This window comes from Pteronotus mesoamericanus, unplaced genomic scaffold, assembly GCF_021234165.1.
Source record: "Pteronotus mesoamericanus isolate MK-2021 breed Mesoamerican mustached bat unplaced genomic scaffold, CSHL_Meso_final contig_1193, whole genome shotgun sequence".
NCBI classification, from domain to species: Eukaryota; Metazoa; Chordata; class Mammalia; order Chiroptera; family Mormoopidae; genus Pteronotus; species Pteronotus mesoamericanus.
The window spans coordinates 1,610,883-1,720,347 of record NW_026555039.1 but is presented as its reverse complement, the minus strand read 5'-3'; the positions used below and the strand labels follow the sequence as shown (position 1 = coordinate 1,720,347).

General features: G+C 65.6%; 4 protein-coding genes across 7 annotated transcripts; 3 read left to right on the top strand and 1 right to left on the bottom strand.

Moving 5' to 3' along the window:
- Positions 1 to 5,617: 5,617 nt before the first annotated feature.
- TPRG1L (tumor protein p63 regulated 1 like) lies at positions 5,618 to 9,485 on the top strand. The gene is made up of 5 exons (XM_054583981.1): positions 5,618 to 5,925; positions 6,015 to 6,106; positions 6,211 to 6,387; positions 7,524 to 7,677; positions 8,340 to 9,485. Exons 1-5 carry the CDS (start codon positions 5,731 to 5,733, stop codon positions 8,532 to 8,534), a joined length of 813 nt encoding a protein of 270 aa, XP_054439956.1. The 5' UTR covers positions 5,618 to 5,730; the 3' UTR covers positions 8,535 to 9,485.
- A 622-nt stretch (positions 9,486 to 10,107) lies between these two features.
- WRAP73 (WD repeat containing, antisense to TP73) lies at positions 10,108 to 23,440 on the bottom strand. Of its 2 annotated transcripts, XM_054583960.1 has the most exons (12): positions 23,292 to 23,440; positions 19,803 to 19,955; positions 19,184 to 19,300; positions 15,896 to 15,968; positions 14,659 to 14,762; positions 13,945 to 14,031; positions 13,582 to 13,716; positions 13,406 to 13,483; positions 12,292 to 12,376; positions 11,227 to 11,352; positions 10,616 to 10,807; positions 10,108 to 10,449 (listed from the first exon to the last, which is right to left on the bottom strand). In XM_054583960.1, exons 1-12 carry the CDS (start codon positions 23,358 to 23,360, stop codon positions 10,307 to 10,309), a joined length of 1,362 nt encoding a protein of 453 aa, XP_054439935.1. In that variant the 5' UTR covers positions 23,361 to 23,440; the 3' UTR covers positions 10,108 to 10,306. The 2 variants fall into 2 exon arrangements, with proteins under 2 accessions (XP_054439935.1, XP_054439944.1); XM_054583969.1 differs by lacking the exon at positions 19,184 to 19,300.
- A 21,429-nt stretch (positions 23,441 to 44,869) lies between these two features.
- TP73 (tumor protein p73) lies at positions 44,870 to 79,537 on the top strand. Of its 3 annotated transcripts, XM_054583948.1 has the most exons (13): positions 44,870 to 44,934; positions 45,237 to 45,360; positions 62,824 to 63,066; positions 73,061 to 73,247; positions 73,504 to 73,619; positions 75,016 to 75,125; positions 75,452 to 75,594; positions 75,891 to 75,979; positions 76,678 to 76,802; positions 77,214 to 77,362; positions 77,537 to 77,675; positions 77,950 to 78,043; positions 79,193 to 79,537. In XM_054583948.1, exons 1-13 carry the CDS (start codon positions 44,876 to 44,878, stop codon positions 79,535 to 79,537), a joined length of 1,923 nt encoding a protein of 640 aa, XP_054439923.1. In that variant the 5' UTR covers positions 44,870 to 44,875. The 3 variants fall into 3 exon arrangements, with proteins under 3 accessions (XP_054439923.1, XP_054439914.1, XP_054439906.1); XM_054583939.1 differs by lacking the exons at positions 77,214 to 77,362; positions 77,537 to 77,675 and having other exon boundaries at positions 44,876 to 44,934; XM_054583931.1 differs by lacking the exons at positions 77,214 to 77,362; positions 77,950 to 78,043 and having other exon boundaries at positions 44,876 to 44,934.
- Positions 79,538 to 97,696: 18,159 nt separating this feature from the next.
- On the top strand, positions 97,697 to 108,778 carry CCDC27 (coiled-coil domain containing 27). Its single transcript, XM_054583667.1, has 11 exons — positions 97,697 to 97,879; positions 98,267 to 98,408; positions 99,249 to 99,359; positions 99,915 to 100,072; positions 102,654 to 102,833; positions 104,041 to 104,254; positions 104,518 to 104,648; positions 106,681 to 106,758; positions 106,965 to 107,177; positions 107,671 to 107,775; positions 108,659 to 108,778. Exons 1-11 carry the CDS (start codon positions 97,697 to 97,699, stop codon positions 108,776 to 108,778), a joined length of 1,635 nt encoding a protein of 544 aa, XP_054439642.1.
- The last annotated feature ends 687 nt before the right edge of the window (positions 108,779 to 109,465 follow it).

Genomic DNA, 109,465 nt, shown 5'->3' with positions numbered 1-109,465 from the left:
GCCCTCGCCGTCGCCTGCTCGTGGAGGGCGGGGCACCAAGTAGAAGCCAGAGCCTGAATAGTGCATCCCTCACTCAAAAGAAAGGCAAGCAGCCTGCAGGGGCGCCTCCCCCCTGCCCCCCCCCCTGCCTCCCCCAATCGCAGGCCGCAATGCGCAATGCGAGGGGGAAGGAGACAGGCTTTGCATTCCCAACAGGGAGGGCCCCTGCGACCTCCCTGGGAGGCAGGTTTTCTTCTCACCCAGCAACACGCTGGCCAATGGGAAACGTTGGCTCCCTGGCCTCCCCTGTCGCCCCTGGGTGCCCGGTCCCCTTCCTCTGTGCACACGGCCCCTCCCCTCAGTCTCCTGCCCTTGCCCGCAGCTGCTGCTGTCCCGCGCTTGTCCCGAGTGGCAACTCTCGGCTGTTCCCGCGCACACCCATGCTTGCTGATAAGAATAGCTGGCTGTTTTGTTTTTACAATCAACGGTACGCACCCCACGCGGGCCAGGAAGAGAGCCCTGAGCAGCAGCAGGCGCCACACATGGGAGCCAGAAGTCGACAGCGGCCTGGCCGGCGGCTCTGCCGCCCTCTTTCTCGCTCCCATCACACGCCTGCCCCGGACCCGGAGGTAGCGCACAAGCCCGCTGGCGGTGCCTGGTGGCCTCTTGGGTCGCACGTGGAGGCTGGCTTGGTTCGGAGCCTCGCGCAGGTGGCTATGAGAACACGTGTCCCTTCCACATCTGGCAAACCGCCACGCTAGCTTGCGTGAAAGGCATTTTTTAAAAGATACTGCTTTTCAATGTTTTTGCCTTATTCTCTGCTGGAAGTAATAAATAGCCTTGGCCGAGGGACTGCTTACGTGGGGAGGAGGAAGCACCGCCGCCAGCTTGGGCCGTCGTTGCCAAAGCCCCCCCGCCCCCCCCCCCGCCCTCCCACAGCCAGGCCACTGCGGCTGCGAGGTCCGGGTCGCACCCCAGAGTGGAGCGCGGGAGAGAGAGGGCCGCACAGGCAGGTCGGCACAGCCTCCTGCAGCCCCCTGACCCGACACTGGGCCGCACTCCTGGCCCGAGCAGGGCTGATGACCAAGGCGTGTTCAGGGCCTCAGACCAGAGGGCCTCCTGCCTGTGGGGCCGCGGCCCAGGGGTCTGCCCCGTCCAGAGAGGGAGGGAGCCCCTCCAGCTTCCCCACATGGCCCCCAGCATCACTCTGGCTGAGCCGCAGCCAGCACAGCCGCCCGATCCACAAGGCACCGTCCAGCCTGGACGCGGGCCTGGGGCCTGCTGAGCCCGCGGCCAGCTCCGCCAAGGCAGCGGGAGCCGGGCCGAGAGGCAGCTTCTTCGGAAGGCGGGCTCGCTCGCAGGCCCTGCGGACGGGAGGAAGCCGCAGGCCGCACCTTACCCTGCAGCCCCGGGGGCTGCCCCAGCACCGCCCCAGCCCCCCGCTGCTCTGGGGGTCCTGCTTGGCAGGGGCGGGGCCCTCCGGGCCCCCACTCCACTTCCATCAGAGACATATGTCCAAGGGGGGACCCACTGATTCTGTAAGACGCTGGCACCTGGGCGGGAGAGGAGGCGGCCCGCCTCCCCTGAGACTTCGGTCGTCCTGGGGAGGGGAGGGCAAGGGCTGCCTCTCGGGCTCGAGCTCGCCCGGCTCGGCCGCCCCGCCGCGGCTCGGTGTGGGCAACCCTGCCACCTGCTGGCGGCAGTGGGAACAGCCTTTCAAAAGCGTCAGGAAAGAAGCGCCCAAAAGGCAGGGGCCCAGCTCCAGAGGACCCCACAAGTCACAGCCCTCGCCCCTCCCGCAGGACCAACGTGCGCATGTGCAGAGGGTCCTGGTTTGCACGGGCGGTACCATCTGTTCCAGGAGAACGGTGTCCCCAAAAGACACACCCAAGACCTGCCCCCTGGCGCCCAAACATGTGAATGTGAGTGAAAGACTATGTGGAAATGGGGTCTTTGCAGGTGTAAGGAGGTGAGGTGAGGGCACTGGGGTGGGTCACATCCACCACGACTGGTGTCCCCGTGAGAGGAGACAGCGGCACGGGGAGGGGACAGCCACGGGGCCCTGGAGGCGGAGGCTAGGGGTGCGGCCGCGAGCGCAGGGACACCAGGTCTGCTGGCCACCCCAGAGGCGGGAGGGGCCAGAGCAGAGTTCCCCTGACAGGTTGCAGAGGGAGCGCGGCCCTGGGGACACCGCTGGGGGGCCTCGGACTCCTGGCCCCCAGACTGAGACAGAAAGTCCCTGCTGCTTTAAGCCCCCAGGGCTGGTGCTTGGGCGGTGGCAGCCCTGGGGAACCTGAGCGCCACCCAACCACCAAGCACCTAATACCGGCCCGTCAGGCCCCGCGCCGTTTCTCGAGGTCCCGGACCCCCCTGGTCAGCATCCTCACCGCCAGGCCCCCTCCTGTCAGCTCCCTGGGACCGCGGGGCCCCGTCTCACTGATCCTGGGTGGCGCCCGCTCGGAGGGTCCCCGGGGAGCCAGGAGGGCCTCTCCTCGCTCCTGTCCCCATGCCCCAGCAGCACCCGGTGCCCCCGCCTCCGTCCACCCCACCAGGCCCGTGCGCTGTGCGTGTTAGCACGCCCCAGTCTCATGTCTGGGAAGCGTGAAGGCTTCCCTTCATGCTTTCTAGATAAAGAGAAGAGTGGGCAGGTTAATGGCACTCCGTGTGGGCCGGGTCTCAGGGGCTGGCTGGGCCTTGAAAACACCCCACACTGCTGCCACTTGCAGGAAGCCCCTCCTGCTGCCTTCCCTGACAGGCGGAAGCTGCCCTCTCTTCAGCCTGCCGGCTTCAGCCTGCCTCCCTGAACTCCCCTCCCGCCAGCCCTCACGGAGGAGGCCCGATGCCAGGAAGCCCTGCTGTCAAAGGAGACAGCTGTTGCTCCCTTGTCCTCACATCTGAGCACGTATGAGAACACCGTGCCGGTGAAAGTGTGACAAGCGGCAAGGGTGTCAGGTGAGGACGAGACTCCCCTCTGCCAGCCCCTCCCAGAGCCACCGCACGGGGAAGCGGGGGTGGGGGCTGAAGCACAGGCTCTGGACTTCCCGAGGCCCTAGCTGGGGAGAGCAGGACCCGCGAAACAGCGTTGGTCTGACCAAGATAGCATGAAGTCATAAAACAAAGCGGAGTCGCTGTGTCGACTTAAGACTGCTGCTGGTCAGCCGTGACACTTCGGTTCAAGAGGGGAACTACCTAAGTCATAGCAGACACATCTGGCAAGGAGACACACCTAAAATACCTGCACACGGGATCAGAACAGCTGCGTCTGCGGAGCAGGGCCACCCATAGATGGGCTCCTGGGCAAGTTCCCCACTTGGCATCAGGAAACCAAGACATTTATCAAAAAGACCCAGAAGGGTGGAGCCCACCACTCCCAAGGTATAACCGAGGCGGGCTCCAGACCACTGCGGACATAGCGAGCTCCAAGCCCCAGGGCGCTGCTCCACGCCACGCTGCTCTCCCTTGGCGTCGGCCGCCGGAGGCTCTGCCCTGCTGGACGGGGGACCTCGCCTGCCCCGCTGCCCGCCTGGCTCCAGGGACACTTCTTGCAAGGCGCTGACGACTCCCTTGCCCACTGCGCTGTCTCCCGGACCTGCAGACCGAGACTCTGGGACTGGGGTTCGCTATCCCCCACCGACTGCATTGTTTGTGTTACGCTCCTCTTCGGTTGTCAGGCTGTGAGTAGGACATAAACGCATGCTGGCGCTCTACTTGGAGTGACCCTGCAGTCAGTAAGAGCTGAGTGCGTAGCGTGGTTGCTGCACGCGGCTCGTTCACTCCTCGGAGCTGGGCTTCCCTGTGGGCAGCGCGCTGAGCCGTGGCCCGGCTGACTTATATGAAAAACTGTATCACGAACCTATGCTTGTGGCACTAGCTCTCTGTTGGTCTGTGACCTTTGCGGGGACAGCCACCGTGAGACTATTTCCTGCTCGGCAGAAGCGGGTCGTACTGCCGCCTGTGCACGCATGTTGGGAGCAAAGGCAATATTTGCAACACACCCCGCACTTAGAGGCTCGATGAACAGCATGAGTGTCAGCGGACGCTGAGAGGCTTCTCACGTGGGCCGGGGCGGTGCGGGGGGGGGGGTGCTGAGTGTCACAGCTGTGAACTCAGTTGACCCTCCCGGCACCCACTGGGAGTAGAAACTATTATTATCTCCATGCACCAGGAAAGGAAACCGAGGCACAGAAAGCCTGTGTCCAAGTCCACGTGGACAGAGCGGAGCAGCCAGGATTCAGGCTCAGGCGGCCACACTCTCGAGCCCATGTGCTCAGCTGCCCGCCCTGATGGGCCCCTGGTTCTGCTCCGAGCCGCTCTGGACTGAAGGGAGACTCAGGAGAGGGTCAGCAGGCACCAGGGACTGGGCAGAGCAGACTTGGCCGAGGGCTCTCGTGGCCGAGGAGGTGCCCCCAGTCCACAGAAGGGGCAGCAGCTGTCCCCACCCTGCCTCCGCAGGTCACAGGGGCTAGATGCACTTTGCTCCCTATGCTTGCACACTAGCTGAGCACCCTTTAATGGTTGTTTTGTTTTGTTTTAAGGAAGGAGCCAACATATTTCCACATCTGTGGCGTTGCCATGCCCCCTTTGCCAATGCGGACATCCACGTAAAGCAGGGAGTGGCCGGCCGGGGCCTGCTGTCTGGGAGGGAGGTCCTGGCAGCGGGAGGCTGCGAGGGCCCTTGAATTGTGCACTAGCCAGGAGGGACTTCCACGATCAGCGATCAGCGGAGCTGCGCCTGCCCTGCGGGCGGGGTGTGTCACCGCGACCATCAACACCTGCTTCTTCAGCTAAAGCCTGTCCACAATAGTGCACTCACAGACCTGGGCTGCTGTGACATTTAAGGAACGATGGAAGCGTCATCGATCCCCAAGTGTCGATCCCACGCGAGGAAGGAGTTCCATGGAGTCCTCCTAACAAACAGGGCACACACGCGCACTTACAGCGGAGCGAGCGGGACACGCGCAGCAAACTGTTACGCGAAAAAGCAAAGAACGTGGCCGCGAATCGCGCTGAACGGCGGCAACGCGGCCCGGGGCGGTAGCCGGGCGTCGCAGGGTGGACACGGTGGCAGGAGCAGAGGCGGGCAGCCGTCCGAAGTGACCAGTTGGGTGGCGGCCACAGCGCGCTCACGGACAGCTGTCAACCGCCCGCTCACATGGCCAGGAGCTGAGGGACCCAAGTCGGGGCGGCGGACGCCGGGGCAGCACTCGCTCCGGGTGGGGAGGTCATGCCCGGAAGGACAGGTGTGATTTTAGTGCCCCCTCGCCCCACCCAGCGTGGACGAATCCTCGTTCGGCCCTTGATGCGGTGACATCGGCCGCGTCCGTGGCGGCTTCCCCGGGCAGGAGGTTGTGACCTGGGCCTGGAAGTCAGTGGCATCCGGGAGGTCCGTTTGCTGGGAAGGGGCGTCGGGATCCTGGCGCCCCCTCCCTGTCTCCCTAGCCACTGGCCTCGGCCCCGCCCCTCTCCCCCTCGTAAACAGGAAGCTAGAGTGTGCGTCCGGCGTGAGAGGGGCGGGAGCGATTGTGAACGGCGGCGGGCCGGACCAGTCACGGAAGGCGGTTGGCAAAGAGCCAATCGTGAGGGCTGGCGGGGGCGGAGTCCGAGGCGGGTCTGGTGAGCCGGAGCCAATCGCGGCGGCCGGCGGAGCGCCGGGTGTAGGGCAGGCCCGAGCAGGGCTAGGCCTAGGGCCTGAGGGGCGTCGGCGGCGGCGGCCGGCTCGGGTCCTGGTCCGAGTGCGCGGAGGGCGCGACGATGCTGCAGCTGCGAGACTCGGTGGACTCGGCGGGCACGAGCCCCACGGCGCTGCTGGCGGCTGGCGAGGAGGTCGGGACCGGCGGCAGCGCGGGCGGCGTGCGGCCCGGCACGCCGCTGCGACAGACGCTGTGGCCGCTCAACATCCACGACCCCACGCGCCGCGCCCGCGTCAAGGAATACTTCGTGTTCCGGGTGAGGCCGGGGCCGGCCCGGGGACGGGGCTGGGGGCGGGGAGGGGGAGCGGGGACGGAGAGTGAGCCCAGCCCTGTGCCCGCGCGCAGCCCGGCACCATCGAGCAGGCGGTGGACGAGATCCGCGTCGTGGTCCGGCCCGTGGAGGACGGCGACATCCAGGGGGTGTGGCTGCTGACCGAGTAAGCGGGGCGCGTCCTGGGTGGGGGGGCCCGGCCCCGCTCGCGCCCGCGCGCTCCCGCCCTCGGGGACGGAAGGGCGAAGGTGACGCACCTGGGTGCCGCAGGGTTGATCACTGGAACAACGAGAAGGAGCGCCTGGTGCTCATCACCGACCAGTCGCTGCTCATCTGCAAGTACGACTTCATCAGCCTGCAGTGCCAGCAGGTGGTCCGTGTCGCCCTCAGCGCCGTGGACACTATCTCCTGTGGCGAGTTCCAGTTCCCCCCAAAATCGCTCAACAAGTAAGTCTGGTGAGGAGAGGGCCCAGCGCCAGGGTCTTGCAATCAGCGCTTTTAACCAGCCCCTTCCCCCTCTTCCCCCTCTTCCCCCGCCTGCCCCCACCCCCCACCGTTGTCTTGCGTCTGCCCTTATGTGGAAACCTAAAAGCCTCGCCTCCAAAATCAATAGCTGCTCAGAATAGAAGCTAGTGACTTTGGGCAGCCGATGCATTAAAAGGAATTCTGGCACAAAAACAGCTTTTAGGCTTGTAGGCAAGGGAAGCCAACGTGCACTGAAGTGGATCCCACATGGAGAGTCTCCTGTGAGGACCCAACAGCTCTCTGGCCAGGACTCTGTGGGTCATGTCAGTTCGGCTCTGCTGATTTATGTATTTTATGTGTTTCATTGATGAAAAGGCTTTATGTGGTTCCCAGATTTTTTTGTTAGGCTAGAAAAGCAGTCTTCCACTGCACATCAGCTACGGGTCCCCTTGGTGCGACCCCAGCCCCAGGAAGCACACTTTGAGGGGCTTGTGCCGGTGTGCGCGATGCTCGGGACCCAGAGAGAAGTGGGTCAGGCGTGTCCTCGGGGTTCTGCGGAGGCCGCTGCGAAGCAAAGCGTGCTTGGCTTTTAAAAGAACACAGCAGCGTACCGTTTTAATCTACAGACGTCACTGAAGGTTAAGGAAATCGGACACCTTCCCGGGGCTGACCCTCCTGCTTTAGGGGGTTTTCCGGACTTTGGGAACCGGGGCACTGGCACAGCGCGCCCACTTGCACAGCGTGAGGGCGGGCCCAGGCGCCGAGGTCTGGAGCGGGAGCCCGGGAGGCGAGGGGGAGCTGCACCGTGAGCCAGGTCCAGCTACACACACGTGCTGTCTGTGCAGCAGACCCCTCGACGTGTGTTCCCGTTGCCTGTTAAATTTCGGTAATTGTGTAAAGTTTAGCGTAACCGAACCAACATATTTAGTGTCTCATGTTTAAAAGCACTCGAAACAGCTCGTCCTATGGGGGCTGGCTCTCAGCCACGGGTCTTTTCTGTTGTGAATGTCACAGGTCACCACGGCCTGGCTTTTCCACGCCCCAGCCCATCGCTGAGCAGGCTGCGCGGGCGCCGAGCGTGGCCTGCCGGGTGAAGTCCAGTTCGTTTTCTCTAACAGGCGAGAAGGCGTGGGGATTCGAATCCAGTGGGACAAGCAGAGCCGTGCCTCCTTCATAGACAGGTGGAACCCCTGGTCCACCAGCGTGCCCTACACCACGTTCGTCGAACATCCGATGGCCGGTGCAGACGAGAAGACAGCCTCTCTGTGCCAAGTAAGACAGCCCGCGACAGCAGCACCGCCCTGCTGCCAGGGAGATGTCCTGGGCCTGTGCTGCCCTGTATGGTGGCCGCGTGAGGCCGCCGGGCACTTGCAGTGGCTAGTGAAACAGGAAATAAGCTTTTAGTGTTTAATAATTTCAGTTTGCTTGCGTTTAAATAGCCCCATGTGGCTAGTCGCTCCTTGTCAGCATAGTTTCATAGTGTCGCCCTATGGCCATCATGTCTTGGAGAAGAGCCCGGGGTCCTGGGGTGGGGCAGCTGGGCCTGGCCTGTGTGAGGGCCCGGCAGCCCGTGTGCTCGCCATGGGAGGAGGCCTTGGGGCCAGCGGGGAGAGCAGAGTCTGGGCCCGGTGGCAGGGGCCCCGTTAGCCGGCTGGACACCTGGCCGCTCCCTGGCCCAGTGGTGCCGGTGGTGCCAAAAGTCAGGGAGTGGGCTGTGGCGAGGCCACTCAGGCCAGGGCTCCAAGTGCTGGCTGTCGTCCAGCGCAGGCGCGCACAGGGGGAGACCCGACGCTCCCGGAGAGCCCCGCTGACGGGGCAGCCGAGGGCCACTGGGATGGGGCTTCAAACCCCTCACCCAGGGCAGGGCTGGCAGGCTGGGCGGGGGTTTTCCTTTCATGGGTCACTCTGATCAGCTGTGTTTTCTCTTTTTAAAGTTGGAGAGCTTCAAATCTCTGCTGATCCAGGCTGTCAAAAAAGCCCAAAAAGAGAGTCCTTTGCTGGGACAAGCCAACACTGTGCTGGTCCTGGAGCAGCCCCTCCTCATTGAGACCTACGTGGGGCTGATGTCCTTCATCAACAACGAGGCCAAGCTGGGTTATTCCATGACCAGAGGCAAGATAGGCTTCTAGAGGCTGCACTCGGGAGCCTCCGGAGAGGGCCGGGCGGCAGTGGGCTCGGGCTGCCGCCTGCGGACCAGCTCCTGCCCACGCCAGGGTCAGGGCCGTTGCCCTCTCGAGGTCTGCGCGCGACTGGAACACAGCCTGGTGACGTGTGTACTTCGGCGGGTGTGCACACTTGGTCCTGAGCCACAGGCAGACATGAAATGACCTGGCTGCCCCTGTGGCGGCTGCCCTTCTGCCTCTGGAACGTCAGCTGTCATCTTTCTCCTGCAGCGTCTCCTTTGGGTGTCTCTCCTCTCCCCCCTCCCCTCGCATGTTAATAAACCTCGTGTGATTGCGGTAGAGTGTCCCTACTGGCCCTGAGCCTGCGGTCGTCACCCGGGAGGGGCCCCGCCCCAGTCCCCACAGTCACAAATGGGTTCACCCCTGGGGTCGAGCATTGTACTTGGAAATGTAATCCCGTTTCGAAACACAAAAGCAGCCAGCAGCCTCGCCAGCTCCTGAATGAACAGTCGCTCTTGTGTGAGTGAGTGCTGATCTGAAGTCCCACTTTTCCCCAAGTTAAGCCTATGTTAACGCTTTCGGCACCTTTCCCGGGCCCGAAAGGTTCGGAGAAGATCGTTTTAAGACCATTCACTGATTTGGGAAAGTCACCTTCATAGCTCTTGGCCCACATGAGCTCGGACGGCTGACATTCTAAGTCCGAATGGTGGTTGGCATTGAAGGAACTGCCTCAGTACGTCAAGGATGCGCGCCTTGAACAAAGGACTGTTAGTTCTCACAAAGCAGCTCCTGCCCTCACCACGCCTGGCCCCATGCCCAGGGAGCACGTCCCCGTGGGGACCGCAGGCTGCCGCCCCTGCATTGGCCACTGTCTGCTGCCTGGGTGGGACTCTGTCGGTCGGCCTCCAGGGCTGGCTCGCGACCCTCCCCCACCCCCCGCCTGGCGCAGCTGTGACTGGCTGGCGTGGGGCTGGAGGGCCACCCAGCGCCAGGCCAGTGCCGATCCTTTGCTTCGGTCCCCTTGTGACGTTTAGAACTGGCTGGGGCCCCTTTCTGAAGTTATTAAAATAGATGCAAAAACCAAGAAAGCTGCCTCTTCCCACAGTGCGTTCTGAAGCTTGAGCTGTTTGTGTCCTCACTTTGGGAGCCTGTCACCTGTTGTCCAGCACAGGGACAAGGGCTCCAAGGAGTCCTCACCGGGCTGGCTTCTCCCAGAGCCCCCGTGGCTCTATCAGGACATGGGGCCCTGACCCACCGCCCCTGCTCCTCACCCTGGAGGCCCGTCGGACACCTTTGAGCCGGCAGCCAGGACGGAGACACCCCCCCCCCCCGGGAAGCCCACCCAGCAGGTCAGGGCCGACCCGGCGGGTCCCCTGGTGCAGACACCCTCGGGGGCCCGCCACCCTCCTCCTGACACCGGCAGTGACGGAGTGGGAGCTCACAGTGGGGGTGGCCTCCTGTATGGGGAACCGGCTGCAGGGGGCTCAGCTCTTTGCCCCCAGGCAGTGAACCAAACCCTTAGCGCCAGTCGAGAACACCTGGCCGAGACCCAGACCTTTCAAGAAAACCAGCATCAGCCTTTGTATGAATTAACAAGTGTTTAAATAACCAAAATTACAACTTTAGACCATACCTATTTACAAGAATGCTTTGCTATAGGAAAAAAAGCAAACCACCTCCTGTGGCCCACGGCAGCTGCAGAACTGCCCCGGGGAGGCCGGCGCCCCCTCAGGCCGGCACAGTGCGCCCGCCCCCGCCCCCGCGGCTCCTGCCCTGCCCTATGCGCGGCTGCCCTGTGTCCCGGGAGCTGTGCCGCCCTCGCCCTCCATCTCCAGGAAACACAGGCAGAAATGGTCCTTGCCGAGGAGGGCCAGCGAGTCCCCGTTCGAGTGCCAGCACAAAGAGAGCACCTGGAAGTCACCTGCAGGGGAACGGGGCCCACAGGCTGAGCGCGGGGGCCCGGGTCCTGGGGGAGCACAGCCCAGACCTGTGGGTGCCGGGACAGGGTGCAGGGGCCCAGCCAGAGCCCCAGACCGCCTGCAGCTGGGCAGTCTCTGCCCTCCGTGGACCCGCGGAGCCGTGCTTACCTTCCCCGGGCACCTGCACGGACACGCAGCCGGCCGGCGACCACAGGTACACTTTGCTGCCCCCCGTGCATACGGCCAGGCGGGGCTGCTGCGGGTCCCACTGGAAGGCTCGCACGGGGCCCAGCTGCTCCAGCACCGCAAACAGCCTCAGCTTCCGCACGTCCCAGATCCACACAGCATTTGGGATGTTGTCTGAGGAAGGCGCGGATGGGCGCGTGGTCCATCACTCCCCCCATGGCCTGGGTCAGCCCCGCCCCAGTGTGGACGCTGACACCCACGGGCTGCCACCGAGAACACAGGGCGCTGTGTCCACACTGGCCCCGGGGCCGCCTGAGTCTGTACTGGGGCCGGTGGGTTTTTTAATACAGTCTTTAAAAACGTGCCAGCCCTTGTTACGTGAAGAGGCCACGGCTGGGACCCCGGCTCCTCCTCCAGGCGGCAGACAGAGCAAGTGGGGGGTGGAGGGTGCCGGGCAGAGCGGCTGCCAAGCCCTGCTCCCCGGGGAGCACCTGTGGGAGGAGGTGGGGAGGCCGAGGCCCGGGAGCCTGCTAGCGGGCGCCCGAGCACAGGGGGCCGAGGGGACACTGCCGCACGTGGGCCGCAGCGCTCACCGTTCCTCGTGGCCAGGAAGCAACTGTCGGGACTGAAGGCCAGCGCGCCGACGCCGATCTTCGGGTTCGCCCTGTCAGCAGCAGGCTTCAGAGTCTGCAGGGACACGGGCACCGCGGCGATCTCGTCTAGAAGCGAACAGGGAAACCCGCCACAGCCCTGACTCAGCACAGCGCAAGCCCCCCTGAGACGCCCCGCCCCGCGCCCATGCCCGCCGGCGAGTCTCTGGCCCTGCTCCCTCGGTTCAGGCGGAGGAAAAGGCCGGTGGACCTTGAAAGCATCGGGGCAAACTATCATCAAAACGAAGGCCTGACCGGAAGCAGGCTGCGGTGCTGGCAGGCGCCCGGGAAGCCCTCGCCTCGGCCGGCCGCGGCGGCCCCCGCACCACGGCACTTCCCGTCCTCCTGCCCCTTCCAGCATCGTAGCTTAGACTTCACAGCCATAGAAAAAGCGTGCGGAACACGAACGTTTAGAGAAGTGAAAACACCACGTGCTATCACAGGGTCATCCACTGTGACAAACGTCCCTTCTAGGGGCGCCGGCAGCAGGAAGTCCGTGCACGTGGGCTGCGGGGGAATCTGCACGGCGCCGCCTAGAACGGCCCCGGGAGTCCGCGCTGAGCGAGGAGAGCGTCGTGGGCCAGAGGCAGCCGGGCGGCGACCATGAAACCTGGAGCTCGCTCCCCGGGCCAGGGCCACCCTGGGCGGGCTTGCCGGGCCCATGGCTGTGCCTTCGCTTCCCCTTAAACAAACGCCCATGTCACCAGTGAGCGCGCACAGCAGGGGCAGGACACAGTGTGGCTCTGCAGCCAGGCCGGGCCCTCCCCCAGTCACCTCCTAACCCTGCGGCTCATCCAAGGGACTATATCCTCAAAGGAGGCCCTCAGCCTGCTGGCCGCCAGATTTGGGTTTTTAGAGCTGCTATTTCGTCAACAAAAGCCATGCCCAGGCGGTGAAGGCGTCGCGGTCGGGGACGCTGGCTGTGCAGCATCCCCGGAAAGGGGACGAGGGCCTATGATGTGCACGTGGGCAGAGACCCCTTTCTCACAGAACAGGAAACAGGCTCACATTTGCTCTCGGCGGCCCTGGGAGGAGGGCAGGCAGGGCGGCCCAGCGACCCCCGGGGGCTCTTCTCAGCTTCCTTATACACCACCTGGAAGACAGAGACACGTGGACAAGGCGGTGACCGCCGGCCTGAACACAGGGCGCTGCCACTGCAGTCCAAGCGGGGCACGGGGACACCACCCCAGGCAGGCTTCTCGGTGCAGGTTCCACCCGCGAGCCTCGTCCGAAGAGCGGAGGCGACAGCAGGCCGGGGGCCGCACGTTCACAGGCCGGTGAGCCAAAAAAGCCCGCCTTTCCGCGGGGACAGAGACAGGCTCAGGGAACGCGGGGGCCTGGGGCCCGACAGGCCGAGGCCGAATGCCCAGGAGCAATGCCCTCTGAGCCTGTGGGAAGCGCCACCCGCCAGACACACCGAGTCCGCAGAGGCCGCACGCACTGCTCCGACCTCACTTCCCCCACTCGGCTGCGGCCCCCGACCTCACAGTGTCCCCGCGCCCGCCAGCTCCTGCCTCCTTGCCCACCTGCCCTTGCTCTTACTCAGCTCTCCCATCCCTGGGCACGCTCCCCGAGGCCGGAGCTCCTGCCCACGTCCCCTGCTGTCCCCAGGCACCTGCCACAGATGCACACTCACCTCAGGACCTCTGTACTCGCTGTTCCCACTGCCTGACACCCTGCTCCCAGATCCCACACCACTTCCCGCTCACGCGTGCCCTCGCTTGCCCCGGGGAGACCCCCCAGCTCTCCTAGCCCTCGCCCCCCCAACTACAGGGCGGGGTCTGGTCCGCTCTCTCCGACTGTGACCCAGGGCACAGCACCTGGCCTGGCTGTGGCCACGCAGCACCGGCCGGCAGGAGGCCCGGACAGCGTGCGGGAGCACATCTGAGAGGCGCCACCGGGTGGGGGGGCGGGGGGGCGGGGGTAGGGTGCCACTTCGCATCTTGTGGGAACGCGGACAGGAAAAACAAGGGACACTGGCTGCATGTGTCATGTGCAACGTTCCAGTCGCTTCAGTCTACAGAGGCAGAAGCTCCTGCATCAGCACAGATAATGTCACGTGGGGAAGCACTTCCTCCCTCCCCCCCAAACACGGCTCACACAGAAACGGGACTCGACTTACCACTCTGGAGTCGCTGACGGCTGCGGGGTGCCCGAGCTCGGCAAGCACTGTCCAGGTCACGTGGTTGAGAACGCGCACCTGAGGGGAGCGTGGTGAGGCAGGCCGGGGGCAGGGGATGGCCCACGCCACCCCCCGAGCCCGCCCGCGGGGCTCGCCGCGGCGGGCGCCCCTCCCACCTTCCCGTCGTAGCTGCCGACCGCCAGGAACTGGCTGCTGGGGCTCCAGGCCACCGCCTTGACGCCCAGGGACCACTCGTAAGCACAGTACGCCGCCAGCCGCCGGCCGTCCAGGGAGTAGAGCAGGACCTTGTACTGCAGGCAGGACGCGGCGGCTGTGAGCCGGGGTCCGGCTGAGCTGGGATGCAGCGAGCGCGACGCGAGGCAGGCGCCCCCCGCGGCTCGGGCACGCGGGGCGCCACCCCGACGGAGGTTGGACGGACGAGCCAAGCGGTGAGAGACTTGGGGACAGGGGTGATGGGGCTGTCATGGCACCGCGGCTCCAGGAGGCGCCGGACAGACGCAGGCAAGGGCCCCTCCTACCTCCAAGCAGGTGTCCCATGCCGCCAGCACGCAGCCGTTGGGGGCCCACTCGATGCCGGCGAGGTCCTGGGTGTCCGTGTCAAAGTGCTGCCACAGGGAAGAGGGAGACTCGGCTCAAACCAGGAAGTGCCGGCCTGACAGACTCACGTCTGTTGTGCGACTGATGCTTTGAACCCAAACAGGATGCAATGTCCTTATAGAGAAATGGACAAAGAAGGCACACGTGTCTGTCCCTCCCAGCTGTTGTGCGCCTGAGCGTCAGGCGGCCCCGGGGGCGGCACTCGGCCCGGCGGGCGCCGTGCACCGTGCACGACTCCTTCGCGCGCGCCGCTCTCCCTGGCCGCTCCTCTGCCGGCATTCCAGAGGCTTCTGTGTCTCAGCCCCGCCTGTGCCCGCACTGCCCGCAGCTGCAGGCCCCTCCAAGCCCAGCCCGCGGCACCCGGGGAGCCTTGACCAGCGTGGGCACCCGGGCCGAAGTCAGGCCCACCCTCTCTCCGATGAAGCAACCCACGCCAGGAGGCAGAGAAAGCAAGGGGGGCACGGAGCTCTGGGCGCCCGCCTCGCCCGTGGGTGTTGCTTGAAGCCCCAGGCGGCGTGTGAGGTCAGTCGCATGTTCCCACAGGACCCCGGAGGGCCCCAAGGGCTTGAGGCACAGACACCACCGCTCCCTGCCCACCAGGCAGGACCACTGTCCCCGGCGGGAGAGGCACTCACCCGCAGTAGCTGCCAGTCGCTGCAGACGAAGATGCTGACGAAGTCCTTGCAGTCCCGCCTCTCGGCCAAGGCCAGGTAGCGGCCGTCCCGGGAAAAGGCGATGCCTGCCAGGGAGAGGGAGGGCCTGGAATCAAGGAGCCAAACAGGAGACAAGCCAGGGCTCGTGTCTGAGGAGAAGAGGGAGCGGCACGGGCGGGCACCGCGGCACGGGGGCCAGGGCAGTGACACCTGCCGGGGAGCCGAGAGGCGGGGTCGCCCCCTCCAACGACCGCGGACCGCTACTGCAAAACACAGCGCCGCGCGGGCCGCCCCGTTTTCAGAAATTACAGGACGCTCGGCTGGTTGGGCGTCTCCTGCTCCCACACCCCGGTTTTCACCCCCGACCCCGACCATTTGGAAGGAGACTGGCGGCGCTGCTCTGGGGGTGTCGAGCTGTGCTTTCCCGGTCTGTGCTCCCCACAGTCTCCCACACGTGGGGACCGCACGCCCGAGTCACGGGAGGGTCGTTTCCACACAGGAGGCACACACGCCTCCCGCCGAGACGCTCCCGTTCGAACTATGGAAGTGAATGACACATGTACAACCACACGCCGCTCACACACAGCCTCCAGAAGGCTGACGGCAACAGGAAAAGCAGGGAAACCACGCCAATGACGTTGCGCTTCCCGTTTATGAAATGGAGACACTTCACTGTGGCCTCGTGATTTGCGTGGTGGGCCCTGCCTGAGCTGCCCCTTCTCCCTGGTGGCTCAGAGGACACCTGTCACTCATCTCTCCTCTAGGACGTCCAGAGAGCACGGGTCACTGTTTCCCTCAACAGAGATCCCAGCTTTGGTCAACAGAAGATGGAGGGATTTCCGGCTCAGCACTCAGGGCCAGAGACGGGCCCCCAGTGGATGTGAGCTGGGAGGGGCTGGGACACCGGCCCATAGCGGGCAGGGGAATTATGCGCCAATCCCTTGTCTTGGGTGCACGTTAAACACCACCCTCTTTAGTCACTGAGATTTGTTTTAAAAGGGGGATCCTCGTCTCCTAGAGAAACGTGGAAACACTTGCAGACGGAACATCAGGATCTGGAATGTGCTACAGAAGAACCCGGGGGCCCGGGGACTTGGGCCCAACCGGCTGTGGGCGACACAGCACCGAGGCTGCGTGTGAAATTCCCCACGGGGGAAAAGCCCACGAACCGGAGACGCCGCCCCCGGACTGGATTCCGACTGTTCTCTGCCGGACTCACCCTGCTGACAGGCCTTGGGATACTTGATGTAGGAGACGGACTTTGTGCACAAGGACCAGACAGTGATCCGCAGCTGTCGGGGCAAAGGGGCGAGAGGAAGGAAACGGCACACGGTCAGGTTCTCAGAGAAACCGGGCGGCGGGCGGCCTGCAGGGCAGCGAGCCACTCCACGGGGGCTCTCCTCGGGGGGGCCGCGGGGCCCAACCCCACGTCGCTGCAGCCAAGCCAGCGTCGACTCCACGCGCTCCGGAGCGTTTTCACTGTGCAACAAGACTACTGGAGCCCCGGCTGACATGGCTCAGTGGATTGAGCACTGGCCTGAGAACCAAAGAGTTGCCGTTTGGATTCCCGGTCGGGGCACAGGCCTGGGTTGCAGGCCAGGTCTCCAGTAGGGGGTGCGAGAGAGGCAGCCACACATGGATGTTTTCCTCTTTCTCCCTCCCTTTCCCTAAAAGTAAATAAATAAAATCTTAAAAAAAATTACTTGAGCAACACGAAGTAAAAATAACATGTAAATGTATAACGTACGTGCATTTCAGTTCACACTTTCTAAGTAATCATTTTCACACCACGGTAACCGTAAACAGCTGTCAGCCTGAGAAGCCTGTTATCCAGGGCAGACGGGACTCTGGCTGGGCCGCCCTGGTCCTCCCAGGGCAGCGGCGCGGCGGCCCAGCCCGAGGCAGGAGGGTGCGTCTGGCAGCCACAGGGACACCGCCCCCGCCGCCACAGACCCACCGCGTGGTCACCACCCACCCTCCCGCACCCCCCTGCGGCCCCGCAGGCCATCACAGAAGGGACGGACAGACAGCCCGTTGGGGCCGGAATGGACACCTGTGTGTCGGGGACAGGCGTGGGCCCTGGCGTTTCACCCACCGCCCTCCGGCGGCCGCGCGCCTGCGGCACCTGCGGCACCTGCGGCACGCCCAGCGGAGCCCCGTTCTCAACACGGTCTGTGCAAACGCTGGGTCGTGCCCACACGCGCACCCTGTGTTGCCTGAGAGATGCACGACTGATCGCACGGACACCCGTGTGAAAGGGCTGTTGGGTCGAGAACCGAAAGGTGGGCAGCCGAGACACCGTTCTGTGAACACGTGGTCTAGAACCACACCGGCCACGCCAGGAGCCATGTGAGGACCGAGGACGGACTGGCCTGTGGGTCTGCTGGCCGCCCACCCCGGGTCCCGATGCAGCTGAAAGCACATAGCTGGCCTTGCCGGGGACCGCGCAGCCGCTGTTTCTGATAGGTCTCCCCGTGCCCTCCCGTCGGGCGTGACCGCGAAGTGACTGCGCACAGCTGCTGTGCCAGGTGTCCAGGGGAGGCCCCCCAGCTGCGCCACAGGAGGCACCGTGCGGGGGGTGGCCACGATGGCCCATGATGCGGGACAGTGACAAGGCCGTACTACAGGCCCAGCTGCGGGCAGTGGGGCGCAGGGCGAAGGGCCGCTTTCGGTTGGGTGTGCGCAGTGGTGGAATGAGGGCAGGGCCTCCGAGGAAACCCGATGCCAGGGCACTGCCTGCGCATGGTGCCTCCGCTCTCATGTGGGCGGGGAGGGGACTGACTCCGTCCTCCCCGCATCAGGCCTTCTTACAAAAGAATCAGAAGTCTGATGTCACCGCTGCTCCTTCCCAGCTCGTGCGGCATCGGGGAGGAGGCCTGGAAACACCGCTGCTGCCGCATGGCCCCGAGGGCCCGCACTCACTCGGCCGACCTGCCTGGGGCGGGGGGGGGGCTCCCCAAGGCCACCAGGTGTGATGAGGAGAGGTGACAATTCTCGCCCGACAGACCCGGCACACAGGGTCCACCGGTGACGCTGCCCGTCCTCAGCGCCACCGGGTCTGCTGGCCTCTGTCTAGGCTTCCCGGTCCGCACGCCCTGCAGGTGTGACACCTGGAAAACTCCACCCCTGAGACAGTGGGGTTCCAGCTGCGGGGCCCCAGGTGGACGCAGAGCATACCCGCCAGCGACACACCTGTCAGACACTTTACGGCAGGGAAAATGCACAGCTCTAAGAGCCTGATGCTTACCCTTCCTCCCCCGTCAAAAAGTTAAAAAAAATTATGACTGTTTGTAAACTTGAACAAATTAACAGGAAGAAAAGAGGCGCCAGCTCTGTTGGCATCCACAGCATGACCGGAGAAGCGGGCTCCCACGAGGACAGGCCCACGCCACATCGGGGGGATGGGGACGCGGTGGCCTGGGGTGGGCAGCAGGCACCGGGGCCTCAGCGCTGTCCAGAGCCCCTGCCGACAGGCAGACTCCCCATGCAAATGAGGTGGTTCTGCTCGCAGAGCGTGAAGCTCACCCTGGGGCCATGACCCCCGTCCTCGGGTCCGCACCACCCAGTCTCGCCTGCCGCTCCGCTCGCCCAAGGGTGAGTTTTTTGGGGGGCCATGGCCATGTTCCACCTTGGTTATGCTGCAGTTTCTTTTCTTTTTAAAAAAAGATCTTTTAATTAATTAATTTTATTTTTAGACAGAAGGCGGGGGAGAGAGGAACATCCATGTGTGGTTGCTTCTCGCATGTCCCCCCTCGCATCCAGCCTCGCCCTCCAACCACCCATCAGCAACCACTAGGTCTCACGCACCGAGGGCTGAGTGGAGACCACGTGAGGCCACAGAGCCACCTGCAGCCGCTCACACGCCCACCCCCCGCGGCTGGACACAGGACCCGTGCTGGGGGTGCACCGCTCGGGGCCCCCTGGGAATCGCTGTGCCCACCCCCTGCATGTTCTCCCCAGCGGAGCCTGCAGCCCAGGCCCCAACCGCACGCTGGGCTCAGGCCCAGAGGCTGGGGGCCTAACGGCCGCCTCAGGAAAACATGTGGACGGGACCCGTGCACGTGTCTGTACTTAAAGACCCATGCGGACACCGAGGGCCCCACCCAACGCCTCACACGGGAGCTGCATGCGTCGCCAGGACCCGCCGTCGGGCCCCGCGCTCAGAGCCCCACGCGAGCCCACGGTCCCGTGAGCGCCAGCGCCTGAGGAACAGCCAGCGATGCACTGCTGACGCCCCCAGACTAGCAAGTTGCAAGTTCGTTCACAGCGGAGCACACTCGCTGCTGGTAAATTACAGGAACTGTTTAAATCCTTAGAATGTAATTTAGTATTTTTTAGAAATCTCTCCTTCTCCTTTAAAACGGGACAGAAAGACCGTAACCGACCTGACGGGCCCAGTGCGCTCTGCCAGCTTCCCCAGGACCGCCCCCTTCCAGGCTCCCGGACCTCAGGGCTGGGGGACACGCAGCCACCCCCGGGACGCGGGAGGGGCCGCGGGGTCACTCACATGGAACTCGGTGGTGTTGAGGACGTGGCGCCCGTCCGGGCTCCAGCAGGAGGCCACCAGCCCCGCAGCCCCCTCGTCGATCCTGCAGTGCCACTCGGGCTGCTCCAGGGACCACACCTGCGCTCGCGGAACAGAGAGGGGGTGCGACTTGCGGCTCCGCCGGGGCAGCGGCCCGGCCGGGACGCAACCGGAGTCCAGCGCTGAGGGGCGCCGGCCATTCCACGGTCTCTCACGCCGATGGCCGGTGCCAACGGCACCGCGCAAGTCACCAAATGGCTCGGAGGTCCTTTGGTTGTCGTTTTAAAAGGGGTCTTCCCTTCGCCACCCCTAAAGCCTCAGCTAGTTAAGTCCCCAAACACAATGTCACGTCTCAGTGCTGCCCAAACGTGCGCCGTGCCCAAGCTGTCGACTGGATTTGCAAACACTTCCTGTTGCTGACTCATATTTGGTTACAGATGAAGAATATTGAAGTGTTCTCTCATTCTGAAAGCACTTAAGCTAGGAGAGAACTACTACCACTCTCAGAGGAAGCTGTCTCTGAGGGGCCCTGCCCAGCCCCCAGCGGCGTCCCTGCGCCGGCCCCTCTCTCTGTCCATCCGCCCGCCCGCCCGCAGCGTACCTGCACCAGCCCCCGCCTGTACATGGCGCACAAGAGGAAGAGGGAGTCGGCCGACCACTCAACATGTTGGATCTGGTCCAGGCACGTGTAGAGCTGAAGGATCTGAAGGCTGTTCGCATCCCGGACCACTAGGCGGTACTGGACGCAGGAGGCCTGGGCAGGGGGAAGAAGCCGTAAGAAGGGAGCTGGCGGAGTCTGCACGCCCCCGGCCCCGTTCGCAACTCTGCCTCCCGCCTCTCTGATGCGCCTTCTATCTAGGTGTTTACTGTCAATTTTACGGCCCACTCTGAAAATTAGTTAATAAAAAGATAAAGTTGAAATTACAAACTAGATGTTAAAGCTGTTATACTTCAGCATGAAGTATTATTTTAAAACTCTACTTAAGTAATTTCCTGCTCCTTTCTTAATTTTGTGTTAAAACTAACACAAGCAGGCAACGCGCAGGAGGAAAGCTCTCCCGGGGCCCGGCCGGCCTGGTCTTGCCGCTCAGACGGTTCACAGGGAGCAGGGCTCGAGGCCTCGCCACTGCTGGTGGGAACGACTACAGGAATGGCGGTTCTCTTTTTTTTTAAATTTTATTTATTTATTTTTAGAGAAAGGGAAAGTGAGGAAGAGAGGGAAACATCAAGGTGTGGCTGCCTCTCACACGCCCCCTACTGGGGACCTGGGCCTGCAACCCAGGCCTGTGCCCTGATTGGGAGGGAATCGAACCGGAGACCCTTTGCTTCACAGGCCGGCACTCAGTCCACTTGAGTCACACCAGCCGCGGCCAGCGGTTCCCTTTTGTACAAAGCCTACTCGGAGCCAAACCAAGAGAAAGTTAAAATGTGTGTATTACATTCTACAAATGGAAAGACGCGTCATAAATGCTCATTTACCTCCTGAGGCATGATAGAAAATCTAGTTGGTCCCTGCGCCCAGGCCCTGCCCCAGCAAGCCTGGACTCCCGTAACTCCCTGGTGACAGGAGCACCTTTTGCTCTATGAGGGGCCTCCGGGCTCCCAGGTGGCTCCTGGTTGAGGGCTGGTCCTGAGAAGGACCAAGCCCTTAGAAGCTGGGGCCCTGCAGCCCTGTCCCTCACCCCCTCGGGAAGGGAGCGGGGCTGAGAATGGAGTCAATGACCGATCACGCCGACTCGAGAAAATCTCCCTAAAAACCCCAGGATGTGGGGTTCAGAGAGCGTCGGGGGGCGAACACATCCTCATGGGGCTGGCGGGGTGGGCCATGGCGAGGCGCCCGACTCCACAGGGACAGAAGCTCCGCACTCGGGACCCTCCGACCTCCCCCGAAGTTTTCCTTCCTCAGGCCAGGCACCTGTGTCCTTCACCACTTTCTGCAACAGAGCGGCAACGTGAGTCGGTGTTTCCCTGAGTTCTGGGCGCTGCTGCAGCGAAGCAATTGAACCTGAGGGCGGGGGGCTGTGAGAACCCCTGTCTGTAGCCAGGTCGGACGGTCCCTGTAGGTGACCTGGGCACCTGCTACTTGTGACAGCACAGCATCGGAAGGGGGTGGGCTGGTGGGCTGGGCCCTAGCCTGCGGGGTCTGCCACTCTCCTGGAAGACGGTGTCCGAATGCAGCGGAGCGGAACGGAGCAGTGGGCCGGCCAGCGGGCGCCGCAGAAACTGCTGGGTGGGGAAGGCCCCGCCCCCCCACGTTTGGTGACCAGAGGCGGTGTGAGCATGGCCAGCATGGGTGGCCGTGTGGCAGTGAGGAGGCGCCTGGGGGCTTCCTCGCACGCGTGAGCTGCCTCCTAGCGCTGACTATAGACATGCTCGCATCCCTCCGGCTTCCGAAAGACAGTTTCTCTCTGTCTGTGTCCACGTCCATCTCTACGCAAATAGGTTCTGTCTGAACACACTCGTCTGCTGACTGTAGGTTGCAGGTCAGTGTGAAGTCAAGAACTGCTTTCTAAATGTTAAGTTACTTCATTCCTGTACTTATCAAGGTTACACTGGATGACTGGTTTGTGTTCTATGAACCCCCATTAAGAGGAGAGCCACCGGAGTTTTCCAGGGAAAGAGGGAGGGAGCCCATTACAGATTGGAACGAGTGTGTGCCACGTGCTGCTTTTCTCACACTGGAGCTTCCGACACTGTGTCAGTTACAAGGAATTCCCTATCGATGGAATATTCGTACCAAAACTTGGAAAAACGGTATCAGATCTGTGCAAGATACTAAAATTGGCAGCATGGACCTACCTTCTCCGGCAGGTAAGACAGAACCTGAAGGGCAGGATTCCACTAACATGACCATCAAGTGTCTCACGATACTTTGATCAGAGAGTAAAAATCAAAAAAATACCAAAATTAAGCACAGAAATATAATTTTTCTGTTTATAATTCACTGGAATTTCCACAAATGATTTTTTAAAAAACTATCTTATGGAGGGGCACTTTGAAAAATGTACCAAGGTGTTCGGAGTGACACTTTTTTATATTTTTACACAAGGATATTTTTATTCATTTGAGAGAGGAAGGGGGAAGTTAGAGAAAAACATCGATCGGTTGCCTCCTGTTCACACCCCAACGGGGGCTCGAACCCGTAACCCAGGCATGTGCCCTGAGCAGGAATCGAACCCTCAGCCTTTTGGTGCACAGAACAGCACTCCAACCAACAGAGCCAATGGCCACTGCGTGCCATTTGAGCTAAAAACACACTTTGTGTTGTAGCTGAGTGCTATCGTACATGGTTTTAAATGCTACCTCCACAAAGAACGTAAACCTGTAACTTGGGAGTTCTATTTTCAAGGACCTACACAAGAACACACGGAAGTGTCAGTCGAGAGGGGAGGAATGAAGCCAAGAACACCATTGATAAGGCAGGGTTATTTTTCTTGAAGGCTTTGCAACGGCAGTTACCTCCCGCCCACCACGCGGCCACACCCCTGGGCTCGGCGGACAGGCTCCGGTCTAATCCGAATATTTCAAAACGTGAGTGCGGCGCCCAGGGCAGCCCCGCGAGGTCGGCCCACTCTGCCCGTGGAATGAACAGCCCAAGCCCCGCAACGCAGACAACTCGCTCCACCTGGGCGCGCAACGCCGGTCTGTCTGTTAAGCCAGTTATTGGGCACGTAGCAGAGACCGCGGCGAGGCCTGGGAACGGTGTCAAAAGTCGGCTGCCCCGCGGTCCCGGTTCACAGCCGACAGAAGTGCGTCTTGGCCGACTCGCGACAAAGTAACGACGATGACAAGCAGACGTCTCCTGAGTCCTCCAACGTGTCATGGCAGCACTGCTTTCCTCTGCCTTCGACCGATGGAAGTCCGGGGGCTGCGCTCAGGGCACCGATCGACCTGGGCTACTGCCTGGGTCCCCTGCCCAGCTCTCCCGTCTGCGGCGCAGGACCGGGGCTCGGGCCTGCCCCCGCGGACCCCCACGCTGCCTCCTCCCCCAGCCCCGCGGCCGCCTCCGCTCCCCGACTCGGGGTCCCCGCCACCCGGCGCGGACACGCGCCCCCCGCGCGGCTGCGGCTCCGGCCCCGCGGCCGCTCACCAGGTACTTGCCGTCCGGGGAGAACTTGCAGAGCTGGCTGGAGAGCTTGAAGACCTCCGAGAAGTTCATGGCGACCGCGACGACCCCGCGCCGGACCCCGCGCCGAAGAGCCCTCGGGGTCCGCGGCAACCGCCAGCGCCGCGCCCGGAAGTGACGGACGGCGGGAAGCACGCCGCAGCCTATCAGGGCCGGGGCATCCCGCGTGGCATTATGGGGCTTGTAGTTCGCTCTCGAGGCGCCGCCCCGCTCTTGGCGACCAAGGATTTCCGCGGTGCGCCCCTCCAGCCAGCGTCGCCACGTAAAATGCAGGATGTGCGCTTATATTTCAGATAAGCAACGAATCATTTTTAGTATAAATATGCTCCCAAATACTGCATGGGACGTACTTATACTAAAAAATCACCCGCTTATTTGAAATTACAACTTTAACTGGGCATCCCATGTGCTGTGTATTTCTATTTATATATGTATTTATACTTCCCGTGAAATACGTTGGTGCGTAAATACACTGACATAAAAACATGCATTTGCATGTACATATATAACACTGTATTGTTTGTACATCTATTTTGTACATGGTGTATAAACTTTTCTTTTTTCTTTGTTGGCTCAATCGGGCTACCCCGCTGGCGCTCGGGTTCTGCCCAGATCTGGGGAGAGCGAATCTGGCGCCGACCTGGCAGGGAGGGCGCCTGGACCGCACGCCCCGGGCGGCTGGTCTGTCGCGCGCGCGCGCTCTGAGCTGGGACAGCGCCGCCCTCCGCGGGGCCGGACGCGGCAAGCTCCTGCGTGGGCGCTGGCTTTGCCGACCTCGCGGCTCGCTCCTGTCCTCTCTTCCACTCGGAACGACTTACCCCCCACACACCCGAGTGCGCCCCCCGCGAGGCCCCGACGGACCCTCCGAAGCCCGCCAGACAGTGCGCGCGGCGACTCCGCGCCCCGCCTTGCGTCCTGCGAACCGAGGCCGCCTGCCTTCTCCCGGCCCCGCGCGGCCTGCCCCGGGGCTGCCCCTGCGGGCGCCCCCACCCCTCGACTTCCCTGAACGAGCAGGGGTAGGGGATGTTTGCAAGCGTCCTGCACCGAAGTGCCGACCTTTCCTGTCCTGGACCTTATTAGCCCCTGAGTGTGATCCGTCTCTGTGTCCCCACCGTCAGCGCCTCGCAAAGCGTAGGTGCGCAAAAAAGGTGTGTCGAAGTCAGCCAGGTGCAACAGGTGATGCGCAGTTCCCCTGCGGTCAGAGAACCCGCTCCACTCTGCCCGCTCTGCGCGCAGTTCCAAAGGCGGCACTGATGTGAGGGTCGCCCTAGTTTGGGGGCATCGGTGCAGAGGCAGAAAACGAGTGGCAAGAGCACCAGAAGGCGGCCTGCGGCAGGTGCCCGCTGCCCAGGGCCGCTGGAAACTCGGTCTACTTTGAGGCTTGCCCTAAGGGGGAGGAGGTGGGGGGCCGTGACCTTGACGCCGCAGGCGTCGCGGGCCAAGGGAAGCCTGGGCCTTAGGCGGTTTCTGCGCGCAGAGAGCAATTCCAGGTGCCCAGCCCATATGTCGCGGTGGACAGGGCCGGCACCTGCGCAAACACAGCAGAATCCGGTGCCCCAGGCCCCGAGGCTGAGGCGGTGTCCCGAGGAGGGAGCAAAGCGCGGGAGCATTTGAGTTGGGAGTTACTCCTTAGGTGCCACGGGGCACAACATCCGCCCAGGAAGAGCGGGGGCGGGGCCCCAGAGAGTTATGCCCAGAGGATTCCTGCGGATGCGCAATGCCGCCAGGGGCCAGGGCTTAGCGGTGACCTCTCTAGGTGAGCGGTGTGGGTGGCGTGCCCTCCGCGGCGGGGGAGCCCTACTGGAGCCACCTGGGCGAAAACGACTTCACCTACCTCCTGGCGTTGGGGCCTGGACCCTCACCCCTGTGCCCAGCAGGCTACGGCCAGTGTGGACACGCGGGGATCTGGGTGGCAACCCCTCCCCACGCGTGGCGCCTCCCCTGCCGGTGGATTCCAAGCGCTCCGACCGTGGAGGAGCCCAGCGCTGCGGGGGGTGGAGAGAGGGGAGATCTGGACGTCGGGGAAGATGCGGCGTCTGGGGGAAAGAAAGGCGTCGGGACGCGGAGTCGGCATCTCTGCAACACCTCCCCCCACCCCACCGGCTCCCGGGCGCTTGTCCAGGCCCCCAAGCCGAGGGGCCAGTCTCGCCAGCTGGAGGACCCCACGCCCGACCTTCCTCCAGCCTGGTGTCCAGGGCCCTGCAGGGGTGACACGCGCCAAAAGGTGGCGGGAAGGAGGCGGGGCGGAGCAAGCCCCGGGACCCCTGCTCGGACGGACGCGGCCAGCTGGGGGGGCGGAGCGCCGGGCGGCAACCTGGGCCCGGGCCGGCCCCGCCGCCCCGCGCTCCTCCCGCTCCGTGGGCCACGAAGGCGCTAACGCCCGCGGCCGCCCCCTCCCCGCGTTCCTCCCCGCCCCACACCCATAAAACCCTCCTCGACGGGTCCGCCGCCCGCCCTGCCTCCCCGCCTTGCAGCCGCGCCCCGGAGCCCACGGCGGAGTTACACGGCAGTGAAGCCGGGGCCAGCGCCGGGCCGACGCGGGTATCGATGCCGCGGGCTCGGACGGCACCAGGTAGGCAGTTCAGGAACCCGGCGCGAGAGGGACCTGGGCGCGGTTCGGCTCCGCCTGTGGGGGTCGGAGCGCAGGACAGCGGGCGCTTCAGCTCGCGGCTCCGAATCTGGGAGCTGGTGGCGAGGAGACGGTACACGAACTGGGAGAGAGGGTGATGTGGGGTGTTGTCCGACCGGCTCCTGCAACGGCTCGGGAGGGGCAGGGGGCCTGCCAGAGTCGGGCCCCAGAGGAGAGCAGGGTGGGGCCCTCAGTGCCGGGGCAGGGGGGCGGGGGCGGGGCCAGGAGCAGCTTCACTGGGGTTCCCGGGAGGGGGGCCTCCCTCCTGCTAAGCTTTCGTCACCTCAGGTTCTGAGGGAGAGGCTCTGCTGGGGTACAGGGACAGATGGAGGCTGGGAGCCTGTGAGCCGCTGACAAACTCCTGCGCGCCTGCCGGTGCCACTCACTCAGCGTCGGTCCGTGAGCGCTGCTACGCTGGTTGCGGAGGCCTTAGTCGTGCCCGCCCCCCAACACTGGGGAGGCGCAGGTGCTCCCTGGAGCTGGGGAGCTGGGTGGGCTCGCTAAGCTGGAGGGAGGCGTCGGTTACTAGGGAGCTAGGTTCCCGAGGGATGCCTCCCAGTGCCTCCAAAGTGGCCTGGGGGCCGGCTCTGTTCCTGGTGGGGAAAGGACTGGCCTGTCTCCTGGTGGGAGGCAACCCCTTGTCCCTGGCTCCCTCTTCCCCTGCCCCCCTGGCCCCTGTAGACACTGCCCTTTTAGCCTTTAAACCGAAGGGAGCTATTATTACCTTCTTACTCAGCCTGTATTTTTGTCTGGTCCCTGAGCGGGCGCACAAAGTGTGCACATGTCTGCATAAATAGATGGGTGACAAGTAGACCATTGTCCGCCAGTGAGGGGCTGGGAAAACAGCGTGGAGTTATCGCCTGACCAGAGGCCCTTTGGTTCAACATACTGTGGTCTGTTTAGTAAGTACCTGGACGCTGGGAGGCCTCAGCTTGATGCTCTGGTGGGGTTGGGTTTGTTGCCGTTGTTGGTGCCCATCTTTGGCAAACATGAGTCCTGCAAGCCTAAATAAAATCTGTCGCCCCTCGATGTTTAGAGAAGTCCAGCCGCCCTTCTTCAGATTTGTTCAGTAAAAGATAAAAAAGCATCGCACTGAGAACAAAAGCATAGCACGTTAGACATTTTGTAACAACCCGAGAATTTATGGATTGTGCATGCACTTTTAAAAGTAAGGTAAGCCCCGACGGACTGGCGTGGCTCTGCGGGCTGGGCGCCATCCAGCAAAGGGAGAGGTCGCTGGTGTGATCCCGGGTCGCGGCCACGTCCCCTGTCGGCGGGGCATGTGCAAGAGGCACCTGAATGACGTTTGATATTTCTCTCCCTTTCTTTCTCTCTTGCTTCCCCACTCTCTGAGAATAGATAAATAACATAGTTTAAAAAATAAAAGTAAGCTAAAACGCGGGTGCTGGAGCTGTGAGGCTGTGCCCGGCCGTGGGCCAGCGCGGGGCATCTGTATGTAGGTGGCGGGGAGGCAGTGGGCCAGGCGGCAGGCGCTTGCAGAATGACCGCGGCCGCTTAGCTCCGTCTGGCAGACCCTGCAGTGAAGGCTCTGGGACCAGGGCAGCTGCCTCCAAATCCTCAAGGGTGGCCCATGGGAAAGCCAGCCTGGCTAGTCCAGCAGATGCGGAGGTCGGAACGCTGGGGTTCACATCCCCTCTTCCCCACTGACTAGGCATAGCGGTGTTACGCAGCTCCTCCGAGCCCCAGTTTACCCATCTATAAGGAGGGGGTAATAGTAGTCCCTACCCCCCGAGGGTTGGGAGAACAGTGAACAGGATGTCACATCTGAAGTCCTTGGCATAGTACCTGGCACCCACAATGAGGACCCCGAGCGATGGCAGCTGGTCCCAGCTGCTGCTGCAGAATCTGCAGAGGTGGGAGCTCTCGATGGGAAGGCACAGGGGGAAGCACAGTTCCCTGATAGCAAGCCAGGGTCCCCAGGGGCCGTAGGGACAGAGCCTCAGTTTGGTATTTATTTATAGAGTACGCCCCACCCACACCCAAGAATGGACTCATCCCATTGAACACGTGCAAACAACACAGCTGAAGCAGAGGTGAAAAGGAGCCCGAGGCTTTACGGTGAGAGACAAACACGCCGGAACCGGCGGGGGTCTCGCCCCCAGCGGAGGGTGGCATTCACCAGAGATGCCGACGCCCAGAGGGACCTGTTTCCCGGGTGGGTACTGGGAAGCTGCATCTTCATCTCAGCGGGACGCAGCTTCCGCTCACCAAGTTCACGGGGAATTTATCATCCAGATACTTCTATAGAAGGCACGGCATACGTGATGAACTTGGGCTTGCAAAAAAACCTCCCCAGAAACCTTCCTCAAAAGCACACTTCTGCTAACCAGCCCCCAGGAAGGGGGACGGCACGCCTTCATTTTCCAATTTGGGCACTTCTGTGGCAATGCCGAGGCAGTTTTAAAGTGTGTCCTTTCCTGATGACGTCGCTTCCCATAGCCAAAAAGAAAGAAGCAGCTGAGATGAGGGGCGCCAATGACACATCTGTCTGGATGGCACAGCCCTCAGTACTGGGCCCGATTGTGTCTCCGGACGTGAGAGGATAATCGCAAGGGCCACCAGGTCCTGCCCTCAAAGCCCAGAGAACCCATCGGTAACTAGCAGCGTCCATGTGTGTCAGCCAAACACAGTGTCCTTTTTTAAAAGTTCGCCTTCTTAAGTAGGTGACATGGGACGGCAGGAAAATGGTTTCTTTGAGCGCTACACAGAGGAAACTCATTCCGGTTTAGGGAAAGCTGGCCTGCTCACTGAGGTTCAAGTTTAGGGCAGCTGACACGGAAGCCAGCTCCGAGACACGCACAGCAGTCGCGAGCCTGCCGTCTGTCCCCTGCCCTGTCCCCTCTCGGGCCGGTATTCCGCTGCAGGGCAGACATTCGCTTGGCAAAAGTGCTTTTTCGTCCTGGAGACGCTGCCCCGAATTGGAGACCCAAAGGAAAAAAAACCAGCTGAACTACTGTTCATTGAACACCTCCGCTGTTAGCGAACAGGTGGTCAGTGGTGGACGTAGCTGAAGAGTTGGGTTTTTTTCCTCTGTAATCATCACAACTCCCACTGAGGTAGATACTGTAAGTGGACCCACTTACAGAGGGGGATACTGAGGCTTCAACAGGTGATACAATTTGCCCAGGTTCACACACCTGGGCCAGGAGCTTAGCTCAGACTCGGAGCTGCCGGGGTCCCCTCTCCCCTGGGCTTGGCAGGAACTCCAGACACAGCTTGAGACCCTCAGTGCATAGAGCATTCGTTGGGGGGAGTGCCCTTCGAGACCCTCTGAGTCAGAGGTATAGAATTCAGGGGCGCTGGGAATGTGAACGGGGGAAACGGCGTCTTTACTTGTATACCCTCCAAAGTGAATTTCAGCGTTTCCTCCGGCAGTGACTTGTAGGCAGCAGGCCGCCCTCGTGTTGGCTGCTCCGGGGACTTTCTTTCCCGTCCCAGGAGCCCCTGTCGTACTCCTTGTGCACGACAGGCGCTGCAGAAGTCTCAGGATTTCCCTGGTGCTGGACACCCACGGGAAACTGTCCGCGATGAGACCTGCCTCTCGCTGAAGGAGCCAGTGAGCAGGCACAGGTCTGGCTGCGGCACAAATTCACTTTTCCAACATTGCTGTGACTGTCAGCTTCCCGGGGCCGCCCTACCAAGGGGCCTTAAGCAGGGCGGCTGGTGGGGGGGTGTGGTCCAGCAGCCTGGGTCTCGGGGGCCGCCTTTGAGAGAGCGGGACAGAGAGAAGACAGCGTCGGCGAGAAGCCAGGTAGCGGGAGGGGCACTGCTGGGGACAGAGAGAGGAGGTGAGAACACCGAGAGTGGGTCTCAGGCCGTGGAGGGGCCATCACGGGGCGGTCACTGCAGGATCAGTGGTTGGAGGCTCCATCGCATTTCCCCAAGACCGAGCCGAGGTGGAGGCAGCGGGATCTGTCCTCAGTGGGCCTTGGGGTGCGGGAAAGAGCCACGCCGGGAGGCATCCACGCGTGCTTCCCCCGGTGCCCTCGCCGAGAGATCGCGCGTCCGGGAGCCCACCGCCCTCACATCGCCGCCGCCCCCAGAGGCACCGAGGCCAGAAAGCACGGCTGACACCACAGGTCAGGCGTCCATCGAGCCGCCCTCGCCTGACGCCACCGTGGCCACGGTCAAGCCCCAGGCTCTTCCTCTGTGGTTGTGGGAGGGCGCGGGGGCCCGCCTCCCTGTGTTCCGGGAGCCCCTGCCGCCTCTCCCTGGGGAGGCCCCAGCCCCTCCCGTGGTGAGTGGCCATGGGGAACACACCAGGCAGCCCCGAGGGGCCCGGCCAACCTGGTCTGGCCCCTCTCCCTCCCGGCAGGAACCAAGGCCATAGGCATTGCCAGCACCGCCGCCACCAGCCACGGGCGCAGGGCCGCCCAGCAGGGCAGCTCTCGATCCTCAGCCTGCTCAGAGCGGCTGTGCAGGGGAACGACCCGTCCGTAACATCGCCGCCTGGTGCCAGCTGGTGGGTCGCCCCCAGGGACAACGGGGAGCATGTGGGGAGGGGCTGGGGCGCTAACGGCTCACCCGCTGCTCCAAGGGGCCAGGCCCCGGTTTGGGGGGAAGGGCAGGCATGTCAGGAAGTCTCTGGCTCATTGGGCGGGTGGCTGGCTTCTCCTGAGGGAGGGACGCCGGGTTGTACTGTGTTCTTCAAAGTGGGCGGGGAAGACGCCCCCTCACCGCACCCACCGATGTCCTGGGTCTTTGGAGGTGCCATCCTGGGCTACGTTCCCTCTGGCGGGCTGAAACCCGGGAGAAACACCTGCGTTTCTCTTCTGCAGACTTCTGGCCTCGAGGCTCACCCGGGCGGTGCCACCTGCCAGACGGCGCTGCTCTCACAACCCCCTCGGGGCTGTGTGGGGGACAGGCAGGGTGGGGATGAGGCTGGCCTCCAGGGGGCCCCATGTGGGCCCTGCCTTCCTGTGCAGTGATGGGGGGGCGAGGGGGCTTGAAGGACATCTACGGCCACAGAGAGGGCTCTCACTTCTGCAGAGGACACAGGTGGCAGCCCTCCCCAGACGCCATCGGGCTGCGAGAGGGACAGGTGTATCCCAGGCAGGACACCAAATACATAAACAGGTCCCCTCGCCCTGCCTCCCTGGCCGCCTGTCACTGCGCCCCGGTCACCGACAGCGCGCAGGGCAAGCACAGGAGGAGGAGGAGGGGCCGCTGGCCCTGAGCGGCCAGTGAGCGGAGGAGGACCGCCTGGGCCCGCCGTGAGCCGCGACCACTCCTGCCTGCTTCCTGCGGTCGGTGACGACCAACAAAACCTGCAATTAGGAGTCTCCTGTTAGCGCTCCCTGTCGGGGACGGCGAGCTCCGACTTGCTCCCAGGTCCCTCATTTTGGATCAGGGCTGCTCCTCGCCTAATTATTTGGCAAGTAATGAGGGAGGCGACGTCAGCTGTGAACGTGCCCTCGAGCTCTTCGAGTGAAGCTGCAAATGAAAGAACGAGGTCTTGGTAAATAGAACGCTAATTGGATTAACAGGAAAATAATGGATTCTGGGGAAAACAGCAGAACCTACGACTGGAGACAGAGGCCCCTGTCGCCCCAGGAGCGGAGCCCGGCCTGGTCCAGGTGGCGGTGGCAGCGTGAGAGCAGAGTCCACGCCTCCAGTAAATTGCTTCTCAGCTCTTGTTTGCAACATTGCACTTGGTCCTCTCTCAGTTCCCCATTCTGGGTTCTGGGCTTTCGGTTCTCGGTTCCCCCAGCGAGGGGCAAGCAGCGCTCTGCAACCGACCTTTGGTGAACCGGCTGGCTGTCTTCTCCACGGGATGCGGCACAGCCGCAGCTCCTAGCACGGGTCAGGGCGTGCACGTATCCGGCGCGTTCTGTCCGGGGCCGTTGGCAGCGAGCCCCAGACCCCGAAGCCCCGTCCCCCTTTCTTTCCCCTGCTGCCTTAGAACTTCATTTATCTCCCGAGAAACCCGCTCTCAGCGCACTCGAGGGCAGTTGGGTCTCCGGGGCGGAGGCGGGGTGGGGGCAACGGCCGCCGGGGTGACTGAACTCTGAACTGTTCTGTGCCTTTTGAGACTTGTGTTATTCAATGACATGCCCTGGGGAAAAGTCCATGGTGGGAAAAGGGGACCGAGTTGTGGCGAGGGTGGCCCGCGGCTGAGTCAGCCAGAGGCGGGGGCAGACCCTCCCAACATGCCCCTTATTCGGGGGACCGTTTAAAGCTTGACTTCCGCAAGGTGAGGGGAAATGACTCCCGCAGAAGGGAAGGGTGGGGCGGAGGAGAGCCCAGCACATGTGGCCCCAGGGAGTGCCACCCAAGGCTGCAGCCTGGGTGTCTCATCACAGCTGGACCCTGGGGTGCCTTTAGGGCTTACGAGGCGTTGGGGCAGGGGCGCCTTTTGAACTGGACGTGCCCTACCCCCATTGGAGGGTCCAGACTATCCACAGGCTCACCATCCCTTGTCTCAGGTGTTTTAAAACACATTTCACTTATTTATTTTTAGAGAGAGGGGAGGGAGGGAGAAAGAGAGGGAGAGAAACATTGATCAGTCGCCTCTCGCATGCTCTCCGACCAGGGAACGAACCCACAACCCGGGCATGTGCCCTGACCAGAAATCGAACTGGTGACCTTTCGCTTTGCAGGACAAGGCCTTGTCCACTGAGCCACATGAGTCGGGGCCAGAATTCAGATTTTAAAAAATTATTTTAGGCCCTGGCTGTGTGTCTCAGTTGGCTGGAGCATTGTCCTGTACACCAAAAAGTTGTGGGTTCGATTCCAGTGTTCCCTCTTTCCCTTCTTCTTCTTCTCTCTCTCTCTCTCTCTCTCTCTTGGCCTTCCCCCCCCGCCCCGCCCCTAAAATTAATAGGCATATCCTTGGGTGAGAATTTTTAAAAAATCATTTTTGAAAAGTCACGTAGCTCCGGAGTCCTGTGTTTCATAACAGCCCCAAGGGGTCTGATAGGGACACACCACAATCGGGCTGACCCATGTCTGTGGCTGCGCACATGGGACTTCCCGTGAAATGAGCCGCAGGCTGTGCGGAGCCACGAGGCAGGAAATGCCTTGGGCTTTCTGCGCTTTCTGGATTTCAAAAGTCTGAAAAAGGATGCGGAGCTCCGCTAAGGCCTTGGTTCGATTGTTTATCACTCCTCCTCACGTACCTGAGGTTCACCAGGCCCCGCTCTGGGGTGCGAGGCCGTCAGCCTTGCCCTCCCGTGACCTCGGGGCCCAGCAGCCCGAGGGGGAGGCAGGTGGCCGGCAGGCACGCGGAGGCCACGTTCAGGGCTCGGCAAGAGGAGACTCGGCTCGGCTCAGGGCAAGCAGGATGGGCAGTGCTTGCACCTAAGACGGCTGGACCCTTGGAAACAGGGCCACAGCGTTTGGCAGCAGCCAGAAAGCGGGGCCAACAGCCCTGCAGCAGGCACAGTGGAAGGAAGCAGCTGCCGTTGGACAGAAGTCAGCGGGCGTCGGTCGCCCAGGAAGTGGTGGCAGCGGGTGGCTCGGTGAGGTGTTTCCTGACGGTGTCCACCCGCAGCTGTGCCGTTTACGGTGTTTATCCAGTGGGGAAATTTGCTTAGTGCCCGGGCCTCAGTTCTCTCAACTATGAAGTGCAGGCGGTAGTTTGTCTCGTGGGGCAGAGGCAAAGATTCCGTGATGAACGCAGGTGAAGTGCTAAAAATAGTGCCTGCCGCATAATAAGCAATATTGGTTGGGGGGCGGTGTGTGAAGGAGTCGCTGCGTCCGTGGAGACAGGGCTGCTGTTGGACTGACAAACAGGTTTTCAGGGACTCGTCATTGTTGATGGGGGGCTGCTGGTAAATACTGAGGTGGGGGGAGCAGAGGTCGCGGGGAGGGAACAGCGGGCGGCGGGATGGCCCCCCTGCCTTCCTGGATCCCAGGAAGTCACCAGGCAGGAGTGGGCCGCTCTCGAGAGCCCTGCGGCCTCAGAAATCAGTAAACACTGTCCTCGAGCCTCACGGTGACACCATGTAGTCCGCACACCCACACAAAGCAGGGTTTCTGCCGAGCAGCCCAGGGGACTTCCGGGGACCCCTCGCAGATGGCTCCTAAAACGTGCCTTCGTGCGAAGGATGTTCATGATGCAGAACAATGGCTCCCCAAAGGCTCCACGCCCTGACCTGTGACTGGGACCTACGCACGTGTGGCTTTACGCGGCTAAAGGGGCTGCGATCAAGTGGGGGGTCCTGAGATAGGCGGTGACCCGCGAGCGTCTGGGGGCCCAGCGTCCTCATGAAGGTCCTTCCAAGAGGGAGTGAGGGGGTTGGAGTCGGGTGTAACAGCGGAAGCGGGGGCTGGAGGGCGCGCTTGGCAGGCAGGGGAGGGGAAGGGTCCACGAGCCAAGGATTCGCGTGGGTGCTGAGAGCCGGGGGGACAGTGGCTGCCTCCGGAAAGGGCCGGCCCTGCCCACGAGCCCACTGTCCTCCCTCAGCCGCACGCGGGACGCCCGGCCGCCAGAGCTCTGGGAGAATAAACGCGTGTGTCCCAAGCTGCTCGCCGTGTGGTCATTTGTGGCGGCAGCAGCAGGGGACTTAGACAACGTGCCTTTCTGCCCAGCACCCCTTCAGCTGCCACCCCATCAGACGAGCAAGGCCTTCCCTGAAGGTCACGCCTGGGCCTCCCCGCTTGACCTCGGGCCCCGGCCCCGGCCGCAGGGCAGCGTGGAGCCCGAGCGCGTGGGGCTGCTCCCCCCGCCCCGCCCAGCCGCAGGGCCGGCCTCCCTGAGCCGGGCCCTCCTCTCTCGGGGGCGAGGGCAGGGGGGGGCATGCCAGGACGTCCCCCGACAGGATGCACCCACTCCCTTGAAATGGGCAGTGGGGGGCCCTTTTAGGGTCTCCGGCTCCCCCCGGCGGGACCCTGTTCCGGGTGAGCACGCGCACCAACCTCGCGGGGCACGGGCTGTCTGCACAGATGTTCTGCTGGGCACCGCCGGCTGCTGTCTGATACTTTCACCAGGAGCAGCCCTGAGTAAGAGCCACTTTCCCCAGGTGACGGGTCCCCTGGCTGCCCCAGGGTGCCGAGGTGAAAGCAGCGAGCCTCCTGCCAGTGTCCCCAGAAGTGTGTGCGTGTGTGCGCACGTTGGGGCGACAAAAACAGTTGAATTCCAGCAGTTTTCTGGTTGAAAAGATGAGTCTGGATTTGTGAGGAGCCCTGCTGCCGTGTGACAGGCGAAGTGACATGTGGCACAGGCTTGGGCCGGAGGGCCAGCTGGAGCTGGGGCCGGGGACACACCTGGGGGACAGATTCACTGCGCCCTTCTCCCACGTCTGATTGTGTGGGAATTTCTGGAGGGAGGGGCCGAAGAAACGCGTGCACACACAGGGCTAGGGCAGCGGCTCCGACCCCGGCTCCCCCTGCCCCCAGCCCGCTCCCGTTCATAGGGCAGGGCGTCACCGTCGCCGTGGGGAGGGCAGAGCTCCGGAGCCCTGAGCACAGCCAGCCACCAGCCCTGGGCTCCAGGCCATGCTCCGCCCCGCCTGCCCCAGCTGCAGGCTCCAGGCCGGCCACGCGGTTCCAATGTCATCACCTAGGCTACGGGACGCCGCTGCTGCCTGCCTGCCGAGCCACGAGCAAGCAGCGTCCGGCCTTCTGGCCCCTTTCCCTCTGCACGGACCCTCCCGGCCCAGGCCCCGCCGAGGTAGGCTTGGACGCGGCCTCGCGCTCCTGCGCCCGGCACAAGCTCGCGGCCCTGCCCTCCTTGGGGCCCCCCAGGGTGCGGAGCCCTCTCCCCGCTGCCTGCCACCTGGGCCCTAGGGGCAGTGGCGGCAGACGAGCAGGCTGGTGGCCAGGCCAGTGTGGGAGGCCGTGCCAGCAAGTCCCCTGATGGGACTCGCGTGAGGAGGACCAGCCCCGGTTTCATGACACTCAGGGGAGTCATCCGCCCCCGGGGGGCTGAGGGGCGCCCCGCATGGTCCTGGGCTGGGTGCCACCTGGGCAGGAGCCGACGCTCTGACACCGCGGCCTGCAGCCCGTGGACCTCCTGGGAACTCTCTCCACTTCCTGCCCAGGAGGGACCGAGCGATGCCCAGGCCCAGGGCTGGGCTGGCGAGAGGGCCCCTCCTGGCCCCACGGGCCGGCTGTCTCAGCTCCCCTCACCGGCATGGGGCGTGGAGGCTGCCCTGGCCCCCGCCGGCCGCCTGCAGGGCTCCCCGAGTCCCGGCCATCGGAGTCCATGCCCGGTGCGCAGACACCTGCCGCTGCGGACCGGCTTCCACAGCTGACTCCTGAGGTCAGAGGCCATCAGGGTCCAGTTGCGCTTGAGGGGAGGAGCTGGTGCGGGGCGTTCGCTGCAGGAGCAGGGCGTGCGTGTGTGCGTGCGTGTGTGCGTGCGTGAGTGCAGGTGCGCTGATGCTTGTGAGGGGGATGGAGCGGAGCTGAGTGTTTGGCTCCCGCCCCCGCCCGATGCCCTTCGAGTGGAATGGAAAGTGAAGACATTGATGGAAAGGTGACCTAATTTTAGATATACAAATGGTCCCAGCGTTCCAACGGGCAGCCATGTGTGGCCCCCTGAGGTGCCCCGGAGTCCTGCCGGGTGCTCCTGCCCAGGTCGGTCCCGCGTGATGCGTGTGGCCTTCCCGATTCCACGGAGGAGACAGCAGAGGCCCTGACGTGCACACCGCCTGCAGGCGGCTGAAGGTGCCCGGCCCTGTGGCTGGCGGAAGGCCTTCCCTCAAAAGTGCACCGACCAGTGTGAGTCACCTGGGAGGGGTCCTGGGCCAGCACTCGTGTTCCCACCCCTCTGTCCTCGCCTGCCTCCCCAGCACCATCTGCTGGGTCCGTGTTCCCCGGCCTCACCTGGACCCGCCCCACCGGACTCCGCAGGCCGGCGGGGTGGCCTCCGCAAAACCCCACTGCATCTCTCCGGGGGCCGAGCCCCCAGCCCCCAGCTGGCGCCCCACGGCTCCCAGGTTCAGAGCCCCGCCCCCGCCGTTGACTGAGACCTCCCGGGGCCCTGGCTCCTCTGCTGCCCCCAACTCAAGGGCCCTTCATGCTGCGGGAAGGACATCAGGGCAGCGGGGTGCGGCTACGGGGGCCTTGGAGGGTTGACGTCAAGAAATAGCCCGGGACGGGCTCAGAGCGGGCGCTGGAGATTCTGGGCGGCATTCTCAGGGCGCCCGTCGCAGGGCTGGGGCGCGGGCGGTGCCCTGGGGGACGGGCCAGGGAGAGGGCGTGTGCGAGGCCGCTCTCTGCGACGCTGATGGATGCTCCTGGGCGGGGGGCGGGGCGAGGGGGGATGGTGCCTGGACCACGGTCATGGCAGCTTGGATGAAGTCACATCGGGCTTCACACCCAATGTCAGCTGACTTCAGAGCAAGAGAGGAGCGGGATGTGGGGGTCGGGCTGAGCGTGGTGAACGAGCTTGGGCCTCTGGCCAGGAGTGGGGCTGGGGGACTGAGCAGGGTTCGGTGCGGAGCCCAGAGGCTGTGCGGGGCGGGGGGCACTTCGAAGTGGGGTGTCCCTTTCAAGGGATACGAGGCACCCCGAGGCGGGCAGCCAGGTGGGAGCGACAGGCTGGGAGCAGACACCCCGCACGCGGCGGGAAGGGCGTGCAGGCTTGTCGGGGGAGGAGGAGGTTCCGGGGGCAGGGCAGCCCCCCCAGTGCTGGCCACCAGCAAGCAGATGCGTGACCCCCTTGGGGCAGAATGAGGGCCAGCGGGCGATGGGGGGAGATGGGGACGGGCCGGGGTGTCTGGCAGCCGAGCGGGGGCTGGCGGTGTCTGGGCAGGACAGGCTCCACGGCGACCCCTCCCAGGGGTCCCCTAGGCTCCTGCAGCAAAGACCGCGGTTCACCCCGGGGGCCTGTGCTGGTCACCCACACACATGGGCACCGCCTGCCCTCCTGCCATGTACCCGCCTCTCTCGGGCCCGGGGGACGCGGCAGTGACCGAGTCCTCGGGGGCTCCCAGTGGAGCGAGGCAACAGGAAACAGGGGCCACCCAGGGCTGACAAGGGCTCCCGAGGACTCTTCCAGCCATGGGGCGGTGCTCCGTCAAGGAGCCGGGCGGGGGCTCCGCGGAGCAGCCAGGAGCCCGCCCGTGGGTGTCCGTGAGCAGGGCCACAGCTAGTGATGGGGCTGGGGGAGTCCTGGGGGCTTCACGGGTCAGGAAAACGCTTTCTGAGTCAATGCTGGCTGTGACAGAGCAGAGAGCCCCCAGGGTTAGGGACACGGTCCCGCCAAGTCAGGCGCTATGCTGGGGACATCAGGTGAGACAGAAGCAGGCAGACCAGCCAGGAGGCTGCCGCAGTCACGGGCCTGGGGGTTGGGACTGGGGCGCCCTCCCGGTGGGAGCCCAGGACTCGGGAGCAGAGTGCAGTGAGGGAAGACCGAGGAGCCAGCGGTGCGCCCGGTGCCCAGCGGCCCCGGGCCCGCGCTCCAGGCTGCCCTCGGCCCTCCCGGGAGTGTGTCGGGCCGGAAGCTCACGGGCAATCACCCGCCCTGACCCCAAGCTCCTCTTCAGCCTCCGGCCTGGCCTCACGAGGCTCCCAGGCCGTACCTGCCCCTGGCCGCGCCTCCCCAGCTCGCCCCGTGCTGGCCCGGGCCCCTCGCTGACACCCGCCTTTGTGCCGCCCTTCCCCCGCCGGGTCCCAGTCCTGCTCCACCAGGGCCTGGGCGCTGCCATGGACCCGCCCGCAGTGGTGCCGCGGGGCCGTCCACCCTGGGCCTGGTCCTGCCCCGCCCCCCGCCAGCCCAGGACGCCACTCCAACCAGCAGCACGTCCCCCGTCCACCCCACGGTCCCCTTCGCCGAGCTTCCTCCATTGGTGCCTCGCGCCTCCGACCCTGGCCCCCTGCCCCTGTCTCTCCTGCCCCTGCTTCCTCCGCCGCCCACGGTGAGGCGGGGCTGGGGGTCCAGACCTCCGCCGCCTGCCCCTCCTCCTCCCGCCGGCCCCCGAAGCCCCAGCGGGCATTATTCTGCCCTGGCAGGCAGGTTACCTCTTGCTGGCTTTGGCAAGGCCCTGGCGTGGCACATGGTTTCCCACTGTGACAGGTGCTGGGTCCCCCTCACTCCGCAGGTGCCTTGCTCCTGGTGAGACCAGGGTGGGGGACGGGGAGTGGCTCTGCGCAGGAGCTGGGGAGCCAGGGCAGCTGCCAGGCTTGGCCCCCCGCTGCCTGGGGCCTGGGGTCTGGTTTATTCTTCCTCGGCTGCTGCCACCCCGATAGTAAGTAACTCCTGGTCAATTGCAACTGGCTACTGTTTCCTGAGTTTCCAGCTTGTGCCCAGACCAGCGCCCTGTGAGCGCATTTCAGGAAACAGACTCCGAACCGGCAGGACAGCTGCCCCCGGTCACACAACGGCGGAGGCGGAGGGGAAGCTGGGGCATGTGCTGGGTGGCGCTGACATGCAGGGTGGGAGCCAAGGGCCAGACGGGCATGAGCTGCCTGCTCGGGGAGTGATGGGGTTGGGAGGGCGGTTATGGCGAGGCTAGCACAGGGCAGGGTGGGCCCCGGATGTGGACGAGGCCTTCATGCGTGGAGGTGTCAAGACTGCTGGGCAAGGGACTTCCGGGGCCGGGTGCACGGTGCAGCTGCGCAGGTAGGAGCACAGGCTGGGCAGGGGCCGGCTCTTTGCCTGCCAGCGGGAGGATGCGCCAGGAAGCATGCAGGGGTCCGGAGCAAGGGTTTCGCTCGCCGCCCGGGCCCCTGTGTGCTCTTGGGCAGACAACGCAGCCTCTCTGTGCGGCACAGTGAGATGGGCGGAGCATTCCACAGGTGGGACCGGACTGCCAGCCCTGGGGGTTAGTGATGCATCGCGTGTCTTTGTTTAAGTGGGCTGCATATTTGTGTCTCTGCTGGAGCTGATCTGTGGCAGCTACTTCCACAAAGCGCCGGGGCAGCCTCCGGGGATGCCCCAAGCCTCTGCCCCGCCAAGCGCCTCTCCCAGCAAAGGCCCTCTACCCCACAGGCCCTGAAGATTTGTTTAACCCTTGTTTCCTTCTAGAAGGCTGTGAAGCTCCCATGCACTCTAGCCCAACTGTGAGATTAAAATAGAAACTGCTGGGAAACATCAGAATTCTCTAGATAGGGCCGACCCAGGTGCCAGCGGGGACTGCCCACCCTGGGCTGGCTGTGGGAGGAGGCTCCCTGCGGTCCCAAGGGAGGCTGTAGCCCGGGGCGAGAGGCCAGCAGGAGGAGCGGCAGCCGGGCTGGAGGGCTCCGGGGCCGCCCCCACTCGGCCCCCGCTCTGCTGGGCCAGGCCCGGCGGGGAGAGAGGGCAGCCTCCCTGGGCACCTCCAGCTGTTTTCATATTTCACAGTGGCACCCGCCTCAGGGTGGGGAGGCTAAATTTGTCTCTTGCCGCCTGTGCTCGGTGCCCCCGAGAGGGGCAGTGGGGGAGCAGGCGGCCCTCTGAGGGTGGGGGCGGCCTTGGCCGCAGCCTCCTCCCCAGGCCCCGCAGGCCCCAGTCTTACCCCAGGGCGTGCGGGGTGCAGGGCGCGACCCTGACCTCGCCCCGCCCTTCCCCACCCTGTGTGGCCAGGGGGGCAGGGCCTGTGGGGGGCCTGTGGCCACGTGGCCGTGCGCAGGCAGGGGGTGGGCCATGAGGGGCACTGCCCCACCCCCCTCAGGAAGTGCCTCCTGGCCTCCGCGGTCGGCCAGGCCTGGTCCCACCCCGTGGGCAAGAGCCTCCCCGGCTCCGGGGGAGGCAGAGGCCTCTCAGCGGCAAGGCCCCCGGAGGCTGGGCCCGAAGCGTCCGGATGAAGCCGGACGGTGCGCTGCCCGGGGGGGACGGCCGTTGGGCACAGGGGCCGTCCGACCTGCCCGCCCAGGTAGGGGACTTCCGGGTGCTGTCGACCCCTCGAGACAGGGCCACAGGGGTGCTAGGGAGGCCCTGGGGTCCCCTCCTGGGAGGGTCCCGCTTACCTGCCACCTCGGCTTCCAGGCCAGTGGGGATTTACGGACACGAAAGGAAAGGAAAGTGAGGCCAGGGCCGTGGGCGCCGTGGTCACGTGGCTCATGACAGCCACCGTGGCTGGGTGGCGGGGTGGGGGGCCTGGGTGGGGTCCTCTGGGTCTTCCCTCTGCTGAACTGAATGGACCTGCCCCTCCCTGAACGCTGGCCCCCCGGTGTGCCCCGTGTTGTTCCTCTTTGTGCTCAGGCCACCTGCCTGCCCCCTGCGTTGGGGCTCGATGAGGGGGCAGTGGGAGCCCCTGTGGCTAAGGTCCGGGGGTCAGCTGGGCAGAGCAGGTGCGGGGGGTCATCCGCACAGATGGGGTGTCTCTCGGGAGCCCTGGGCAGGGACAGGCTCAGGGGACGGGGACGCAGGAGGCCCGCGGTCCTGCCCTGTTGGTGGCACCGCCGAAGGGGTGCCGGGGACGGGAGCAGCACGGGGCGCCCTCGGTCCGAGGCAGGGAGGACGGCGGCTCCCTCGCAGAGGCTGCGGCCCGGCCTGGCACGGAAGGACAAGGGTGGGCGGGGAGGGGACCGAGGGCGAGGCGGCCCGCAGCTGGGCTCACGGGGGTGGGGGAGGAAGGCAGTGAGGGGGCACATGGGGACAGGGCAGGAGAGCCACCGGGGGACAGGTGAGGACAGAGGACACACGGGGACAGGGCAGAGGTGCAGTGAGGAGACGTGTGGGTACAGGACGGGGGGCAGGTGGGGGGCAAGTGAGGCGAGGGCAGGGAATAGTGAGGGGACATGTGGGGACAGGGCCGGGCTCCCCGGAGGCGGTGGCTCCGGCTGGGAAGCTGTGGTGGACACGCTCCAGGGTCGGGCAGAGCTGTGAAGGCAGGGCCTGGGTGTCCTACAGGCCTCCAACTGCCCCCCTGCCAAGCGGAGGGGCCCTCGGGGGCCAGGCCGTGAGTAGCACCCTCTCCCCAACCAGCAGTGAGAACGGAAAGGGACTCTACCAGGAAACCAGTGATGCAGAACCTTCTCTCAGAGACCCATGAGTCACTAGAGAAAGCGGTGACAAGGGAGCTCGGGGCGCGCAGCAGCGTTGGCCCCACGTGAGCCCGCTGGGCGCCAGGCGGGCACAGCAGCCGGGCAGGAGGAAGACCCGTGGGCTGCCGCCTCCAGGGCTCTCCCCAGGTGACGAATATTGGCCGCTGGGCGCCAGGCGGGCACAGCAGCCGGGCAGGAGGAAGACCTGTGGGCTGCCGCCTCCAGGGCTCTCCCCAGGTGACGAATATTGGCCGAAAGTCCGACAGGTGAGGCGGGTGGGAGGCTCCGCCCATGGGTGGCGGGGGAGGGGCACGCCGGGCAGGACCGTAGCCAAGGCAGTCCCAGGGCCCCCGAGTCCCGCGTTTGGGGGTGGGCTTGGGAGAGAAGCCGCAGGGTCTGTGGACACGAGTCCGCTGACCCCAAGGAGCCCGGTGGCTCCCGACCGGCCCTCCTCCCTGCCCCCACCAAAGCCCCAGAGGCCTGGCTGGCATCCCTTTGGCCCCTGCCCCGGGGACTTGCTCCATCTGCCCCCAGCTGCCCTCTGTGGGGCACCTGCAGGTGTGCTCCCCGCCCCGAGCCAGCAGGTGGGTTCCCAGGGCGCACGGATGCGGGGCGCGCTGGTTGCCTGCAGCCGGGGCTCCCCTCCGAGTCCCCGTGCTGGGGTGGCCGGAGGCGGGCTGGGGTGTGGACGTGGGGCAGGCCCCGGGCCTCAGGCCTGCGGGGATGTCCCAGGTTGGGTGCTGGCGGCAGAGGCCGTGGGAACCCAGGCAGGGCTGGGAGGACGCGGGGTGGGGGTGTCTGCCGCTGGCTGAGTGAGCGCACGGGGGCGCGCGCCGTAGCCCCGAGGCTCCTGACGGCACCCCAGGCTCCTCTTGTAGCTTTTAAAAAATTTCTGTGTCTCCTTCTTTTTTTAAATTAGAAAAATGTTGTTATTGAAGGGAAAGTCACATAACATCCATGCCGCCCTTCTCCGGTGATCAGTTTGGTGACATTTAGCACATTCACAATGCTGTGCAACCACCGCCCCTGTGCAGTTCCGGAACATTCTCATCGCCCCACATCAGACCCCACACCTGTGAGCAGTCACTCCCCCTCCCCGTCCCCAGCCCCCGCAGTCACCAATCTGTGTCCTGCGCCTGCGGCTTTGCCCGTTCGGGACATTTCGGATTGGTGGAGGCATGGGCCCTGTGGTCCTCGGGGCCTGGCTCTCTCTCTGGGCGACATGCCTTTGAGGCCCATCGACATGGCAGCGTGCATCGGCGCCTCGGTCCTTCCCGTGGCCAGGGAGCATTCTGTCGCGTGGACCCGACACGGCTTGCCTCTGCGCCCGTGGGTTGGTGCACAGGGGGGCTGTTCCCGGTCATGACGGATAGCGTTACCAGGGTGGGGGACGGGATGTTGCCATCCACTCGCAGTGTGACGTCGGTCAAGTTGTTTGCCGCCTCCGGGTTCAGGAAGCCCATCAGGTAAACGCAAAGGGCGGCCACATGGCCCTGGCCAGTCGCCCCGCGTGCAGCGAGGGGCTGTCTTGGCCCCCCGGGGGACCGGCCCAGCCTCAGCCGAGCGGCGGCTTCGCCGCCTCCTGAGTCCGCCCCGCACTGGATTGCAGGCGGCCCGCTCCCTGCCCCACGCTCAGCTCCGCTGGGTTCTGGACGGCTGGGGCCAGCGGGGGTGCAGCCGGCCCCTCGGTAAAGCCTTGGGGCTGGCGCACTGCAGGTTCGCTGGCTTGGGGGGCAGACGCGACTCAGTTAACTTCCACTCTGAGAAACCCACATGGCTGTTCCTGTACTTGGAGCTGTGCTGTGTGGCCTCAGGTCGCTAACCCTCTCTGAGCCTGCGGGAGAGTCCGCACGCAGCCGGCCCGGTCCAGCAGCCTGTGCCCGACCTCCTCGCTCAGCCGTGCCAGAGTCCTCGGGCCTCCCTCCGCCTGCGCCCGCCTGGTCCCTGCGGTGGCCCTCAGGGCTCGTGCCACCGCACCAGGGACGGGCCGCCCAGCGCGGGGTGGCCCTGGGGACAAGCTGCCGGCGTCCACCGGCGCCTGGCTGCATGGGGACAAAGCGACAGATCGCAGGGGCTCTCCTCCTCTCTTGACGGCTGTGGGCAGGTCCGGGCCTGCCCGCTCGGGCCCTGCCAGGCTGGGGCTGGACCAATGCCCACGGCCCCGCGCCAAGGTCCCGGAGACGTCCCCGTGGCCTGGGTGGGGGCTGCGGTTTCCGCCCTCCCCCATCCCCCCCGCTGCGGGGCAGCCTGGTCTCTGGGTGGCAGAGGCTGCTTGGAGGTGGCACCTGGGCATGGAAGATCCCAGGAAGGGCGCTGGGGGCGCAGAGGCGAGCAGGGCCCCGGGTCGGGGGACCCACCCGTGGGCATCTCCCGTGAAGGGGGAGCCGCCGTGGGATCTCGACCTTGGCAGGCTCCCTCGTGGGGCCGGTGCTTCTTCTGTGTCCGGGTCACAGCGTGGACCCCGCCTCAGAGGGGAAAGGCCGTCTGCGAAAGGGAACCGCGAGGGTCACGCCTGGGGCTGGGCTCCGCCTCCCGTGTACCTGCACAAGCTGTCCCTGGAGGGGGGACCCTCGATCTGAGCGGCCCCCACATGCCGGGGCCTCAGGAGCCCCAAGCCTGGCTCAAGACCCAGGCTCAACATGGGGCAAGATTGCGATAACAGTGACCACGTACGTGTCCCCGAGTGCTCGCCGTGATCAGCCCCTGGCCGGGCACAGGGCCCCTGGCAGCCCTGGGGGGGGCGCTGTGGTCACCCCCACCTTGGAGGTGGCCTCTGAGGCACCCCTGCCACCCAGGGCGCCCCGGGCAGTGCCTGGAGCCAGGCCTGCTTGCCAGGCTGAGCTCCCGCCCCCTCGTCTGAGATGGGAGGGGCAGGCAGGGAGGTGATGCAGGGCTCGCGTAGTGTCCTCGAGTGTCACCGGTGGCCCTGCCTGCCCGCCCCTGAGGACGCTGGGAGAGGAGCTCACAGGGTATCTTCCCAAAGCGCTCACTGTCCCCTTTCTCCTCCCAGAGCCAGCTGCTCCCAAGGCCAGGCGTGGGGAAGATGTCCCAGTCCTCTGCCACCGACGAGGGAGCCACGTTCGAGAACCTCTGGAGCTCCCTGTGAGTGTCTCCTCGGAGCGGTCCTCAGAGTGGCCCTCGGCCTGGCCCCAGGGCAGGGCCGGGCCAGGGGGCCCGCGGGGGAGCTGCCGCCCCGGGCCTTCCCCTGGGGACGCGGGTCTCACCAGCCCTGGAGAGGCGGGTGCGGGAGGGGAGGAGGCAGGGGAGGGTGAGCTGACGCTGCCACGGCCACGGACTGAGGGCTCCCTGGGGACAGGGGAGAGCGGCCCCCCCGTTGCGGGCTGGGGCCGGTCCTGAGCCCGGGCCGGGCAGGCTGGGGCTGACGGCTCGATCCCCGCTCCCAGGGAGCCCGACAGCACCTACTTCGACCTTCCCCGGTCGGGCCAAGACAGCAATGAGGAGGCGGGCGGCGCGGAGGCCGCCGTGGACGTCTTCCAGCTGCAGGGCATGGCCACCTCGTCTGTCATGGTGAGTGAGGCGCTTCCGGGGGCGAAGCTCGGGGTGTGGGCTGGGCACACGCTGGCCCCGTCCTGAGAGCTGGGAGGCCAGGGCACAGGGTATCGGCGTACCGCTTCCTCTGCGGGCTTGTCACACGTTTCGGTTGCAGAAGAGAAAATGTATCGGCGTCCAAACTGTCGGTCCTGGGTGGGAGTGGACTGGGGCGTGGCAGGGTGTCGGCGTGTGAGCAGCTGCCGCCCTTGCCTGGCCTTCCCCACGGTGGCTGTGCCCGAAGGCGGCCTCCCCTGCCTTGAGGGGGTCAGGGCCCGCCCGTGCCCCTGCCCATGGGCAGGCAGGCTGCCTCTCAGCGATCTGAACTCGGTCACAGGCCCGCCTCCGGGCATCCCTGCGTCTCCAGCGGGCTGGGGTCGGCGTGGACTGGGTGGGAGGGCACTGGGCCTGGACACCCCCAGAAGCCCCGCTTCCAGAAATTGGAGCCCCTCCCCGCGACACACACCCTTCCGAGGCGCCTTGGCCACCTGGTGAATGGTGGGGGCCGAGGGGGCTCCCGTCCCGTGGGTGAGCCAGGGCGTAGCAGGCCTGTGGGGAGGAGGCAGGAGCGTCCCTGGGCCCTCCGTCTGTCTGTCTCCACGCCGGCCGGAGACGGCTAGCTCCCCGCACTGGCAGAGGGCAGCAGCCCCCGCGACGTCCGGTCCTCTAAGACCCTCAGACAAGGCCTGAGGGTTCTGGCCTCCGGGCCCCGCGCCCCGCCCCTGCCCAGGGGCCCTCGCGGTGGGAAGAGCTGTCCGGACGCAGCGCCTGCCGTTTGGGCGAGGAACCGGGGCAGACGCTGGGCTCGGGCGGGCTCGGGCGTCCTGGAGCAGGGCGAGAAGGCAGAAGAGGCGCCCTGCCCTCAGGGGCGTTTTCTGTGCTGCTCGCGGCTTCCCGGGGACTGCGGTCCCCACCCTCCCGCCCCTTCCCGGACATCGGTGTCCCCAGTGTTTGGTTGCTCTTAGTCCGTCGGTGCTTTTGCGGTCGGCTGTCGGGACACTGCAGACCTTTCCCCTTTGGGAGCCCGGTTGCTGCTGGATGTGCCCTTGGGGTCATATTTTGGTGACTAAGGAAACCTCAGTGAATTCAGAACAAGCTGTATTATTCACAGGGCCTGGAGGGTTAGGTCTGTCCTGCTTTGTCTGATGCGTGAGACCTGGAGGGAAAAGATGACTCAGTCGGTCCTCTCGCCGTCCCAGGGGTCTGAGAATGGGGACCCCGTGGGAGGAGCAGCCTGGCTGTCTACTGTGTTGCCTGGGGACGATGTCTTTGAAATGGGCGCCTGGCGATCACAGGCTTAAGGTCAGGCACTTACGTTACAACTAAAAAAGCGAACTGTCAGGCACCCACACTGTGTCCCCTGTATGGGACATGCTATGGGACAGGAGCTGCCACGCAGTTCCCGGGAGGGGGGACCCCTGAGTGCAGCCTCCCAGGAGGTCTGTCCCCAGAGTTCTGGAAGCTGCTCCCACCCGGCCACCTGGCTCTCTATATGGAGGACAGAGGGGTGGGGGTGGCCCAGAGCCAGGAGGGCTCCTGCGTTGGGAAGGCAGGGGGCCAGCGCCAGGTGCCCGTGGGTGGGACGTGCTTCCCCCACCCCCGGGGCAGAAGCCAGGAAGACATGACTCTCATGAGCCCTCAGGTAGGGAGAGTGGGGCTTCCCATCTCTGGAAACAGCAAGAGAGATCGCTTAGGTCGTCACACGCCCACCGTGTGCAGAGCTCAGTCACAGAGGTGGGGGAACCACGCTGGCCCCTCCCACGCTGCACATTGTCCCCTGCCTGGCCCACTGTGGATACATCGTGAGCTTGCCACCCTTGCTCCCGGGCGCCCCCTCCCCCCATGCCCACTCAGAGGCCTCTCCAGCGTGGGTGGCCGGCGGCAGCGTCCCCAGACCTGGCTGTTCTACCCCAGAGCTTCTGCTCGCGGTGCTGGGGCCTGGGTCAGCAGGGCTTTGGCAGGCACAGTCCTGGGGTGGGGACATGGTCCTTGGGGGCGGTGTTTTCCCTAGTCTGGGGGCCACTCTCAGAGCCGCAGGTGCTTCCCGCAGAGACCAATCTCCCCGCGGAGACCGACTCGGGCCCCGCCCTCCACTCCTCAAGAGAGTCCCGCCCTCCCGGGGCCCCTTCCCGCCTCTCCTGGCGCCTTTCTCTGGCGGCAGCTGTTGAGGGCAGGTGGGCCGCCCTGGGGGCGGGGCTGCGGCCAGCAGGGGCCGCCCTCCACCCCTCCTCAGGTGCCAACCGCAAGCTGCTACCATGCAGGGCCGCCGTTCAAGAGCTCAGAGAGGCCAGCGGTCACCCAGGGCAGCCTTCCTGGCTGGGGAGAGGGCATCTCTGGGTCGGCCCCCAGGCAGGGGACAGGGGGGCCGAGGGAGGGAAAGGACTTCCTGCTCAGGAGGGCCTGCGGCCTGAGGAGGGGTGGGGGGAAGCTGGGGGCGGGTGCCAGCCTGTTCTGTGTGGCCCCATGCAGCATCCCAGCCTGCCTGCCCCTGGGCAGCGGGCCCTGCCTCCCACAGGCGTTTGGAAAGACAGGGGACTCTGGGGCTCACGGGGCAGAGCCCTGGCCAGCCGCCCTGCCACAGAGCCCCACTGCCTGTGGGTGCTGAAGAGTGGGACGTGGCAGAATCCTCAGTGAGGACGGCCGGGAGCCGTGGGTGCCGAGGGCCGAGCAGGAGGCCAGCTGGAGGAAGCAGCTGGGAGGAGGCTGGTCCCTGAGCACACAGTGGCCCTGATCCCCCATCACCATCCCGGGGGTGCCAGGACTTTGGAGAAATTCTCTGGGTGCTGCCCTGCTGGAGCCGGACACGTGTGCTCGGTGACCCTGGGACCCCAGCCGGGCCCAGGCTCAGTGACCTAGCACTGTCTCCTTGGCTTTCGCCGGGGCTGGAGGGAGGAGGCCCTCCGCCCTGACACCGCCGGCGGCCGGGCTGCCCCCGGGCCAGGGCACTCATGCGGCCGGCGCCTCCTGGGGCCCAGCCTCGCCCCCCCGCCCCCGGCAGACCTGAGCCCGGGAGCACCGACAGAGGCCCGGGGCCGCCCCACGAGCCCTGGGCTCCCTCCGCCCAGGCTCTTTGCCTGACTCCTCACTGTCCTGGCGTGTGAGTCAGCTGCTGCTGCGCAACAAATCGCCACGCTAAAACAGCGCCTGCTGATTATCCCACAGTCTCACGCGTCCGGAATCCTGTGCTGGGTCCCCTCGAAGTGCCGGCTGGGGCGGCCGGGGTGGCGGCAGCCCCCTCCGAGGCCGGCGCCTTCGGCCAGGCTGGCTGCCGGAGAGCTTGGGTGCTGGCTGCGGCGGAAGGGGGGCCCCTGCTTTCTCGCTGGCTGCGCAGCGAGGGCTGCCATTCTCCGCTCTGAGCGGCGGCCGACCGTGAGGGCCCTGCGCAACCTGGCCCTCTGTCCCTCGAGCCGTCAGGGGGACATCTCCTGGCCCCTTCCAGGGGCCCACCTGGTTAGGCCCGGCCCACCACGGTGCCTGGTTTGTGACCTAATCAATCACAGGGCCGTCGTCCCCCTCACAGACCCCAGGGGCGGGGGTGGGGGCGGGGCTGGTGCCTGGGCAGAATCTTGGCGGCCTCCCCTGGGCCTCCCCCGGGCCACCTGTGCCCATTCCTGGCGTCTTTCACCTCAAATTCTTTGCCCTTAGGCTTCCCCCTTCTGCCATTTCTAATGCCGGCTCGGGCAGGAGGAGGTGGCCTTGCCCGCCTCCCGAGCCGCCCCCCACCCCCGGTGTGCGGAGCCCAGGCAGGGGCTCTGTCCCAATCACACGCTCCCCTGGCAGGCGACGCTGCCAGCTCCCGGGGGTCTGGGAGTGCGCCCCGTGTTGCACGATGCCCTACAGGATGGGGCTCCACCCAGGGCCCTCCGACCCCCCGACCTGGCTCTGTGTCCCCCTCCAGTCCGCCTGCCCGGAATCATCGCACAGGAGCCTCAGTGGGGGACTCCCTGCCCTGGGCCTTCCGGTTTGAGCGCCCGGGAGTCCACTCTGACCCACTTGGGCCCCATGGCAAACCCCTTCGCGAACACCTGTATACCCCACACCCCTCTCTTTTGCTCGCTTATCTTGTGGCAGAGACCTGTGTGTTGTGAGCTACCAGCCAGGGCCACACGGAGCCACGGGAGTGGCCGGGGCAGGGGACAGTGCCTGGGGGACTCGCCCCTCGCCCCGCTCTCTCCCCCGTCAGCCTGGAGGGACCCCCTGAGCCCGGTGCCCCCCGCTCCCCGGGAACCTGCAGGTGGCCAGGGGCTCCGCGAGAACAGGCCTGGTGACGAGGGCCTCCGCCTGCGCGTCCAGCACTCACAGGTTTCGGAGCTGCCGATGGGGGAGGGCAGAGGCGGCTGTGCTCCGGGAAGCCCAGGTCGCAGCCCACGCCCTGTCCGTGGTGGCGCCTCACGGATGCTTTGCCTGACACCGGCGGGGGTCCCGGGCCCCAAGCCAGGGGCGACCTTGTGCCAGGGATGGTTCCTCACAATGGAAACTGAGACTCTCCAGGAAGGGCGGGGTGGTGACCGCCGTGAAGCCCCCGCGAGGGTCCCCCTGAACGCGCTGAGGGTCCTGCGGTTCGCTCACTGCCACGCGCAGGGCCCCGGGGGTCCTCCTGCTAGGCTGCGTCCCTCTGTCTCAGGGCTCGCGAGCAGCAGGGACGAGGCCAGGGCAGCCGGCGGCCCGGAGCGTGCAGGCTCCGGGCTCTCTCGCTCAGTCCGCTGCTGGGGCGGCGCCGGGCCACACACGCCTCTGCCAGGCTCCCTTGGGGTCCCGGGAGGGGCACACCGTCACCCCGAGTGTCTGTTCAACCCTGAGGGTGGTCCCAGTGGACCACCGCCTCCCCTGAGTAGGCGGGAGATGGCTCTGCCCAGGGCGCCAGAGCCACGGCACCATGTCTTCCCTTTGGGGTGGTGCAGCCTCGCCTACGGCGGTCTCGGGGGGCGCGGGCTGGCCTCCTTGTGCTTGAGGTGGAGGCCGGGGGCCCCCTGGGCCTCCGGTGGGCGGTGTCTCAGAGGGAGCGGGCGTGGCCTCAGCATGGCGCCGGCGCTGGCCAGCCCGCGCCCCCTCCCGGGCAGCCGCCTTGGTGCGGTCCAGCGCACCGGTGGGCAAGCCGGGGCCTGCCTGGGCCCTGGTGAATAGTCATGAGGAGTAAGGGGTGGGCGCCCGTTTTGTTGTTGGATGCAGCGAGTTGACAGAGCTCAGGAAGCCGGAGAGAGGGAAGATGCCCACGAACTGCCCACACGCCCCGCACCCGGGGCCCCTGCCCCCCTAGCCTCGCAGCCTCTGTGCCAGGCCCCGCCGGCCAGGCGGCTGCCACGCTGCCCCCCGCCCCCCAGCCCCCCAGACCCATGCCGCGTCCCACCATGCTGTATGTCAGTGACTCCACGCAGCAGCAGCTGGTCACGGTAGGCACACCCTGCGCGCCCGCGGATCTGGGCGGAGACCCCGTCTCCATCCTCCTTGGGCGGTCGTGGGGCTCTCGCGCGGTGGAGGGCTCCGGGGTGTTCTCCTCTGGGCACCTGCTGCCGGGTGGGCGCCGCCCTCCGGCTGGACCAGAGGCTGGCGGGAGGCGCGGAGGGGCCGGGCAGGTCCCGGCATGGAGGTGGACACCCACCACCGTGGGGTGCTCTGGGCACCAGCGCCCACGGGCTGGGCAGGGCCAGCCTCCGGGGAGACGAGGGGTCTGGGTCCGGGCGGGGAAGCTGCCTCTTGGCGTGGGGTTCCCAACCCTCCTCGGCTTGGGGCGGCGGCTCTGCCCCAGGCTGTGTCCGAGAGCCGCCCTGCGCGGCCGTCCCCAGGTGCCAGGAGCTCAGTGTCCCCTGGAGCCCTGGAGGTCATCTTCCCCCTGGGGCTCGGGCTGGGGGCTGCCACGCCTGTCCCCCGGCCAACGGCATCTTCCCCGGGGAATTTGCTCATTTAACTGCCCAGGCAGGAGGTCTCCTCGCTGGCCGAGGGCTGGCGAGGGGGCGGTCCAGGCTCTGGGTCAAAGACCTGCCACAAGCTGGCCTTGCGGGGGGACGGCCAGCCCAACACAGGGAGGGAAGGGGCTGCAGCCTGCGCGGGGCCCCTGGGGCCCAGCGTGGCTCGAACCCCAGGGACATGAGCTCGTTTCCAGACTTGCCAGGTCCCAGGGGCCAGGCAGGCACCCGGCTGTTAATTGAGCAGGTGGAGGGTGGGGATCAGCTGCTCCCCGAGGCCGGTTTCCCCACTAGGGAGGTGAGGTGGGCAGAGGCGGGGCTGTTGGTACCGAGGCCCCACAGACACGGGGGACTCTGGTGTGATCTCTCCCCCCCGTGACGTGGGCGTTGCAGCGCAAGCCAGGCCGGGCTGCCCGGGGCCGCTGCCCGGGGCCTCGCCTGGCCAGGTGGGAGGCAGGGGCCGGGGCCCTGGGGCTTGGAGCATCGCCTCCTGCAGGGCCGTGGGCAGCAGAGAGCCGCGGGAGCCCACCCTGCCACCGCCGCCCGTGCTGGGGGCCAGCAATGGCCCCAGGCCGTCGTGCGGCTGCCCTGCAGCGCGGGGTCGCTCTGTCCCCTCTGCCCCGTGCAGGTGTGTCCGCAGAGCCCCAGTGGGGGCGGGGACCGGGGGAGCACCGGGCCGGGCCAGGCTGCTTGGTGCAGGTGCCTTCCTTCCCTGCGTCTGTCTCACCCGCAGTGGGACCCTGCCCCCAGCGTGTGCCTGTCCCAGAGGGGAAGTGGCACTTGGCCCCGAACTACTTGAGCCCCGAATAAAGAAGTAGATCGGACTTGAGACATTGTCCCGTCACCCTTGTCGTTGCTGAGAGCCTGTGGGGCCAGCCTGGGAAGGCAGCCTGGGGCTGCGAGGTGCCTCGGAGCGCCGCAGGGTCCCGCCCCCTGGTGCTGGGCGAACGCGGGCCGAGCCGGGGTGGGGCACAGCCCTCTGCTCCCTTGCGGCGCCGAGCGGGCCACCTCTGCACCCAGAAGCATCTTTACAGACCCACAGCCTGGGCAGCGGGGCTCCGGCCGGGAAGCCCCTCTCAGAGGCAGGAGGGCCAGGGTCCCTCCCGGCCCAGGAGAAGCCCTCTGCTGCAGTGCTGAGCGCTGGCCACGGGGGGGCAGGGCGCAGGCTGGGAGCGGTGGGGGCGGGCGGGGGGCGGGGGGCTGCTGCCGCGCCCGGGGCCGGGTGGGCACCGAGGTGCTGAGAGCCAGGTTGTTGACGGCGCTTGCCGAGGGGCTGGGCGTGAGGGTCGGGGAGGGCGCAGCCTGCGCGTGGCCCCTGGGGCCCAATGTGGCTCTATCCCCAGGGACCTGAGCTCATTTCCTGATGGCAAAGGTGACTGAGGTTTTGACCTAAGTGACTGAGACTCGACATTTATGCAGATGAGCAACTGCAGAGGAAATATCTGGAGTTTTGAAAAGCGAGAGTTCGGGGTCAGCCATCGCAGGGGTGACGAAAAGCAGGGAGAGGGAGGAGGAGGGAGGGAGGAGCCGCCCACAGCCGCTGACCAGCACAGCGGAACGGGCCTCGGGGCAGGGCGCGGGCTGCGGTCAGATGAAGCAGGGAGTGTGGAGATGGCATTCAGATTAAGGGCGGAGAGGGATCCGGAAAATGCCACGGCTTCTTGCCTGGAGCCTAGTCAGGCAGGGGAGGAGTCGGCCGGCGGCTGGGCAGCAGGTGTCTGCCGGCAGGAGGGCTGCGGGAGGTGACCAGTGGGGATCCACAGCGAGGGCGGCATTTCCTGCCAGGGCTGGGTGGGGGCTGCTTGGAGGGAGGGCAACCAGAGAGGAGAGCACAGGCCGGGGTCCCACTCGGGGCCCCCCGAGGAGAGGAGGGACGCCACAGGAGACGAGGGGGCAGGGGGCTGTCTGGGGCGGGGGCGGGGGCGGGGAGGGCTGGCTGGGAGCTCGTGGCGGAGGCGGGGGACACAGCGAAGACAGAAAAGCGCCGGGGCCTCTCGGGACCCTGCAGGAGTCCCTGGCCAGGCCTGGACAAAGCTGAGCTGGGGGTGCCTGAGGGGTGCCGGGCTGGGGAGTGGGGCAGAGCCAGGAGGCATTCTCGCCCCTTGTGCCACAGGGGGGCCGGGGAGGGATCGGCGGTTCCAGAAGGGAGGACCCGAGCCGACGAGGAGGGGACGAGGGGTCACCCCCTTTCTCTGGCTTGCTGTGCCCGATGTGGCTTCTTGGCCAGGCGCTGAGTCCGTCCCCAAAGATCCAGCACCGGGCACCTGTCCTGCTGCCCCACCAGGATGTCTCGCGGGACCTCCACCTGCCAGCCCAAGCTGGGCTCCCGCCACCCCGCCCCCCGCCCCGTGACACGGCCCCGCCTCAGCTGGGGGACGGTCCCTTCTTCCTTCTCTTGGCCGAGCTCTGGCCCTGCTCTTGCCCCTCCATTCCTGAACGCCCCCCTCCAGTTCATGAGGAGCTGGTCTGCACGCCCCCGAGCGTGCTGGCCCCAGGCGCTCCCGCACGATCCCCGGTCTCCCGCGCTGCCCTGGACTCTGCAGCCAGCCCCGGCCTTCCCTGCACGAGCCCTGCCCCGCCACCCTGGCCTGCTCCAGCGGGGCGGGTTGACCCTCTGCCAGGGTCCTGCCCCTCAGCCCTTCCTCTGCCACAGGCCCGCCAACCCCAGCCTCCAGCCCGGAACCTTCCCAGGCCCCCACCCCCCGCCCCCGGTACCCGCGGCGGCATCTTTCCCCTCGCGTGGGCCTCTGCCGTTGCCTTGAGAGCGCCCGCCCTGGGCGCCATGCCCTGCCCGCACTGCCTTTGTCTGCAGCCTGATCTGAAGCCCCCGCCCCTGCCCGCGTGAGACAGAGACACAGGAGGCTGCGGGCCGCGTCCGGCTGCCCCGCCAGGTGCGGGGGTGGGGACGGCCTGGCTGTCCACCGCAGAGCCCAGAACAGGAGCCAAGCAGGGACTCGGTGCTGACTAGGGGCAGGGCTGCCCCTCCAGCCCCTGCCCCCGCTGCTTCTGCCTGCAGCCCCCGCACCTGCACCTGCTCTCTGAGCTGCTCTTCGGCCCCGGCTCCGCGGGCCCCTTCACAGGGGCCAGCGTCCGTGGCCGCCCGTGCCCCCCACCTCGCCCTCCCCGTGCCCTTCATCCGCTGGTCAGCACCCGCAGTCTCCCTCCGGCTCTCACTCCCACTGTCCCCCAGGGAGCAGGGCGCCACCCAGACCGCTGGGTCCTCATTCCCATCTGCAGGAGGGACCGGCTTATGGACGGAGGGAGGGATGGGCGAGGGAAGCCAGGGCCACTCCTGGGTCTGTTCCTCTGCCCTGAGAGGCAGGGCCTGGCCGGGGCCCCTTTCCTGGTGGTTACATAACATCTGTGCACCCGCGGGCCAAGCCTGCTCACAGGCCCCCACACCCCTCCCCACGAGGCTCCACCTGGACAGGGATGCTCTGGGTCCTCCCGTCTCAGCAGCGCCACCTGCAGGCGCAGGCGGGCAGAGCGGCTGTGGCTCCGCCACTCCCGACCTGCAGACACATGACTGGGGGGGCGGAGGGGGGCGGGGGGGCCGGGGCTTCTGGGGGCACATTTCTCCCCCGCGAGGTGTGGAAAGTTCCACATGGCCCTGGCAGAGGCTTGGGCGAGGCCTGCCTCAGCCCCGGGTGAGAGGAGAGAGCGTGTGTGCATACTTTCCGGCGGAGAGGGAGCCTTTCCCCGGCACATGTTGGATCTTGTTGGCATTTCCATCCGTTTAATCACAGACTAGGAGATGCTGTGGGAAATACCAGCGGGATGGAGGTCTTGCTCCGAGTGGGACGGGTTACCTCCGAGCTGAAGCCAGACGGCGTGTCAGTCACTTACCTCTGGGCGAGGTCGCACCCAAGCCCAGACGTGCCTGCGGGAGAGGATCAGGGAGTTTGAAGTTTCACTCTCTGTTGTGAAAACGTCTGGTCTCGGTGCTCCCCTGGGGCACGGGGCTGGGGGTCAGCGCAGACACCCGAGGGAGGCCCTGGCGGACCCTCCCCCAGAGGCGGCAGGGACCCCTCGAGATCAGAGCCCCGCGCCCGCCCCGCAGCGCCGAGACAGGCGTGTGCGCGCCGCTCAGAGCCCCTGCCCCAGCGGGGGGAGGGGGCGGCGGGGACACCTGGGGCGGGGACGCTGGGCTGGGGCCTCACCCCCGGAGCCCCACCCGAGCATCTAGCAGGGGGCAGCGGAGGTCTGCAAGGGGCGTCCAGGCTTCCGGGGCCCCGCCGGCGCCAGGCAGCCAGGGCTCGCCCTCAGAGCCCCCCACTTGGATCCACACTCTGATCCCATGAGGAGCATGGCCCACGCTTTCCCCCCGGGTTCCTCAGAGAGGGGGCCACGCTGCCAGGCCATGGTGAAGCAGAGGCTCGGATACCTACCTCCTGGCCTGTGCCTTGTGCTGGGGGCCCTGTGCCAGCCCCCAGCTGGCCCGCAGGGGCCAGCCAGGCCTGGCTGCCAGAGGAGGCTCCGAGGTCCGAGCGGTGTCTGGCTGGAGGCCGGGGGCAGAGCCCAGCGGAATGAGAAGGGGCCAGGGTGGTAGGGCCGGGGTGGTGGGGCTGGGCCGCAATGGACGTGTCGAAGTCAGAGCCAGGAGAGGCCTCGGCTGGACCCAGTGGGCGGCTCGAATGCGGGAGCACAAGGCTGACCTTGGACGGGGGCCGAGAAGGCTGCCCACAGAGACCGTCCCTTGGGGCTGTAACGGGGGCACATTGGCCGGTCCCTAAGCAGCACAGACGCCTGTGGGCGCTGCAAGCTGGTGGGGTGGGGGACAGGCAGGCGGGGCCGCGGGGCCTAGTGCCAGGACCCAGCAGGGTCAGGAGGGAGGGAGAGAGGGGTGGGCCACCGGCAGCTCAGGCTGGGTTTTGCTGGGAGCTGCGTATGGGCTCTTGGTTTTCTTTGGAACGGCTGTGGATGCCCTCATCTGCTCTGTGACTTTGTCGGGAGTCTCTGAAAGGGTGGAGCGCTGAGCCCTGGGGACCCTCTGGGGGTCCCCTGGGGGGCCCTCTGAGCCTGGTTGAGGTCACAACACAAGAGGAGCCTGGGTGGCGGTCTCCTGCTTGGTCATAGAGCCTGGTGGAAAGAGACCCGCCTGCCAGGAGCCTTGTGCCTCGGACTTCAGAGGCTCGTGTACCAGAGGGAGCTGGGTTCCAGGCTTTCTCTCTCCTCACCCGTGGACGCTTCTCCCATCCCCGAAGGACGGTGTTCCAGAATGCCGTGTCTTGTCCTCGGTCCCTGGTCACACCGGTTGCCCGCTGCCTGCCCTGGCCATGGGCACTTGTTGGAGGTGGTTTCTCACGTCTGTTCCTGACTGAGGCCCTTTCCGCACTTTCTGGGGATGCAGGGAGGGGCACACACTGAGACCAGCTGGAATGTTCTCCGCCGAACTCACAGAGGCCTGCAAAGGGCTCGTGCGCCCAAGCAGGCCAAGGTGCCCCAGAGGCCAAGGTCCTTGCGGAGTCAAAGCCCCCGGAAACACGCCCGGAGGGGTCCCAGGGCCTTGGCTGGGGCGGGTGCGTGGCAGCCGCCTGATCCCACTCAAAAGGACAAGAAAGGCACCGCAGGCCCTCAAGTGCAGACCACAGCCGGGGGGTGGCCGGGCAGCCTCCGGCTCGCGAAAGGAGGACCGGCGCCCCTGTGTTTCCTAGGCTGACCGTACGTAGGTCCGTGCCCTTGGGCGGTGGCCGCTGGGCCTGCGCCCCCCGGGGGCAGGCAGGGGAGAGAGGGAGCCGGCAGCAGCCACCGCGGGCAGGCTCCTCAGGCGTGTGCTCGCGCCGCTCCCGGCTCCTCGTGGACTAACTACAGGACCCTCACAGAAGCCCGGGTGCAGGCAGGAGCCCACAGCGGGTCTGTGTGACAAATAGCCGCGGCTCCACCCAGAGAGGCGGGGCGGCCGCCCAGGAACACGGGACAGATCGAGGGGGCCTGGAGGCTGCTCGGAAGAGGCGGGGAAGGGGTACGGGCCCCCGGGGTACAGACGGACCGGTAGTGCCCAAGGGAGGCAGGAAACGGGGGCTCCCCGGGGGGCAGCTATCACCGCCCACAGGGGCGGCCCTTCCGTCTTCCATCCTCTTGTTCTGGAGGGGGGACACGGCCGTGTTTGAGCCCGTGATCCCCTGCTGCTCCCGCTCTCCCCGCCTCCAGTCCCCTCCACCGGGCGAGTCGGCCTGAAGCAGAGCCTCTGGGGACATAACCAGAGTCGCGGTGCATCTCATTGACAGTGCATTTCCGCGGCCGTGACACACAGGGTACCTGACCAAAGGCCCCAGGGGCCTGTCACTGAGCGGGTCCCCTGGGAGGTCTGACCCAGAAGGCCTTGCCCTCTGCCGGCAGCTTGGCCTGCCTGGGCCCACTAGAAAGATAGGTCCCACGCCGAGGGCACCGTGGGCGGCCCGAACAGACAGACGCGCGCTTTGTCGCCGAGGGCGCTCTCGGAGCCCGTCTTCCCTTCCGCTGTCGGGATCTTTCGGGGCTGGGGTGGCGGCCATGGACGCTGGGAGGCGGGCGATCAGGAGGGATCGGGGCACAGATGTTCGACGACAATTAATTTTCCACCTACATCCATCCCCCCAGGTCATTTGAGATGGTTTACAAACTGTAAATAGATACGACAGAAAGGGACCCTTACAAGGTGCAGCTCACGGTGAAAGGACTGGCCGGGGGCGGGGGCAGGGGGCCGTGTCCTGAGAGCTCTCTGGTGGCCCTGCCCTCACGCGGAGAGGGCCTGACTCTGGGGTGCCCCGAGCAGGAGTAGGAGTGGAGGGTCCTCATGTCTTCTGGGGTGTACCTGAGTTTGGCGTGTACCTGAGTTTTGGGGTGTACCTGAGTTTGGGGGTGTACCTGAGTTTGGGGGTCTGTTTCCATCAACCTTGAGCTTCCGAGCATCCAGCAGGTGCCAGCTGCCACAGGACAGGTGGGAAGTGACTGCCCTGGGGCTCTGGGGTCTCCCGCTGTCCCCGTCCCTGCGCTTGGTGCTCAGCGACTGTCCTCTGAGCGAGTGATTGGGGGCTGGGTCTCCTACCTGCTCCTCTGCGTGGCCGGCCAGCCTCAGTTTCCTCATCTGCACCCTCATCTAGCTGGGCTTTTGTGTGATGAGGCGAGATGCGAGCATCGTGCAAGGGGGGCTCCCTGGATCGGGGGCAGGTCGTCTCCTGGGCAAGGGTCGCTCTTCCTGATGAAAAGTCACAGGTCGCAGTGTTTCTGGACCCTCTGGTCCCCACAGGGGACCCCAGGGTAGGGATGCAGCTGCAGGGCTGGGTGGGACGGGAGCTGGGAGGGTTCCCCAGGGTGGCACCCTCAGGCCCCTCCCCACCCCCGCCACTCCTGGAGCAGCGCCCTCGTTCCCTGGAGACGGGGCTGCCCAGACACCCTGGCGGGACCGGCCTCTGCCCCCTTGCCCCCGTCTAGCCGCCGCCTCCCTCCAGCCTCGTCCTGCGTGTGTCCTGATCTGTGAGCGAACACATGTGTGCACATCGCTCTGGGGAGCACCAGTGAGTGCCCTTGACTGACAGCTGGCAGGTACGCGCCCCCCTGTCATTCGGCTGAGATGCGCTGACCCCAGGCACAGGCCTGGGTGCCGGCGGAGGAACACGGGGCACCAGCTGCCCAGCGTCATGCTCCCAACTGGCAGGGGCCACCGGGTACGGGTGTGTGGAGCAGATAGCAGGGACGGCTTGGAGCGGCCGCCTGGTCCTGGTTCAGGCGGGGGAGGCCTGGGGGGCCGGCCTGCTCTGGGGGAGGCAGCGAGGACCTGCCGGCCCAGCCCCGGCCCGCTGGCCGCCCAGCCTCTGCCGGTCCCGGAGGGGAGGCCGCCGCCGGCTCCCTGGCCCGGCCGCTCGGGGCCCTGCTTGGGTCGGGCCCAGGAGCCCTGCGCGCACAGGCAGGCACATGTGGGCGCCGCGGGCCGGGCGTGTCCTAATTAGCCCACTCTCTTGGGAGTTCTTACTGAAAACAAAACAAACCAAAAAAGTCCTGCTTTTGCCTGGGTCCCTGCCTGCTGCCAGGTGGGCCTCGCCCGGGCTTCTGGGGCCTCTGGCTCTGCAGGGCCCCCCCCCGCCTCCGCATCGCGCCCCGGCTCTCGGGCCTCCCCATCGGGCCTCTGCCTGGGGTCCAGGCGCTGGCTCCAGTCTTCGGTCCCAGCAGGGCTGGCCCCGTGGAGCCCGCCAGCCTCTAGGAAGGAAGCCCAGGGAGCTCCCGGGGGGCGGGAAGCCACGCAGGAGCCACGCAGAGCTGCCACCCTCCCTAATCAGCAGACTCCCCGCTGTTCTTGGAGCCCAGCCACCTGGACAAGGAGGACGGGGAGCTGTGCCACCTCCCGGGGGTGCGGGCAGGGAAGCAGGGCCCCCAGAGGGAGCAGTGTCCCCATGGACAGTGTCACCAGGGTGCTGTCACCTGGCTCCCTCCCGGGCACCAGGACCGCAGGCCGTGGGGGGAGACTGCGGGGGGGCGGGCTGTGGCTGCGCACGGGGGTCTCTGCTCGTCTCACCGGGCCTGACAGCTGGAGCCCGCTCCTCCCGCTTCGGGCCGCCGGGCGTAGCGATCCTGCCCGCCTCTCGGTTCGGTGACTAATTCCCTGGCACTCGCCTTGGATGGGTAAAGAATGTGGACAAGTTAAAATCTGAACAGCGTTGTCGTGGGGCTGCCTCCCGGTTTCTTCTGAACAGAGCGGCAGGGGCGCGGCGGGGGGGCGGCGGGGGGAGCAGCCCTGGAGCCCCAGCCTCGCTGTCCCCAGTCGGGGTCGCGCGGGAGGTCAGGGTGTAGGAAGGCTACCTGAGGCTGTGGGCAGCCCGGGGCCCACCCAGCAGGCTCTCGGCTGTCACCTGGAAGGGAGACTCCCCGCCCGCCCGCCCCAGCACCCGCCAGGCTCTCGGCTCGCTGGAGTGGGCGGGCCCACGCACATCTGGTCCCCGGTCCTCAGGTCCTGCGCTGTCACACCCCTGTCATCGTCCCCTCAGCCTCCCCCTGCCGGCTGGTCCACGTGTGCACAGGCCTCCGAGCAAGCGGTTTGTAAGGAGGCACGCCCTCCCCCGCCACGGGTGTCGGCATGAGTGACGAGGGCAGAGCTGCGGGTCCTGGTGGGCCTGCCGGGCACTGATTGAGAATCCGGTCCAGCCCGTCCGGTGGAAACGGAATCGGGGCCTCATATGTAATTTTGCATGTTCTAGTCGCCACATTAAAAATGGGGGGCAGGAACAGATGGAAATAATTTATTTAACTTATCCCACACGATGCTCGCCTCAGTGCGTAACCAGCACGCGATGGCGAATGAGAGCTTGTATTGCACGTTCTTTTTGTGGACTCAGGCCTTGGAACAGGGGTGCCCCCGGCACAGCTCCATCCACACGGGCTGTGGTCCTCGTGCCTGTGTGGCCAGCGGCTGCCGCCGGGACAGGCCACCGTGGGGCGGTCAGTGCCCGCGTCTGTCCCCGCAGGGCCTGCGGTCCGGCCGGGCGGGCAGAAGCGGCAGGGCCACAGCGGTGGCAGCTGCGAGAGCACAGGGCCCTGCTTGCACCTTCTGGGAAGGGCGCGTGGTCCCTGTCACAGCGGCCAGGCCAGAGCAGGGAGGACCGTCCCTTTGCTCCGTGTGGAATAGCTTCACGGAGTCACCGTGCACGTCCCAGATGGTTCGCCTGTTTCGCATACACAACTCAGTGGTTTTTAGTTCATCCACGGGTCTCCGCGCCCATCCCTGCCTCCCCCAAAGGAAGCCCCGCACCCCTAGCCCTCGGCCCCGGGCCCGGCCGGACCGCGGCCACCAGCGGCCTGCACCTGCCTCTGCGGACCTGCCCTTCCTGCACGCGGGGACCACGCAGCGCATGAGCGGCGGCCGGGCATCTGTCACTGGACAGGCTCCGTGCATCCTCCCGGTTGCAGCAGGTGCTGGTGATTCATTTTGTTTTCATGGTGAAGGAAGAATGTTCTATCGAAACGCCGTTGTGGTTTGTCCATTTGCCTGCTGTGGGTGAGGGGGCCCCCGTCCTACAGGCGAAAGTGCAGGAAGCTAGGAGGGCCGTGGGGGGCCCGCCAGACTGAGGCCCCCATTCCCACGGAGGGGTGAGTTCCTGGGCCACCACACCAAGGCCCCTGCTGGGAGGCAGCTGGACGTCCCGGGAGCGGGGCCTCCGAGGGAACACCTGCCTGGCCCCCAGGAGGCGCGGGGCGGTGGCCTCGGTGAGACTCCTGGTCGCCTGTCGCCTCCCTCCCCCGGTGTCACCCCCCGATTTTCCCGTGGGCGGGGAAGACTCTGGCAGAGCATTTTCCCTTCTGAAAATCCTCCTCCCCAGCCCAGGAGTGGGTGTGGAGGCTCCAAGACCCCTGTCAGAGACGCACGGGATTGTGTCCTTGGCGGGGCCGAGCTGCAAGGCCGCTGTGCGGAGCCGGGCCCCCGGACGGAGAAAAGGGCTGGGGCGCAGCGGGGGCTGGCCGGGCGGGGAGAGGCCGGGGAAGGCGCCCCTCCGTGTTTGCACCTGAAGGAGGCAGCGCCACCCTCTCTGAAAGGGGGTGCAGGGCAAAGGCGTCCCTGCTCCTGCTGCCACGGCTGCCTCTGCTGCTGCCATGGGGACCCCAGACCCTCCGCCCCCCAGACAGAAGCCCCCCACTTCAGCATGGGCCTCCACGGTTCCGGCTCGCCGCCCTGTGGATGGTTGGGCCCCCAGGCCGGCCCCCCAGGGCCGTGACATCACCCCGGGCAAGTCACCGCCGCCGTGCACCTCCATCGCCTCACTGGTAAAGCCCCAGCCTGCAGAGAGTGCCCGCTCAGACCCGGCGCCGTCCAGGTGCCCACAGGGAGCTCTGTCGGCGTTCGCGGTCAGTGGCACCTGCTCAGCCCCTCTGTGCTCCTGTCCGCACCCGCCCCGCTCGGAGCCTCCGCACCGGGGTAGGGGGTCTTCCCGCCGACCCTCCGAGTGGGATCTGTCCCGCTCTGGGTTGGAGGCACCGCAGCCTGGGCAGTGGCCCGTCCCTCGCTGGGGCCCCCTTGAGCCCCTGCTGGGGGCTGATCCGTCCCCTGTCCCTGAGCCCCACAGAGGGCGACCCAGGGGACACACCCGCACACAGTGCAGGCCCTGTGCCTTGGGCGCGTGGCCTGTGGGAGGGCCTGGGGCCAGCGTCTGGGGTGGGCAGCGGGTGGGGACAGACCACCCAGCTCTCTGTGGCAGGAGAGACAGCTGTGGGGGCCGGAGGGGAGGGTGTCCGGGCAGGCGCTGCCCCTGGACAGTCCGGCTGGAGCCGAGAGGGTGTCGGGGGGGGCCCACCCCGCCGGCAGCGCCTCCGGTGAGCGCGGGGAGCCCCGGAACCCTGGCACCCGCGAGGCTGATGGAGGGAGGGTGAGGTGAATGTGTCAGTTTATCCCACACAAGTAGTGACCTGTCAGGGTTGGGGGGGGGACCGAAGAAATATTTGGGATGACGGCGCGGCTGGCCCTTTAAGGCTCCTGTAACAGGACACCTCCCTGACGGGCCGGGCCGGGCCTGGCTCCGCTCTCCAGTCTGACTGCGGGCCTGTCTCCCCCTCCCCTCCTCCTGCTTCCCGCCAGGCCCAGTTCAATCTGCTGAGCAGCACCATGGACCAGATGAGCGGCCGGGCGGCCTCCACCAGCCCCTTCCCCCCGGAGCACGCGGCCAGCGTGCCCTCCCACTCCCCGTACGCGCAGCCCAGCTCCACCTTCGACACCATGTCGCCCGCGCCCGTCATCCCCTCCAACGCCGACTACCCCGGGCCCCACCGCTTCGACGTCACCTTCCAGCAGTCCAGCACAGCCAAGTCGGCCACCTGGACGGTGAGTCGCGGCCCCGCCCCGCGCCCCGCGGGCGCCTGCGGGGCGCGGGGCGCCGGGGAGGCCTGTCCTGGGCCGGAGGGGGGCCGAGCACGCCCGGCCGTCCGGCCGTCCGGCCGTCTGGCCGTCCGTCCGCTCAGGGCTCCGCCCGGCCCGTGCCGCCCCACCGGGAGGAGCGTCGGGCAGGGGGCGTGCCCGCCCCTCGGACGTGTGGCCAGGGCCGGCCAGCCTCCCGCGGGGCCCTAGAGGGGATGGACGTGGCTCCCCAGACGGGCAGAGGCCAAGGGTCCTCACCAACTGCCGGGTCAGCGCCCCTGCGCTCGGGCGGGGGCTCTGGTTTGGATCCCATCTCAGCGGGCAGGAGGCGGGTGGCTCTGCTCCAGGCGGAGTGTGAGGCCGGCGAGGAGCGTCCGGTGGCCGGTGGGTGTGGGCTTGGCCCTTGCACACGGTCTCTGAGATGTCACCGTCAAGCACGGGCATCAGATGGGGAAGCGGGGGAGAGCCGCAGCGCTGCGGACTCAAGGTGCGGCCCCGTGGGGCTCGCGCCAGCTCAGAGAGCGCCGGTGCACCTGTGACCTCCAGACCCAGCCCCGGGAGCGTGCCACCCAGCAGCCCGCGAGTGCCCTGTCTCACAGCCGAGGGAACGGAGGCACGGGGAGGGAAGCGGCTTGTGTAGAGCTGGGCAGAGGGTGAGTGGGGGCGTCTGCACGGGGAGCCAGGGGCTGGGCTCCCGCTCGCATCCCTAACCGCAGGGCGGCCCTGTCCCCACCGTGGCGGCCTCTGCCCCTCGGACCGCGCAGGGGAGCCAGGTCCGCCCCTCGAGGGCCCCGTGGGGGCGGTGGAGGCTGCAGGGGTGCCCAGACCTCCAGGCAGGCCTCGGTGCGCCTCCTGGGAAAGGCAGCCCCCGGGCCTCTGGTCTGCTCGCCCCCAAAGGGGGACAGCGAGCCCTGCCCTGGCTCCCATCCCGTGGACACCTGGCAGTCCCACGGAGCAGCGCCACCTCCCCCAGGGAGCGTCCCGTGCTTCCGCCCCCACCTGGAAATGGGACCCTGAGCAGGAAAGCCCATGGAGCGTGACTGTGTCCCGCCCCCATGGGAGCAGAGGGCAGGTAGTCTTGATGCTGTACCACTTTAAGAACCCACTGCCCTGCTGGCCAGGGCTGAGGTTTTTCCCACGCTCTGGGGGGAGGGGGGAGAGAGGGTGGAGGGGGCGGAGCCACGGGTACCCTTGGTCAGACCCTGCAGGGGGCCAGTCCGGGGTCTGCGCACCAAACCATGGTCGCCCTGCGGCTGTTCCCGGTCCCCACTTGGGCTGTGGCCTCCCCGAAGGGCTGGCCCCTGGCTGAGTTATGGCTGCGAGGGGCAGGGGCCCCCGGGGTCCCTGTGAGTACCTGGCCCGTCCTCGGCTGTAGGTGATCGCTCCCGCGCTCCTCGTGGAGGGGGCGGCAAGGCTAGAAGGAGGTGGGGCCGTGACACACGCAGTGTGGGGTGCCGTGCCGACGAGCTGGCGGGTCATCACCTTTTCCCTTGGCTGGCGGGGCTGGAGCTGCCAGAGGGTGGTCTCGGTTCTCTGTGGCCTGCGGGGTCCCGGTCCTTGACCCCCACTCTGAGGTCTGGCCGGGTGACAGGCTGCCAGGTTGGGAGTTCCCCGTGGCATCCCCACACTTGCTCACCTCTGGCGACGGCAGGTTCACTACCACTCCTATTCCGCTTTCAGACTTGTCCCCTGAGCCCTTTCTCTGCCCTGCGTGGGGAGGATCACTCTCCTTCCCGCACTGGATGCTGCCGCCAGGGCCTGCTGCAGGCCCTGTGGGCTCCGGGCTCCCGTCCTGGCTGCTGCTGGACGGTGCTGGCAGGGTCTCTGCCGTGTCGGGGGCTCGGAGAGCCTCGCATGGTCTGAGCTGGTCCCTGGAGGAACAGGTGCTGCCTCTGCTGGCTGCCTCCACCGTCGGGGGCCTCTGCCACTCGCCCAGTTGCCTCCGCCGCCACCGCCAGCCCAGGGGCCGCGGGGCTTGGGGGCCTTATGGCTTGGTCACAGTTCTCTTGGCCGAGTGTCCTCTTAGGGCGGTCTGCCCAGATTGGGGGCAGCCTGGCCAGCCACACCAGGGGCGGGGGGCTCGCCAGAGCCGTGGGCTCTGCCTCCACGCTGCACCCCCGACCCAACTCCCGAGGAGGGGCTCCCCGCCGCTCCACCCTGCCTGGGCCCTTGGAGGCTCTCCGCTGCGGCGGTGGAGCTGAGGAGGAGGCCGCGGCCGCTGGGGCTACGGGGCCCGCCCCGGCCCTCATCGATGCGGGGGGTGGGGGTGGGACAAACATTGATAATGAGATTTTTGGCACCTCGGCTCTGTGGCAGCGGGCCCCCTGCAGGCCCCTCTCCTCGCCCAGGAGGGGGTGCGCAGGCCCATGTGCAGGACAGAGCTGCCAGGCCCCCCGCCTGCTCACAGCTCTGGGGGGCTGGCGGCGCGGGCGCTGCCCAGACTTGCTGCCCCGGCCTGCGCGCCACGCCAGCCGGCTGGTAACTGATAGATAATTCATATTTTTCTCAAGTACAATTCCAAATGGACTGCTGCTGTCACTCCTCGTCCCGCTCAGGAAAAACACCCTCGCCGGTCCCCAGGTGGCCGCAGCTGTTAATGGGGCCTTTGGCCTCTGCCTGGCTGGGGCGCCTGCCGGGTGCCCCCGCTGAGTGGAGCATCTGCCCTGCCCGCTTCCCGCAGGCCGCGCGTCTTGTGCCTGTGTCCCTGGGCACCTGGGGTCGGGAGCCTCCGTTCGCAGGCATGTATGTGGGTGCACACTCGCAAATGCCACCCACGACACACATACATGCACACGTGCACTTGGGCAGCCATACACATGCACACAGTGCACACATGTGTGCACACACAGTGCACAGCGTGCATGTGCGCCCGTGTAGGCTTCCCCGGGTCGCTGCCCAGGGTTCTGACCCCCTCGGAGGCAGGAGGAGTGGGTCTCAGGCAGCAGCGGCCGGAGAAGGGGCTGGTGCTCCGGCTCGCGGCGGCAGCAGCTCACCGAGACCGGGGCCGGGGCCGGGGCCGGGGCCAGGCGGGGGCTGGCTGGCCAGGCGGCTGCACAGCGGGAGGAGGCCGAGCGCCCTGCTGTCCTGAGCTGCCCCGACCGAGGCGCGTCTGTGTCAGGCCCATCTGGGCTCGGCGGGGGGCAGCCCCCGTCAGAGGCCGCTCTTGGGAGTGAAGCCCTCGGGCTCTGTTGATTCTCAGGCCAGTGGGCGGTGGAGCCAGGGGTCTTTGTCCCTGTCCCACACCTGTCCCAGGACTCCCCACGAGGTGGCAGTGATGGGGACGGGGATGATAGGGGTCCGGAGGAGCAGAGAAGGGGAGCAGCCCACGAGAGGAGTGTCGGGCGCTGTCCAGCCCGGCTCAGCACCCGCCTGCTCCTGGCTCTGTGCTCGGTGTTGGGGAGGTTTGGGGACAGCGCTCCAAGCCAGGCAGGAGGGCTTGGTGTGGCGGGAGCCTCGCCCAGCCTTGGGTGCCCTGCAGGGGCAGGCAGCGCGGGGCACAGCGGGGAGATTTTGCACGGTATGACGTCACCGCCAGCCCCGGGAGTCCAGCCTGGACACAGCCCCCATGACCTCCAGCTGCCCCCACGCCCAGCGTGTGTGCACGTCTGTGTGTACGTGTGTACACGTGTGCGCGTGCGTGCGTGCCCGTCCTGGGGGCCGCGCCGCGCTCCCATCCCCAGGAGGAGCATGTGGAAGGTGGCGGGAAGACAGCGGCTGCGCGGGATTCCTGGGTGGAAGGTGGCTGAGTCAACGCTAATAGATCCGGGAGGAAACTTTCCAGCCCCTCGGAGGTTTGCAGGCGGGAGGATGAGCGTGGAGGTGTCCCAACACGACCGCGGTATCAGTTGCGTTATCCTCACCGTTTACGGAATGCCTGAGTGGAAGCAATGCCTCGTACTGGCACCAGAGCAATTAGGGAAGCGTCCTCACAGTGTTTATTGTGGAGATGAGATGGGGGTTATTAGGGGAAACAAGCTCCCTCCGGGTGAGGCTGCCGGGCCGCGGGCATCGCGTGCGGCTCTGTGGGCGGGGCGGGCCCCCTGCAGCAGCCCCCGGCTGGGCTCCGAGCCCCCGCGTTCCCCGTGGCCTGAGCCGGGGGCCGCCCTCCTCTCTCCACCCTCTCCCTCGGCTGGGGGAGCCCCTGGGCCTGGAAGTCACAGAACTGGGGCTTGGCAGCCTGAGTGGGGCCGGGACGTCCCAGACCTCGGCCCCACCTCACACCCCTAGTTCTCGCAGGGGACACAAGGGATGGCCCTTGGGAGGCGGGAGTCACTTCCACAGGTTTGGGGTTGCAGGCGGGGCGCCGCACAACCGAGGTCTTACGGAGAATCGTCCCGCTGCTGGACTTGTTTCCACGGTGGAGCCAGGCCTGGGGGCCTTCGGGGGACAGTCGGGAGCATGGCCGTTAGCGTGGCAGGGCCCTGCCCCGGGCGCGCACTGTGGACAGTTGAGTTCGCCCCACGTCACGGATGAGGAGATCGAGGCTCAGAGAGGGCAGGTCCCTGCCCAAGGTCACCCGCCAGCAGGGGGTGAGCCACACTCTGCCCATCACAACCTGGCTCGGCGGCCACGCCCTTCCTTCCAAGGTCACAGGTTTAGAAGCCGGAACGCGGCCCCCGGGCTCCGCTGGGCACTGACAGGGCTCTGCCAAAACCCCGATCGCGTCCAAGTGGAATTAGAAGCTGAAAAATGCCCATCCTGTCCCATCCGGGGCGTGCAGGCCCCCACGCTCAGGAGGGACCCCGGGCCCCTATTGCAGGCCGGGGGTGGAGCTTATTTAAGGTGAAGGGGTGGCACCCGCTGCCTCCCGCGCAGGGGGCGGGCCTTGAGCTGGGTCCTGAACTGGGACTTACCTGCAGCTCCCATGGCAGGAGGGTCAGAGGCGGGAGGCCCCCTGCCCGGGGCTGCCCACTGCAGCCAACAGGTCAGCCGCCTGAGCGGCCGCCCTGCGTGTCTGCCACGCTGGTGCTGCGGCCCGGCCTCCCTCCGTCCTCTCCCCGGACGCCTGCAGCTGGTCCAGCGCCAGCCCCGAGGCCGTCCCGGACGCTGCAGGACGTGGGGACGGGCTGGCCCTGCGGCGTCTGCTCCCACTGGACCCGGGGCCGTGTCTGGAACAGTCAGAGGCTCCCAGACTGCCCTGTGAGCAGAGGGCGCTGCTGGCCCCGGCGCCCTGCCAGGTGGGCTGGCCCTTGCGATCACCACGAGGCCAGGGCAGCTCAGAGGACACGAGAGCGGTGGCAGGGAGGACGGGGAGGGCAGGGGCCCCTCCCCCCAGCCCCTGCCTGTGGCGGACAGAACTGCGCGGTCCCCAGCCCCATGCAGGGCGGTTCTGCGGCCTGGCCCTCAGTCTGGCCAGCTGGGTCCGTGCCGGGGTGTTTCCCTGCGAGGGCCCCCACGGGGGGGACACCCGTTCTTGGGGGAGCTTCGTGGGTCTGCGCTGGCCAAGCCGGGAAAGCTGTCTGTGAACAGTGACCTGTACGTGGACCTGGCTGAGGCTGAGGGACGCACGGCCGCCTGTGCCCTTGGAGCGGGAGTTCTGGGGCTTCCTGCGGGGCCGGCCCCGTGTCCAAGGATCCGGATCATGTCCTTCCCACCCCTCTGTCCTCCTGGGGGCCCCGGGGGAAGCCGAGGGTTGTGCCTGGGTCGCAGGGTACGGCGCGCTGGAGGCCTAGGCCCCGCTGACCGGCCAGCCTGCAGCGGCCGCCCCACTGCCGCCCCTACCCTCTCCCTGGAGCCAGGCTGTCGCCGCTGCCCCGGCTCTGCGGTGGCCTCAGCCGCGACCCGGTGGCGCCCTGGGCCTTTGGTCTCCACCGTGGACCTGGGGCCGGAGCCTCTCTCCTGGGCCAGCGTGGCACGCACCTGCTTCCCCGCACGCAGGTCTTAGCCCCGGGCTGAGCCCTGGTGGGAGCTCTCTGCCGGCCGCAGCCCCGTGGGACCAGCAAGCCGAGGTCAGGGGCTGCCCGGCCGGGGGCGTCCCTGCCGCTCTTGCTCACCAGCTGGGGGCCTGGCTGGAGGGAATCTTGGGGCAGGCTGCCTGGCTCCCAAAGGGTGAACCCCCCGCCCCAGGCCCGCCTCTCCCCAGCGGGCAGCTTCTTGCCTATCGCCTCTGGGGACTCCCTTGGACAGCGGTCACAGTCATTCAGCCCGTTTCTGCTTCCTGTTCCCTTCCTCTGGGTTTCTGGTCAGGGGACCCCCGACCAGAGCCTGCGTCGGGGAGGCAGCAGACACATCTGTCCTCCCCCAGCCAGGCGCTCCTGGGGACTCGCCGCGGCCTCTTAGAGCCTACACGTCCGTGGTCGGGCCAAGGCACCGACTCCACCGGTGTCCAGGAGGTCCCGGAAGCCTCCAGCCACCAGTTTGGGGTGTTTCCCGTGGGATTTCTCGTGTGTGCTCCGAGGCCGGATGGGGGGCTTTCGCAGGCGCCCCCACCTCCTCTGCGGGCTGCGGCCCGTCCCGGCCTCCCTGACTCTGCCAGAGCCTGCCCGTGCTCCCAGGGCGAGAGCCCCCAGGAGGGGCCGGAGCGCGTGTCCTGTGGCTCCTGTCACCTCGGGACCCCTCCTGACGGGGAAGGAGGAGGAGGACGGTTCCCTTCTTGGGAGGCCCGCGGGGAGCCGGCGACCTGGGTTCGCTGTGTGTCTCGGGCTCGCCCGGTGAGCTCGTGGAGGCCCGTGCCCGGGGTCCCGCGCGCAGCTGTGGAGCTGCCCCGGGGTGAGCGGGTCTGGGCCCCAGGGAGGTCCTTGACCCGAGAGAGGAGAGGATCGAGGCTCTGAACACACGTGCACACGCGCGCGCACAGAAACGCAGAGGAAAGTTGGCTCTGAAAAAATCATTTAAAAAGAAGCGCCCCCCACGGCAGCTCCGTCTTCCAGATCTGTTGTAACAGATTCGCCCAGGCTGGTTAACGGTCTTTGCGGTTTGCAAGATGCTACACGCCCCTGGAAAATGACAGACACGTTATTATCACCTCTCCACTCTCCTCCTGCCCAGACCTGCCTGTGCTGGGCACCCAGCTGCTGAAGGGTGGGTGCGGGGAAATTAACAGCCCCCGCGCCACCCGCCACCCTCTCGCCCCCCGCCCCTGCTCAGCCCCACCAGACCTGGGGCTTCCAGCCAGGCCGGGCCCATCGTGAACTTGGGGGGGGGGTCGGAGGAGGGAAGCGGGTGGGGGAGGGCAGGGCGGGCATATGCCGGCGTGTGGCAGGGCGGGCAAGTCTAGGCGGCTCTGTGTCAACAGTCGAAGATAAATAAGATTTTATCGGCTCAGAATCTGTTGAAACACATCCATCTAGCGGTTCCGGGGAAGGAGAGGCAGGAGGGAGGGAGGAGAGGGAGTGTCTCCACGTGACCTTTTCTCTAGAACAGACGAGGACCCGGGCGTCCTGCCTGCCAGGCTCCCTCTGCACCCAGCCCCAAGCCCGGGAGCCCTGGGGGGAGGGGGCTCCTGCCCCTCCGGGCCCCTGAAGGTTGCCCCCTGCCCCAGCCCCGGGCCCGGCCTTCCCAGGCTCCGCTGCTCCCCCACAGCCGCCCGCATCCACACCTGACGCCCCCAGGTGTGAAAACAACAGGCACCTTGGGCCTTGCCTGGGTGGGGCTGGTGATGTGAGGGCCCAAGGGTCACTAGACCGGGCAGCCGGGCAGCACTGGGCTGGGGACCCGCCGTGGGGAGCCGGGCCAGGCCCGAGGCTGGCCGCAGCCTCACCCAGGGCGCCAAAGGAGGGGGTGCTCTCCTGTGTTCACCCAGGGCCTGGGCCCACTCACTGCCGATTGCCCAGGTGCGGACTCACCCACCCGCCTGGCAGCTCTGCGCTTTCCGCCGCTGCTCGGCTCCGGGAGAGGCCGGCCCCTGCCGGCCGAGCAGTACCAGGGACAGCTCCGCGCGGCTCCTCCCTGCAGCGGGGCCGCCGCAGCGCGCAGCGCGCAATCGCGGCTCTCGCTGCCCCGTCCTACTTTTTCCCGGGACCTTGGGCGGGGAGTCCAGACCCCACGAGCACCGCTGGGGCGCCCACCCACCTGGGCTCGGCTGGGTGCTGCTCCGAGTCCCACCCTCGCCCCTCCTGTCTGCCGGCCTGCGGCTGCCTGGGAAGGAGGACCCAGGCTTCTGAGGGGGTAGCCGGCGGGCTGGAGGGGCTCCGAAGGGGTGCCCCGCTGCTCAGTCCCGGGCCGGTCAGGAGCCGCAGGGCGGGCTGCTGTGGGCACCGTCACTCTGCCGCACCCGGGAGCCCGCTCCGTCCCTGGGGGAACGGGCCGAGGAACCAAGTGGCCTCCCGCGCCGGGCCGCCCGGCGAGGTGTGTTGGGGCTGCCCAGGAACTGGACCCCGGCCACTCCTGGCCCGCCCGCTCCAGCCCTCCGGGACGTGCCTTGGGGGGCTTCACGACCCGATCTCAGGCCGCGGCCCTCCCTGCTGCAGGGGGGCCTGCGGGCAGCAGGCGAGGGGTGCTGCAGGCCTGCCCCCCAGTCTCAGGCAGGGTCCTCTGCGTGTCCCTTTCCCCACTGAGGTGACCTCACTCAATGGACACCTTCCCAGGGGGTGGGGCACCCGGGAGGGGCAGGTCCCCACGGGCATCCAAGTCCCACCTGTGATGGGGCCAAGAGGAGGCTCATCCCCCACAGGGTCCCAATTTCCCAAGGAGGGGAGACCCCAGCCCACTTGTCCCTATCCCCCCAGACCCCACCCTGGAGACAGGGTGGCGTTTCAGGCGGGGAGGGGCGGCTCCCACCGCCCAAGGGCTGGGAGGGCCCTGGGGACCCCGGTTTCTGGTTCCAGGCCCGCTGTCTCCCTGCATCTGCCCCTCCCTGCTTTTCTACACTTGGAGGTGTATGTAGGGGGCATGAGGCCTGAGGGCCAGCCGCGCCCCCTGGTGGCCAGAGAGGCAGCCCGGGTGCCCAGTGGGGCCTTACGTTTTGGGGCCAGGGTGTCAGCCCCCCTGCTTCCTTGGCAAAGGTGGGCTGGGACCTTCTCCTTCCTGGCTCTGCCTGCGTCCGTCTGTCTCTGGCCTCAGTTTCCCCAGTGGCACCATGGTGGGGGTGACGGGGCCCTCTCTGGGACCGTGGCCGAGCCACTCTGGGCCGCTGGGGGCTTGTGGGGGCACGGAGGGCACGGGGACAGGAAGTATCCTGTGACTCTCAGACCTGGGATGCCCCCACTGCTCTGGGGGAAGGGAGCGCGAGAGCCCCGGGGGTCCCCAGGAGCCAGCCGGGGGGAAGTGGGCCGGTGTGGTGGTGAGGGGTGCTCCTGAACTGCTGAGGGTCGGCCTGGGTCCTCGGGGCCCCCAGCCCCCTGGAGCTGTGTGCTGGGGAGGGAGGGCCGTCGCCGATCCTTGGGGCAGGGTCCGGACTGGGGGTCCTGGGGTGTCACTGTCAGGGTGCCCCCCACACCCCAGTGGCCCAAACCGAGCCACTGCACAGAGCCCTCGTCTTCTGTGGCTCGGGTCTCCCTCCCCACGCGTGAGCGCATGGGGGCCCCTGGCTTGTCTAAAAGTGGCGCGTGTCCTTGGCGCTGCTGCTGGGGAAGCCTGACTCTGGGCTTGTCCACCAGGCTCTGTGCTGTGGTTGGGGTCAGGGGTCGGGGTCAGGCTGAGGTTCACAGCAGGAAGAGCCGGGCTTGGGCTTGGGCGGGCCTGGCTCCCAGCCCCTGCTCCCCAACAGCTCCTTCTCGCTTCCCCACCTTTTTGGTCCAAAAGAGGGACGTAATGGTACCTACCTCTCCACGGCGAGACCCACACAGAACGCGCCTAGGCCTGGCGGCTGCGGGCACCAGCACCAGCGGCTGTCTCCGCGCACGAACCAGCCAGCCGGCTGCTGCGTGGGTGGCCCCAGGGAGCGGCGCTTTGAAGGAAGGCGCCAGAGGAGGCAGGCCCGTGGGGGCGCCATCGGAGAGCTGGGGAAGGGACTCCCGGCCGTGCGGACGGCCAGGCAGGCGCTCCCCTGCGGGCTCAGCCTCGTCCCCGCTCCCCCCTCCAGTACTCCCCGCTGCTGAAGAAGCTGTACTGCCAGATCGCCAAGACGTGCCCCATCCAGATCAAGGTGGCCACCCCGCCGCCCCCGGGCACCGCCGTCCGCGCCATGCCCATCTACAAGAAGGCGGAGCACGTGACCGAGGTCGTGAAGCGCTGCCCCAACCACGAGCTCGGGCGGGACTTCAACGAGGGTGAGCCCCAGCCCCGGGCGGGCGGGGGCCGCGGGAGGCGCTGGCAGCCGCTCGGCATGGGCCCTCAAGTGCCGGGGTCTGAGCAGAGCGGGGCGGGCAGTGGGGGGAGGGCGGGCAGCTCCTGGCCTGAGCCCGACCTCGAGGCCGGTGGGGTGAGGGGGCCAGGCCTGTGGTCCCGAGTCTGCGTGAGGCGCCTGGCACCCGGGTGGCGGGGCCCCAGCTCAGCACCCCTCTGAGGCGGCGACCCCCTCGGCAGGACAGTCTGCCCCGGCGAGCCACCTCATCCGCGTGGAGGGCAACAACCTCTCGCAGTACGTGGACGACCCCGTCACCGGCAGGCAGAGCGTCATGGTGCCGTACGAGCCCCCGCAGGTAGGCCCTCGTCTTCCCGCAGCCTCAAGGCGCCGCCCCTGCCCCGCCACTGCCCTCGGGCCCTCGCTGGCACCGGCTTCCCGACTGCGGCGGAGCGGGGCTGACGACCCCGGAGCCAGCGCTCCTCTGTCCCCTCTTCCTGCCTGTCTGTTCCCACTCACGGTGCTCGAGGGCGGGGGGCCAAGGCCGGAGGGCTGGCGTTCAGGGGGCATAGTGGGAGGGCAGGGGGGAGGAGGAGAAGCTGACGGTCAGGGGCTTGCGCATGCACAGCCTGCGGCGGGGGCGACTGCTGGACAGGGCAGGGCTGCGGGCGGTGGGCGGGGTCGCGAGGCCCTGGGAGGGCAGCCCCTGACCGGAGGGCAGCAGCCGGTCTGGGAGTGCCCCTCGGGGGCAGACAGGGACCCAGCCGGGTTGAAAAGCCAGGGGTGGACAGAAGAAGGGGAGGGGCCCGGACAGGAGGGGCTCAGCGAGGCCTCCCTACCTTCCCTCCGCCTGGTTCTGCGACTGCCCCCCAGACCCCAGAGCTGGGCCCGGCTCCTCAGGCCCCCAGGCCCGCGGGCAGCCCCTCACCTCCACGGGCCGGGCCGGGGCGGGACCACCTGCCCTCCCTCCCCTTTCCCCTGGCCCACCCTCGTCTGCCAGGACCGGCCAGGAAAGCAGAGCTCTTCCGCCCCCTGCTGGCTGTTCTGTGAAAGGCTAGGTTTCTCCAAGCTGGCTGTGTGCTTTCACATCCTGACTTGGGGAGGCCAGGACGCCTGCCTGTTTTGCGGTGCCACGCGGTTAGATGTCCCCTGCATGCTCCCTGGGATGTGCGTGTGTGCCGGGGCTGGGGGCCACCTGGACGGCTCTGCTCGGTCCCTCTGCCAGAGCAGGCGGGACACCCTCCTGTCCGGGAGAGCCGGACGGGGCAAACACACGTGTGGCCACTCATAGCCAGCCCGCAGGCCTGGACCTCCCCCCTGTGCTGGGAGAGCCGGTCTGGGCCACCCGCCCGGCCACGTGCTCTGCCTCCCTGGAGCAGAGGCCGGTCCGCTTGCTCGGTACCCAGAATCGGCACAGCCCTTGGCATTCGGCGGACTGCATGAGCGGACAGATGCACGGGGCGGGGTGGGGGTGTGGATGGACAGACGGATGGGTGAACAGAGGGATGAGTGCATGGACAGATGGGTGGGTGGGTGATGGGTGGGTGATGGCTGGCTGGGTGGGTGGGTGGGTGGGTCGATGGATAGTGGTGGGTCGGTGACAAAGGACCGCAGAGCATGGCCCAGCCCCCCAAGCCTACCCAGAGGCAGGACCAGACGTGAGGGATGGGCGCTCCGAAGGCCAGGAGCCCCTGCTCAGTGGTCTGGGGCCGGCAAGCTGACACCACAGCCCTCACCCGCCCCTCCCCGCATAGGTGGGCACGGAGTTCACCACCATCCTGTACAACTTCATGTGCAACAGCAGCTGCGTGGGGGGCATGAACCGTCGGCCCATCCTCATCATCATTACCCTGGAGACGCGGGAGTGAGTCTGCAGCGTGGCGGGTGGGGGTCAGGGACTCAGCCGGCGTTGCCGGGGGTGGGGGGGTGGTGTGGAGACCGGAAGGCCCAGGGCCGGGAGCGGCGCAGCCCTGGGCGAAGGCGGGCGTGCTGCCGGGAGGACAGGGCCTCCCCTGGCTGCGGCCCCGGCTGGGCGGGCCGCCCAAGCCGAGCTGGGCCTTGGGAGGGACCTGGTGTCCCGGGGCAGCGGGGCACTCCGTCCTGGCCCCTTGGCCTATCACAGCCCGAGGCGGGCGGGCAGGCAGGGCCAGGCGGCCTGAAGCTCACGGTCCCGGCCCTGTTCCCGGACAGCGGGCAGGTGCTGGGCCGCCGGTCCTTCGAGGGCCGCATCTGTGCCTGTCCTGGCCGAGACCGCAAAGCCGACGAGGACCACTACCGCGAGCAGCAGGCCCTGAACGAGAGCGCAGCCAAGAACGGGGCTGCCAGCAAGCGCGGTGAGCGGAGCTCCAGCCAGGGCACGGGCGCAGCGGGCAGCCCCGGAGGGCTTGTGCCTGCCTCGGGGCCTTAGGAGAAATGCTGGCAGGGTGCATCGCCAGCCTGGGTGCGGGGCAGAGCGCCAGCCCCCCCCCTCCCCCGCCGACACGGCTGCCCTGGGTGCAGCTCCAACCACATGGGCGGCGGCCAGGTCTCTTGGCTCACGGGGTGCGTTGGGTGTCCTGTTGGCTTTGTCGGCCTTGTCCTGCTGCCTCCCTGCTGCTCATGCCGCACCCCCCCCCGCCTGGCCTTCCAGCCTTCAAGCAGAGCCCCCCCGCCATCCCCGCCCTGAGCACCAACATGAAGAAGAGGCGGCACGGTGACGAGGACATGTACTACATGCACGTGAGTGTCCCGGGTCTACAGAGCCCAGGCTGGGACTGCCAGCGGCGGGGGGAGCCCCTGTCACACCCTGAGACCTGAGGCCCTGGGCTCTGCCAGTGGCAGGTCCACGAACAGAGAGCCGGGTCCCAGGGAGCCAGGCCCGACAGGGCAGGATGGCCGGGAGGCCAGGATGCGCCACGTCAGGGGCTCCGCAGGGCACAGCTCCGCACTCGTAGAGCGAGCAGGATGGTGCAGAGCCTGGGGCGGGCGGGGGGTGGTGCAGGGATGGGGACAGGCATAGGGAACCCCAACTCTAGAGCCTGGCAGGCCACTTCACTGTCATGGGATGTGACCGCTCCAGCTGGTGGATCAAACCACCGCGTGCTTGGCTAGGACTGGTCTTCTGTTGTGTGAGCTTTTTATTTTTGAGTCAAGAATGAGCCCGTTGTTCTAAAATCTCCTAGCTGTTGAGTTTCTTGCCCCTGAACCCCGAGTGTGCTGAGCGCTGGGGAGGGAAGAGGGGAAGGCGGGGAGCGGGGAGGCTCAGGGTCGGAAGGGGTGGGCGTGGTTGTGTGGACAGAGGACCCCTGTGCACCCGCTCTGGGGCAGGAGGAAAGGAGGGGCCCGCGGGGCGCCAGGGTCCCCTGAAGCTCCCACGGAGGCCTGGGGGGGAGAAGAGACCCAGGTGCCCGCGACAGAGCCCGCCTCCCTGTGCTCAGGTGCGGGGCCGGGAGAACTTCGAGATCCTGATGAAGGTCAAGGAGAGCCTGGAGCTGATGGAGCTGGTGCCCCAGCAGGTGGTGGACTCCTACCGGCAGCAGCAGCAGCAGCTCCTGCAGAGGCCGTGAGTGCCGCCCGTCCGCGGCGGGGCGGGGGCGGGGCCGCGGCCAGCGGGCGCCAGCGTCTCTCCTGCACGGGCCGTGGGGCTCCCCCACCCCGGGATGTCTTCCTTCACTGCAGTGGTCACTGGCCGCGACCATCGCTGTGACCTTCTCTGCCACCAGGGGGTCCCCCTAACCGTCTCCTGAGTGGAGGGTTAGGAGGGGGCGGTCGGAGCAAGGGCAACCCCAGCGGCAGGAGTGCCCCGCCCCGGCCTGTGAGAGTCAGCAGGGGGCCAGGGCTGGGGCGGGAGGTGCTCTGACACCTCAGCTTGGGATCAGGGTTCCCACGCCTCAAGGCAGGGGCCCCGTGGAGGTGGCTGGTGGGCCAGGGGCCGCCTGGGCTCTCGCCAACACGGCTGTCACTGTCTGAGCAGGAGCCACCTGCAGCCTCCGTCCTACGGGCCAGTCCTCTCGCCCATGAACAAGGTGCACGGGGGTGTCAACAAGCTGCCCCCAGTCAACCAGCTGGTGGGCCAGCCTCCCCCGCACAGCTCGGCGGCCGGGCCCAACCTGGGGCCCATGGGTGAGTCGCAGAGGGGACCCAGGGCAGGTGGGGGGGCCCGGACACGTCCGCCCGCTCCCAACCCGCATGCGGGGCTCTCGATGGGGCAGGAGGCACGGCCACGGAGCCCCCGTGCTGTTCCTGGTCGTGGGCAGCTGTGCCTTGCCACCGACAGTCCCACCTGACTCCTGCCAGGCGCCGGGATACTGACCAACCACAGCCACAGCCTGCCAGCCACCGGCGAGATGAACGGCAGCCACAGCGCCCAGCCCGTGGTCCCGGGGTCTCACTGCACCCCGCCTCCCCCCTACCACGCCGACCCCAGCCTGGTCAGGTATGTGGGCCCGAGCCGCCCCTGCCTGTCGTGTGCCTCCGTCACTCTGCTGCCGCCTGTGGGACAGAGGCAGACGACGTGTGGAGAGGGCGTGTCCGACTGATGTCTTGTGCGGGGAAGCCCAAGAGCCAGGGGTTCCTTGGGGGCTGCGCCACAGTGGCCGCGTGGGCCGGGGCGGCCGAGTCTCCCTGCAGGACGCAGCACCTGCCCTGCCGGGCCACACGGCTGTTTTGTACAAGTAAACGCTGTTCCATCAGGCGAATCCTCTCTACAGTTTCTTAACAGGGTTGGGGTGTCCAAACTGCATCGAGCATTTCACCTCCCAGGGGCTACAAAGCATCTACCACCTGCAGAACCTGACCATGGAGGTACTGTCCCCGCGCACCCTCTCACGCCCAGCCCTGTCCCTGCGTGGAGAGCTCGCTCTCCTCCTTCTGGGGTGATGCTCTGGCCCTTTCCTGTCCTCGGAGTTTTTTTGGGGGGTGCTGTGATGTTTGTGAGATCCTTCTTCTGAAGCCCCCTCCATAGCCTCGCCTCTGGCTTTTGTGCTGGACTCCCCTTGTGAGGGAAGGCAACTCCGGCTGTGCGGGGCAGGGCAGGGTGCAACCCCAGCCCCCGGCGGCCAGGCTGCCTTTGGTCTGGGGGGACGGACTGTTGCGAAGACCCAGAAAATTTCAGAAGGCAGAGGCCAGAGGCCTTGCAGCGGATCTAGCTCGGTGCCACCTACAAGTGGAGAAACGCAGGCTCCAACAGGGCGCAGCGCATGGGACAGGCCATGGGCCGTGCACAGACGGGGGGGAACCAGGAGTAGGGGACTGGGCCTGCTCTAGGGTGTCCCCAGTGGGGGGCTGCCTCTCAGGGGGGCCAGCGCCCTCCACGGTGCCTGCTCCCAGCCCAGAGCCACAGGCCAGACCCAAGTGTTCGGCAGAGGCACGGTGGGGGGGGGGGGGGGGGGGGGGCTGTTCACACAGAGGGTCAGCGCTGGTGTGACCCCTGATGTCCCAGGTGACCCACTGCTGGGATCACTCAGCGTTAACCGTTGCCTCGCCAGCGCGCAGCACGATGTGTGCGCGTGGGGTGAGCTGGGGTCCAGGTTGGGCTAGGACTCCGGAGGTCAGCTCTGGTCTCAAAGGGTTAGGGGGCAGGAAGTCGGTCCTCCAGGCTGGCTGTGGAGGGGCTCCGTCGGTCACTCTGACGTGGGCCTAGGCCCCACACAGCCCAGGACTGACCCCGCACACTTGCACTAGCAGATGGGTCACTACTTAGCGCTCCTGATAGCAGGAGCAGCTAGAGATCCTCGCAGGCTGGGCGGGCGCAGGCTCTGATCCTTGTAGCCCCTCCCAACTGCCCTGTTTCCCCCACTGCCAAGCTTCAGGACCAGGCCCCGCCCGTCAGGGGTTCCCTGGCCTCCCTCCCTACACGGGGGTCGTCCCTGGCGGGTCCGCGGTGGGAGAAGAGGGGGCGGGGCCTGCGGCTCCGCCTCTAACCGGGTTGCGGGACGTCTGCCGCTCCCGCAGGACCTCGGGGCCCTGAAGATCCCGGACCAGTACCGGCTGACCATCTGGAGAGGCCTGCAGGACCTGAAGCAGGGCCACGACTGCGGCGCTCAGCAGCTGATCCGCTCCAGCAGCAACGCTGCCACCATTTCCATCGGCAGCTCGGGGGAGCTGCAACGGCAACGCGTCATGGAGGCCGTGCACTTCCGCGTGCGCCACACCATCACCATCCCCAACCGCGGCGGCCCCGGCGGCCCGGGCGGCGCGGGCCCGGACGAGTGGGCGGACTTCGGCTTCGACCTCCCGGACTGCAAGTCCCGGCGACAGTCTATCAAGGAGGAGTTCACGGAGGGGGAGGCCAACTGACGGCCGGAGGGCGCGCGGGGAGCCGCGCCTGGGCACCGGCGGGCCGGGAGCGCGCCCCAGAGGGCGCACGGGAGCGCGCCGAGCGGCGCTCGGAACCCTGCGGGCGGAGCCTGAGAAGCCTGGCTTTACCTCTTCGTTTTTGTGAAAAACTGCCCTGGAGCTGTGCCCGGAGAAGGCCAGGCCCGGCCCTTGCGCCCCGGGCAAGCCGCGCAGGGACTCCCAGCGTGAGCGCGGCGCGGAGGGCCAGCGTCGCGGACACCAGCCAGCCCGTCCCCCTTCCTCCCTGCCTCATCTTCCTCGGGGACCAGGCGAGCGCCTTGGAAATCACAGGACCGCCTCTGCTGATGGACTGCCAAGTAGTCATCTTCGGTGTCTTCTCAGCTGGGTAGCAACGAGCAGCTTGGGGATTGCGTCCAAACCATTTTCAGGGCAGTGCTCCAGGCTGGCTCTGCCCCAGGCTGGTCCCTCGGCTGGACTTGAGGGTCAGCCCATCACTTGCACACTCCACAGCTACTTCAGACCCCGGGGCAGCTGCCCGCCACCTTCTGGACTTGGAGAAGACTGGGAGGTGGCCAGTGCCAAGTACATGGTACCCTGGGCCGGGGAGGGGGTGGGCTTCTGAGTGGTGGCCACCAGCTGAAGCCCATGGCGGTCACCTCTCCTCTGCGACCACTTCGGCAGACATGGCTGGTATGCTGCTCAGACTGCAGGAAACATTTGATAAAATCTCCTTTTCTACATGGTGGGTCAGCTTTTTTTTTGTAAACATTTTTAGCATTCCTTTCAGGATTCAGCCTGGGGGGTATGCCAGGGCTACAGCAACCAGCGGGCTGGAAAGCGGAGAAGCAAACCGGCGCGGGCGCTGGCTTGGCTGGGTGGGGAGGAGACCCAGACTGCGAGGGAGGCCGCTGCGGAAGGGCCCTGGGTGGGCTGGGGAAACCTTCCTGCTCAACCAGCACCCCTGACCCCTCGGTGACCTCTAAGTTGGGGGAGGAGCTACAGGAGAGCCCCTCCCCTGTGGAGGGGGCAGTGGGCTGGGAGGCCCACCCCTGGGCCTCCGAGGTGGGCTCTGTGCTGGGGGAAGGCCTCCTGTCCCCACAGAGCTGCATGGGGGGCAGGGGGTGGGGCCTAGCCGCTGTGAGGAGGTGCTGGTGGGCGTGGCAGAGCGCATCTGCATGCCCACCCGATGGGGCCATGGGGAACCCCGCTGCGGGGCAATGAAGAGACGACCACCGGGCACGTGGGTGGCCGCGGGAAGCCAGCCCCCCCCCCCCCGCCCACGGCCGTTCTGAGCTGGTGGGATGGGGGACTGTGACCAGTGTGGGCGCCAACCGCCCTGGCGGCAGGGTGCCAGGCGCTTTCTGGTCAGCCGGCTCTGTCCCCGCGTTGGGGTCCCTGTGTGCTGATCCTTGAAGTCTGGGTGCCCCCTCCTGCCGCCCCAGGCCAGGGAAGGTGGACACGGGGCCCACAGCTCCCCGGGTTTGTTCGTTGCGGTAAACCACCCAGACCCCAGAAGGGGCCCCTGGGCGGGGCTGGGGTGGACGAGCTGGAAGTGCTCCGCTGGGGGCTGCCGTGTTTCCACAGCACACCCTGCGCCCGAGGCTCGGCCCGACGGTCGCAGCCACAACTGAAGACTCAGGCTCCAGGCTCCCGTGGGCGTGGTGCCTCCCCGACTCGCACGCACAAGGCCAGGGCCCCGGCTCCTGCCCTTTCCCAGATGGAGACACTGAGGCACGGAGGGCTTCCGGGCAGCGAAGAGGCGGGCAGGACACGGCTCACCAGGCTGCAGGGATGCTTGCGTGCCGCCCGCCCGCCCGCCCGCCCGCCCCGTGTCTGAGCCCGCACCACAGAGGCTGCTGTAGGCAAACCGACTCGCGAGGCTCCCCTCTTAGCACCCCCGCCGTTCATGATGGACTTTGCCTGGGTCCCCACAGGGGCCCTGGGGTGGGCTGCGGCCCAGGTCCCAACATGCACGGATACGGGACATCGTGCAGCTTGTCTTAGAACACGTCACGCAAACATTGGCTTCTCTACTGTGTTGGGCTGCGGCACTTCAACTCCCCAGGGTTTGAGAAGACACGCCTGTTTCCAATGTAATGCTCATTCTGGCAGTGTTAATATAGGCCCATTGACTTTTCTCGGTACTGTCATCTTGGGGAAATGTGTTATTTTTTTAGCTGTGTTTTGGTGGGGATTTTTGTTTTTGTAATGTAATAAAGCACATGTCCCAGTGGCTGTCCCCTCTGAGTCGATCAGACACGAAGATATAAACATCGGCCCCTCGCAGGCGAGGGAGGGCTGGCCCAGGCCACCCCATTTGGGTCCCCCCATTTTCAGCAATGAGATGAACCCCGCACCCTCCTCCCCTGCTGTGGGCGAGGGCCGCCCTGTCCCAGCAAAGCCGGCTAACCTCCTTGACCCGGCCTTAGCCTAGCCATCCAGGCCTCCTGGGACTTGGGCTGTGCCCCTCTTCCAAGCCTGAGGGCCCCTAGAAAGGCCACATGTGGAGGCTGTGAAATCACAAAGCCCTCTGTGCTGTGCAGAGCCGAGCATGCTCACGCCACCTCAGAAAAAGCGGGGAGGGGGGCAGCACGCCAAACCCTGGCTGGTACAGCTCTGAGGACTGAGCGCAAGGCCTGCAAACCAAAGGGTCGCTGGTTGGATTCCCAGTCAGGGCACAGGCCTGGGTTGCAGGCTGCGGGCTGGGTCCCCCGTCGGGGGCGTGTGAGAGGCAACCACACATTCATGTGTTTCTCTCTTTCTCCCCCTCCCTTCCCATCTCTCTAGAAATGCATAAATAAAACCTTAAAAAAAAAAAAAAAAAAAGGTGGCCAGGAGCACATGCCCACGCCGCTCAGGTGCGAAGCCACACAGGCTCGTGTCCGCTGTCCTGCTCCCCGGGGCTCTGGCCTGAGGCGCTGAGGACAAGGACTGGGGACCTGCCACAGCACAAACTGGGCTCTCAAAACCCACTGAAGTTCGAGAGGCCGAGCCTGGTTAGGCATCGGACTGAAGCTGAGCCCAGGTCCCCTGGTGTTGGCCGGGGCCGGGAGTGCGGAGCTGGGCTCCCACGGGCCAGCAGAGGCCCCGCCCGGCCTCCGTCACTCCCTCTCTCTCTGCTTCGCACACCCCTCGCACACGCCCTCCCCCCCAGCTGCCGCCTGTCCCCCAGGGCCCACCTTGGCGGGCTGAGCCAGATGTGCCCCGTTGCGGTGACAGGAATCCAAACCGCAAGTGTGCTGACACCTCAGACCTGGGCAGGAATCAAGGACTCAGGCTGTGGAGCTAGAAAGACCCCACCACATACAACATAGAAACGGGGCTTAAAAATGCCCTCAAGGGCTCCAGCCGGTGAGGCTTCAGTGGGTCAGGGCATCGTCCTGTGAATAGAAAGCCCGTCAGGCCCAGGCTGGTGGGGCTCAGTGGATTGAGCACCAGCTTGTGAACCAACGGGTCACCAGTTCGGTTCCCAGTTGGGGCACAGGCCAGGCTTGCAGGCCAGGCCCCCAGGAGGGGGCACGTGAGAGGCAGCCACACATGGATGTTTCTCCCCCTTCTTTCTCCTTCCGTGTCCCAGGCTCTGGTTTGGGGATGTGTGAAACCACCAATCAGTGATTCTCTCCCTCTTCCCCTCCCTCTAGAATAAAAACTTTTTTAATACCTTCAGAAAATGAGCCCCCTGACTCTAGGGCACAGGGGCAGCTCCGTATCTTCGATAGGAAGCCTTTAAGAAGCAGGGCAAGAAATGCTGGCGGCTGTTTCCACACGTGAAAGCACCGCCACCAGGCACGACGTGAACCCGAGAAGAGGTGGGTTCCGAGCAGCTCGGCTGCTTTGCTGCCGTCCGCAGCCTCTCACTGCGGAGGGGGAGGGCAGGCCTGCCTCAGAAATGTCACACCCGGCCCGAGAGGCAGGCTCTATCCAGGCCAGAGCAAAAAGCGGTTTAGTAGACAGTATTTTATCATCTTAGAGACGGTGTTGCACGTCGTTCTGCAAAAATGTCGGATCCTTCAAGAAAACTGGCTTTGAAATGCTGTCCTAAGGGCCCGAGAAGGGCCCCGTGACGCCTGCAGCCCCCTCTGCGCACGGGAGGCCCGCCCCCCGGGCCGCCTTCCGCCCCGCCTGCCGCAGGCGTGCAGGCCCCGGCCCCGCCCCCGCTCTTCCCAGGCCTGTGGCCCTCACCCCGAGGACCCAGCTGTCCCCTGGCTGTGATGTTGCACCCAAACCCTGCTCTATCACTAAGGATCCAGGCTCGAGTCCCAATAGCTCCCCTGTCCTCGCCTCGTGATGTCGTCACTGGAGGCTCCTCCCTTGGTAACGGGTACACGTGGATCGGCCAGCAGAGCTCAGACAGGGTCCCGGGTTCGAGCCTCAGCACGGTCCGTGGTGCTTCCACCTTGACCAGACCTCAGCGGCTTTGCACACCAGGTCCACGGCCAGCCGGCTCCATCTGCTGGCCCTGAGTAGCCGGCCCTGAGCAGCCGCCCCTCAATGATTGCAGCAGGTTCTTTCCCTGGAGTCTACGCAGATGTAGGGCAAAAACCGAGCCCCCAACCAGAGCCAAGGACATTGCCCCTGCAGTGGGGGAGGAGAGAGGCCACAGGCCTCAGGGGCCAGTCCTGAGGGGGCCACGGAGGCAGCCCACCCGCTCCCAACCCCAGCCAGCGCTGCCGCCCGCTGGTGTCCGGGCCCCCCGCCACCCTCTCCGAGGCCACAGGAGGCTCCCCAGCTGCCATGAACAGGGAAGGGGCGGTCACCTCACCTGCTTCAGGGCAACAGATGCTTCTTACACTTCACACGACGTGCCGGCCTCACCGAGCCCTGAAGGCCACCCCTCCCCCCCACAGCTGAAGCGCGCAGGACACCGCCGATGCTCGCAGAGCCAAGACCCCGGGACCACACTCCCACCGTGCGAGGGGCACCTCCACGGGGCCCACTCCAACCTGAGGGGGAATCACATTCTTGGTGGAAGTCAACACACCCACAGGCCTTCCTGAGAACATCACCAGCCTTTAGGGGCCCAAGAAAGTCCCTGAAGAGGTCTCCACACGCCTGCCAGCGGTGCCCGGCCTGGGTCTGGGGGTCCAGGGGGAGGGCGGGGCCCTAGCCGGAGAGGCCCAGCTGTAACTGTCCAGGGGAGGAGCCTGGGGAACCAGGGACCGAGGCGGCTGACGTCAGACACACCTGCAAGTGCAGTGGACTGGGCATGCGGCCTGTGTGGCTGTGACTCAGAACGGGGGACACGTGACACTCTACGTGAACCTGTTTTGATCCTATGCCAGGGCACACTACGACCACGGGAGTCCAAAATGACACCTGGCGTAGAGGAAGTCACCTTCAGGAAGACAGTGTCCATAGTACGCACAGCAGTCGTGAAGCGTGAGGAATGCGGCGCTCGCAGGGACAGTTCTGAGCAAGTTGTAGATGCTAAGGATGTGGTTACTGAGCGCCCTCTGCGCACCAGGCGCGGTGCTGGCGCTGGGCCTGGTGCGCGTGCCGCACAGAGCGGCCACGTCATACGGAACGTCTCTCCCGCCTGTCAGAAGGGGACTCGACTTTTCAGTTCACACTGGCTGGGTGGGTGGGGGTGGGGAGGCACCTCCAGCCTCTGACCGCAGCTTTGGGCGGCGCCGGCCCACGGCCAAGCGCCAGGGGCCCTGCCGGGGAATGTCACGCTGGTCATGACAGTATCCGCGTCTTTTTCAGGAGGCCGGATCGAGGTCGAAGGGAGGACACTGCAGGTGCTGCAGAACTGAGGCAAACTGCAAAACCCCTGATATGATACCCCAAAAAGCACGTACATTTCCTCTAAAGACACGGGGTACAGCTTTGTAGCAAAAGGCAAAATGAGAGAAAGGGAGTCATGGCTGGCCAGCCAGTTTGTTTTCGGGACTGGTCACTCCCGCGGTGCCTGGTGAGTCCGTCGGGACAGCCGGGGTCCTGAGTGGGAGGCGCGCCCTGGGGGCCCAGCGCGAGGGGGGATCTCGTCCAACTTCATGGCCGCTGTGCAGGCAGGAGGTGGCAGGGGACGAGGGAGAAGCGCGGTGACTGGGAGTGCACAGCTGGCCTAGACTGTCCACAGTGAGAACTGGATGACCAGGTCGAAGCACCTAGAAGAGAAGACAGAGAAGGGCAAGCCCTGACGGGCAGCCCAGGGGCCCGCAAGCGTGTCTGGCCGGCTGAGCTCCTGGGCCGTGCCCTTCAAAAACCCCTGTGCTAACACCAGGGACAGGCTACAGGGCATCCGGCAGCGGCAGGCGGCACCCCAGACACGGGGCCGAAGCCTCACTCCTCCGCTGCTCGTCTCCCGACACCCCGAGCATCGCGCGGCTTCTGTGAATGCTTCGAACCTAAGCCTCCTGGTGCTTAAGTTACCCAAGCACAGATCCTGCCGCCCCTGCTCCCCGATGGACGACACAAAGGTCCAAGCGACCGGGAGCCGTGATGAGATGGTCGCACAGCTGTGTTTCACAGCTTCATTCACAAGAGCCGCAAAGTGGAAGCGACCCGAGTGTCCGTGGGCAAGGGAGCAGATGCACAGCACGTGGTCTTCCACGCAGCGGAGCATCTGCTGCTCAGCCCGGGGGGAGGGGGAGGGCGCGCTCACGCACACTGCGGGCCCGGGCGAGCCTCGAGGACAGCACGCCGCCGCCGCTGCCGCCGCCGCTGCGATGGGCCGCGCACCAGGAAGTCTGCTGATAGAAGGGCCTGGAGCGTCAGATTCGGGAGCTGGACAGGGACAGGGTGGTGTCTGGGGCTGGGCAGGGGGCGGAGGGAGAGGGAGCGAGTGTGTAACGGGGACAGAGTTTCATCGTGAGGAAGATGGAACGTTCTGGGGAGCGCACACAGCGTGCACCACAGCGTGAATGTGCGTGACGCCGCTGAGCTGCGCGCTTGAAAGTGGAGGAAGACGGTGAGTTTTGCGCCGCAGCTGATGACTGACACACAACACTGACACGCAATCCAGCTGGGAGATCCTCGGGCCACAACTACCACGTCAAGGTGGGGAGGCCAGGGTTCCTGGTCTTGTCTTCTCCCCCTTGAGGCACCGAGGAACAAAACCTGTCCCTTCCCTCAACAAGGCCAGTTAACACGCCAGGAACCCGGTGTCCGTGAGACCACTGTGGGAAATGCTACCCAGGCACCGAGGACCCTCCTGGATTTGCCAGTGGGCTTCCCCTACCGGGGCCCCGCCCTCCCAGCAGACAGGGACCGCCCACAGGGAACTCTGGGTGCAGACCAACCGAAGCCCAGTCCTCAGCGGCTCAGGGAGTGTCTGCCACTGCTTGAGAAGGCGCCTTCAGCAGGGAAGAGACCACTGCTCTGGAGACACTGCAGGAACTTAGGTGGAACGTTAGGTGGACGTTCCACCTTGAGGGCTAGGGAGCTCTACGTGCACACTGCCGACACCCCGTGCACCACCTGCATCCCAGGCACAGGAGAATAACGGAAGGAAGCCACTTGACAAAGTCACCTGCAAAACCACGTCCAGGGACCACGCTGCGTTCACTCCAGAACTGAGGAAGCACAGACCCCCTTCGCGTCCAGAGGGCCACGATTCCATGAACCGAACACTGTTGAGACTTTCAGAATCGTCTGCCAGCACTCAACCTCCTTCCCCAGACAGCAGCGCTGTTGGGGTCTGTTTCTGGGGGCAGCTCACACAGGGCAGGTCCCAGGTGTGCTCAGTTGGTGGCACGCACCGAGCACAGGCGTGTGTGTGTGTGATGGACGCGTGTGCACACTCCATGCACATTATACTGTAATTAAAAGCACGGAACTTGCCTGAATCAAGAACAATGACACAAGGAAGACAATGCCATGTAACCCGAAAACGGAAGTGCACCAGCTTTCCAAAACTACCACGTGTACCTGTTCACGAATGTGCCTAAGGGACCAAACGGGACGATTACCGCCCTGACCTCGCAGGTCCGGTGGGAGGCGCTGGCTGCAGGCAGGGAGACACGGGCAACTCTGTCAGGACCACTCACGCCAGGTGTCCAGAGGTGTTTGCTGGGCGCCAATGGCCCTGGCGGCAGACCGAGCAATGTGACCGATGCTGCCAGTTGGGTTTTGCGTGACATTAAGTGGCACTGTGGCCGCCCCATGAAAACACAATTCTGAGGGAGCGCTTACCCTTGTTTCCCTGAACAGAGGGTCCCCACCAGCTGGTCCCCTAGTCCTCTAAGGCCCTCTTGCTCCTCTGACCAGAGCTTGGGTGGAGGGCCCGAGGCTGCTCCTGTGGGTGCCAGCAGAGTACAGCCCACGGGGCACACGGGGGCCTGCCCGAGCCTGTCCATCCGCGGACCCGCTCACAGGGAGGGAGGGGCCGTCTCCCAGCCAGAGCTCGGGCTGGCGCTCACGTCCCCCTAGCAGCCCCTCCCGGCGTGTCTGCACGTGGAGGGATGAACGGTTAGGTTCCTGACGGGGTGGGGGGTTTCCCCTCACAGGGGTCACGGGGGTTGGGGGGAAGCACCGTGGCAGTCGGGGTCATAAGTGCTGGCCGGCGGCTCACCCCATCGGGAGATGTCGGGTCCCACCTGGGAGAGTGTGGCCCACATATGGGTCCAGGAAGACACGGGAAAGAGGTGAAACTCCCTTTTGCATCTTAACCCGGTAAGTTTCCGAAGGGAGAGGTTTGGGGAAACCAACCGTAAAGCTAGGGAAAGTTGAACTGTGGACCATGGGGTGCCCCGGTCTTGCCCGAGGCGGAGTCAGGCACCGGATGGCAGCCCAGCCGGCAGGCCCAGCAGGCAGGCTCCGCAGGCGGCCCAGGGTCGACGGCCTCGTGCGACAGCACGTCTCTGCCTGAGGCTTCCTGTTGACAAGGCTGCAAACAGCGGAAGGCAGGGGCGCCGTGCGCTGAGGGCCGGCAGTGTGGGACAGCCGGAACCCAGCCCCAGAGCGCAGGAAAGGAACCAGCTTATCGCGAGGGCTACGGTCGCTGAATTACCCAAGAAACGTGTAGAGCGGCAACTAGGAGAGTGTTGTTACTCGGAGTTGACTAAGGACCCGGTGCCGGGTGCCTCTGACATCTCCTACAGCAGCAGCTGCAACCTCCTTTGGCTCCGGGGACCCTTGTCATGGAAGAATTTTTCTGTGGCTGGGACGGGGATTGGAGGCAGGGTGAAGACAGGAGGCAGAGCTCAGGCCGTAACGGGAGGGAAGCCCTGCTCCGGGCCCGCGGCCCAGGGACCGGGGACCCCCTGCCCTATAGGCTGGGGTGTTCAGGCAGGTAAATGAGGGAGAAGTCCGGGAGGCTTTTGAAATGACAGAATGCCCTTTGAACCTCACACTTGAGGACTAGGTAACAATACCAGGCATGACTCCCCGCAGCATCACCGCCCTTTTCCACGGACCGTGGATCCGGGGCGTCGGCCGGGCCTCCCGGGGGCGCGCTGGCGGAGGCTGGATAAGCTCGCTCGCTCAGAGAGCCCCTGTTGGTTCTTTGTGGCAGGTTAGGAGGCCCCGTTAGCAAGGCAGGTTTGCACGGCCCCTGATCGAGACTCACAGCACAGGCTTTCCGGTGACGCGTTTGGGAAAGGACAGCCTTTACCAAAAGGAAAGTGCCGCGCAGGCGGCCTTATGCCGCGGCAGGTGAAAACGTCCACACGTCAGATCAATGGGACGTTAGCGCTCATCCGTTTACTTTCTGAAACCCGAGGGTGGGGGCGGGGGCGCCCGGCGGAGACGCCCGGCACAGCCAGGTTTTGCACCCCTGGCACAGTGTGTCCTGTAAAGTGGGCTCCCCGTGCCCCATGGGCCCCGGGGGGGGGGCGGGGCTTTTCCAAGGAGGAAATGTCCCTCCTCAAAGCAGTTCCGTAACAGCTGCAGCCCGTGGACTGGGGAGCGTGCACACGGATCATGGACACGCGCCACCCTGGAGGGGGCACAGCCGGCCAGGAACCCACCTTCCAAACAGACCGGCCTTTCCAGCTTCACTTCCCCTTTTGTAATGGGATCCCTCGCTTTAGTTACACCTCCAGCCACTCAAACTCCGCAAGCAACTACAGGATTTAAATGGCTAAAAGGAAAATTTAACTCCTACAATGTCATCCCCTTTAGTCTATTACGGGCACGCTCGTGGTACACATAAGATTTGTCCTTTCAACAGAAACTCAAGTTCCAGTTCTATGTCAGCACACCTCACTTTAAATCCATTCCAACCTTAGTTTATGACATGTAAGGTCTTTCCCAAGATTCGATGAACCTTCCGCAACTTTCGTCAACCTCTTTTTGTCCTTTTTCATGGCTTATTCCAAAATAGTCATTTACTTAAATTTCCATCTTCAAGAATGTTGACAATTCCTCATACTTTTTACCACACACACCTTTAGACAAGCAATGTGACCGATGGTGCCAGTTGGGTTTTGCGTGACATTAAGTGGCACTGTGGCCGCCCCATGAAAACACGCAATCATATTCGGTCACCATGACATCCTAGTCAGACTATCACGAGTATTTGGACCTTAATCTGAGGGACCTTGTGCCCCCTCACCTTGCAAAGTGACACCCTCAGGGCTCCGCTGCATCATCTGGTCACCAGCTCCAGCGCTGGAGACCAGTGGGCACCCACACGCCCTTAGCTACGCCATCCTCAGGCTGGTTATTCACGGACGGTGAACCCCCGACCACGTGCATGTTAAAAGCAACTGCACGCTTGCCTGCCGCTTCTCCAGTTTGTATGAGTGTTTGTTTCAAGCCAATGGAATACGGCCCTTTCACAATTTGAGCTTACACGTTTTTCCCCTCAAAAGGCCAGCTTTATTCCCCCTCATTAAATACGAACTCAGTACTCCTTCGCCAAGATGCCAGCCTTGCCAGAGCGTAGGTGCCGACCAGGACACAGCGCGCACAGTGGGAATGCCGCGAGCCGCGCGAAGCACTCTGGGCCCCTGTTGACGTCACAGGGGCCGCAGGCCAAGTTTACTTTGGCGGAGCCACCTGACGCTGTACCTGACAGACACGTACACAGAATGCAAAACCAGAAAGCAGCTACGGATGCAGAAGAGAATGGCCCCCAAACGTCTCAAAAGCAGCATGCTCTTGTGGGGTATAGGGAGAAACTGGGAAATGGCTCCAGGTGACGCCTGAGAGGCAGGTGGCTGCCACCGCCTCCAAAGGTAGGGGAGGGAGCAGGCCAGCTGCAGGCCAGAAGGAGGCTGGAATGACAGAGCCCCTGGAATCGCAGACCTGCTTGAAGTCACAGGCGGAAGGGTCGGGGGGCGGGGAGTTTTCCAATGACCCCCTTCGTGTTTGTTTTGCGAGCGCCAGGTTCCCTGCCGGCTTATGGAGGCGGACGCCTGACTCGGGAGCATTTCTTTCCGCAGGGAGCTGGCAGAGGCCTCTTGGCCTCACTCGGGACTCTCAAGCAACCAGTTTTAAGAAGAAAGTATTTCTGGCAAGCAGCGTGTTTTGTTCTAGTTGAGCACATGGATAAGCTCTGGGTTTGACGAAGGAGCCCCAGCTTGGCCAACGAGCCTGAAGGCCGTCTGGCGTGAGTCTCGTCTGGAGACCTGAGCGCAGCTCTCCAAACCGTGACTTTGGCGCACGTAGTCAGCCCTCCAGGCCCAGATGGCGGCGGCTGCTTAGCACGTGTGACCTGTTCTGCGCACCTCCCCTGCATGCCCCCCACCGGGAGTGTCCTCCCACACCACCTGGACAAGGCCCAGGCCCAGCCTGGAGGGCGCCCTCCCCCATCCTAAATGTGGTGGGAGAAAGCCCCCCCAGAGCCCCCATGAGTGAGGGGTACCTGCCAAGTTCCCTGACTTGAATCGTATAACAGGGCCTCCTTGGTCCAAACATGCCCTAAGACCACCAGGTGAGGGGCCCCTACCTAAACCAAAGCCACCAAGATGTCACCTGCATGGGCAGACGGCCTTAACACCTGGGAAGACTTACCTGAGAGCCTCCGGCAACCACAGGGAGACAGGCATGTGCCAGGCAGGCTGGCTTCTGGGTTGCTACCCCAGCCCTCCCTGGGTGCCATGGGATGTCAACAGATGGCACATAGTGCCAACCCAACCCCAACCCCAACCCGCCCACTTGGAGCTCGATGAAAGAGCAGCCTTCCCTTGGTGCAAAACAGCCCAACTGTGATGCGGCACAGCCCGCCAACAACTCTGCTTCGGGGGCCGGGCCAGACCAGACCCGCGTCCCCCCAGGCAGCTTCGAAGGCCCAGGACCCAGTCGTGCACCAACAGCTCCACTCCAGGGGCCGAGCCCCCAGCCCGCTCAACAGTTCCGCTCTGCCTTGCCGGGCCCGCTCCAGCCCGAAGCGAAGAGGGCGCTTCTGTACTCCAGCTCAGCCAGAAACAACAGCCTCCAGCAGCTCAAGAGCACGTTCTCCAGCTGAGGGAGCTGCCTATATAGCCAGAAGTCCCGTGCCTGGTCCCTGATTGGTCCATCTTCATGCAAATGAGGGCTCCAAATCCTCCTTGTTTGGTTGGTCCAAGAGACTCTGCCCTGATTGGTCAGAATAGAGCTGCTCTGCCCCCTCACAGCTGCCCAGCTATGATTGGTCAGGGAAAGCCTCGGTCCGATTGGTTGAAACAGGACTCCAGGAAGCCCTATATAAGGGCTGCTCAGCGGGCAGGACAGAGTGATGGCAGGCTGGTCAGTGCAGCTGCTCCCTGAGTGCGCTGTGTGTGAGAGGCCTCGTGAAGACATGTCTGCTAGGCTCTGCTTTTTACTTTTATATTTTAAAATATTTTATTTGCTTTTATGAGAGGGGAAGGGAAAAGAAAGGGGGAGAGAGAGACATTGATGTGCAAGAAACAGATGGATTGGTTGCTTCTCACATGCCCCCCAACTGGGGACCTGGCCTGCAAGCCAGGCCTGTGCCCTGACGGGAATGGGACCCGTGACCCTTCAGTCCATGGGCCGGCACGCAGTCGGCTGAGCCCCACCGGTCAGGGCTAGGCTGTTTTTTGAAAACGTGAACCCGGTTAGACACCCGGAGCCCTTCTCAGTGGGTGTCTCCTATCTGTAGGGTCCACAGTAGCAACAGCAGTTAAGGGTTTTGGAGAGAGTTGGGGTGGGTTGGGAGCTGTATGCAAACTCGGCTGCCCCCAAAGTCGGCCGGGCCTGCCCGCCGAGCACGCAGCCAGCCCTGGGGCCGTGGACGTGGGGCTGAGCAGGCCTGCTCTGGTGCAGCTGGCTGTGGCCACCGCGGACCCGGGGGACCGCTGCCCGGCCGGTCCGCCTCAGCTGCTGGGTGGCGATACCGTGGCCCACACCGGGGCGGGGGCACCGAGCAGGCCCGAAGGCTCTCCGCTCACCGTCTCCCAATCCGGCCGCTGCCTCTCTGGCCCAGGCCTGAACTCCGGGCGGCCCCGCTACTGTGCTGTGCTGGACTGCGCTCACAGGTGTTGCTCGTTGGTTTTTTTAAAAAAACAAATTGAAGGCCAGACCTTCTGCCAGCAAAACAATTCTGACTCACGTTTCTGTGATTTGCTGCATTGCGGTGGCCGGGACCCCAACCCGCCGTGCCTCCGGTCCGCCCGCCCCGACCCCCCCGGGGTGGTCTCCCGCACAGTGGGAGGCCCTGCCGGAGCCTTGCACCCAACACCCAGGTCAGGCCCGTCGGCCTTCTGCTCCCTCTGCACCCAGGGGCTTCCCCAGGCTCCATGCCCGCAACCCTGGCTGCCACTCCGACCTCCGGGTCGGCGCCTCCCCCCAAGTTCTCCGCATTCCTGCCAGCTCGGAGGTCGCACCCCGAGTCCCTGAATAAGCCACACAGGCCACTGCTTCTGACCTGTAAGGACTGGGCACCCTCTCTGCCCAGAACGGTTGTCCCCAGATACCTGCACGGCAGGGCCAGCTCATTCATGCTTTCGGGTCCCCGGTGGAACTCCGTCCTCCTCAGGGCCTCTGCGGCCACCTTGCCCGAAGCAGCGCCCCTCACCCTCCCTGTCCCCACGGGCTGGTCCCCTCCTCAGGGATCTCCTCGTCTGTCTCTACTGAATGCACTGTATTTGAGGTCGTGCCTGCCTGCAGCAGGTGGCCGACAAACATCTGCAGAGGGACCGGCACCTATCCTACCCCAGGCCACTGAGGACAGCGTCTGCACCCTGTCCTGGGACCACCTGCGTGCCGGCTGACCCCTGGGCCCCGAGGCCTCTCCCCACCCCCCACGGACCCTCAGCCATGTAGAGCAACCAGTAGCTGCCGGTCCATTAAACTCCGGAGCGGGGCTCCGCTGCTGAGCCCCCCAAACACTGAAGACAGCCAGGCCAGGGTGGCCGAGGCCCCGCTGCGATGTCATGAAACCATCTCGTGCTGCCCCGACACCATGGTGCTGGAGGCTCCCGAGAGAAGGGTCTGGTGGGCCAGCTGGGAGGGCACCCACCAATGGCCTCTTCATTTCGAGGGCAGGGACAGCTGCAAAGTGGCCGGCAGACATCCCTGGTGGTAGAGCGGACCTCCCTGGGGGACGGGGAGCGCAGACCTTCGCAGGCAGCGGGAGAAGGCCCCACAGGGCAGATACTGCGGGAAGGGGTGGGTGGGGACGGGGCGGGGCGGAGGCGGGGCCGCCCGGGAGAGCAATTGGCGGCTGAGGACTAGCAGCCGCGACCGTGACTGCAGCGGGAGGCGAGGCCAGCGCCGCAAGCTCTGGGGAAGCCAACCAGGCAGAGGACGGCAGCCCAGCCCACACACCGACGTGGCGAGGCTCCGTGTCCCCAGCCCTGAATCGTCTCGGATCGCTCACTGTGACGCCGCCAGCGCGAGATGCAAGGAACCGGCCAGAGAGCTGGTCGCAGTTTAACAAAACGGAGCTGCTGGGTTTACTCCCCAAGTCCACGAGCTGACGTGAGGAATGATGGGGCGGCCTGTCCGCCCAGCAATGCTGCCCTGCAGGGCACAGAATCCTAAAGCGACGACACGTCCTCGGCCCACTCGGCTCTCCGGGAATACTGGGGTCCTGGCGTGGGGCGCCTGGGCAGGCTGGGGTGACACCTACGCAAGAACCGCGACCCCGGGCCCTGCAGGGACCGGTCTGGGGGCGGGGCCTGGGCTCGGGGCGGGGCGGGGCTTTGGGGGCGAGGCCCAGATGTGGGCGGGGCCTGCAGTCCGAGGAAGCACCGGCTCCAGCGGCACCTGACTCCAAGCGCGTGCCTCCCGTGGTTTCGGACTTTCTCTGAGCCTGCTATTCCCACGCGGAGCCTCTGCTGCCCCCGATTTCCCCCATCCGAGAGCTCCTGCACTTCCAACTGGACAGAGGGTGGTGTTACGGGTTGAACTGGGTCTCCCCCAAAGTCACACCTGTGTTGCAGCCTGTCAAGGCCAGGCAGGTCCACTCAAGACTCAGGGAGACGGAGGAAAACGGGCGGGGCCCTGGGGATGCCTGACGCGCCTTTATTCACGGGTGGGCTAGCCACGCAGGCCACAAGCTGCGCATCTGTGTCTGCGCCCCCAGTGAGAAGCCCCTACCTTCTTAAGTACTAGAAAAAACAACGTGGCAACAGGCCAGGCTGTTAGGTAACAGGCATAAGACTGCAGAAGCGAGCTCGCTTCACATTCCGGAGCCAGATATCGGGCCGGTCACAAGGCTCTGAGAACATCGCTTTATGAGGCCCCTTCAAGGCTGTGAGAGACGCCTCCCTTAGCTACCCAGACACCGGGGCGCAGGGGTCAGACTGCCTCCGTTTACCCTACAACACCCAAACGTCCTAACCCGACGGGGAACGTGACCTTATTTGGAAACAGGGTTGTTGAGATGTAACTGGTTAAGATGAGGCCATAGCCGAGTAGGATGGGCCCTAGTCCCATGTGTTGGGGGACCTTGTAAAAGAAGAAATTTGGACACAGACACACACACAAGGAGAAGGCCATGTGCAGACAAGCAGAGAGGGGCTGACAGGTCTACAAGCCCAGGGGCCCCCAGGAGGCCAGCAGCCCCAGGGGCCGGGGGCAGACTGAGGCGGGCCCCGCCCGTGCCTCGGTCTCAGACTGCGGGCCTCCGGATCCGGATCCGGTCGAGGCGAGCTGAGCTGCGCACACCCGGCCCGCGGCGTGTGTTACAGCGGCCCCGGCACCCGTGCTAGGCGTCCGAGGGGGCTCCGGCTGCCTCCACAGGCGCGCAGGTTCCCAATGGCCGGTCCCCTCACGGGCCCCAAGGCTGCACGCGGCTCAGAGCGCTCTCCTTCCCTGCACGACTTTTGTCTCTGTGAGCGTGTCTGCTGCGGGTTCTCGTGGAGGTGGGATCGCACAGTATTTGCTCTTTTGCATCTGGCTTATTTCACTTAGCATAATGTTCTCAACATTCATCCATGTTGTGTCAAGAGTCAAAATTTTCCTTTCTGAGGCTGGCTCACGCTCCATTGTCTATATACATACCACGCTTTGTTGCTCCATCCACCCACCCACCCATCCACCCAGGGCACGTGGGTTACTCCTACCTTTTAGCAACTGTGAGTAATGCTGCTACAACCATGGGTGTGTAAATATCTTCTGCATCTTCTTAATGCCTCCCGAAGCGATCGCCATTGTATTTGGGATGCAGCATCAGCACAGAGCCAGCCCGTTCATCCATCTTGGCCTACAGCCTCTGGAGTGCAAGCTCCGTGAGAGGAGAAGGGACCCAGCGGGTCTGAACATTCACGGAATCCCAGCTGGGGCCCCGACGGAGCCGGACATGGGGCGACGCTGGTGTTCGTCAGGGGAAGGGAGGATGGAAGGAAAGCTGTTGAAGGCTCGCACAGGCCAGGAGGAATGTAGTGTGCCATGTGCTCCACCGGTCTGGTGTATTTTATTGGTCAATTCTCACAGAAACACCCTTCGAGAACGCCGGTCCTGGAAGGGCGCCCGGGAGGCCGCCGCCGCCCGACCTGCGCTGCCAGACCTGCTCTGTGCAGCTTGTCGGGCTGCGGCGAACGTGTGAGCCCAGGAGACCCCTTCTCTTCATTCCTTTGAAATACTATTAAAAGGAAAATGTATCACATTGTAGGTTAGGTAGATGTAATACTTAGGACAGCTACTGGGGTTTCTTAATCAGATAAAAATCACCATTTTAAAGTGCGCATCAGGGGCGGGCAGTGCGTTGACAACGCTGTGCGGCCACCGCCGCCGTCTAGAGCCAGGGCGTTCACCTCCCGCAAAGGGAGAGCCCGTGGCCCTCCTCCTGCCCCCAGCCCCCGGGCCCGCCGTGTGGGTCTCGCTCTGGACTTGCCTGCTCGGGACACGTCCTATCGATGTAATCACACACGACGGGGCGTCTTGTGCCTGGTTTTGTTTTGTCTTTTCTCACTGCAGTTTGAAAACCACGGAGCGGCCGTGGTGAAGCTCTCCGGGCAGCCCCGGCCGCGAGGCTCGCCGCCCCTTCCTGCGGCCTTGGCCAGCCCGAGGCCTGATGTCCAAGAATCTGGGACGGTGAGGTTTCAAGGGGACCACAGCGAACGTTTCTCCACAGAACATCTCTCCCCTCTCCACCCCAGTTCTATTTTTTATTTCTTTTTACTATTTTTTAAAATCTCACCCAGGGATACATTCATTGATTTGAGAGAGAGCGAGAGGAACGTCGACGTGAGAAACTTCGGTCGGTTGCCTCCCGCACACGGCCCCAGCGAAGTCCGAACCCACACCCCTGGCGTTGTGCCCGACCTGGGGTCACACCCGCAACTTTGCGGTGCACGGGGTGGCGCTCCAGCCAACCCAGCCACACCGGCCAGGGCCTGGTTCTATGTTTTAAAAAGAATGACAGTATCAGGTGTTAAGAAATGCCTCTACATTGCGCGCATTAACCCAGGACATCTAATTTTCATATCAGGGCCCCTGACCCAGTGCCGGATTTTACATAAGGTGGAACGCTGGTGATGGAAAAGAAAAACAAACAAAAACCCAGGAGATCAGCTGCCAACGCCTCGAGCCACCGCCCCGAGTCCAGCAGAAGCAGCTTCTGGAGCACCTGCCCAGTCAAAAATTAAGATGAGACTCAGGAAATTAAGATGAGTGTCCTGCTCTGTTTCCATGGAGACATCTGTGATGCCGTCCGCTGCTCCCAGGATCCCATAGGATGCGGAGCTTGGGAAGCTGGTCTGGTCCTGACCTGGGCCAGGGTTAGGCCCACACTGGGGCCGCGTCCCCCTCGACGTCGACTGGAGCCGTCCGCTAAGCTGTCACTCAAGGGCGAAGCTGGGTCCCCTGTCCCGCCCTCCTGATATGGCCTCTAGGAGCCAGCAGGCCGCACAAGCCGAGTCTCCTGCCAACTCGATGGAGAAGGGACAGGCGGTCGTCAAGAGCACGGGCAGCCGGGACTGCCAAGCCCCAGAATGGAAAGTCCGCCCAAAGCAGCCCTCCCTCAGCAAGTCGGCTCGGGCCACCGACTGGGTCTGCTGGAGGAAGGTGCGGGCCGGCGGGGCCTTGGAGAGGATCCGCCTGGGAAAGGCCTGCGGGAGCTGCCCGCGGAGCTCTCTGAGCGAGTTTTGGGGACGGGGAGAAGACGCGGTGCGCCCCACAGCCTTCTGCGGGGGGCCTGAAGGGGCGAAGGGGGAGAAGAGAACGCAGGAAGGGTGCATGCGTTTCCCACGTGCTGAGGGAGACGGGGGAGCCCCCGGCCCCTGGGTGCTCTCTACACAGACGGTCACCGCGGCTCCTGGAGCCCATCCATCCGCGGGGCCGTCGGCAAGCTTGCGGTTTGCAGGGGGAGGGCACAGACCACGGCCAGGGGCCCACACGACAAGGCCCTGGTGACGCCCGGTTCTTTCTCTCCGTGCCTGTCTCCTTCCTCAGTGCGGCCAGAGAGAGGCCACGCTGGACACCGGCCCCGAGGACAGGAGCTTCATGTCAGAGATGGAGGAGATGCGGAGGGTGTTTCTCAAGCGTCCGGGCTGCCCCCAGTTCTGCTCCCGCGCCACATCCACATCGAATTGTGGTGAGAGCCACCTCCGAGGGCCCTCGAGAAAACGCCCCCTTCCCTGCTGGAGCCAGGCCTTCGTGAAGTCATCCTGCTTCTGAAATCGCTGTCCGTTGCTGCGCAATGGAAGGAGGGCGGGGGAGGAAAGGACCGTCTGCCCCCTTTACTGTCCGGGTTTTGTTTCCCAGCCTCTTGCTTCTTGGTGTCTCACCCACCAGGGATTCAGTAGGGTTGGGGTGGGAAAGAGGGAGAAGGTGGAAGGTTCTGGAAGCTTCAGGAAGGAGGTCCGTAAGGCCAGAGATAGCCCACGACAAGCCAACCCTTGTGAAGCGCAGAGCTGAGGACGTCGGGACCACCGACGGGCCTGGCAGGGGCCTCAGCCACCGCCCGGTCTGACCCACGGGCTCTGAGGGTCAAGAGGGCAGCAGGCGCAAGGCGCACAGCGTGGCGGGAGCGTCGGCCAGGCTGGGCGTCACCCCAGGCCCGCGGCTTCGGGGCCTGGGCTGGCCCCCTGTCCCACGCGCGGCGCCATCCTGCGAGACGGCGATGCCCTCAGCCAGCACCGGGGGTCCTGTCCGGGGGTCTCAGCCAGGACCCCGCGGGCCCGTCCAGGCTCTGCGCTGGGCCCCGAGCTTTGCAAAAATTAAGTCGCACCGGGTGGGTCTCGGCGGACACGCGAGCTGCGGGCGGCAGTCGCAGCCGTGTTTCCATGGGGTCCCAGGGCTCGGTCCCACACGGCTACTGAGAAAAGTCCCCTTGCATCCTACCTGACCTTTAAAAAAAATGACATACACATGCCTGCCCGGAGGCCTCGGGAAGACGCGCTGGTCACCTGCCGGCGTTGTTAAGGTTCCGCAGGGTCAGACTCCACAGCGGCCTGGCCCGCGGCGGCGCCCCTGGACTCCGAGGACTCGAAGAGGCCCGAGGACCCCCCCTCCAGCCAGCAGGACCCGGACATGAAGGTGGACGGTGAGGGCGGGCCTGCGGGGCACTGGGGCCCCTCCTTGGCACCCACGCCCTGAGGGCCTCGGCCTGCACCTGCCGGGGCCCCCGCCCCCCGGGGCTGCCCGCTCCCGCTCCAGGGGACCCACTTCCCGGGACCCCTGCCCGGCCCCGCGTCCGTACGCAGGAGGCCCTGGCACGCACCCCTCCCTGCGTCGAGAGGCCGATCGGCACCCTTCCTGCAGACAAAGACACTTATTCTCATTATCCAAACATGAAATCCACACCTGTCCTGAATATGAAAGGTCCCGGGCAAGGGTCCAGGGCCACCTGTGCACAGGCAGCCCAAGGATGACCGTGCCCTGCTGTCCCCCAGGCCCTGGGAGCCTGGCTTTGTGCGTCCCTCCACTTGGTCAGTAGACACTGGGCCCGGGGTCCGGAAGGACAACAGGGCGTGGCCTGGAGGCGTGGCAGAGCCAGCTGGGGGCGGGAGGGTCTCGGAGGGGCCCTTGGAGGCAGGGGTGGAAGACGCCAGGGCCGCTCAGGTGGGAAGAGCCTGATGATGCCCCTGCTTCTGGACAGGGCCCCTCCTTCCCTTTAGTAAGAGCATCTGCGAGTTCAATTACTTTCGGAAGAAGAGCGAGTCCCCAGCGCTGAGCCTGGTCGCCAGCAGCCACATCATGGGGCAGCGCCACCTGAGGAGGCAGATTCCCTGGTACCTCTGGGTCATCCACGAGAAGGTACCGCCGAGCGCAGGCCCTGGGCGTGGGCCCCGCCCTGACACCCCAGCTTGCGCCCTGTGGGACAGGCTGCCCTGCCCGTGCCCGGGGCCCTGTTCTAGAACCAGTTAGCTGGGCGCGCAGCGTCCCCACACGGGGTCTAAATGATCTCCAGGCCCCACCTTTGGCATCTGTGAGTCAGATGCTTCAGAAGCCTTCCGGCCCCTGTCCATCCTCAGCGCAGAGGGTGGCTCTTGAAGCCTCGGTGGCGTTACCCACTGGTGTGCAGCCCGCGGTCGCGATCCTGACCTTCCGCCCCTACCCAGCTTCGTGCCCAGTCGCCCAACTTGGGAGAACATTCTCGTAGAAACAGGGCGGATCGGCTCAGAATGCAGAGATTGACCCACGAGTCGGTTCCCTGCCAAGTCGGTCTTCCCCCTGCGTTTCTGAGGGCGCCTGGCCCACTCGCTGTCTGCCTTGGAATCCCTTTGTTTGACGGCGGTGTCACGGTTAGTCGGACCTCGTGACCAGGAGAAGGTGGGGCGCAGTCCCCGCCTTTCTTTCTCTCTCTCTCTGAAAGAGTTTGCATAAGGTTGGAGTTATTTCTTTGTTAAGTTCTGAAGAATTCATCGCTGTGGCAATCTGTGTCTGGGGGTATCTTACAGGGTCAGAGTTTACAACAAATTTGATACTTTAAGATAGTTAAGATAGTCAGACTTCCTCTTTCCTCTTGCTGCCATTTGGGTTAGCTATGTTTTTCTAGGAATGTGTCCATTTTATGTGAATTTTCAAATGTATTCACCTAACCCTGGGCTGAGCAGGCTTATCCTCCCCACACCTGTGGGAGATTCCGCTTTGCTAACTCACATCTCTCTCTTTCGCTCCATCAGTCTTGCTAGAAGTTTATCGCTGTTCATAGTCTTTTCTTAGAATTAGCTTCTGTTTTTTTTTTTTAAAGATTTTATTTATTTATTTATTTTAGAGAGAGGGCAAGGGAGGGAGAGAAACATCAATGGGTTGTCTCTCGTGCGTCCCGTACTGGGGACCTGGCCCACAACCGGGCATGTGCCTTGAGTGGGAATCGAACCGGCGACCCTTCAGTTCGCAGGCTGCACTCAGTCCACTGAGCCACACCAGCCAGGGCAGCTTCTGTTTTGTTTTTTAAGATGGTGAACACTTAGTGACAATGATAATAAATAGGAGTTAGACACACCGGTGGAGTGTGGGTCTGCGCGTACACGCTTGACGCTGATTTCCTAAATGCCGCCTCTGCGTATGGTGGTAGATTTCATAGTTTCGGAAGTGTTGCTGCCCGTTGGCCGAGCAATTCCATTTCAGGGAACGAGCCGGATGGCGTAGCCAGGGAGAGTCACACAGAGGCAGCGCCAGGGCGTTCTTTGCAGCGCTGCGTTTTGTTCAGACGGCGGAAGGGACCCTCAGCCCAGGCATGTGAGCCTGTGGGGAAGGGCTGTGGGCGTGGCGGCCTCCGGCAGCTCGGCGGTGGGAGCCTGGGGCTTCCACTCCCCTCGCGCCGTGCCCATGCAGCGCCCCGGCGGGAGCGAGCGCCCTCTTTGCGGTGACCACTGTCTGGTGCGGGACACGCGCGCATCTTGGTCACCCAGGCCAGGCGAGGACGCGTGATGTCTGCGTGACTGTTCTTTCCCTCCACCCTAGCAGCACATTAATTCCACATGCCCTCAGGTTCTCCAGATGTTCAGGTGCTGCCGCACCGGCTTGCCCTCTCCTCGCCCCCTGTCCCTCGCGGCAGTGTTCATTCTCGCACTTACCTGTACTAGCCTCTTCCCTCTTTACGTTTAATCTGCAGTCTTTTTCTGAGTTCTAGAGGTGGATACTTACATAATTGTTTTCCATTGTTTTCTCTGATAGAGGCATTTTAAGGCTATAAATTTGCTCTTGGTTACAGCTTTAGCTGCACCCCCCAGTCTCACTATGTCCAAGTGTTCATTATTGTTCAGTTTAAAAATTTTCCCTGACTCCTTGGTGAATTCTTCTTTGACTCACAAAAAGGCTTGTGTGGAAGCCTCTCCTTTAATCTGCAAACCTTGGAGGACTTTCTAGTTACCTTTCTTTCCAGCATCCTGTCTGGGACCCTCTGCCTCCTGCCTGAAGAATGCTCTTTAGTCTCGCTAACTTCAAGGCTGCCAGGGACACGTCCTTTCTGCTTCCTGTGTGAACAACCCCCCACCCCCTGCCCTGTACTGTGTCTCTGATTTTGGAGAATCTAGGGCATCGAGGTGTTGAGCCCGGGAGGTAGAGGGTCCGAAGGCGCCTGGGGTGGCCCTCAGAGGGGGTGACTGCTGAGGGGGGGCTGCACGGCAGACCGGCGTCCTCCATCACAGCGGGCAGCTGGCCGGCTGCCGGGCTGAAGGGCTGGCTGCCGGCAACCTCCCTGGGCAAGGGTTCGAGGGCAGCCCTGCGTCAGGGAGTGGCTGCGTTGAGAAGCGCCCATCTTGGGCTGGCGTTTCGGGGCCCCCGGACAGCAGGCCTGCTCCTCCTGGGTCGGAGCCGCTGCCCGGCAGGGGGCGGGGGCGGGGACGAGGGTGGCTGGGCGGCTCACAGGGCTGCCCCGTGTTCTGCCCAGGACCACTGCCTGGCCACGCTGGGGGAGGAGGTGCAGCGTCTCTCCCAGCTGGAGACGCAGGTTCAGAAGAAGGACGAGGAGATCCTGGCGCTGCAGGAGGAGCAAGCGGCCCTGAAGAAGCAGCTGAGGGACGTCCTCCAGAGCAGAGGCCCTGAGGCGCCCGTGTGCCAGGGCACGAAGGTGAGCAGAGCACACGCGTGCCGCCGGCCCTGGCCCGATGCGGACGCTCCTTCCAGAGCGTCCGCGTCTCCTGAGGACCCTCAGGGCCCTGGCATGTACCGTGCCCCCGCCACCGTCCCGCCATCCTGGAAGACAGCCAGCCCTTGGGGGAGCTCGGGCTGGGTCTCAGGGTCCGGAGCAACAGGCCAGGTCCCGAGCAGGGGAGACGGGGCTGCGATGCAGAAAAGTGGCTCAGGCCGGGCTGGGCCGGGGAGAGCGTTGTCCCGGCACCGCAGGCTGTTGGTTCGGCCCCCAGTCACACGCAGGAGTCTACCAGAAAAGCATACATAAGTGGAACTGCAAAGCAATGTTTCTCTCTCTCTCCATCTTTCTCAAATCAGAAAGTAATTTTTTTTTTTTTTTTAGGATTTTACTTGTTTATTTTTAGACAGAGGGGAAGGGCAGGAGAATGAGAGGGAGAGAAACATCCATGTGTGGTTGCCTCTCGCACACCCTCCCGCTGGGGCCCTGGCCTGCAGCTCAGGCCCGTGCCCCGACTGGGAATCGAACCAGAGGCCCTTTGGTTCGCAGGCCGGTGTGCAATCCACTGCGCCCCACCAGCCCGGGCAGTAAGTAGAATTTTTTTAAAGAAGAGCCATGAACTGGACAGCCCGCCTGCGTCCTGCCGCTGGCTTGCTCTCCCCCGGGGACAGGCTGTGGCGCTCTCGGGCCTCAGCATCCCCACCTGTAAGATGAGGGTCAGCTCCACCATCCTAGGAGGGAAGGATCCCTGCAGGCGGAGTCCCCAGGCCTGGCCTGGCCCTGTCCCGACGGCAGGACATGGGGCATCTGCGCCCTTGCATCTGTCAGATGGGCTCAGGGACGCGGCCCCTCCCTAGGTCTGGGTGGAGGGCAGGACAAGGCAGGCCCAGGCCCCGGTAGGCAGCCCCTGCTCTTTCTAAGACCGGATTTTCTTGCCTGAGGCTGCAGCCCGATTCGATGCTGGGGACACACGTGAAGTGTGGGGCGCGGCGCTGCAGACCGTCCCTGAATATGACCCCGCAGCCCCCGGCACCCGCAGCCCTGTGTCCCTTCCCGCCCCCAGGTGCAGGAGGAGTGTGCCACGGGGCAAAGAGCCAGGCACTCGGAGGAGGAAGAGGGCCTGGAGGGGGAGGCGGAGAAGGCGGCGGCGGCTGCTGCTGCGAAGGCTGCAGGCCAGGAGGGAGGTGAGGAGGAGGAGGAGGAGAAGGAGGAGGCGGAGCTGGAGCTGATGGAGGAGAAGGAGGCGCCGGAGGACTGGGAGGGCATCAGGCGGCGGACCTGGTCCCGGGACGAGGACTTCGAGGAGGAGCTGATGGCCCAGCTGCAGGAGTACGAGCAGGTGACCCAGGAGCTCCAGTTTGAGCTCGAGGTGGCCAGGATCAGGCATTCCCTGGCAACAGGTAGGAGGCTACCGGACGCAAGGTGGCACCGGCCCCCGACCCCAGGCTGGGCAGTGGGGGTGTCCAGGCCCCCCCGCTGCGCCCGCCAGACGGCCGGGGCCCACCCTGCTCCGCTGGGCAGCGAGCCCTGGGGAAGGGCAGCGGGTGCCGATGGAGCCGGAGGGCAGCTGCGGTGGGGTCAGAGCCCTCCGGCTGTGACCGGTGGCCCCAGCCCCGCCCCGGCCTTGGTCAGCCCTTCCCCGCCCTTCCCGCCGCCCACTCAGGAGCCTGCGTGTCTTTACAACGACAAGTGGACCACCAAGAGTCCCAGCTGCAGAGGGTCAACACGGAAAACGAGCTGCTGCAGAAGGAGCTTCGGGAGCGGAAGCACCAGCTGCAAGCCATGACCGACAAGGTGGCCGCGTCCTTACGCACGCGGGGGCGGGGGGGGGCAGCTCCAGGGCAGGCGCCCGCTGTTCTGTTCCGCCGCCGGAGACGCCGAACTTGGGGAGCAGAAGGGACTCGCCCAGGGTCGCTGGGCAGATGGAGGCGGCGTGGGCTGCACAGCGGGGACCCCACACCCGTGCTGCCCTCTGGCCCCAGTCACCCTGCCTCCTGGGCCTCTGGGCCCCCGCGCCCCGGGGTGAGGGTCCCCCCCATGCTCAGAGAGTCTCCGCTCTGCTGAGCCCGCTCCCTGTGAGGCATTTTAGCCCATATTTCCATAGGCGTCTTCTGCCCGTGCGGCCTGAAGAGCCAACGTCCCACAGTCTTGTTATGCTGACAGGGGTGTCCTGCCCTCCCCCCTCCTCCTCCCCCTTCCCCCGAAGGCGACTGAGCTCATTAGGAATCTCTCTCCGCCTCCCCCTGCCCCACCCCCTCACACTGGCCCATCAACGTCAGTGAGGTGAGGCGAGGCTGCGTTTGCTGGTAGCACACGCAGAACTGAAACAGGTTTGTGGCCAGCACTGCCCTCTGTAAACCGCCTGTGGCAACTGCTGCGCCCGCATCTTCTTCTTCCTTGATCTGCGGTTTCCGCGGGAGCATCCTCCTGTTGTGTTTGAGTAAAGGGGCGTGAGGGCGAGCCCTGGGGCGCCGCGAGCCTGCCAGGCCTTCGCTCTGTGCATCAGCACTTGGGCTGGCTGCAGAGTCCCCGCTTGGAAAGTGCTCCCGCACCAGGGTGACGGGTCGCAGCTCCCCGTGCCCGAGTCCCCGAGCCCGCGGCTGCGGGCGGGAAGCCCAAGGCCGCCCTAACTCCTGTGCGTTCCCACGACTTCCTGGTGGTGGCCGCTCCCCCTCTGGACGGGTGGGAGGTCCTGTGTAGATTCTCCCCGCTGTTCTGAAACTTCACAAAGTTGCCTCTTGTTGAGGGTCTAGGTCCACCGTCCTGGGCCCTGAGGCGCCAGCTGGAAACCGTGTCCATCTGCTCGTTCTGGGATTTTCCTCTGTTCGCATGGCCTGCCATCTCCTCCTCGCTCCCCCCGGGCCGCCGGGGGGGCCCCATCGTGCGGCCAGCGGACCCACGCTGTGGTCCTCTCTTTCCTTCCTGTGTCTTCCCCCCACGTCTCGCGGCTTTGCTCCCCTTTCAGGACAGCCCTTTGGCTCACCCAGCGCCCCCCGCAGTCTGGCTGTGGCAACAGCAGTCGCGATGTCCACGGCCTGCCCCTTGCTCTCCGAATGCTCCTCTCCCCCCTGCCCCCCGGAAGCCCGCCCTCTGTCTCTCCTCTACGGCGCCCTCTCTCCCCGCACCGGGCGCCCGCGATCATCCTCAGTTGTACCCTCTCACGTCATTTCTGTTTCCTACAAGTCCCCCTTGTCCGTTTGTTTGGGTCTCTGTCGTTCATGGGAGAACTGGGCTCCCACGTCAGGATGCCCGGTGGCACTTCTGATCGAGGGCTCAGGAGGAGAACTTGCGGGCCTTCCCTCTTGGTGGGGTCGGCTCCCCGGACCCCGGGAGCGGGAAGGCCGGCTTGCCTGGACCCAAGGCCTCGCTGCCCGCACCCGGGCCCCCCGTGGGGGAGGAGCGCGTTGCTTTTCTCTTCAGCGCCCACACCCCTGTCCGGGGCCTGGGGTCTCCACCCTCAACCGAGCCGGGCATCTCCCAGGCCGGGCCCCCCGAGCCCCGGGCTCGGGCCCTGCCACTGGCGGCTCAGCTTGGGGGGCAGCCAAACCTTCAGCCCCGCGGCCCCGCCGTGTCACCTCTGGGCCAGCGCTGGGGCCCCTCTGCGCGGGTGCAGGTGTGCGCGGCGTGTCCCCGGCTCCCTCTGCTGCTGTCGCAGGGCCCCGGGTCCTGGGCTCTGCTTCCCGACGCCCCGGCGTATCGTTATCCTTCTCTCCTTCTCCTCCACCCTCACCGGAAACACCCCTCAGGGAGGGAGAAGTCAGACGCTGGGCCCCCCCGGGACCTCCGCCTGGGGTCCCCTGAGCCACCCCGTCTGTCTTTCTTCCAGTTCTCCAGACTCCGGGAGGAAAAGAAGGGGGACGAGCTGGTGGGGCTCATGGAGAAGGACAACTTCCTCCTCCAACAGGTGAAGCGGCACTGGCGGGCCCCTCCGGGCGGGGCCGGGCCTCTCCCTGCGGCAGCGCCCCCTCTGCCCCGCTCCGGCGCTGGGTTCGGATTTGCCCTAAGGAACTCGGGGGAAGTTGGCTGTCTTGGGGGGCGGGGAGGAGTGCAGGGGTGGCCTGTGGGCCCACAGCTCCTCTGTGCCCCTCGCCCCGCCCCGCCCCACCCCAGCAAGTGTGGGAGCTGGAGCGGGAGCTCCTGAAGCGCGAGCAGGCCCTCACCGAGGCCAACGCCAAGGCGAGCCAGCTGGAGGCCCAGGTGAACCAGAGCCAGGGCCACCTGCAGAGGTGGCAGCATCTGCGGGAGGCGCTGCAGAGCAAGACGGAGGCGGCGCAGCACGCCGAGCAGCAGGCCCGCGTGGCCCTGGAAAGCACTCAGTCCCGGGTTCGCGCCCCCGACCCTGGGCTGCCCGGAGCTCCAGGGCTCCGCCGGCCTTCAGTTCAAGCGGGGCGGGGGCGGGGGTGGTGCGCCAGGAGCTTTCTTAAATGCCCGAAGCGAGGGCCGGTGGGCGTGCAGGGCGCCCGGCTGAGTCAGCGAGGGTCTCCCTGGGGTTCGGAGGAGCCAGGGCCCAAAGCTCCTCTGGGGAAGGGGCGGGGGCTCGCTCCAAGCCTTTCATTATTTTATAAATTAGTTTTTAAAACTGTGTTCACGTTTCCCCTTCCACTTTAAAAAGCTGGTGCGGTAGAAAGTCCTTCGTGTTCAGCGCCCCTTGGTGACCCTCTGCCTCCATCCTTGAGCCCAAAGCCGGGAGGCAAGGGGAGCCCTCCTTCCCAGCTTTGGGGACCCTCGGCCGGGGCGGCAGGCTCCTCCCTGTCGGGGGCCGTGGCCGCCCCTCCCTCCGCCAAGGCCAGCGCTGGCATTTGTGCTTTGCTTGCAGCTGGAAAGGCTAAGAAACAAGATAATCCAGGCCACCTTCGGCACCTCAGGGATCAAGTCCCTGGCCACTGAGATCTCTGACAGCGACATCCTGGAAGCCTTGCAGGTACGGCCAGCGCGCTCTGTCTCGGGGTCCTGGGCACCCAGACCATGCACCTCTGCAGCCTCGGCCGAGGGAGAGGCCTGGGTGGGGACTGGGGCCGCCCCTGCGGGTCCTGGCTGTCACCGCTCCGCGACCCTGGCACTGTCCTCTCCACTCAGGCGCCACCTGGCGGTGGTGCCCAGGGCTGGAGAGGCCAGGCTGCTCTAGGCACCGAGGGAGCGCCCTGAAGCAAGCCCTCCAGGGTGCGCTGGGGAGGGGCCGGGCGGCGGGGGTCCTGACCGCTGTCCCGAAGCAGGAGCCTGCCCCCAGCTCTGCCCAGCTGGGCCTGAGACCTGGCTCCTTCGCTCTGGAAACGGCGGTGACTCCCGGTCCACGCTGCTCCTGTCCGGTGGCAACAGTCCTCAGGGGCAGGGGCGCCCCCGCGTGGGGGCCTGGGGAGAGGCCTCTGTGGCCTGGCTGCTCTTTGGGCCAAGGGAGGGACAGAGGTGAGGGGAGGGAGAGGAGAGGCCAGAGGAGGAGAAAGGGGGAGGGAGGGCCGCTGGCGGGCAGGGGTCATCCGCACCACCCAGGGGCCAAGAAGGAGACTTAGGGACATGAAGGGGCAGCCTCCCGGTGTGGGACAGAGGGACCTTGACGGAGGGCCCTGAGGTCCAGAGGCCTCTGAGTTACAGTGGACGCAGCGCTGCGTCAGGGCTGAGCTGCCCCAGAGTCCGGAGAGGGGAGAGTTGTCAGCACAGAAAGGGGCAAAGGCTGCGGGCCGGAGCCCCCTCCGGCCCCCCCGCCCCCGCCCGCACGGCACAGCCGCGGCAGCTGCCCCTGGGGGGGCACAGGGTGGGTCTGCCGGGGTGTGTGGCCGGGCAGCCGGGCCCCCTGCCTTCCTCCGCAGAGGCTCGTCTTAGAGAGGGCGGACTACTTCAACCAGCTGAGGCAGCGAGGGGTCAAAACGGCCGCTGCGCCGCAGTCCGAGTTCTCCCCAAACAAGACCAAGAAGGTGGCCTCCAAGTAGGCCCTCCGCGCGGCGGGGGCCCAACCAGCGCGCCCAGCTCTGCACTCTGCGCTCTGACTCAGAATTAAACCCTGTCGTTGGCCACGGTGTCACCTTTTCCTCCCCGGGGACTCACCCAGGGTTGCGGTGGGAGGAGCGGGCTGGGGCGACCTCGACACCGCCCCCAATTCCAAAACTCTTTGGGGGTCAGCACACCAGCCTGCACCGCGGGCTCCATCCTGGCGGGACCCCCACACTGAGCAGGGTCCCCTCCCGCAGGCCCCGGTTGAGGAGGCCCCCCAACCTCATTCACGGACCCGCCGCGGTCCGCCCTCCCCTGCCACACCCGTCTGCGCCCCTGCCACCGGGGCTCCCTGCCTGGGCTCTGGCTGCCACCGCTCGGAAGAGTGCGGGCGGGGACGGGCACCGCTGTTGGCCCGGGACCGCTGTGACGAGAGCCCCAGGAGAGCGAACAGCCTGGCGCGGCCTCACCCAGGCCTGGGCACGGGGCATGTGCTGCGCGCAGGCGGCTGCGGGGCATTTCTCTCTGCTCTGCGCCCTGCCGCCTACCCGCCTGCCTTGCACCGGGGCAGCACCGCGCGGAGTTCGGTCGCCGCGGCCTCCGGCCCCTCGCAGCCAGGAGCCGGGGTGACCGGCCCAGGGCGCAGGCCGCCCGTCGCCCCAGCCCAGCGCCCGGTCCTTCCGTTC

What these genes read in the sequence shown, in the direction of transcription:
- TPRG1L (XM_054583981.1), top strand. Translation starts at nt 5,731, where the DNA reads ATGCTGCAGCTGCGAGACTCGGTGGACTCGGCGGGCACGAGCCCCACG. An exon ending in AGGAATACTTCGTGTTCCGG is followed by an intron (nt 5,926 to 6,014) that starts GTGAGGCCGGGG and finishes GCCCGCGCGCAG; the next exon opens with CCCGGCACCATCGAGCAGGC. An exon ending in CCCCCAAAATCGCTCAACAA is followed by an intron (nt 6,388 to 7,523) that starts GTAAGTCTGGTG and finishes TTTCTCTAACAG; the next exon opens with GCGAGAAGGCGTGGGGATTC.
- WRAP73 (XM_054583960.1), bottom strand. Translation starts at nt 23,360, where the DNA reads ATGAACTTCTCGGAGGTCTTCAAGCTCTCCAGCCAGCTCTGCAAGTTC. An exon ending in ACAGGCGGGGGCTGGTGCAG is followed by an intron (nt 19,301 to 19,802) that starts GTACGCTGCGGG and finishes CCGCGAGCGCAG; the next exon opens with GTGTGGTCCCTGGAGCAGCC. An exon ending in CTTCCTGGCCACGAGGAACG is followed by an intron (nt 10,808 to 11,226) that starts GTGAGCGCTGCG and finishes CGCCTTCCTCAG; the next exon opens with ACAACATCCCAAATGCTGTG.
- TP73 (XM_054583948.1), top strand. Translation starts at nt 44,876, where the DNA reads ATGTCCCAGTCCTCTGCCACCGACGAGGGAGCCACGTTCGAGAACCTC. An exon ending in CCAAGTCGGCCACCTGGACG is followed by an intron (nt 63,067 to 73,060) that starts GTGAGTCGCGGC and finishes TCCCCCCTCCAG; the next exon opens with TACTCCCCGCTGCTGAAGAA. An exon ending in ATTACCCTGGAGACGCGGGA is followed by an intron (nt 75,126 to 75,451) that starts GTGAGTCTGCAG and finishes GTTCCCGGACAG; the next exon opens with CGGGCAGGTGCTGGGCCGCC.
- CCDC27 (XM_054583667.1), top strand. Translation starts at nt 97,697, where the DNA reads ATGGCCTCTAGGAGCCAGCAGGCCGCACAAGCCGAGTCTCCTGCCAAC. An exon ending in CCCGGACATGAAGGTGGACG is followed by an intron (nt 99,360 to 99,914) that starts GTGAGGGCGGGC and finishes GCTTCTGGACAG; the next exon opens with GGCCCCTCCTTCCCTTTAGT. An exon ending in TCTGGGTCATCCACGAGAAG is followed by an intron (nt 100,073 to 102,653) that starts GTACCGCCGAGC and finishes TGTTCTGCCCAG; the next exon opens with GACCACTGCCTGGCCACGCT.